This window comes from Cucurbita pepo, chromosome LG18 (genome assembly GCF_002806865.2).
Source record: "Cucurbita pepo subsp. pepo cultivar mu-cu-16 chromosome LG18, ASM280686v2, whole genome shotgun sequence".
Classification (NCBI taxonomy): Eukaryota; Viridiplantae; Streptophyta; class Magnoliopsida; order Cucurbitales; family Cucurbitaceae; genus Cucurbita; species Cucurbita pepo.
The window spans coordinates 4,996,889-5,130,311 of record NC_036655.1 but is presented as its reverse complement, the minus strand read 5'-3'; the positions used below and the strand labels follow the sequence as shown (position 1 = coordinate 5,130,311).

At 36.1% G+C, this 133,423-nt stretch overlaps 26 protein-coding genes and 1 long non-coding RNA gene across 43 annotated transcripts; 14 read left to right on the top strand and 13 right to left on the bottom strand.

The window, feature by feature from the left end:
* The first annotated feature begins 1,583 nt into the window (after positions 1–1,583).
* Positions 1,584–2,436, top strand: LOC111780284 (40S ribosomal protein S30-like). Its single transcript, XM_023660642.1, has 3 exons — positions 1,584–1,670; positions 1,820–1,957; positions 2,205–2,436. Exons 1-3 carry the CDS (start codon positions 1,667–1,669, stop codon positions 2,249–2,251), a joined length of 189 nt encoding a protein of 62 aa, XP_023516410.1. The 5' UTR covers positions 1,584–1,666; the 3' UTR covers positions 2,252–2,436.
* Positions 2,437–4,068: 1,632 nt separating this feature from the next.
* Positions 4,069–7,190, top strand: LOC111780436 (vacuolar protein sorting-associated protein 32 homolog 2-like). 2 transcript variants are annotated; one of them, XM_023660851.1, is made up of 8 exons: positions 4,069–4,208; positions 4,339–4,453; positions 4,576–4,675; positions 5,899–5,984; positions 6,091–6,182; positions 6,334–6,448; positions 6,539–6,758; positions 6,910–7,190. In XM_023660851.1, the coding sequence occupies exons 2-7, from the start codon at positions 4,376–4,378 to the stop codon at positions 6,728–6,730; spliced, it is 663 nt and encodes a 220-aa protein (XP_023516619.1). In that variant the 5' UTR covers positions 4,069–4,208; positions 4,339–4,375; the 3' UTR covers positions 6,731–6,758; positions 6,910–7,190. The 2 variants fall into 2 exon arrangements, with proteins under 2 accessions (XP_023516619.1, XP_023516620.1); XM_023660852.1 differs by having other exon boundaries at positions 4,071–4,208; positions 4,342–4,453.
* Positions 7,191–7,304: 114 nt separating this feature from the next.
* On the bottom strand, positions 7,305–9,961 carry LOC111780437 (meiotic nuclear division protein 1 homolog). 2 transcript variants are annotated; one of them, XM_023660853.1, is made up of 10 exons: positions 9,867–9,961; positions 9,269–9,349; positions 9,068–9,184; positions 8,855–8,893; positions 8,595–8,702; positions 8,453–8,515; positions 8,294–8,345; positions 8,135–8,179; positions 7,956–8,035; positions 7,382–7,744 (listed from the first exon to the last, which is right to left on the bottom strand). In XM_023660853.1, the coding sequence occupies exons 1-10, from the start codon at positions 9,867–9,869 to the stop codon at positions 7,676–7,678; spliced, it is 657 nt and encodes a 218-aa protein (XP_023516621.1). In that variant the 5' UTR covers positions 9,870–9,961; the 3' UTR covers positions 7,382–7,675. The 2 variants fall into 2 exon arrangements, with proteins under 2 accessions (XP_023516622.1, XP_023516621.1); XM_023660854.1 differs by lacking the exon at positions 8,855–8,893 and having other exon boundaries at positions 7,305–7,744.
* A 1,517-nt stretch (positions 9,962–11,478) lies between these two features.
* Positions 11,479–13,094, bottom strand: LOC111780249 (zinc finger CCCH domain-containing protein 20-like). The gene has a single exon (XM_023660599.1). It carries the CDS (start codon positions 13,025–13,027, stop codon positions 11,882–11,884), a length of 1,146 nt encoding a protein of 381 aa, XP_023516367.1. The 5' UTR covers positions 13,028–13,094; the 3' UTR covers positions 11,479–11,881.
* Positions 13,095–19,142: 6,048 nt separating this feature from the next.
* On the bottom strand, positions 19,143–21,002 carry LOC111780537 (beta-galactosidase-like). The gene has a single exon (XM_023660962.1). The coding sequence runs from the start codon at positions 21,000–21,002 to the stop codon at positions 19,302–19,304; it is 1,701 nt and encodes a 566-aa protein (XP_023516730.1). The 3' UTR covers positions 19,143–19,301.
* Positions 21,003–27,963: 6,961 nt separating this feature from the next.
* On the top strand, positions 27,964–30,571 carry LOC111780567 (beta-galactosidase 7-like). The gene has a single exon (XM_023660993.1). It carries the CDS (start codon positions 27,964–27,966, stop codon positions 30,436–30,438), a length of 2,475 nt encoding a protein of 824 aa, XP_023516761.1. The 3' UTR covers positions 30,439–30,571.
* A 1,813-nt stretch (positions 30,572–32,384) lies between these two features.
* LOC111780608 (beta-galactosidase 7-like) lies at positions 32,385–35,016 on the bottom strand. Its single transcript, XM_023661049.1, has one exon. The coding sequence runs from the start codon at positions 35,014–35,016 to the stop codon at positions 32,539–32,541; it is 2,478 nt and encodes an 825-aa protein (XP_023516817.1). The 3' UTR covers positions 32,385–32,538.
* A 531-nt stretch (positions 35,017–35,547) lies between these two features.
* LOC111780569 lies at positions 35,548–37,740 on the top strand. 3 transcript variants are annotated; one of them, XM_023660996.1, is made up of 7 exons: positions 35,548–35,803; positions 35,872–35,933; positions 36,040–36,123; positions 36,350–36,404; positions 36,718–36,853; positions 37,432–37,482; positions 37,561–37,740. In XM_023660996.1, exons 1-7 carry the CDS (start codon positions 35,692–35,694, stop codon positions 37,658–37,660), a joined length of 600 nt encoding a protein of 199 aa, XP_023516764.1. In that variant the 5' UTR covers positions 35,548–35,691; the 3' UTR covers positions 37,661–37,740. The 3 variants fall into 3 exon arrangements, with proteins under 3 accessions (XP_023516764.1, XP_023516765.1, XP_023516762.1); XM_023660997.1 differs by lacking the exon at positions 36,040–36,123; XM_023660994.1 differs by having other exon boundaries at positions 35,872–36,123.
* A 36-nt stretch (positions 37,741–37,776) lies between these two features.
* On the bottom strand, positions 37,777–39,378 carry LOC111780570 (60S ribosomal protein L31). 2 transcript variants are annotated; one of them, XM_023660998.1, is made up of 3 exons: positions 39,277–39,378; positions 39,071–39,180; positions 37,777–38,292 (listed from the first exon to the last, which is right to left on the bottom strand). In XM_023660998.1, the coding sequence occupies exons 2-3, from the start codon at positions 39,151–39,153 to the stop codon at positions 38,013–38,015; spliced, it is 363 nt and encodes a 120-aa protein (XP_023516766.1). In that variant the 5' UTR covers positions 39,154–39,180; positions 39,277–39,378; the 3' UTR covers positions 37,777–38,012. The 2 variants fall into 2 exon arrangements, with proteins under 2 accessions (XP_023516766.1, XP_023516767.1); XM_023660999.1 differs by having other exon boundaries at positions 39,071–39,182; positions 39,281–39,371.
* A 342-nt stretch (positions 39,379–39,720) lies between these two features.
* LOC111780172 lies at positions 39,721–42,194 on the top strand. The gene is made up of 7 exons (XM_023660499.1): positions 39,721–40,246; positions 40,512–40,597; positions 40,808–40,886; positions 40,962–41,021; positions 41,155–41,276; positions 41,394–41,465; positions 41,723–42,194. Exons 1-7 carry the CDS (start codon positions 39,860–39,862, stop codon positions 41,823–41,825), a joined length of 909 nt encoding a protein of 302 aa, XP_023516267.1. The 5' UTR covers positions 39,721–39,859; the 3' UTR covers positions 41,826–42,194.
* A 193-nt stretch (positions 42,195–42,387) lies between these two features.
* On the bottom strand, positions 42,388–45,105 carry LOC111780173. Its single transcript, XM_023660500.1, has 3 exons — positions 44,908–45,105; positions 43,454–43,654; positions 42,388–42,843 (listed from the first exon to the last, which is right to left on the bottom strand). Exons 2-3 carry the CDS (start codon positions 43,633–43,635, stop codon positions 42,657–42,659), a joined length of 369 nt encoding a protein of 122 aa, XP_023516268.1. The 5' UTR covers positions 43,636–43,654; positions 44,908–45,105; the 3' UTR covers positions 42,388–42,656.
* Positions 45,106–45,254: 149 nt separating this feature from the next.
* On the bottom strand, positions 45,255–49,031 carry LOC111780175. The gene is made up of 3 exons (XR_002812810.1): positions 48,839–49,031; positions 47,135–47,330; positions 45,255–45,586 (listed from the first exon to the last, which is right to left on the bottom strand). It is a non-coding gene; the product is annotated as an uncharacterized LOC111780175 (long non-coding RNA).
* Positions 49,032–54,288: 5,257 nt separating this feature from the next.
* On the top strand, positions 54,289–55,810 carry LOC111780669 (1-aminocyclopropane-1-carboxylate synthase 7). The gene is made up of 3 exons (XM_023661136.1): positions 54,289–54,468; positions 54,564–54,847; positions 54,937–55,810. Exons 1-3 carry the CDS (start codon positions 54,289–54,291, stop codon positions 55,808–55,810), a joined length of 1,338 nt encoding a protein of 445 aa, XP_023516904.1.
* Positions 55,811–59,944: 4,134 nt separating this feature from the next.
* On the top strand, positions 59,945–63,057 carry LOC111780285 (protein arginine N-methyltransferase 1.1-like). Its single transcript, XM_023660643.1, has 9 exons — positions 59,945–60,340; positions 60,690–60,700; positions 60,818–60,973; positions 61,076–61,139; positions 61,215–61,357; positions 61,662–61,749; positions 61,856–61,971; positions 62,368–62,518; positions 62,696–63,057. Exons 1-9 carry the CDS (start codon positions 60,073–60,075, stop codon positions 62,899–62,901), a joined length of 1,203 nt encoding a protein of 400 aa, XP_023516411.1. The 5' UTR covers positions 59,945–60,072; the 3' UTR covers positions 62,902–63,057.
* Positions 63,030–65,992, bottom strand: LOC111780286. The gene is made up of 7 exons (XM_023660644.1): positions 65,585–65,992; positions 65,369–65,479; positions 64,974–65,042; positions 64,534–64,665; positions 63,698–63,775; positions 63,490–63,612; positions 63,030–63,406 (listed from the first exon to the last, which is right to left on the bottom strand). The coding sequence occupies exons 1-7, from the start codon at positions 65,777–65,779 to the stop codon at positions 63,221–63,223; spliced, it is 894 nt and encodes a 297-aa protein (XP_023516412.1). The 5' UTR covers positions 65,780–65,992; the 3' UTR covers positions 63,030–63,220.
* A 353-nt stretch (positions 65,993–66,345) lies between these two features.
* On the top strand, positions 66,346–69,350 carry LOC111779560. The gene is made up of 5 exons (XM_023659621.1): positions 66,346–67,200; positions 67,362–67,414; positions 68,182–68,348; positions 68,427–68,578; positions 68,647–69,350. The coding sequence occupies exons 1-5, from the start codon at positions 66,417–66,419 to the stop codon at positions 69,093–69,095; spliced, it is 1,605 nt and encodes a 534-aa protein (XP_023515389.1). The 5' UTR covers positions 66,346–66,416; the 3' UTR covers positions 69,096–69,350.
* A 1,226-nt stretch (positions 69,351–70,576) lies between these two features.
* LOC111779581 (protein NDL1-like) lies at positions 70,577–74,041 on the top strand. The gene is made up of 11 exons (XM_023659647.1): positions 70,577–70,802; positions 71,844–71,943; positions 72,069–72,166; positions 72,268–72,356; positions 72,449–72,509; positions 72,596–72,682; positions 72,751–72,828; positions 72,930–72,986; positions 73,080–73,135; positions 73,220–73,355; positions 73,445–74,041. Exons 1-11 carry the CDS (start codon positions 70,743–70,745, stop codon positions 73,655–73,657), a joined length of 1,035 nt encoding a protein of 344 aa, XP_023515415.1. The 5' UTR covers positions 70,577–70,742; the 3' UTR covers positions 73,658–74,041.
* Positions 74,042–74,879: 838 nt separating this feature from the next.
* Positions 74,880–77,298, top strand: LOC111779631 (thiamine phosphate phosphatase-like protein). The gene is made up of 4 exons (XM_023659720.1): positions 74,880–75,209; positions 75,435–75,556; positions 75,771–75,969; positions 76,812–77,298. The coding sequence occupies exons 1-4, from the start codon at positions 75,072–75,074 to the stop codon at positions 77,061–77,063; spliced, it is 711 nt and encodes a 236-aa protein (XP_023515488.1). The 5' UTR covers positions 74,880–75,071; the 3' UTR covers positions 77,064–77,298.
* Positions 77,299–78,520: 1,222 nt separating this feature from the next.
* LOC111780141 (mitochondrial carrier protein CoAc2) lies at positions 78,521–82,087 on the top strand. Its single transcript, XM_023660450.1, is given in 7 exon segments — positions 78,521–78,839; positions 80,174–80,223; positions 80,424–80,676; positions 80,939–81,065; positions 81,168–81,352; positions 81,441–81,563; positions 81,649–82,087. Coding segments are annotated over 7 exon segments (1,035 nt in total). The 5' UTR covers positions 78,521–78,680; the 3' UTR covers positions 81,787–82,087.
* Positions 82,088–82,598: 511 nt separating this feature from the next.
* On the bottom strand, positions 82,599–85,959 carry LOC111780140 (protein EFFECTOR OF TRANSCRIPTION 2-like). 3 transcript variants are annotated; one of them, XM_023660447.1, is made up of 5 exons: positions 85,907–85,959; positions 85,658–85,799; positions 84,961–85,323; positions 83,084–84,066; positions 82,599–83,009 (listed from the first exon to the last, which is right to left on the bottom strand). In XM_023660447.1, exons 2-5 carry the CDS (start codon positions 85,739–85,741, stop codon positions 83,000–83,002), a joined length of 1,440 nt encoding a protein of 479 aa, XP_023516215.1. In that variant the 5' UTR covers positions 85,742–85,799; positions 85,907–85,959; the 3' UTR covers positions 82,599–82,999. The 3 variants fall into 3 exon arrangements, with proteins under 3 accessions (XP_023516215.1, XP_023516214.1, XP_023516216.1); XM_023660446.1 differs by having other exon boundaries at positions 85,658–85,953; XM_023660448.1 differs by having other exon boundaries at positions 83,117–84,066; positions 85,658–85,953.
* A 966-nt stretch (positions 85,960–86,925) lies between these two features.
* On the top strand, positions 86,926–91,872 carry LOC111780138 (inactive protein kinase SELMODRAFT_444075-like). 5 transcript variants are annotated; one of them, XM_023660443.1, is made up of 9 exons: positions 86,926–87,333; positions 88,295–88,449; positions 88,517–88,611; positions 88,750–89,672; positions 89,858–90,018; positions 90,483–90,559; positions 90,637–90,784; positions 91,145–91,294; positions 91,454–91,872. In XM_023660443.1, exons 1-9 carry the CDS (start codon positions 87,171–87,173, stop codon positions 91,487–91,489), a joined length of 1,908 nt encoding a protein of 635 aa, XP_023516211.1. In that variant the 5' UTR covers positions 86,926–87,170; the 3' UTR covers positions 91,490–91,872. The 5 variants fall into 5 exon arrangements, 3 of the variants coding, with proteins under 3 accessions (XP_023516211.1, XP_023516213.1, XP_023516212.1); XM_023660444.1 differs by having other exon boundaries at positions 87,268–87,333; positions 88,290–88,449; XR_002812801.1 differs by lacking the exon at positions 90,637–90,784.
* Positions 91,873–95,283: 3,411 nt separating this feature from the next.
* On the top strand, positions 95,284–97,758 carry LOC111779733 (uncharacterized protein DDB_G0271670-like). 2 transcript variants are annotated; one of them, XM_023659853.1, is made up of 3 exons: positions 95,284–95,831; positions 96,790–96,986; positions 97,077–97,758. In XM_023659853.1, the coding sequence occupies exons 1-3, from the start codon at positions 95,465–95,467 to the stop codon at positions 97,500–97,502; spliced, it is 990 nt and encodes a 329-aa protein (XP_023515621.1). In that variant the 5' UTR covers positions 95,284–95,464; the 3' UTR covers positions 97,503–97,758. The 2 variants fall into 2 exon arrangements, with proteins under 2 accessions (XP_023515621.1, XP_023515620.1); XM_023659852.1 differs by lacking the exon at positions 95,284–95,831 and adding an exon at positions 96,036–96,581.
* Positions 97,759–101,983: 4,225 nt separating this feature from the next.
* LOC111780087 (K(+) efflux antiporter 4-like) lies at positions 101,984–112,624 on the bottom strand. Its single transcript, XM_023660364.1, has 20 exons — positions 112,237–112,624; positions 111,620–111,663; positions 111,212–111,270; positions 110,979–111,057; positions 110,806–110,867; positions 110,603–110,678; positions 109,924–109,998; positions 109,432–109,503; positions 109,252–109,335; positions 107,704–107,772; positions 106,466–106,543; positions 106,204–106,292; positions 105,835–105,931; positions 105,711–105,764; positions 105,289–105,384; positions 104,308–104,496; positions 104,134–104,211; positions 102,944–102,988; positions 102,526–102,615; positions 101,984–102,443 (listed from the first exon to the last, which is right to left on the bottom strand). The coding sequence occupies exons 1-20, from the start codon at positions 112,481–112,483 to the stop codon at positions 102,363–102,365; spliced, it is 1,764 nt and encodes a 587-aa protein (XP_023516132.1). The 5' UTR covers positions 112,484–112,624; the 3' UTR covers positions 101,984–102,362.
* Positions 112,625–115,046: 2,422 nt separating this feature from the next.
* Positions 115,047–116,225, top strand: LOC111780346 (cytidine deaminase 1-like). The gene has a single exon (XM_023660717.1). The coding sequence runs from the start codon at positions 115,234–115,236 to the stop codon at positions 116,137–116,139; it is 906 nt and encodes a 301-aa protein (XP_023516485.1). The 5' UTR covers positions 115,047–115,233; the 3' UTR covers positions 116,140–116,225.
* On the bottom strand, positions 116,097–119,448 carry LOC111780347 (uncharacterized protein At4g29660). Of its 3 annotated transcripts, none has more exons than XR_002812835.1 (3): positions 119,137–119,448; positions 117,803–117,964; positions 116,097–116,184 (listed from the first exon to the last, which is right to left on the bottom strand). XR_002812835.1 is itself a non-coding variant. In XM_023660718.1 (2 exons), the coding sequence occupies exons 1-2, from the start codon at positions 119,317–119,319 to the stop codon at positions 117,854–117,856; spliced, it is 294 nt and encodes a 97-aa protein (XP_023516486.1). In that variant the 5' UTR covers positions 119,320–119,448; the 3' UTR covers positions 117,546–117,853. The 3 variants fall into 3 exon arrangements, 1 of the variants encoding a protein (XP_023516486.1); XR_002812836.1 differs by lacking the exon at positions 116,097–116,184 and adding an exon at positions 117,213–117,536; XM_023660718.1 differs by lacking the exon at positions 116,097–116,184 and having other exon boundaries at positions 117,546–117,964.
* A 1,119-nt stretch (positions 119,449–120,567) lies between these two features.
* LOC111780464 (GATA transcription factor 21-like) lies at positions 120,568–122,556 on the bottom strand. Of its 3 annotated transcripts, XM_023660884.1 has the most exons (4): positions 122,240–122,556; positions 122,065–122,112; positions 121,849–121,986; positions 120,568–120,961 (listed from the first exon to the last, which is right to left on the bottom strand). In XM_023660884.1, exons 1-4 carry the CDS (start codon positions 122,465–122,467, stop codon positions 120,608–120,610), a joined length of 768 nt encoding a protein of 255 aa, XP_023516652.1. In that variant the 5' UTR covers positions 122,468–122,556; the 3' UTR covers positions 120,568–120,607. The 3 variants fall into 3 exon arrangements, with proteins under 3 accessions (XP_023516652.1, XP_023516653.1, XP_023516654.1); XM_023660885.1 differs by lacking the exon at positions 122,065–122,112 and having other exon boundaries at positions 121,849–122,031; XM_023660886.1 differs by lacking the exon at positions 122,065–122,112.
* A 1,814-nt stretch (positions 122,557–124,370) lies between these two features.
* On the bottom strand, positions 124,371–129,969 carry LOC111780182 (beta-galactosidase-like). Its single transcript, XM_023660510.1, has 18 exons — positions 129,524–129,969; positions 129,347–129,442; positions 129,142–129,254; positions 128,975–129,041; positions 128,770–128,862; positions 128,552–128,695; positions 127,697–127,785; positions 127,495–127,600; positions 127,314–127,401; positions 127,097–127,215; positions 126,836–127,000; positions 126,122–126,294; positions 125,918–126,027; positions 125,732–125,841; positions 125,365–125,475; positions 125,189–125,299; positions 124,904–125,109; positions 124,371–124,832 (listed from the first exon to the last, which is right to left on the bottom strand). The coding sequence occupies exons 1-18, from the start codon at positions 129,686–129,688 to the stop codon at positions 124,721–124,723; spliced, it is 2,178 nt and encodes a 725-aa protein (XP_023516278.1). The 5' UTR covers positions 129,689–129,969; the 3' UTR covers positions 124,371–124,720.
* Positions 129,970–133,423: the final 3,454 nt, after the last annotated feature.

Here is a 133,423-nt window from a genome sequence, read left to right as displayed (position 1 = left end):
TATTTTCAAGATATTATTATTTTTTTAATTTATCTGGTGTCAAAATATAGTTAGATGATCGATCCGGCAGCACAAAGATAATGAGTACATCCTAAAAACCGTCTCGAAACAATCTTCACTCCAAGATCGTGGTTGATTCTCGACCACATTTACCGTAGGATTACGTATCCAAAATCTTGGTTTTATATTTTTTTACCATGGTTTAAAAAAAAAAAAAAGTTAAAAAAAAAGTTGTGAAATAATGAAATTGAGTAATTTTTGACATTTTTTATTTAAAAAAAACTGTAGGAATGTCCTGAACTGCAAAACAAGAAATTGAAAGGGAAAGGATGAGTCAGCAATACGTGGATACATATCGGATTAGCCTGGGAACAGTAACAGAAATCATACGCTTTGACGCGACATCTACTCATTGCTGAGTAATCTTGTTTGACCTTCTTCTTATAAAACTAGCTGCTGAGCTGTATTCTGCTAATTGGCCAGCTTTCCTAGCTGTTCGATTGACTACATTCGTGGAGCTTTCAATCGACGGCCTCGATTTTGCCACCTCATTTTTAATTATTTTTTATCAACTTGTTAAATGTCAACTTTCAAGGTAGATATTTATGTGCAAAAATACCAACCGACCTTATCTATGCCGAGTCCTTTTTTCTATCAATAAAAAAATAAATAATACTCGTAAATATTCATTCATCCTTTTATTTATTTTTTATTTAAATATCTGATTTATTGGTTGAAAAATAAATTAATAAAGATATTTCGTACAAGGAGATTTTCTCGAGGCCTCTATCTTTATCATATTTCGTGTATTATTATTTTATTTGTTTATGCATCGATTTATTTTATTTTATTAAAGTAAAAATATTAAATGAATTATTACATTTAAATTATATTTAAATCGAAAAAATTACCTTATTTATTATAAAAAGTGTAAATAATATTGTTTATTATTTGTATCACCTCTCTACACTCAAATTTATTTATTTATTATTATTATTATTTTAGCTTTTTAATTGAGTCTAAAGTGGAAAACCTACCCCAGGGGTATTTTCGTCTTTTTATTTTGTAAAGTCTAATGCTTTTAGCCCTTTTGAAGTTGGGCTATTTAAATTTAGGTATTTGTCAGGTTGATGAAGATGGACAGAGCCATCAAGTTAGGCCCAAGCCCAATCTGACTGCAAAACGTGGCCCATTACCATTTATAGGCCCAATTTCAATCTGACTGCAAAATGTGGCCCATTACCATTTATAGGCCCAATTTCAATCTGACTGCAAAACGTGGCCCATTACCATTTATAGGCCCAATCCAAATCTGACTGCAAATCGTGGCCCATCACCATTTATAGGCCCAATCCAAATCTTCCAAATCTGACTGCAAAACGTAGCCCATTACAATTTATAGGCCCAATCCAAATCTGACTGCAAAACGTGGCCCATTACAATTTATAGGCCCAATCCAAATCTGACTGCAAAACGTGGCCCATTATCATTTATAGGCCCAATTTAGTAGGCCCAAAGTCTAAAATGTATTGGTCCATTGGCTGGCCCTATTCTGATTGTCTATATAATCTCATCCGACCATAGCCCTAAGTCCTGATTGCAATCTCTTCTGCGGCTTGTCATCGGACGTTAAGCACCAGGAAGGTACCGAAGCAAGCAATCTGCCATGGGTAAGCGAAACCCTAACTTGTCATATGACGACTTTCGATCATTCAAAGTGTATTTGGTTTTTTTTTTTTGTTTTTTTCGTCTTGTGTTTATCGGTTCTTTCATCTGTATGAATTTGTTTGTGTATTGTGTTGGTTTAATCGATTTTCAGGTAAGGTTCACGGATCTCTGGCTCGTGCTGGGAAGGTGAGAGGTCAAACTCCGAAAGTAGCGAAGCAGGACAAGAAGACGAAACCCCGTGGGCGTGCACACAAGCGGATGCAATACAATCGCAGATTCGTCACTGCTGGTAAACAATCGTTGTTAAATTCATTTGTTTTTTCCAATGTGTTGGCGGTCTAGAATATCTGTAGGTTTTTATTGTGTCAATACTGTATCCAATCACTATTTTACGGATTATGGTAATTGTGTTATTTGTTAGATTACACTTAGCTCTGTATCAGGATCGTTATCTTGACCACATTGTTGTGATTTTCCTATTAGGATTTGAGAAGCATCATTCTAACGTATGATTTAAATTTGTTTGATCTTTATAGTGGTTGGCTTTGGAAAGAAGAGAGGACCCAACTCCTCTGAGAAGTAAGCAAACGGCGAAATCATGAGGAGATTTTCCGCTCGAGAGGCATGGTTTTGTGATTTATTAAGCTTTTTCCTCCTATTTCTCATAGATGTTTTAGTTTATTGAAGATTTTGACCGTGTTAAAGATACTTATTTCGACAATATATTAAAGAGTAAATGTGACCTGGACCTGAATTTTTGTTAGTCAATTATTTTCTCTCTCAATTTTCATATTTTCCGTTGCTAGTTTCAAGCTATATGTCGTTGCATGCCTAGAGTTCTCTTGATGACATTATTTGTCTTCATTTAAGCTACAAAAGGGTTTAATTTACCTAAGCTATTTCTTGTGCATTGTGTCATATTTGCATCAACTATATGGAGGGAGGCAGTTCCTGATGATTTGGGTGCTCCCCCAAATCTGGATTGAGTTTTTCTCATTAGGGCTTGAGGTAGAGGAATCTTCTACCCAAAGAAAGTATAAGGGTCCAATTGTTTACGATCTTTAGGTTACTCTTAGCAATTACAGATTGTATAAAAATCTTTGCTGCTATAGGTCCCGGAGTTGAACGTTTGTAATTCTAGGTTTTTGCTAGATTTTATATGTTCCATTCTGAAGACGCTCCTTCCTATAATATGATGCAAATTCTAGGTGTCGAATGGGGTTCCACTTTGACAGTTAAAAAAAGGTCAACTTTGACAGTTGCATCGATTCCAAATGTGGGATTGTGTAAAATCCCTAATATACATTTGTGAACTCTGAGATTTGCTCGCTAGGATTTCTAAACACAAAGGAGTATTAGATATCATCATTTTTCTCCTAAATTGCATGCAGAATGAGAGAGCTTTGGAATGAGTTCTTTGCAAATGGTGGAAGAGTAAAGTTGTAGTTTTACCTGATGAATGCTTCATCATGACAAGTTCCATTAGAAAAGATTAAACCTTTTCTGCTTGAAAGAGGAAGATTCTCTTGGTTCCCTTTTAGCTTCTTTCATAATTTTCTTAATTCGCAAATCTTTTTTAGTAAATTTATCTTTGGGTGATATTTTAAATTGCACAAGTGTGGATATATATTGCATAATTATACAAATGTGAACCTCCGTTCCTTCTATATGCTAAAATTTCAGGGCAGAATTTTCGTTCTGCATGCTTACACCATGCAGAGTATATTAATTTAAACCTTTACGTTTTAATTTATACATTAAAGTTTAATCTTTTTAATTTTAATTTACGTTTTTGTATCTAATATGTTTATTTTTAATTTTAAATGTATATTGGATGCAAAATTTAGTTTTTTTTTTTTTTTTNTGAAAGATGCCATAGAACCATCCCACAAAATTGTTTTTGGTAATGGAGTGTATTTAACCCAGTTTTTGTTCATATAACCATCTCACAAAATTTTAAGATAGTTTTGAAAATAAGGTATTAATTGGTTTAGATTTAAGGGTTTTAATGTCTTATTTTTAGATAAAAATATTAAAAGTTATTTATTTTCTGATTGAATTTTTTTTTTTAAAAAAAGTTTTTTTAACTGCCCAAATCATTTTTTATTTTTTATTTTTTGAAAATTTAAGGGTATTTTTATTTTTTAATTATTTCTAATGGTTACCAAACATTCTTTTTTAATCATTTTTTTGTTAATACTTCGAAAACCGAATCAACAAAAAAAACATCACAAACCAATGAAGACCTCAAATTTTCATTAAAAAGAAAAAAAGAAAAAAGAAAATAAAATTGAATGTAATTGTAATTTATAGAGTGTTTTGGTGGGACCCGAGGTTGATGACCAATCAACTGTGACCGACGTGGATTCCGTCGACGCTGTAAAGGGCTAAGAAACTTCCTCTCTCGCCCATCCCTCACTGAACCAACACGCCTAAGCAAACACCGAATCCAATTCACCTCTCAATCAGATCTGCCCTTCTTCTTTAATCTCCATTTCTCCACACCGGCAGCTCTTCGATTTCCGATCATCAATTCTCAGGTATATGCTCTTTCATCACTTTTCTTGGATCCAATTCACCATCTGTTTCAATCCCGATTCTGGTCTAATTTCACGAATTGACTTCTTCTCAGACGAGATATGACTGATTATTTTCTTGCTGTTGTTCCAGAGGTTCGGAGGTCGGTTCGACTCGCTGATAATCCACCATGTCTATGTTCAATAAGCTTTTTGGTAAACCTAAACAGGAGTCTAATGCTCTGGCGACGCTTGATAAATTAAACGAGGTATCATGGCGGGTTCACTATCTTTCTTCCTATCCGCCTCACCCATTTGTTCATTAGGGATTGCTGTCTTTTCGTATTACCACTCTTTTAGGCTAAAAGGGATTCTTGTATGCTCTTTTCAGACACTGGAAATGCTGGAGAAGAAGGAGAACGTGCTTCTGAAAAAGGCTGCCACAGAGGTTGAGAAGGCCAAAGATTATACCAGAGCAAAGAACAAGCGGGGTATGACTTACAAGAAATGCTAGCAGTTTATCATTGAGTGAAACATTTTGACATTAAGTACGCAAATTATTGAAGTATAATGATGCTAGTAAACTTGCTAACTTGTTGATAGTTAAGTTAAGAGTGGCATCGTAATGGAACACCTTAGGATTTAAAGTACTTTTTCTTCTCTTTTGTTAGGGGCGGGAATTGAGAGGGCTTTGGATGTTGTTTATCTATACTTGTTTTCTTTGGTGCATGTTCTGTTGTGTTGGACTTCTTTTGTTCAGTATCCACCCCTGTTGTCTTTTCCATCTTATGACCTTGTTCCATTGGAAATATTTTGAAAGTTAGATAGATGGTTCAGAATTTCCAGATGCCCTTATAGGTAGAAAGTACTAAAATATTTTGTTAATTTCCCAATTTCTGAAACTGTGGCTATCAAGTTGGGTGCTTCAAGCCCACTGCAAGCAGATATTGTCCTCTTTGTGTTTTTACTTTCGGGCTTCCCCTCCAGGTTTTTAAATCGTGTCTGCTAGGGAGAGGTTTCCACATCCTTATAAACGATGTTTCGTTTTCCTCCCCAGCCGATGTGGGATCTTACAATCCACCCTCTTCGGGCCCAACGTCCTTGCTGGCACACCGCCTTGTGTCTACCCCCTTTGGAGCTCAACCTCTTTGTTGGCACATCGCCCGATGTCTGGCTTTGATACCATTTGTAATAGCCCAAGCCCACCACTAGCAGATATTGTCCTCTTTGAGCTTTCCCATTCGGGCTTCCCCTCAAGGTAGTAAAATGCGTCTACTAGGGAGAGGTTTCCACACTCTTATGAAGGATGTTTCGTTCTCCTCCCCAACCGAGGTGTGATCTCATAGTCAGGTTGCTGTAAATGGTCATGCCTTGTTTTGGCCTTCCATGCTTTTATTTCAATTTTCAACTTTTTTGATAGTTGTGTTTGTCACTTATCCAAGTTGGGGATGTGTTTCATTTCCAATGTGGATGCAAGATAATCAGTTGTTTGTACTTTATTGATTTTGGGGTATCTGCGTTTTCTTTTTCACATCTCCCATCACAAATGTGTTGAATCCTGTCAACTTCTTATGTTTCAAGTGTTAATGTCTTGGACTAGTTTATGATAGGATCCGTACGTTTCTACCTTCGATTTTGGATCTTCCCACATTCAATTTGTAGTTGAAACAGTAGCTGGCAATGTGGCGTCAATGTTAACTATTTTATTTTATAGCTGCTATACAATGTTTGAAGAGGAAGAGACTATACGAACAACAGATAGAGCAGCTCGGCAACTTCCAATTGCGGATTCACGATCAGGTTATCTTTGATGTTATATCTGATATGAAACTAGTTAGACATATCCCACGTTTCCTCGTGCTGCTTGTTTATGTAACTTCGTGTGACATAAATATTCGTGTCGCAGATGATATTATTAGAAGGAGCAAAAGCCACAACCGAGACGGTAGATGCCTTGAGGACCGGTGCAGCTGCAATGAAAGCAATGCAGAAAGCAACGTGAGTACCACATTGTTTCAGTCTACTTTCATGATTTGAGTCTGTTCACATTTTTCAATTCTCTTTCCATTATCTTCTATGAAAGTGCAGTGTAAGGCTTTTAGATGATCAGGTTGATGATGATGGAGCTTGAAATATTCTCGTTTTGCAGGAACATCGATGATGTGGATAAAACAATGGATGAGATCAATGAACAAACTGAGAACATGAAACAGATCCAAGAAGCACTATCAAATCCAATTGGTGCTGCAGCCGATTTTGATGAGGTTTTTGTTCACATTCAGTTTGTCTTCTCATTTGTTCCTGCAATTTTATGAAGCGCTCATCTACTAAACACATCTTTGTTGTACGCACAGGATGAACTGGAAGCTGAACTTGAAGAGCTAGAAGGTGCTGAGTTGGAAGAGCAACTCCTTCAACCTGCAACAACTGCTCCTGTTGCTTCAATTCCTGTCCCTGCTGGCCGACAAACCGCTCGACCTGCTCCTCAGAAACGAACTGCCGAGGAAGATGAGCTGGCAGCTCTGCAAGCTGAGATGGCACTTTGATTTAATATCCGTTATGGTTTTGAAGCAGGTTCTTGGGTTAATCTTGTGTTGAATTCTTTCCCTTTGTTAGCGTTGAAGGCCTTCTAGAATGTGCTGTATATTGATCTGATGATATATACCCAAGTTTGCATCTGGGGCTCAAGCTGCCATGGCTAAGATGTTTGTATGGAATTTTGCAGGTGGCACTGCCTGATGGTATATCCAAAAGAGAGGCGATGTGAAGAATTGGGTCGAGGTTGTACCGAAGATTTGAACATTTTTTGCTAAGATCAGCAAAGCTTGATGAACAGGTTTCTTTGTGATAATACCAAATAATAATGCAGATTGAATTTAGGCCGTATATACTCTGTAAATGAATATAACATTATTGTGGTTAGTATTATGGGTAAGTGTCTCAATTTCACAGATGCCATGTGTAAGTTTAAGTTGCTTATTTGAAAATCTTTGGTGTTGAGTTTGAGTTGGTTAATTCTTGAATTTTCTAACACAAAATTCAAAATTTTAAACTTTAATTAGATACAAATAGATCGACTTTAAGTAGTCCAACTTCAAATCTTATGAACTAAACTAAACCTATAATTAAATCAGTTTTTTACTTCGAATTTCACAGGAGTTCTATAAACTCTGCTGCTGCATAAGAACACATTCCAATGCCTAAAAATGTTTATTGATCACATGCTTATAGCGCCTAAGACAGATTACAGATTCATGAGCCATGAACGCAACATAACGTCGCAAACATCTCGGTGTTCTGGAAACGGACCTAAATTTAATCTAAGAATTGACATGTTTCTTATTTACCACGTATAACTAACGAACAGTGCTCTATATATATATGGGGTGAATTTCAGTCAAACTGTAGCCCATGATCTATGTGATACTGTTGCATCGGAATCATTGAGACATAAAACATGCGGTTAAATCAGCTTGAAGCTTCTGCCCACTTTAATCGACAACTGAGCTCAGAGGAGCTGGTGACAACTCCAAATAATCAAAATCATCCGTGATGCCAACCTGCGTTTACACACAGCCAATAGCTCAGAATTTTTAACTAGAGATATTGAGACCCATTTTCTTGGGACGTATAGGTTTGTTTCTTATCTTTCCAAAACTGTGAAAAGCAACGTTACGAAAAGTTGAAGATGAGGAATTTGACGTGCGTGCTATATTTGAGCACATCTCTAGTTCTTGCAGAGGGCAATTTTACCAAAGAAGTGCGGTTTACCTCTTTATACAGGTTCTCTAGTTGTTCTTTGGCCTGTGGAAAGTTGTTTGAACACCATTGTCGCAAAGTGAAAATGTTGTCTGCGTGTTAATAAATAGAGTTTTGAAAGAAATTTCAAATGGGCACGAGAGAAAAAAGACATAGAAAACTAGTTGGCAGCTTATGGTCAGAATGCATACCTGTCCATCGGTTGGCTGCAGCATGAGCATCTTCAATTGCATTTTCTGTCCCATAAGATGTTCATGTTTAGCACACAGCGATATCAAGAAAGAATTAAACAGCTGAAACCCATTTTCTATAGTAAAAATCTAAAAAATGGTAAAAAACAGAAACTCAACTCATTGCTTCAAAGGCTGCTGGATCATTATCTGCATATTGTACCATCTCATCCTGGGAATGACTAGATTGTCAAAGAAGCGTGAAAACTAAAAGATCATCGTGATCGATTTCTCTTTTTCCAATAAAAAGGAGAAAGAAATCCAGAATACAAGCAAAACCTTTAGCTCTTTATGCTTCAGTTCAATGGCTTTTAATTGAGCTAGGGCTTCCTCTCGTTCTTCCTGGCATGAAGAAAGCATTCATGATAGAAGGGCAAATATTTTTCATAAATTACCTTTTGCTTAAAATATAATCACTCACAGATTCCTCTCTTCCCTTCTTTAATGCATTACTCTGCTCAGTAAGTTCTTCCAGTCTATTCTTACTGGTTTGGAGATCAGATTCAAGTTTACGATACACATTCCGCAGCTGGTACGAAGAGGGACATGAGATATTTTGGAGGTACAAATTCAATCAAATATTCAGATGATTTAATATTTAGAGCGAGCTTGGACACATCATAAATATAAAGCCTTTGAAGTGAGTTAGACAAATCATGATACAAAGGATATAAACTTCACCTGATTACCAGCACAGCTTGGTAGACTCCAAAAATAGACCTGAAGTTTACAACCATACATAAATACATAGCAAATTGAAAAAACAGATTCATAATGCACGAGAGACAATCATGTCCGAAGGCTATGACCCATACGCAAAGAATAAGTCATGGTGCAAATAGGATAAACACAATAATGGATGACTGGAAGTTTCATCTCAAAAATTATACTCACTGAAGTTCCAATCTTCTCTTTTGAAACCAGGTCATCGTCCACTAAACTTTGCACAACGTCTTTCACTGACTGAGAAATCACACCTTTCCTGGGACCCAATTTTTCAAGCTCCTTAAGCTGAAACGAGAAAAAGGAAGGAAGCTTCTTATTGTAAATAATGAAGAAAAAGGAATAGAAGTATAGAAGTACAAGTATGCTCACAAGGAAAAAGTCTTGAGAATCGTAAAAGATCTGAAGCATCTTCTCGCGCTTCTCTTCCAGAGAAAGGCCTCTTTTCTTAGACTGTTTCTCAAATTAAATTTCAAGAAATGCATAAACGTTAGACCACAAACCTGATATCTAGAATCGATATTTTGTCAAAATCATAAAGGAAACTGAGTAAACCGTATTAAAACCAGGAAATCCCTAAATTTGAATTCTACTTCATAGCGAAGGATTCCTTCAGCAAAATGCTCGTTAAACTAAATATCCTAAACTGAGAATCGTCAACGATCAAAATCGCTCCAACTCTAATCTTCCACATCAAGATAGGATGTAAAGAAAATTCAGCCCGTCAAACACAAAAGAAAGGAACAACCACACTCGAGGTCCCGATAGAAATCTTTTCGCGCATTCTGAGCGTAAATCAAGCGCGACGGAAGATTTTCATTTCATCGAATTTTAGATTACATAGAAAAGCAAAAGTATTCTACACGATCGGATGATGAAACAAGTATGGCTACGATTGTAACAAATGAACTTGATGAATTGACAGAAAAATAAAATTAGTAAATTAGGGTTTTAGGAGAGAAAACCTTACCATGGATCCTCTGAGCTTAAGAGTGTCGGAGAAGGCTCCAGAGAAATGCGGGAAGGGTGAAGCCGTTTCGCAAGGCGGGAAAGTTTTTATTCCTTCGCTCCATCCGGTTCTTAAAAATATCTTACTTATATTACAAACTTCTTTTTTATCGTTTAATTTTTATATTAAATTAAATTAAATTAAATTAAATTAAATTTAGTATGTGTATAATACATTTTTAATATATTATAATTAAAAAAATTCAAAATTTTTAAAAATTAAATGAAAGGTTAAAGAAGAAAGTAATTTAATCTTTTTAAAAAAATTAATTAATCTTTTTAATTAAAATTTTTCTGATCACCGCCAACAATAATATGAGAAATTTTAATGTTTAAATTGTCATTTTTTATGTTCGTATTTTTTTTGTTCATGTGTTATTGGTCAGCTAATCTCGAGAATGATCATGGATTTATAATCAAGGAATATTATAATTAAGGAATACTATCTCCATTAGCATGGAGTGAATTTATGCAAGTCACCTAGCCATTAGCCACGAGAATTTATGCTCTCCTCAAAGTAATTACAGAGGGTCGTGTTCATCTTCTAACGAATTGAAATCCTTTAAAATATAAATAAAATTTTAAATGTCATAATTCTCGAAGAAGTATACAAGACTTTAAACATCATTAATGTTATTGTGGAGAAAAAATAGGGAACTTTTTGAAGCAGTTCAAAAGAGAGATGGAAAATGACCGTTTTGACCTTATAGTCAAATTTTAGAAAAATAAAAAGGGAATACTCTCTCTCTCTCTCTCTCTCCTTTGACCAAGTCTTCAATTTGTAAGATAGTGTGTCAAAGTTCAAAAGGGGTGGGTCTGTTTGAGTTGTGACATTGTGATTTGTAAGATAGCTAAGTATGTTGGTTTCTGAAACGAATGGGAACAAACATTTTTGGTAATTGAAAATTACATACTGCTCTCCAATCACCCTACAACATCTCCATATTTCTTCCTCACTATTTTGACTTTCGAGGTCGCAACGAAAAAAGCGTCCCGAAGCAGTGCAATGTGAGACATCAATTAGAGAGACATGAGTGTTAGCGTCTCTCAAGTGCAACGTTGTCTTGCCTAATGCTGGCCCCGAGTGGATAGTGAGATCCCTCGAGTGCCAACATCACTGAACCCGCACTGAACCCTGAAAGAGAATGAATTGTGAAATGCCCACATCCCCTTGAAATTGACAAAAGTGATAGATCGGAGGCCAAACCCCTTCAGGGGTCGATCTCGGATCCCTTTCGAGACGAGCCTGAACGAAATGAGGCTAACCTACTGATGCTACAACTTCTTTATACACATACCAAAAAAGAGTAGCGAATTCAAAAGGCAAGCTAAGTCCTTACAACAATTCAAGAATTAAATTCTAAACTTGCCTCCTTAGAAGATACGTTGTGCACAAGTTTAAACCAAACCCATTAAAATAATATCACTTCCCTGTTCCCTCCATCCCTCGAAGGGAACTTCAATTTTCAATTCCCCCAATCCCACGCAGCTTACTTGTTCATAATCCTATATCCCCAAAAGAACCAGAGCCAATCAAGATACCTTTAAATTCTGGGTTTACAGAAACCAGGATCGGATAGAAACGACCCAAATTCATCCACATAATTGCATTAAGAACATTAACTTGCAATATAATCACAAATGATCAGAGAGGCCATGATCCTACGGATCATCCAGTAACCATACCTATACATTAAGTCAAGACGGATTTCTGTTCTTCTCCATCAAAATATAGTTTCTAAATTCTTTCAACCCACCTCAAAACCTAAAAAACAGAGCAATATATACACATATTTAAGCCTTACATGCGTAAAAATTAAATCCTATACTCCTCCAGTTTCAGCTGGGCTGCCTCCCATTCTGTATTTACATATGAACCAAAAGGCTTGGCTTAGGCTAATTTGTTCTTCAAATCAGAATTGAATTGTGATTAAGAGAATAACCCGATTGTACCAACCAAAAGTTTGATTTCCATACTCACTTCAGCAGCTCTGATACCCATCCAACGTCTGGTGTGCAAGCTGAAGAGCTTGAATCCACCAGGTCCAGAGAATTTTCCTTGCTCAGCTTCTCTAGCATCTTCGCCCTCAGCTCCCTTCCTGATTCCACTCGCTCCATAGCTGGTTCCTCCTGCAATCCATGGTCCGAGAAGTCGAGCAGCCCAACTCCAGGAGCAGTTGGAGCCCGAGTTGGTGTTGTTGGAAGGCTACAGAATCCATGGCAGATTCGAGACGGATAACCAGGGGATCCAATCTGAACATTCCAGGAAGATGGTAGTGACTTGACCTTGCTCAGATGCAAGTTCCGGAGAGATGCGACCATTTCATTAATGGAGCTCGAGCCAAGAGATCGGCCGAGGGATCGAGTCATGGGAGATAACGGTGGGGAGTCTACTGGAGTCGCCGACGGTGATACAGACACCGGAGAAGACAGAAACGGCAGCGATTTGGCACAGGATCCATCCAAACACTGCCGTACAGGAGATTCATCGAACGGCTCGGGGGAGTACGCGCTTCTCGGGCTCTGCTGAGGCAAAACCCTAAGTTGTTCAGGAGTGTGGGCGAAGAAACAGACCCTCCGTCGACAGTTCGTCCCGTCCTTGCACGGCTGCGTCCTGTAACGAGCAGGATGGAGCCAACACTCGAATACACCATGAGCAAACTCACACGAATCCCCTTTTTTACAGCTACCTTTACGAAAGTCGGGACAAGCCGTACCAGAGTAATGATACTTCCTCGGATCTCTCCGGCGAGCCTTCTCACCTGGATGTGCAAACGGACACTCCGTCCAATCATGAGACCGTCCTCGCGTGCACTTCCTCACCTTAAACTCAAAAATCCGGAAATTATCGCACGAGTACGCATCCACCGGAACGTCCGATTCCCGCCCGGATAATTCCGAATCCGATTCAATCTCCGACTCGTTCGTATATCGCTGGAGAGCCGCTAGAGCTTCCTTCAGATAATAGGAAGAGTAATCGCCACCATTGCCATTTCCATCAGAACTCACCGAGATTCCGCTCAGAGGATAAGGAAACCGCGTCTCGCTTGCAGGCTCCTCCGGTATCGTCAAAGGAGTGATGTGAACCACCGGACCAGGGCGGTGGCGTTCACCGATAATCATATCGTCAGCCGGAAAAACACGATAGTGGGTTGCAGTTGCAGTATCAGACAACGCCCTCCCTTGTCTAATCCACCGCCATACCCATGGCGTTTATAAACTACTTGGAGACCAAGCCATCCACCAGAGTTAGGTTAAAGAAACCATGGTTAAGTTAAACAACTCAACATGGTTCCATTTTTACGACTCCGTTAAAAAAAAAAAAAAAAAACGGAGACGGGGATTCTCTGGTTGCCTCCGGTAGTTACCGCGGTTCTAGAGAGTTCCACGACGCAGATATTCGAAGATCACAGTAACCTCAAGCTCCACGTGGCAAAATCTTACGGTCGGTGTTGTTCATCGGACGCTCACCGCAGTCTTAATAAATTTGCATTTCATATAATTAATAACACCATTAATATCCCCACTTACATAACCATACAAAATTAAATACAGCTGACACCGGAACTTAATCTAATAATAATAAAAATAATAATAATAAACCAAAAAAAAAAAAAGTTAAAAATATTTAATTATGGTAGATATTTATATATATATATATATATATATATATATATATATATACAGAATTAAAGAAAAAAAAAATAAAAAAAGAAAAAAAGAAAAGGAAGAAGAGAAGGGGGAAAGTGACAAAAGGTGGGAGAGAGTGAGCATAAAGAAAGGCAGGAGGAAGAGATGTCGGTAGTGATGGAGCAGGGACACTTGGCGGCCTCAAAGGAGGGGTGGGTGCCCTTTATTGCGGCACGTAACCCCTTTTTCCCATGCCTACGCCTGCCCTTTTCTCACTGCTTCCACTGCATTCTACACCCCACCCTCCTTATATCAATTTATTACTCTTTTTTTTTTTTTTTTTAATTACAATTTTACTTTTTTATTTCAATATTTATGTTTTATTAATAAAATTCTCATAATTAAACTATAATCTAAATTTATAATTTAATTATAAATTATTAGTTCATTCATTAAGTATGTTTAAATCTATTAAAAAAAGTAAAAAAAATAAAAATTTATGTACTAATCCAAATTATCAAATTCTATCCAATTTTAATTATTAATATAATATATATTATGAATAAGTATAATTTTTTTAATAATAAAAAAATAACTCAATAATTTAATTTGAAAATAGGGTGTTGGGTTCTAAATTTTATTGGGGTGACTCCGGTTACTAACTCAACCATTGTGATATGAATCAAGCGACATCAATCATACAATATACTTCAATGAAGATGGAAACAAAATTGATGAAATTATAAAAAAAAATATTTAAATTCATGCCACGTTGAAAAAAAAATGAAGTTTCATGTTATAAATTTTGTGTGGATTACAATTTAGAGTTATTGTATTTCATTAATGTATTTTAAGACTTTTTATTTACTTTGGATTACGATTATATAATGATTAATTATGACCATTAGACATGAATGTTAGAACTCTTGGGTGGATTACAATTTAGAGTTATTGTATTTCATTAATGTATTTTAAGACTTTTTATTTACTTTGGGTTACGATTACATAATGATTAATTATGACCATTAGACATGAATGTTAGAACTCTTGGGTGGATTACAATTTAGAGTTATTGTATTTCATTAATGTATTTTAAGACTTTTTATTTACTTTGGGTTACGATTACATAATGATTAATTATGACCATTAGACATGAATGTTAGAACTCTTGGGTGGATTACAATTTAGAGTTATTGTATTTCATTAATGTATTTTAAGACTTTTTATTTACTTTGGGTTACGATTACATAATGATTAATTATGACCATTAGGTATGAATGTTAGAACTCTTGGAATGAATTTAATAGTTTCATTTTGAGGCTATATAGAGGCATGTATGTTGTATTTGTAGGTTGACTTGAAAAATACAGTAAAAAAACATTTGTGTTTTTTTTTAGCCAATTGCTAAGTTTTTTTTCCAATTCTATGTTGTAAAATCATTTAAGTTCGACATGATAAATCTTGCTTGTGAAGTGTTTCGAATCTCAAACAAGTGTTATTACATTGAGATATTTGATCAACAAGAATCATTCAAGCTAGACATGATTAATCTTGCTTGTGGAGTGATTCGAATCTCAAACAATATTTTTGCCTTGAGATATTCGATCAACAAAGTAATCCAAATCTTACTTTCCTTGTAGTGAGTTCCACCTATCACATTGGGTTGGTTAAAAAAATACAACCCAATTGGTGGAAAATTAAAGAGACCATGGGTAGTGTCTTAAATTACTACAAATACTAAACGACATAGATCTTGGAATGCATATTTTGACATAAAACAAGACTAAACGACAATGAATAATTATGTCACAACATTATTCTTTTTACCATACAGAAATTAAATTTATTTTTATTTGACCATATTTTTTTGCAAATAATAATAATAATAATAATAATAAAAAAGCAAATTATTATGACAAATAATTGCTGGATGGTTAAAAAACTTGAAGCTGAAGCGAAAGCAACCCCCTTTGTTGATTCGTATGTGGCAAAACATGGCTGCTTCACCACAGGACAGCGGTGGTGGGACCAACTGTAATCTAATAATTTTTTATCCCTATTACTCACCGCAACATCCTCCAAAATTGTGGACCATTTATGGTCTGACCACCAACGTGGCGTGCTCCCTACACTCTCCATAAATTCAATTCAATTTAATTTTTTTAAAATTAGATGAAACATTTTTAATAATTTAAAACTTAAGATTTATAATTTATATTTCATTAAATGAATCTGTTTATTAAACTTCTAATACACTAAGGTCAATGTTTATTTCTTTATCAAGCTTAGCCCAAAAAGTCGTATAAAATTAAAAAAAATAAATAAAATTAGACCTAAGTTGTCAACTTCCATCAAATCAAAATGACGCCACGTCATGAAAAAGCTTAATTACTATTTTTTATTTAAAATTTTATTTTCCAAAAACGTCGAATCTGAAAATAGAGTGAGCTGAGGTGGCAATATCACGTGCAGTGTGATTTAGAAGGTGACACAAGGACGTGACAAAGGGACACATGGCACAAACATAGGACGTTCTTTCAATTCCCCGACTAGGAAGGGGAGTATACCGACAAAACAGAACCAAGTTTTTATTAAAAAAAATCCTCCTCCGTACACGTGTCGAGTTTTTAAGAATCATCCCACGCGCGCCAGAAAACTATTCTGCGGTAAATTAAATCCACGCGTCAACCATGTTCTGTTTGACCGTAAACGTGTCTTTATCGATCTCAGTGCAATGCGACACCGAGTTCCCTACTCCAAACGTGGCCTTATCTGCTCATTCCTACACCCTCGAGATTGCCGTGAATAGACTCCTCCTCTTAACTTATTATTATATACATATTTATTTAAATATCTTTCCACTTTCAATATAAATATTGTTTTCTTTTTAACTTTTTATTCCAAAATTTTGAACGTAATATCTCACAATATTATTAAAAATTTTAAAACTTGAAAGGTAGGAAAATAGATTTATTATAGAATATATCCCGTCCAATACATAATTAAATTAGTTTGCAAAATCCTCTAAAATCAAACCATTATTAAATTAATAAAATTTATTCTAATTATATTTTTTCAATCTCGAATAATAAGTTATTATAATTTTGAGAAAGCCGCTATGATGAAATTGGTAGACATGTTGCTCTTAAGAAACAAGTTCTATAATATAATTAATTCACGTCCCTGATATTAATTCAAATAATTGAATTGAGGGACCTTTTAAAATTTTTTTTATGATATTTTCAACTTTAGAGCATATATTAACTCATATATCTTTTTCGGTCATTTCAACTGTCATTACGACAATTCATTGAGTTTAATTCCGATATATATATATATATATATAAAATTATAATTTAGTAAAAGATTGGGTGAAACAAATAAAATAATTTAGGTAAGATATTTGTTTAGTTAATTTGGTTGGGAATAAGGTATGTCGAGGTTAGGTTGGCACATGGCGACAAATTAAAGAGGGTTTAAAGCAGAGCGCCTAGATTAACATTATCTAGATATGTTGACATTGACACGTTGAATTAATTAAGTTAATATTAATATAATATATGCTTGAAAACATAGGAAATATTAAATAACGAAATGTAACGCTAAAGTATGTATAAAGTATAAGCCACGTAGCTTTGATGTCACGTGCAACGAGAGCATCGAATAATATCCCCTTTAAAAAAAAAAAAAAAAAAATTACTTCCTTATTAGAGAGACAACGTTGGTGGGATAGGAAGTTCTGTTATCTTAATCACGCCCATGGACTTTTTTTTTAATTTAGATTAAAAATAAATAAATAAATAAAGGGATTTGGATTTGTTTGATAAGCGGTTGAAATTGACGGAAAGCGAGAGATGCACGAGAAATGTTAACCTCACTCGTGATGCCTCAACTGCTTCAAGTAAATGTCCAATCAAATTCTTTGTCTGTGACCTATTTTCGTATTAGTAAGCCATTTAGGGTAATGTTTAGGGATGTGTTTTTATCAAAGCGGGTGACTTTAATATCTTTCTACGCTTGTCGTTGTTATTCGGATATTGCAAATCTTGTAAATTGCAAAATTTTATGCCTAAAGTACTCCCTTTTTATTTCTTTATTTATTTATTTCTTTATTTTATATTTATTTGATACTTATTGGGCCTCTAGACGCTGGGCCTCAATATCTATTATTATATTTTAGTGTTTTATTTATTTATTTATAAAATGGTCCCCAAATTTCAAATTTATCCCAAACAAATTAAGTTTTAAAAAGAATTGAATGTCACTGTACTAACAAGGTGCATCTTATTTTTCGGTGTCGGGGGTTCGAATCCCTCCTCGCCCACAACCGGCCAAAAAGGGAAGGACTTTTCCCTCTGGGGGTAGGAAAATCATGATCGGGATAGCGGACCCAAAGCTATGGAACTTGGGTGTGGGTCTTTTGTCGAAATGGAATGGCCTTATCTTTTTATTTTTTCTTTTTCGTTAATGGGTTAAGGGCGGCTATGGAACTCGTGGGTAATTGTGACCTCTCGGGAGAATTGATGGAAATATTCGTGTGTGAATTCCATTATAAATCTTCATCCTAATCGTTATAAATCTATTAAATTATATTATAAATAATAATTACACCATTTTTTAAATACATAATATGTTGATAATTTCATAATATTGAGTGAATAACTATGATTATTTTTAACTTAGATTAATTTTTTTAATTTACTATTAAATATAACTTTATTTGTATTAAAATTATTATTATTTAGTGGACGTTGTCGGTAATTAGTGAGTGGAACTAAATCAAAGAGAAAGCAGAAATTAGAAAAGTCGGTAAATCAATTGCACGACAATCGAATATTTTACGGCAGTGAATCTCATCCAACAACGACTTTTACCGTTTTAGATAATTTTTATTTTTACTGTTTCCATAATCATAAATATCTAATTGAATTCCATTTCAAACCACATTAATCCTTTAGATTAGGCCTAAAAAATAATGGATGAAATTCAGAAAAAGAGCTCCTAATATTTTAATTCCAAACTTACCTTCACATAATATGATATTAAATTATAATATATGATTTGAGTGATATGAATATAAAATAATAAACATTAAAATATTTAGTACGTCGGTTCATTTTTTATTTTATGTCTAATAGATTTTAGACAAATTATGTTTAATAGATCAAATAGACACAAAAATATAAAAATTAGAAAAAACTATATATAAAATTGACCGACAAAGGAAAAACAGCACAATAATAATGGAGTTAGGAAGTGAATATTTAAACCGTTCATCCCACAAATAACCCGACAATAAGGGAAGAAATTATAGTTTAATAAAGGATTAGGCAGAAATATGTGGTGGAGATGATTTTATAAATAAAATATCATGATCTACAAAGTTTTGTCCTTTGTTACTTTAGGATAAAAGAAGTATTTAATAATAAGCTTACTAAGATGAAAGAAATAATGAAATTCTCGGTGTTCGAGTCCATTAATGTAATAAAGTTCCCTTCTTTCCCAAGATTAGACTGCAAAAAAAGTAGATACCAAACTTTACCTAATATTCAAACCCATCATAATGGACCATATAATAAGGTTAATATTATGTTAATTTAAATTATAAAGTAAAGTTGTAACTTTATTGATATGAATAATGGGTCCATGAAGCTGGACGTATAGAAGTTGTGGGAAGATGGAGGGTGGAGATTTAGCATTGTAGCATGGAATACATGGGAGTATTAGGGGTAATTAAGAGTTTTTGCATATTATAGATTAGGGTTTTTCAGTTGTTTGAGCATAATGCTTGAACCGCCAATCTTGCAGATAAATTGGTAGCATCGCCAATTCCAAAGGACTTTGCAGAAACATGAATGGAACAACTTTCCATACCAATGCAAGCCGCTTCGACTAAAACAATGGTGTTCGAAACATTCCATAAGCCTTGCGTAAATGACCCGCACTTTCCTCCCGGATTTCCATAGCTAGCAAATTGTATTTCGGATATAATATGCCCTCCTTCACAAGACAACTCCAAGGTGCTCCCTTCCTCAGCATCTCCACATATAGTTTGAATACTCACGGTTTGAACCGAGACTTGTTCAGGGTTTCCCCCAATTTCTTCAAATAAAATCAAGCTATTTGTGTCACCCGATAGAAACGATCTTGGAATGTGATACCATCGTTGGGAAGGACTCCCACAATTTTGAAGACATTTGCTAGGGTTATATGCACCTCTGTAGTCGCAAGTTTCACTACAACTATCGTTGCCAGCAATGAAAGAAGGCCAAAATCGACCTATGCTTTGTCCGTTTACCCAACCCTGACCTTTTCCCATTCCTTGCAGATCCAATACTACTGGGTCAACTCCTGGTGGGGTTTTAAAGCTCGTTTTGTACCATGTCATTCGTCTTCCAACACAACCTTCATCAAATGTCCTCCATTTTCCTCTCCATGAGAACGCCGGGTTGTAAAGTTGCTTTATTTCTCCATTTAATCCAACCTTGTAAGACCATAGATTTGACGACAAATCAGTCGTCGCATTTCCACTTCCAATTAGATAAACAGGACCTCCATCAATTCCCGTTGGCACCGTGTCATAAAATGCATCGTAATTTTTTAGTCCAACGGTGGCACTCAAAAGGGTTATCGTGTTGGTTCCAGATTTTAAGGAGATGGGTTTCTCAAGTACAAAGCTCTGACCGTTGGTCGCCCATTCCGACCCAACATACCTTTTATTCACAAAGGCATGAAGCACATGACCCTTTGTATTCACGTGAAGAGTTATATTATAAAGAGACGAAGTTTGATCGGTTTCAACATTTGTCATGTACCACAAGTATATCCATGGAACACCAATATTGAGAGATTCAGCCATTTGAGCGCACCAATTGATATATGCTTTTCCTGCATCTCCATACGGTGTCATCACGTTTCCATACTCATTCTCAATTTGAGCTATAATTATCGGTCCTCCTTGCGATGCAAATAGGTTAGCCGCTTTACACATATTCACTATCTTTGTCGTGAATGTTTGCATTTCATTCTTGTAGACTTGATTGTCGGTTCGTAATTGGATTCCCGGCATATTGTGCAGCCACACTGGAAAACCTCCATAGTTCCACTCAGCACACACGTAAGGACCAATCCTCATCACGACATAAAGTCCCGCATCTTGAATAAGTTGAAAGAACTTGATAAAATCTAGATTTCCAGAGAAGTCATATTTTCGTCGTTGGGGCTCGTGACGATCCCAAAAAATGTACGTCTCTATTGCATCAAGTCCACCATCTTTAGCTTTTTGAATAAGATCAGGCCACATTGCATCGGTACTACGTGGATAATGGATGGAACCTGAGAAGATAATGCGTCGTTCGCCATTAATAATTAAGGCATTTGAGTCATATGTGACATTATCTGCGGTAGAAAAAGACAAACAAGCTAAAGATGCAACAAGGAAAAGAACAAGCGATCCAATGTTAAACATCTTTAGCTTGTTTATTCCTTTTGCTCATAATCGATGTGTTTATATAGGAAAATATAGTGATAAGATGAGAGTTATTTAGAATCTATATTTGTTGATAAGTTGTTGAGGAATTCTAAAAATAGTAAAAAAAAAAGACAATTAATTTCTAAAAATAGAAAAAACGTTCGAAAGTTTATCTATGGCTATTGGCCTTATCCTTAAATAGCTTATTATCCAATTAAAAATATTAAACGCAATTAACAAAAATTTAATTATTATTTGTCAAAATTACTATTAAACTTAGCTTTCTTTATTTAATTAATACATAAGTAATAACTTTAGAACATTTTCATTAATATTATTTCAGAAGTTACTAAATTCATGACAAACTAACTAACATAGATTAATATTATAAATATCATGATTTTAATTAACTATTTTTAGAACATGAATAAAGGAGAAAATATATTATAAAATTATTATTATTATTATTATTATTATTATTATTATTATTATTATTATTATTTTGTGTAAACAACCTTAGAAAACTTGGAAGGGGTGGGGATATGAAATTCCTTGCACAAATGGTAGTATATGTGTGGTTGTATACGACGGTGAATCTTGAAATGACTATAGAAGTTAAGATAGGACAATATCATGCATAGTTTCAGTTAGTAGTTTTATAGGTAATTTTTCATTTTCATACTCACAGATTATTTTAAGGTTTTATTTTGACGATGTTGTTATTTCTATTTATTGATTTAAACTAAACGTATAGGTCCATGACTTCGCTTGAAACGTTTTATTTAAATTTCCGCATATGTTAAAGTCATGCATGTAGTGACATCTATGGTTTAGACAAGAAAATTAGGAGCGTTAGAGTTAGTATTAGACTCCTAAGTTTTTAAATTCTATAAACCAGCCTATGATGTAGACCCACAGTGTCACGGTTCTACATTTTTTACCGTGCGGCGTCGTGATCTTCACACACTCACGACTAGCCTTAAGGAAAATTAAGCCCCATATATATTTTTCGCCCTGGCTTTGTGGCTTCATCGGACCTTAGGCGAGGTTTGTCTTCACCAATCGAACATCGCTTGTGTGGAATCCAAGCTTGTTCAACCACACACGCTGCGTGCGCATGCATGTTCAATCGTCTGCAACACATCCGACTTGCCTCTACGCTAGGCCAAGTCATTCAGCTCGACCTTGCCCCTGCTCGGACCAAGCTCTCTCAATGCAACGTCGCATCTCATCTTGTCATCTCGATCCCCATCGACAGGGTCCATATGTCTTGATGCCACCCTCGAGTCTCGGGATGTCGTTGGCCATCATAACTCGCTCAGTCATGCCATCGAAAATGGGCCCGCGTGTCTTTCATCTCATCGGGACTTCCCGAACATCCATCTAACCGAGTTCTATTGAGGCATTGGCCCTCCCGTGCTCATGCCGACTCATTTACGGAAACCGTACTGGATAACGGGTGTATGTAGCAACCTCCAACACGCGGCACACCCGTGCCGTCCGGTACTGTCCTTCAAAAACCTATTTCAAAGGAAGTCGCCTGAGACACTCGTCTCGGCACGCTCGTCCACACTGTGACACATGTATGTGCCACAGGGTATGTAACGCCCCTAATTTTCTCTATCCTAAATAGCGACGTTACCTTGTATTCATTCAACGGAAGTGCGATAGTTTATGTAAGACAGCCTCAAAACTAACAATACGTTCATTATTATAAGCAGTTCATGCCAGGGGAAAACCATAACGATGCCCTAACCTAGAAGTAAACAACGGATAACTAGAGGGACAATTGCAACAATTAATAACCGAGAGAATCCAACCAGATGTCGACGACACTACAAACCCTCCTTAAGACTTCCATGGCCTTCGCAGCATCCACCGTCAGCCGTACATGGGGGCCTTGCCCTTACCTGAAAATATGGGTAGCACGTGGCTTGAGTATTATATGAAATACCCAGTAAGTCGCCCCACTGTTGGAGTTAAGCATACAATCATACATTAGGATCCACACGATCGCATACGATGCACATACATAAGCACAAGTGTCAAAAGAAAGAAAACTGAGAGAGGGGTCTGTCTTCCATTCCTTCCCATGGCCTTAGGCCCTTGCTTTGTCTAGGCGGGGGTGGATGCATGGTACTTTTCCACACATGGCCCACGTGTGCGACTGTGGGCCCACCAGGCGAGCTTGCAAGCGAACTCCCTGGGCCTGGCTCGGTCGGGTATGTATGACATACAATACCGGACGCCGGGACAAAGGAGGGTCTGCATGATATCGTGGCAAACACAATATCGAATATACGCGTCCATACCATCAGTAGCATAACGGGGGAGTGCCCCAGGTACATAACTATAGCGTGCATGAGGTTCTTAAGGTTTACCTCCATGACATTATACATACAACGTTCCATCCCCTCGCCGCATTACATAGCATAACTAGGCCAACATCGCAAGCACATCATAGCATACTAGTCATCTCATTCATCGTATGCGAGGTTCTCATTACAATTATGACATGTCAATCAAGCTCATACATACAGGGTAACAAACCGTGTCACAAACATCATATACATAAACATGGCATACATGGCATTTCACTGCAAGAATCACATACATAAACATGGCATACATAGCATTTCACTGCAAGAAACATCTAACCTAGCATACATCAACAACACATGGTGCATGCAAGGGCCACAGGGCAGACACCAACATACATACATAACTAACGCCAACAGTAAGGTTACTTAGCTCGATGGTCTCGGTCGAAGTCGCTCACAATGAGCTAATCCCGGCGGTTAAATATGTCATCGGACGGTAAAACTAAGGGCATAAACAACTTCGGAAGGGTCAAAAACCTTAGAATCGATATATTATAGTGATACTGAGTCACCAAGCCGAGCTGCTGAGCCGACCAACTAAGCCGCCAAGCCGAGCTGCGGGATTTGACGGAGCCGAGCCGCCGTACACGTCAAGTCAAGCCGAGAGCACGCGTGCAGAGCCGAGACCAAGGCTGCAGCGCGCGTCCGTGTTGGGCTGAAACGCACAGGGCCCGCTGATATGAACCAAGAGACATCAATCATACAATATACTTCAATGAAGATGTGAAGAAAAGGTTGTCAAAATTATCAAAAGATGTTTCAATTCATGCTACATTGAAGAAGAATGAAGTTTGATTGTTGTAAATTTTGGGTGGGTTACAATTTAGAATAATTTAGAGTTATTGTATTTTAAGACTTTTTATTTACTTTAGGTTACATTTACATAATGGCTAATTATGGTCCTTAAGTATGAATGTTACAACTTTTGGTATGCCTCTAATAGTTTCATTTTGAGGCTATATAAAACCATGTATGTTGTATTTGTAAGTAGGCTTGAAAAATATAGTAAAATGAGCATTTGTGCTCTTCTTTAGCCAATGGCTAAGTTTCTTTGCAATTCTATGTAGTTTAGGTTGCATGTAGAATTTAGAATAATCGAACTTCATTCTTCTTCAATATAGCATGAATTGAAACATCTTTTGATAATTTTGACAACCTTTTCTTCACATCTTCATTGAAGTATATTGTATGATTGATGTCTCTTGGTTCATATCACCCGCGTTCGTTTCGTGGGCCGGTTTAGAGGTCGAAACCCAACCCGACCTTGCGTCTTCTTCACCGAGGATCCCGATGAACCCTAATCGCAGAGTTCAACTACCGTTGCCGATGAGACCACCGTCGTCCTTGGCGATGCGTTGTCCCGCTGTTTGCTACTACCTACGGGCTCCCAGAAGTCCAAAGTCTCGCGACGTTTTCGATCCCTCACCTAACCTTTCGGCTCCTCCCTCACAGGTACGACAGTGACTCGAAAGGAAAAGACGGCCACTAAGTTTACCTAGGGTTTAATATGGGGCCTCAAGGCATTAATACGCCCTTGCTGGCAAGACATGCCTCACCGGAAATCCCACGATTTCCGGCGAGATTTAAGGCGTTTCCCTTTTTTTTTTTTGTGCCTTTTTGAAACCGTTATCGTTACAGGGTAGCTCACTTAGGTCACAGGGCCCAGGGGTGGTGGAGAGCTAACACCATGGTACTCCTATATAGTACATTTTGAGCCATTTTCAATCTTCCAGGCGTAGACATGATTTTGGAGAACGGTCATACGGTGTCGTGCATTGTTCGTTCGGTGTCCGATTGACACCAAAATTGGCGAGCATTCATATTTCTAAGGACAGACTTAACTCCCGAACCGCATGCCCAAATTCCTTCCGAAACCCCGACTTTTGAGGTTAAGGCCCGGGGCCCTACCCGATCCTTCAACAAGCCTATCTTTGCCCTTCATGTCTATTCTGATGTCTCTGTCTTGCTTATGTCTCAACTTGTCTTCAACGCCCACTTCGCGTGGTGGTGTGTTGGATGATGCATCGTCCTCCTCGATCGCATCATGACACTCTTCTATATTGGCTCGCATGTGGCCGGATGGGCGTCTATTGAGGTGCTTGTCATGACGTGATGGTCACAACCTACTCTCTTCATAGTATGGTTGTAACATTCTCCCCCACCTAACTTAGTCATCGTCCTCGATGACTTACTCGAGGCACAATCGTATTGCAGATTGTGACACACAACATACTTACATAGTCTTTGTGACGACCCAAATTTTTTTACTTAATTTAAGGTCGCTACTATATACATATCCTAAACATTAAATGCGAAAGACTTCATTTAAATTTCATAAAACATAACCTTTATCTTAAAACACAGCTATGGACTTACATGTTTCGAAAACATCTTTAAACGACACAACAAAAGATAAAACAAAATAAATTAGCGTTTAAATTAAAAACATCATATTCTAGCCTAATTCTAAGAAAATAAATACTACTACCCTATGCATGTGTCACGGTCTCAAATTGCGATGTCGTCGTCAGCCGTACATGAATGTCTTGCCTTAACCTGAAAAATATGATAGCTCAGGGCTTGAGTATTTAAAGAAATATTCTAGCCTACGTCTAAGAAAATATATTGGTCAATGGGTTATATTTCATGCAAAGTTAGAATTTTTGCCTGAGTTAAATCTTGAAATATTTATATATGTTTATAGTATTATTTTCGTACAAACCATTTAATATCCTTTAATATTTTCATTCTCTAACGGTGTTTATTACCTACCTTTAACATTTTGATTGTGTTTCCTTTATTTTTCTTATATTCTTTCTGTATTTTGTCTATCTTTCTTTTATCTATTCTTAGTTTTTAATTTAATCAATTCATTTGTTTATTCTTTTACATTATTGACCACCTAAATAATTGCAACAATTCACACATCTAAAATATTTTCTAAAACGGTAATTGGTATATATAAAAAAAAAATATAAAACTATCTCCTTCCGATCTCTCTTCCAGTAAATGTGTGTCTACTGCCATTTTCTTTCTCAGATCTGGCATTTTTGTTTTCTGTTTCATTCTGACATTTTTGTTTTCTGTTTCATTCTGACATTTTTGTTTTCTGTTTCATTTCGGGTTAGAGATTTTGGCCTAAGAATTGGTCTGAGCACGGGAGGGCCAATGCCTCAATAGAACTCGGTTAGATGGATGTTCGGGAAGTCCCGATGAGATGAAAGACACGCGGGCCCATTTTCGATGGCATGACTGAGCGAGTTATGATGGCCAACGACATCCCGAGACTCGAGGGTGGCATCAAGACATATGGACCCTGTCGATGGGGATCGAGATGACAAGATGAGATGCGACGTTGCATTGAGAGAGCTTGGTCCGAGCAGGGGCAAGGTCGAGCTGAATGACTTGGCCTAGCGTAGAGGCAAGTCGGATGTGTCGCAGACGATTGAACATGCATGCGCACGCAGCGTGTGTGGTTGAACAAGCTTGGATTCCACACAAGCGATGTTCGATTGGTGAAGACAAACCTCGCCTAAGGTCCGATGAAGCCACAAAGCCAGGGCGAAAAATATATATGGGGCTTAATTTTCCTTAAGGCTAGTCGTGAGTGTGTGAAGATCACGACGCCGCACGGTAAAAAATGTAGAACCGTGACACTGTGGGTCTACATCATAGGCTGGTTTATAGAATTTAAAAACTTAGGAGTCTAATACTAACTCTAACGCTCCTAATTTTCTTGTCTAAACCATAGATGTCACTACATGCATGACTTTAACATATGCGGAAATTTAAATAAAACGTTTCAAGCGAAGTCATGGACCTATACGTTTAGTTTAAATCAATAAATAGAAATAACAACATCGTCAAAATAAAACCTTAAAATAATCTGTGAGTATGAAAATGAAAAATTACCTATAAAACTACTAACTGAAACTATGCATGATATTGTCCTATCTTAACTTCTATAGTCATTTCAAGATTCACCGTCGTATACAACCACACATATACTACCATTTGTGCAAGGAATTTCATATCCCCACCCCTTCCAAGTTTTCTAAGGTTGTTTACACAAAATAATAATAATAATAATAATAATAATAATAATAATAATAATAATAATAATTTTATAATATATTTTCTCCTTTATTCATGTTCTAAAAATAGTTAATTAAAATCATGATATTTATAATATTAATCTATGTTAGTTAGTTTGTCATGAATTTAGTAACTTCTGAAATAATATTAATGAAAATGTTCTAAAGTTATTACTTATGTATTAATTAAATAAAGAAAGCTAAGTTTAATAGTAATTTTGACAAATAATAATTAAATTTTTGTTAATTGCGTTTAATATTTTTAATTGGATAATAAGCTATTTAAGGATAAGGCCAATAGCCATAGATAAACTTTCGAACGTTTTTTCTATTTTTAGAAATTAATTGTCTTTTTTTTTTACTATTTTTAGAATTCCTCAACAACTTATCAACAAATATAGATTCTAAATAACTCTCATCTTATCACTATATTTTCCTATATAAACACATCGATTATGAGCAAAAGGAATAAACAAGCTAAAGATGTTTAACATTGGATCGCTTGTTCTTTTCCTTGTTGCATCTTTAGCTTGTTTGTCTTTTTCTACCGCAGATAATGTCACATATGACTCAAATGCCTTAATTATTAATGGCGAACGACGCATTATCTTCTCAGGTTCCATCCATTATCCACGTAGTACCGATGCAATGTGGCCTGATCTTATTCAAAAAGCTAAAGATGGTGGACTTGATGCAATAGAGACGTACATTTTTTGGGATCGTCACGAGCCCCAACGACGAAAATATGACTTCTCTGGAAATCTAGATTTTATCAAGTTCTTTCAACTTATTCAAGATGCGGGACTTTATGTCGTGATGAGGATTGGTCCTTACGTGTGTGCTGAGTGGAACTATGGAGGTTTTCCAGTGTGGCTGCACAATATGCCGGGAATCCAATTACGAACCGACAATCAAGTCTACAAGAATGAAATGCAAACATTCACGACAAAGATAGTGAATATGTGTAAAGCGGCTAACCTATTTGCATCGCAAGGAGGACCGATAATTATAGCTCAAATTGAGAATGAGTATGGAAACGTGATGACACCGTATGGAGATGCAGGAAAAGCATATATCAATTGGTGCGCTCAAATGGCTGAATCTCTCAATATTGGTGTTCCATGGATTATGTGCCAACAAAGCGATGCCCCACAACCTATGATTAATACATGCAACGGATTCTATTGTGATAACTTCACTCCAAACAACCCGAAGAGCCCAAAAATGTTTACTGAAAATTGGGTGGGATGGTTCAAGAAATGGGGCGACAAAGACCCTCATAGAACGGCAGAAGATGTAGCATTTTCTGTGGCCAAATTTTTTCAATTTGGTGGCGTGCTTAACAATTATTATATGTATCATGGAGGTACCAACTTTGGAAGAACATCGGGAGGTCCGTTCATCACTACGTCTTATGATTACGACGCCCCTCTCAATGAATATGGAAACTTGAATCAACCTAAATGGGGACATCTCAGACAACTTCACGCATCAATCAAACTTGGGGAGAAGATTCTAACTAACAGCACTCGCTCGGACCGAAACATTAGTAGCTCTGTGACCTTAACGACATTCTCGAACCCAACAACAGGGGGTAGGTTTTGCTTTTTGAGCAACACGGATGCTAGCAATGATGCTACCATAGATTTGCAGACAGATGGAAAATATTTTGTACCAGCTTGGTCTGTGACCATTCTTGATGGTTGCAACAAGGAGGTTTACAACACTGCAAAGGTTAACACTCAAACATCTGTGTTTGTGAAGGAGCAAAATGTGAAGGAAAATGCACAACTCTCCTGGGTTTGGGCTCCTGAGCCTATGAGAAATACTCTACAAGGAATTGGTAAATTTAAGGCAAACCTTCTCTTGGAACAAAAGGCAACTACGGTTGATTTTAGCGACTACTTGTGGTACATGACAAATGTTGAAACCGATCAAACTTCATCTCTTTATAATATAACTCTTCACGTGAATACAAAGGGTCACGTGCTTCATGCCTTTGTAAATAAAAGGTATGTTGGGTCGGAATGGGCGACCAACGGTCAAAGCTTTGTACTTGAGAAACCCATCTCGTTAAAATCTGGAACCAACACGATAACCCTTTTGAGTGCCACCGTTGGACTAAAAAATTACGATGCATTTTATGACACGGTGCCAACTGGGATTGATGGAGGTCCTGTTTATCTAATTGGAAGTGGAAATGCCACGGCTGATTTGTCGTCGAATCTATGGTCTTACAAGGTTGGATTAAATGGAGAAATAAAGCAACTTTACAACCCGGCGTTCTCATCGAGAGGAAAATGGAGGACATTTGATCAGGGTTCTATTGGAAGACGAATGACGTGGTACAAAACAAGCTTTAAAACCCCATCCGGAGTTGACCCAGTAGTATTGGATCTCCAAGGAATGGGAAAAGGTCAGGCTTGGGTGAACGGACAAAGCATAGGTCGATTTTGGCCTTCTTTCATTGCTGGCAACGATAGTTGTAGTGAAACTTGCGACTACAGAGGTGCATATAACCCTAGCAAATGTCTTGAAAATTGTGGGAATCCTTCCCAACGATGGTATCACATTCCAAGATCGTTTCTATCAGGTGACACAAATACGTTGATTTTATTTGAAGAAATTGGCGGAAACCCTGAACAAGTCTCGGTTCAAACCGTGACTATTCAAACTATATGTGGAGATGCTAACGAAGGGAGCACCTTGGAGTTGTCTTGTCAAGGAGGGCATATCATATCCGAAATACAATTTGCTAGCTATGGAAATCCGGGAGGAAAGTGCGGGTCATTTACGCAAGGCTTATGGAATGTTTCGAACAGCATTGTTTTAGTCGAAAGGGCTTGCATTGGTATGGAAAGTTGTTCGATTCATGTTTCTGCAAAGTCGTTTGGAATTGGCGATGCTACCAATTTATCTGCAAGATTGGCGGTTCAAGCAGTATGCTCAAACAACTGAAGAAGCCTAATATAATATGGAAAAAGTCTTAAATACCCCTAATACTGCCATGTATTCAATGGTACAATCGTAAATGTCCACCATCTTACATGGAGCTTGATGGAGCCATTGATTCATATCAATAAAGTTGCAACTTTACTTTATAATTTAAATTAACATAATATTAACATTATTGTATTGTCCATTATGACGGGTTTGTATGTTATGTTCCACTCTTTAGTTACCCACAAAATGAAGCTAAAAAATAATAATTTTAATACCTATGAAGTTATATTTAATCATTTTAGATGTGTTTATAGTAAATTTAAAAATATATTTAAAAAGTTGTGTAATTTTATTTACAATATAATATCATTAATTTATAACTATTCATACCTAAAATTTGAAATCTTAATTAGGGATGGGTATTCCCCTGCATCTATTGTCACCTTATTATTATAATCAATCTAAAACATGATGCATTTAACAAAATCATATATTATCTTTAAAAAAAACCCATATTTGACAAGGATGGTATGTAGACGGTTACCGCTCAAATATAAGTAAACAAAGAAATAAAAAAATATAAAAAAAAAATTACATTTTAAAAATAAATAATAAATAAATAAACAAAAATAAACATTTTTCATGACATATAATATTAGCGGATCAACCATCTTTTCATAGCATAAACGATCAACAGTCAACATCACCCATAACTTTTCATAGCGTAAAGAGTCACATAATCGCGTAAACAGTCACATAATCCATACATCATATAGTCATCACAATAAATATGATGCATGCAGGGGCCACAGGGCATGCACCATCATACTAACTCCAACAATAAGGTCACTTATCTCGATGGCTTTAACTCACAACAAGCTAATTTTAAAGGTTAAATACGTCCTATAATAAAACACGTAGTATATCGAGTCACGTCATGTGAGATGCCATCTAATGTAAGAAACGTATATGCAATGCTTATGTAGAGTCACGTCATGTGAGATGCCATCTAATGTAAGAAACGTATATGCAATGCTTATGTAATGCTAGATATGTTAAGGGACCTCATGCATTTATGTATGTCACTTGGGATAATTCCCCCTTATCTTAGGAATGAATTACGATATTTATGTATGTCACTTGCATCGGGATAATTCCCCTTTATGTTACGAAAGAATGAATTACGATATTTATGTTCGCTATGATATCATGCAGGCCGTTTTTTGTTCTGTGGTGTTCGACGATGTGTAACCCAACCAAGCCAAGCCCAGGGGTATGTATAATACAAGCCCGGATCGAGATTGACAACCTAAATATTGATTTTTAATTTAATTTGTTCATTTGTTTATTCTTTTACTATAATTCATATAAGATTATTGACAACCTAAATAATTGCAACAATTCATCGAGATCTCTCTTTGCCATTTTTCTTACCGTAAATGTGAGTATGTCATTTTTCTTACCGTAAATGTGAGTATAGACTTTTCCGGAGCCATCTCTTTTCGGTAAATGAGAGATTAGTGGAGAGGAGGGGGAGGATTCTTGTTTTTTTTTTTTTTTTTTTGATTGTTTTTTAAGACATAATTCTTTTTTTAGTGGAGATAATATATAGTTTTGATCAATGCGATTATAATAATAACGGGTTTTGTCACCTTACCTCTGAGAAGTAGTTAATGTGACTATATATATCACAATAGATACACGGAATATTCATCCCTAATTCAGATTTCAAATTTTGGGTATGAATAATTATAAATTAATGATATTATATCATAAATAATAATCCCACAACTTTTTAAATATATTTTTAAATTTACTATAAACACATCTAAAATTATTAAATATATCTTCATTTGTATTAAAAGATATTATTATCTTTTAGAGTGGAACATAACAATGGACCATATAATAATGTTAATATTATGTTAATTTAAATTATAAAGTAAAGTTGTAACTTTATTGATATGAATCAATAGCTCCATCAATCTCTACATATAATAAGAGAAGGGATAAATCTTCCAAGATGGTGAATATTTACCATTCTACCACTGAAGACATGCCACTATTAGGGGTATTTAAGACTTTTTATCCTATTATTAATTACTATAGACTTTTTCATTTCTTTGAGCATAATGCTTGAACGGCCAAGGTTGCAAATGAACTGGTAGCATCGCTAATTTCAAACGACTTCCCAGTTACATCAATTGAACAATTTTCCTTACCAATGCAAGCTTTTTCCACCAGAAGAAGGGTATTTACCACGTTCCATAACCCGTGTTTATACGACCCGCACTTTCCTTCGGGATTTCCGTAGCTAGCAAATTGTATTTCAGATATAATGCGTCCTCCTTGACATGATAACTCTAAGGTACTCCCTTCGTTAACGTGTCCACATATAGTTTGAATAGTGATGGTTTGAACCGAGATTTGTTTAGGATTTCCGCCAATTTCTTCAAATAAAATTAAGGTATTTGTGTCACCTGATAGAAACGATCTGGGAATGTGATACCATCGTTGAGAAGGATTCCCACAATTTCCAACACATTTGCTAGACTCATATGCACCTCTGTAGTCGCAAGTTTCACTACAATTATCATTGTTAGCAATGAAAGAAGGCCAAAATCGACCTATGCTTTGTCCATTTACCCAACCCTGACCTTTTCCCATTCCTTGCAGATCCAATACTACTGGGTCAACTCCGGATGGGGTTTTAAAGTTTGTTTTGAACCATGCCATTCGCCTTCCAATAGACTTGTGTTCAAATGGTCTCCATTTTACTTTCGAAGAGTGTGTCGTCGGGTTGTAAAATTGCTTCATTTCTCCATTTAACCCAACCTTGTAAGACCATGAATTTGACGACAAGTTAGTTGTGACATTCCCACTTCCAATTAGATAAACAGGACCTCCATCAATTCCAGTTGGCACCATGTCATAAAATGCATCGTAATTTTTTAGTCCAACTGTGGCACTCAAAAGGGTTATCGTGTTGGTTCCAGATTTTAAGGAGATGGGTTTCTCAAGTACAAAACTCTGACCGTTGTTCGCCCATTCCGACCCAATATGCCTTCTATTTACAAAGGCATGAAGCACGTGACCTTTTGTATTCACTTGAAGAGTTACATCACGAGGGGAAGACGTTTGATCGATGTCAACATTTGTCATGTACCACAAGTAGTCACTAACATCAACAGTAAATCCTTTTTGTTCCAAAAGCTGGTTTGCTTTAAATGTACCAGTTCCTAGTAGAGTATCTCTCATGTGCTCACGAGCCCAAGTCCAGGAGAGTTGTGCATTTTCCTTCTCATCTTGCTCCTTCACAAACACAGATGTTTGAGAGTTAACCTTTGCAGTGTTGTAAACCTCCTTGTTGCAACCATCAAGAATGGTCACAGACCAAGCCGGTACAAAATATGTTCCATCTGCCTCCAAATCTATGTTAGCATCATTGCTAGCATCTGTGTTGCTCAGAAAACAAAACCTACCCCCTGTTGTTGGGTTCGAGAATGTCGTTAAGGTCACAGAGCTACTAATGTTTCGGTCCGAGCGAGTGCTGCTAGTCAGAATCTTCTCTCCAAGTTTAATTGATGCGTGAAGTTGTTTGAGATGTCCCCATTTAGGTTGATTCAAGTTTCCATATTCATCGATGGGGGCGTCGTAATCATAAGACGTAGTGATGAACGGACCTCCCGATGTTCTTCCAAAGTTGGTACCTCCATGATACATATAATAATTGTTAAGCACGCCACCAAATTGAAAAAATTTGGCCACAGAAAATGCTACATCTTCTGCAGTTCTATGAGGGTCTTTCTCGCCCCATTTCTTGAACCATCCCACCCAATTTTCAGTAAACATTTTCGGGCTCTTCGGGTTATTAGGAGTGAAGTTATCACAATAGAATCCGTTGCATGTATTAATCATAGGTTGTGGGGCATCGCTTTGTTGACACATAATCCATGGAACACCAATATTGAGAGATTCAGCCATTTGAGCACACCAATTGATATATGTTTTTCCTGCATCTCCGTACGGTGTCATCACGTTTCCATACTCATTCTCAATTTGAGCTATAATTATTGGCCCTCCTTGTGTTGCAAAAAGGTTGGCTTGTTTACACATATTCACTATCTTTGTCGTGAAAGTTTGCATTTCATTCTTATAAACTTTATTGTCTGTTCGAAATTCAATTCCCGGCATATTGTGCAACCATACTGGAAAACCTCCATAGTTCCATTCAGCACACACGTAGGGACCAATTCTCATCAGAACATAAAGTCCCGCATCATGAATAAGTTGGAAGAATTTGATAAAATCTAGATTTCCAGAGAAATCATATTTTTGTCGTTGAGGCTCATGACGATCCCAAAAAATGTATGTCTCGATTGCATCAAGTCCACCATCTTTAGCTTTTTTAATAAGATCAGGCCACATTGCATCGGTACTACGTGGATAATGGATTGAACCTGAGAAGATAATGCGTCGTTCGCCATTGATAATGATGGCATTTGAATCATAGGTAACACTATTTCCCGTACAAAAAGATAAACCAGATAAAATTACAAAGAGACAAAGAACAAGCGATCCAAGATTAAACATCTTTACACTGTTTATTAGTTTGTGTTAATGGAAGTGTTTATATAGGGAAATATGGTGATAAGATGAGAGTTCTTTTAGAACCTATATTTGCTCTCAAGTTGTCGAGGAATTCTAAAAATAGAAAAAAAGACCATTAATTTCTAAAAATAGAAAGAAAAAAAAAGACAATTAATTTCTAAAAATAGAAAGAAAAAAAAAAACTGTCGAACTTAAATAGCTTATTATCCAATTAAAAAATATTAAATGCAATTAACAAAAATTTAATACGTAAGTGAAAAAGATAAATAAAAATGAGATCACCACTCATTTATAAAATATATTATTAATCAAATTTTAAAAATAAAATAAAATATATTACAGTCGACTCGACTCTTAAAAATCATTAATAATTCAAATTTTTTTAATATTTATAGTGTTAGAACATTTTCACTAATATTATTAATTAATCTTATAAATATGAACGATTTTAATTAATAGATGGATTAAAGAGAAAATATAGTATAAATTTAAGGTAAAATACGGTAATAAACCTAAGGCTAAAGCATGGCATTTGCGTTTCGTGGATGACGATGGCAGAGGCTCAATCTTCAGATTCCCGCTATTGGACTTCAATATTGGCATTCTTCCGCGAAGAGAACGCAGAGCCAGATCGCGGCGTGCGACGTTGAGTTGAAGATGGCTATCAAGAGATTAGGTAGAATTTGGATGAAATCGGGGAAAGATGCGGCGTCGATTCCGTCTCGGGATGATCCGTCCTTCGACGATTTCTGTCCCATTGACAGCCAAGGTAATCGATCCTCTCAGGAGTAGTTTCGCTGGCGTTTTTTAATTTCTTATTCGGTGTTTGATTTACAGTGCAAGAGGAGATGGTTCGTTCGTTTGAAAGGGCAAATGATCAACAGAGTCTTCTATGGAGGGTATCGTATGATTCAGCGGATTTTACTTAATTTTATTTTGTTCTTAAGTGGAGGATTAGGGATTCTCATGTCGATTGTTCTTCTCTGTGGATCGACTGTTCGTCAGACTGTGTTTGCGGCATTTCTTTTTTGCTTTGTGGCTTTTCTTCTTTACTCAATCGTTCAGCAGGTTTCTTCTCCATTTGAACTGGTATGCTAATATTGCTGAGATTTATCGATTTGTCCTGCGATGTATGCCGTTTTGTTGAATTCAATTGTTGTCATGAATTTAAACTTCGTTGAAGAATTTCATTCCAATTTAATTATTTTGGTTCTAAATGCTGCTAGTCACGGGCTCATTGAGTTTATGCTCTTGGCTCCATCGTTTGCATTATACAGATGGGCGACCTTTTATGCTTATTTTTTCCCTTATGCAGCGTTATCATGCTTACTTCATGGAGGATGTTGAATCATGGATGATTATAGCTGCAGGTTTTTCTTACAAATCTATCCATTGCTTTCATTTCAATTCATTTGTAACCGCTCAAGCTTACCGCAAGCGGATATTGTGCTCTTTAAATTTGTCCGTGCTTCCCCTCTAGATTTTTAAGAGGAAGGGTTCTAATAGGGAGAGATTTCCAACCAACGTGGGATCTCACAATCTACTCCCTTTGGAGCCTAGTGTCTGGCTCTGATACCATTTGTAACATCTCAAGGAATATCATAGAAGAGAATTTTATTTTTTATGTTATATATGCTTTCACGCCATGGGATCTTGCTAATGTCAACAGTTGAAATTCTACAGATTGGGTTGCTATTTTAGCGTGTTCATTTTCGATCATTGGGATTGTAAGTAAGTCAAATTACCACCGGCGATGGCTTTGGTGCTCATTCTTTATCAGCATCCTACTCTCAGTTTTCTGGTTATATTTCATGATGAGGTATGGTAAGAAATTTCATAACCTTTTTATCAAAGTCTTGCTACTAAATGAAAGATTATAGGATATGACCTTTGACTCCGCAATTAAAATCTCTCTATTTTCTTCGTTTGTTGTTGGATGCAAAATGCTCTGTTTTGATTGTTATGCCCATTTTCATAGAGGAGAAGTGCATTGTGGAGATTTCATGTTTAGTTCATATATGCATGCAAGTACATGTTGCTAAAATATTCAATAACGAAGTACGGGCTAGATTACAAATTTAGTTTTGGTCGTCCTCTTAACTTTAACGTTCAAGGACCTTTTGAACTTCAACGTTGAAGTTCTACACGAAGATTTTCACTAAAGATGGAAATGGGTTTCAAGGATCTATTGGAGACTTTCAAGAGTCGAGTGACCAAACAAATACAAACCTTCATGCTTATGGACTAAACTTATAATTTAATCTATTCATCTCGAGGCAATAAAAGAACCCATTTCCTCTTCGGATATGTTTCTATATAATGCTTCATTCTTTGATTGATTGCCCTTACAAGGATGAATTTACAGTTTGGAATGTATGTTGTATTTTGATTATGCAGATTGCCTAGGTTTCGATGGGATGTTATCTGGCGACCCTTGGGTCCTCTCAGGTAGTTTCTGGAAATGATAATATGATTATCTCACTTTGGTTATCACCTTTGGAGTTCATACGCTTCAGTTTAATGCAGTGGGACTGGAATCTGTTTGTATGTTGATCATCTGCTGGCCGAATCGTCGGAGGAAATAAGAAAACTTAGAGGTTATATGTATTCTTATAAAGCTACCTGAAAATTGCATGAACCTCGTATAATTCATGCATTTCCTTCCCTGAAGAAACTACATCTGGAGTACATTTTTTGACCCGAACAAGCTCAAGTTTTATAATGATTTACTATCACAGTTCGTCCTTAAAAGAGAAGCAAGTTCAATAGTGAAAGGTAAAATTGATACTACAACGATAACCATTGCAAGCACAACTATAAATTATAAAAAGAAAAGAAAAAAAAAAAGCTGATTCCGCTAGGATTCGAAGTAAAATAAAGAAATGTACCGAAGGATGGGACAATGAAGAACTCAAGTCTTTTACCAAAAATGTTGCCAAAAGGAAATAACTGATAAAGAGGCAAATGGGTATGTGAAATCAATCTTCTTCATCGATGACCTTAGTACCCAATCCTTTCAAACCTTCTGCTGGGATTTCTGCAACGGTAACAAGCGAATACAGTTCTTCCTTTGCATCTTCATCATCGTTCCTCTTGCGTGCAATACGAACCCTAATTCTCCTTGGAACACTTCGAATTCCTCTGCTCCAGATATGCTTGTTCAGTTTCACATCCACCCTGACGTCCTTCGTTCCCATTGCTTTCTCTGCAAACTTCCTTATCTCCTTGATGGCCTTAGGAGCCTTCTTCTTGAAGGTGCTGTCATTTAAAGTTTCAGTAAGCATGAGAACTATATAGTTGTTGTAGACGAATTCGGGATTCAAATTGGATGCGAAAGGGGAAAACGATTGGAATTAGAATGAAGGGGGAAACAAAAAAACATATAAACACAAAAATACTAGACTACAAATTACAAATGAAAAGTTGCGTAGAAACACAGAAGAAACAGCACATAAACCATCCACCAGACCGCTAGTCCAATATTTCACACTGCATAACAAACTTCCCATATTTCATCTTCTTAGTAGTTCCATTGACCTTCTGTCTTATAAACTTGCATAAAAATTCTCCAAAACCTTGCTTTCATTATTCTTATTAATCTCGTCTACATCTTCAATACCCAAAACAGACATTATACTACCAGTGCATTCTACATTTCTTAGATCAGCTGATACGTGTTCTTAATGAAATTCCACGATGAAATTTGTCCTTTATCCCCTAACTCTTATCTTATACAAGCTTCACAATCAACATAGTCTTGATATATGTATACAAATAAACCTTTAACTTACCACGCCATGTAATCTTACAATTTAATTCACGAGAAACAAAAAAAAAAAAGGTCTCATAACGAAGAAATTAGTTTCAAAGCATAAGAAATTGAAAATCTCTAGCCATAGATATTGGACGAACATCAAACAGTAGCTTAATAAATTAATTGAGCGGGAGAAGGCATCAGTTAATATCGATGAATGAGATAAAATACGCAATCAAACGGAATCGAAACCAGAAGGAAAAATTATGAACGAGTTTGTACCAGCCATGTAAACGCTTGTGTAGATTGATGGTGTACTCTCTTGAGACCACCTCTTCCTTCCTCCCCTTCGTTTTCTCAACCATATCTGCAGTCGGCTTCTTCGATTTTACCTGCAATCAAACAATGTCAGATGAAATCAATTTCAATCCGTTCGAGAAAAGAAATCGAAACTTCAGACAATCTAGAGATGGCAGATCGAGAGAGACCTTGTGCGAGGGTTGAAGCGATGCAGCAGGCGAGAAGTGAAGATGAAAGGGTACAATAAAAATGGTACTCAAAACCCTAATTTCGGCATCGTACCGATTTATCAACGTGTTATCCACCATTGGGCTTGGTAGTGGTTGCGGCCCAGGTGCTCTTTTAAGCCCAAACTCCATAATAATTTAGGCTATTTTCTTTTTAAAAAATACGTTTTTTAATTTTTATCTAAATTTTAAAAAATAAAATAAAAATATTTAGATTTAAAACCTTAAATATATTTTGTATATATATATATATTCTTTTTTTTAAATAATATCCTTGCCTTAGTTTCTTAGTGGGCTGAGTATTGGGCTTAGACGAAGCCCATTTGAAATGAAGCCCATTTGAAACGAAGCCCATTTGAAAGCCTGCGTAAGGACCAATTTTCAGGAACATTTGGATAAGACAAATCAGCAGCGGCCGCGCCGTTTGCCGGTTGATTTTCGAGTTCATTCGAACTTCCATTTCTTTTCAATTTTCAGGAACTTTTGATCTTCAAACTTTCATCGTTGCTGGTTCTGAATCCCTCCATTGCTTCCATACAACGAAATGATTGTCTTGCAGTTATCCGACGGTATTCTCACGCCGCCTCATCTTCCGATCAGAACAGTCGACGCTAAAATTTCCCGCCGAGCCAACCATTTCCTTACTCCATCATCGGTCTGTAAAGTTCGTCCCTGGAATTTTTCTCCTAGGCTTGAGCTGCGCCAATGCGTGACCAGATCTAGCCGCGACCAAAAATCGGAAACTCAGAATATCCCGTCCAGTGAAATCGAGGTGGTGAATGAAGAAGGCGAAGATTATGATGCAGACGATGGATTTTTTAGTGCGAGTGGGTTTAGAGGAAGAGAAGGGGAAAAGGACTACGATCGAGACCCTGAGTTCGCTGAAATTATCGGAACTAGTGTTGATGATCCAGAGAAATTTCGGTCCAAAGTAAAGCTTTCTTATCTCTTCCTTGTAGTCGCCTTTTCTATGCTATTTGAACATATTGCATTCATTTGAACTATTAAGTGGACATTTTCGACTTAAACTTCTCGTTGCTGCTTAATGGCAATCATTCTTTTTGAGTCATTCATTTATGTTCTAGGGTTCGTATAGGAGTGCAAATATGATGATCTAAGATGAAATATGTAGATGAACACGCGTCAGTATTCATTAGAAGCGTTTTCGTTTTCAGCTTTGTGTGTTTAAATTGTAGATGGAAGAGAGGCTGAGGAAGAAAAGGAACAAGATATTGCAGCCAAAAACGGGATCAGCCGTTCCAGTAAAAGTTACATTCAACAAGTAAGCTAAATTCTACGACGTGTAGTCCATGGATGAATGCATGTGATTGTGCCTGAGGCAGTGAAACAGAGAACCCTAATTTTGAACTATCTAATCTATAACTTATGAGAACTTTTTGTTGAATGTTTTTTATGGTAGCATGATTCGATTACGTATATATTATCTCTTTAGTCTCAAATTTGACATATGAGTTGTCAATGTTTCTTCCAGATTCGATTTCTCGAACTCGTATATATGGTTTGAATTCTACAACACTCCATTGGCCAAAGATATCACCTTAATTTGTGATGTAAGTTCTTGTTTCTTTTATGTTAGCTTTTGCCTAAAATCTTCTGTGAATTAGACTTATTGTCTTTGTTCATAGACCATTAGGTCATGGCACATCATTGGACGTCTTGGTGGATGCAATTCCATGAATATGCAGGTAAACTTCAATATCTCACCCAACATTTATGTTCTTTAGCTATGCCCTGTCCAAATTGTTAAAGGGTTCGCATGATTTTACTTGGAAATGAATCAAATTAGTCATCGTTGCTCATTTAAGTTCATATCCTCAGCTTTCTCAGTCTCCTTTGGATAAACGGCCAAGTTATGATGCTATTCAGGGAGCCAATGTTACTCCAACCACATTCTATAACATTGGGGATTTTGAGGTTCAGGACAACTTGGCTCGCATATGGTAATAGCTCTTAGTCTAATTTCCTTGATGTCGACGTCGAGATCTACTGTTCATATTAAGATGACACGGGTGTGTTCATATTATTTTTCTCATTGATCTACTTTATTTTATACACAGGGTTGATATCGGGACGAGCGAACCGTTGATTCTAGATATTTTGATAAATGCATTAACCCAGATTAGTTCTGAGTAAGTTCCTACTACACTTCTTACTAATGTTTTCTTTCCCAAATTTAGTTTCCAAATATGAACACTTTTGCTCTTCCTATTATCTGCTGCCTGTGAAGTGTGCAATAGAATCACTGGATTTTCACCCTCTTACACAAATCAGTTGTTTTTGAGTTTGAGTTTTGCATTTCTTCTTCTTCTCATACGAGCTCTTTATGGGTATTGGTTTACTAATTGCTGATATACTTTTATGGCCCTCCAAAATGTTCACAAATCAGCTACGTTGGAATCAAACAATTGGTATTTGGTGGATCAGAGTTTGAGAATTGGAAAGAGAATTTGACATCAGAAGATGCAGGTTACAGCACTCACAAAATATAGTTTACTTCCTAACCCCATCTTAAGAATGCCTCCATTGCTTCTCTAGCAATATGGGAAGAACGAAACCTTCCAAGTTCTTCAGCTGCAAGGAATGGGAATGCTTCACCTCATTGTCTGCCAGTCTCTAGGAGATTAGTAATGAAAGAGAAGAAGTCACACAAAATTTGTCTATTGGCTCATCATTTGTTCCAGCAAGTCATTCATGGGAAAGAGCACAGGTTATGTTTGTATTGTTCTAATAGTGATTTCTTGAATTTGAGTTCATATCATCTCTATGATTTATATATATATATGATGATTTGATAGGAAACAAGAGACTGTAATAAGATCGAATGGTAGAGATTTTTATTCCATTCTTATTTTATTTTATTTTTTGGGAGAAGTAACAATAAACCAAATGATGATAACCCAAATGAGTCTTCATCTCTAAATGCTCATGAGTCTTGTCTAAATGATGATGAAGACTAACAAGTCCTGTGCTACAAAAATTCGATAAATTTGTTCAGTATGTCGGATTAAATTTAACAGTGAATTCGTTTGAAGATGAAAATAAGAGAGGGTATGAACTCAATAGGAAGCAAAGTCTGCAGGAGATTATAAAGAAAGCAACAGCATCGTTGTTATCCATCCAAGTTAACCTGGATACATGAATTATTACCAAGTAAACTCATTCCTCTCACCAAATACTAAGTTTCCAGAACAATGTTTGAAGGAAAACAACAAAATTTCATGCAGAATTCATGTCATTCGAATGGTACAAACCACAATGTCGCAGGAAATCAAACTTACGGATGATCTAAGTGGGGCATGTTTTCCCAAAGGAAAACAACCTCAGACATAGTATCCGGTGAAAGTGAAACCTCTTCCCACAATTTCACCAGCACAAAACCATGCAAAGCACTCCAGACCAAATAGAGCAGCAATACCAGCATCTTCCACCGTCACCTCTTGTCTGTTCTTCCATAATTGTTTTACGTAATCAAGTTCCTTATGGAACGATTCGTATCGGCCTGGAATACTGTATCGATACGATGCATGTCAAATGATATTCTTTTCCCCTCATGTTCCACACAAAGAACTCTAAATGTTATCCTATACATAAAGTAAGTCTAGGAACAATGCTACATGTAATTACAAATCTTGAAAGACATGGATTTTGTAGTTTAGAGCCAGCACTGCCGTCACATTTCCTACAAACCTTTTCTTAAATATTTTTAGGATCAATTTACTTATTTTTTTTCTCTAGACACAAACTCATAATGATCGCAGCACCATGGTACCACACAACATTTATACTCATAAAAAGTAAATTAAATTAATTGTTTAAAAAAGGACTCAACAAGCCAGAAACTACATTGATGAAAGGCTGTAGAGGAGGCTTTATATTCACCTAGTCACATGGGTTAGAAGAATGATATCATATACTGTGAAGAAAAACGTAAGATTGAAAAACAAGTAGAAAAACATGTATTGACAAAATGAAACTAGATAACACAAATGACTAAGCACAATATTTCACCAACAGACCAAGAAAAACTTGGGCCTGCATTATTATAGGAAGAATGGGTACTCTTTCCTAATTCCAAAAAGATGCAAAACACCAAGATAAAGAGTGTAGAAACTATGACCTGGCAAGACGAGTGTAAAGTAATTGCTTAGAGAGCAGGTTGCATTTCTCCACTGTAGGTGGCTCCTGAATAAATTGCTTATTTTGTTCCAATAATTGCTTGTAGTAGGAACACCCATGCTTTAACACATATTGTGATGCTTGAGTGGCCTTGGACTGTAACTGAGTCAACTTGGATGCCATTAGTTTGAAGTCTTATGTCCTGAAAAGCAGCATACAAAAAATATGAGATGTTGTAACAACTGAGGAAGTTAAGAACATGAAAATGATGCTTAAAGAAAAATCATATTAACTAAATCAGGATATTACTTTATAAGTTTACAAATTTTTTAATCCCCAACAAAACTCATCAAGCCCTCAAAAAATCCATACTCTGAAACTAAGACTATCATTTGACATTTACCATCATAACATTTTGTCTTGAGCCTATGACCACATGGCCACCATGTCCTTCCCAGGTTTTGGTCTCTAGAAAATCAAACGTAAAAACTAAAAGATTCTCTACTAAATGACTAACCACGAACATTAACTTAGATGAGTTATCATGAATCTTTTAGACAGTGTCTCCTGCCTGAAGTACTAAGAAGCTTTGACACCATAGTTTCAACATCACCAAAGTGGGAAGTTAACTAGCAAGAAATGGTCCTGAATTACTGACAAAATATTCTGGGAAGGAATGCAAATTTGATTTCGAATATACATCAAAGATCAATAAGTAGTAGCTTAAACACAGTGTTAGAAAAGATTTGAGAACTCTCTATCTGTCTCTCTCTCGACTTACAAAACATACAAGATGCAGAAAAAAGCTCAACTTATATCATCATACTTTATAAAATTTCCGGTAAAACTGATGTACAAGAACAGATCAAATTTACAGTTGAAGGTAAGGTAAGAATAGGACTTGAGGCCAAACTAATCATTACTCGGACAAGAATAGAAGCGCCTCTACTCATTCTTTCACTTCATATATATAGAAGAGAGTGTGAGAGCCGCGTAAAATTGTTGCACTTGACTATACTTCCTGATGACGCCTACAATAGAACCGGAATCCTCGCAACACAAACGCCATATTCCGGCGTGATGTGCCAACTCCGTCGCAGCATTAAACAATCCAAATCGCCACAAATTATTAAGAATTTTCAACATAGAAACAAAAACCTAGTATTCGATGCAATCTTATAAAAAAAGCACCCTACGACGGTTCGGTAATTACTAAACCCTGAAAATCGAGACAACGAAGCCACGATTCAAAATTCAACATGTCAATTCAAACATCTAACAATTACAAAACCGAAAGAGTACATCAGCAAACAAGGAATTGAGATCTGATGAAAAAAAAATAGTAAAAAACAAGAAAACAATGTTCTTAAAAAGAAATCAACACTCTAGTGAAATCACAAAACCAACAAATACAAACTAGAAAGAAAAAGGAGAAGGGGACTGCCAGAACTTTACCTTTGAATAAGTGATTGGGAAATGCAAAATCAAAAACGAAGAAGAAATCTAAATAGGCGACGGGATTGAATGGAATTGTTCGCCGATTCTTCTCCTAGCTCTAGCTTGTACTATGCCGCGGCGAGCTATGTGTGAGTTCGTGAATGAGAAAATAGAAAAATGATATCAGAACGCCAGGGGCCGTTTCGAGATTTCCTCTTTTCTCATCGACCTTTTCATTTTCAAATTTCGATAAATTAATAAATATATATATATATATATATAAGTATATTGGTAAAAATATTTAGAAATTATTACAGAAAATTAAATATTTAAGGGTATAAATATTTAAAATAGGATTAATTTAAAGATGTTTTTAAAAATAAATAAAAAAAAAAGTTTTAAGGTGATTTAATATTATGAACCAATTATTTTCTATTAATAGTTAATGCAAAATAGTGTCCTAACAAGAGGATACGCGATATTGGGCTGGGCTTTACTGGACCTGACGTTCGTACAATAGTTGGGCTGGCCTTTACTGGACCTGACGTTCGGACATTATTTGGGCTGGGCTTTACTGGGCCTGACGTTCGTACATTAGTTGGGCCTAACCCAGCTAATGATCCGGTGGATTTGCATTTGTTGGGCTATTTCTGAAATTTGCGTGCCCGATTGTTGGATCTAGGGTTGAGAGGAATGCCTGTAATAATTAAAATTCGACTAAATAATATGATTTTTGGGGAAATTATTAAACATATATATTTTTAATAGAATTTATTATTTCTAAAATATTAAATGAAAAATTAACCAATACAAATAAATTGTGCTAAATAATAATAATAAATAAAAATCTATTAGGGAACCAAATAAATTAAACACACATTAGCTCCCGAAAATTGAAATAAGAAAACAGGAATTGTAACATTTCGGTATGTTGTAGCCAACCTCATTATTGGGCCCGCTTAGCCCTATAAACTCGGTCGACCTAATCTTTAATAGTCAAGTACATGATCCTACCTTGGGCTTGGCTAATTGGATCAAAGTTCGAGTCAAACTTGAATACGTCCGTTGGATTAGCTCATTGAATATCAATGATATATGTATACTCACACAATGATATATCCACTGGCCTAGCTCAACAATCGAACCTCACATGATCGAGGTCCATCCATGGGGACATTTGATCTTTAAAATTGGGATGAATCTCAAATTGTTAAACTTCTAAGCCGAAGTTAAATGAAATTTAAATTTGGTTTGAATGGTTGATGAGGTTAACGTCCTCCCCATGCCTAGGTATACTTGTGGTTTTTATGCCATCCCATTGGCTCATTTAATGAGAAGCATGAGCATGTTGACATTAATTTCGAAGCATTGGGAAGTGAGCCTGAAGTAATATAATATACAAAACAGCAAAAGAAAAAAAAGAAGAGTGAGTTTCCGAGGAGGTACATACAAAATAGAAACTTGCAATTCAATTCCCAAGGTTTTGGAACAGCTACTCCTCAGGCCTCATGGTCCGTGTGAGGCCGAAGCATGGGGTGGACTACCAAACAGTTGTCAATCTTATAAAAAAAAAAACATGGCTCACAAACTCACCCTCCTACTCAGCTGCTTTTACACTCATTCTAATGTGTAAAATAATCCCACTGCTTTCCAACTCATCCTCACTTATGTAAACTACATACCAATATTTAAAAATTTGAGTCCCTTCAGGTTAAAAGATAATCATTTAAAAAACAAATATTAAACTGACTACCGATCTAATATGGTATCAACTAACTATCGATGATTATTGAGAGAGAGTTTTATATTGGCTAATTTATAGAATGTATAGGTAAGAAACACATTTTCATTGGTATGAGCCTCTTTGGAGAAACTCAAAGCAGCAAAGCCATGAGAAATTGTATTTAAAGTGAACAAAATCATATCATTTTGGACATTCATGATTCTTAACACTAACAACATATAGAGTTTTGTGTTTTGGTCGAGTGGTGATTTGAACAAATCATTGTAGTACAGATCTTTTTTGTGGATGTTGAAAAATCTAATGAAAAATATAATAAATTCGAAGATCTATCTAGCTTGATGTTAAAATCTACCACTTCATAGATATATCACGAATTGAGGGTTAAATATTCAACTATTTCAGCATAAACCAATTCCATCAAGGTAAAAATCATAACTAAACCTCCTAACAAAAAAACAAAAAATAGTTTGAATTTAATTGAAGAGAAGGAAATGTTCTAACCAGATTTTTGTTGTCACTTCTGTGAGTAAGTGTGTTGGGCAGTAAGATTTGAGCATGTGAGCTGGATATTTGCCCCCAGTTTTACACCATTACAGCAGCCAGAGAAGATAGTGCCAAGTTGCCACTTTAATATATGAGAATGGGACATAGCAGAAGAAACCCAATTGGCATATCGTGCATGGAAATTGCCAAAACTCTGCAAAAAATTACAAACAGAATAATAATTAATGAAATGTGAAGGAAAAGGACACTAACATGCTTCTCCTCTCTCTACTTATATATATATATATTCACTCATGTTATTGCATGCAGTCTACACAAGAATATCCTTTCATTTTCTTTTTTGTGAAGAAAGAAAAGCAGAGCAGACAATCAATCAATCATGTAGTTGGTTGGAGTTACGAGACCCTTCTCTGATACACAAAAACAAAAACAAAAACAAAAACAAAAAACAAAACCCCATTTTCATGAGTCCCAATGCACGAGCTCATAGTCTCTGTTGGCAAACGCCAAGCCAGCCTGGCTGGTTTGGCTGGAAAACAAAATGGGATACAAAATCAAATCATATACAATATAATCTATCATTATTGGCTTAAAGGCTTGACTCATCCCCCTTTCGGTTTGCCTGTTGTGGTGTGGAGCTTCTTGGATCACACAATTGTTTAATTTGATTATTAAGCATCACAGTCATAATTTAGGAGTCCTAATCATTGATACACTTCATCACAAACAATACATTTTTTTTTTCTCAAATGGAAAGAAGTTCTCTAGTTGTCAGACAAACAACAAATTTCATGAAATAAATATTCCATTTTAATATCTTTGAAGTGTTGGATAGGTTTTTTTAACAAATGGGTGTTTATAAGTTCCTTCACAGCTCTGTAACAGGTAAGAATAAATATTAAAGGGAAAAAAAACAAGAAAATAGAAGCTGACTGAAAATGAAAGATGACAAAACGAATTTCCAATAGAGGTGGAGGTAAAAAGTAATCTGAAAATCAACTAAATTTTAAATTGACTCTGTTCTTTCCTAACTAAGAATTGGTTTAAATCACTTTCCAATGTTCTTTTACATATTTTCATTCATAACCACTTGTTTTGCTAGTGATTGCATGGATTTTTGGCTAAAAATAATATGAATCAGCTCAATCATACACCTGATTAATAAATTGAAGAGACAAGATCAATATAATAGAACAAAATTTGAATTTTTTTAAAAAATGACAACGTTCAAAACCCAGTAAAATATTAGATTAAGGCATTTGTTCCACAGAGTAATACCAAAACGCAAGGACCTGGCAGATGTTTGCTAAAATTATATAACAAAAGATGACAATGGGGAGAAACCCAATGCAGGCAATGCCCAGAAAACAATGAATAAAAATGGGAAATAGAATAAGAAAACATAATGGGCACAGAATCAAAAGGACGGTGATGAACCAAACAGCTAAGTAAGCAAGGAATTGGGCAAGCAGCATTGAAGTAGGGGATGGAGGAGGGACGTGACAGATGAAACAAAGCATATCAAAATAAAATAAAAGAGAATAAGACATTATTGGCGGTCAAATTGGTATGCCAAATGGCGGTGGATCGCAATGTAGTGCCTCACAGGCATTTCATCAAACAGGTTGTAGGCAGAAACGAAGGATGAGATTATAAATGCTAAGAGAGGAAAGAGGCCCCAGAAGAAAATGGATATCTTACCAACAATTCATTGAAGATGGAGATTGAAGAAATTGGGAAAGTTTTATTTAGATTTGGAAGTGTAAAAGGACAAAGATTGCGGTGTTTCTTTTCTGCGAAAACCCCATGGACTTGTCTTGGCGCTGGGGATCCTCTGTTTGGTTTATGAAAACGTGTTCGTACAAAACACTCTCCGCTCGCTTAACACGTACGCAGTGGGGACTTATGGCCGTTGAACGCTATTAATATAATCCCTACCGCCACCCCCCCTTTTTTTTTTTTTTTTCTTTTTTTAATTTCTTAGCCTCTAAAATTAATTTCTAATCATTTTTTCTATTATAAAAGTCCCACATCCACTAATTTAGAAATGATCATGAGTTTCATAAGTGAGAAATATTAACTCTATTGGCATGAGACCTTTTGAAAAGACTAAAACAAAGTCACACTTATACTCAAAGTGGACAATATCATACCATTGTGAAAAGTCGTGTTTGTCTAACATTCTCTTTATATTTCATATTTAATTAAATCTAAATAATGATCGACTCACTTGCCCACGAACTTGATAAAATTTTATTTTATTTAAATTAAGGAAGATTTTATATTTTATTTTTGTTAAAAATTGTTAGTAAATTAGCGGAAATTGAACCCAACACTTATTTAAGTTTTGGTATTATAATACAATTCTAAATTTAAATTTAATAATCAAAATTAATTTTCCTTTAACATCTAAACTAAATATTAATTTTAAATTTAAAAAAATGATATTTCAATTAGTGTAAAAAAAAAAAAATATATATCCAATGGGCTAAAAAAAAATGCATCGAAAATACAAAAGCATTATATATATATATATATATAGATATTAACATTTATTTAATATTTTTATAAGATATTGTATGGGATTAGACTTAATTCAATATTTAATTTTTCTTTTTCAATTTTTAAATAATATTATTCAAAAATAGATTAAATCAAATCTTGTTAGGTTCAAATTTGAATCTAAGATTTCATTTTATTTCTTATAATCTAATTAGAAAACAAAATCACATGTAGGTATTTTTTTTTTTTTAATTATTTAATTTATATAAAATGAATATAACAAAATCAATGTAGAATATGTGAAATATTCCATAATGATAATGATAATAAAACCAAATAAAAAATAAATAAATGAAGAACAAAAAGAACCAAATGGGAGAAAGGAAGGAACTTTGCTGTTGATTAGGGAAACATTAGAAGCGAGATTTTCAATTGTTAATTTGAGGTTGCTGCCAATGTCCACAACAATGGAAGTTGTCATTTTTTTACCTGTTCCAAAAATGAGCTGTTTTTTTTTTTTTTTTTTCAAACCAAGAACAAAAAGAACAATTAATAAATTTTAAATAAAATGTTTTAGCAAATCTTAATGTTGTCATCTAGATATTCTCTTATTCTATATTGTTTTTTAAATATGTGTGAAAGAATCACGTATGTATGGCGTTCTTGGTCACATTGAGACCCGGTCAAAACATCATTAATATCTAAACTTTGATTAAGACACTGTTAAATCTTTATCCCTTACTTAAAATAGAAAAACGAGGCTAAGAATTGAAAGTCACTACCTTTACCAACAAGATGTACTCTCTTTTTTGATGACTTGATAATAGCAATTCTAACATGCATGTGAGTGAGAATAAAAACATGCTAGAAGGACTAGTGAGTAACGTAGTCACGTCGTTGAAGAATGTTGTGGCCATTAGGTGCCAAATCTAGATTCTAAACCCTGATTGAAATACTGGGTATCAATCATATCAGCAAACGTTGTGATGAACGGAATCAAATTTATGTTTCAATAGTTAGATTTAGAGTGGTTCGACCCACGCAAGATCTTTGCTATTATGACTATCATCATTCTAATCGCACTCTTTCATATTTTAAGTTTACGATCGATAAACTACAAGAGATTAAATAATAAGTGAAACAAACTCGAACGACACCGACTCATAATTATATATATATATATTTGTAAAGCCAAAAGAGACGTCGTTTTCATTTGTTGAGTTCCAATTTCTAGGATGTTTCTATCTAAGTAGTTCTTATTCCAAAGTTGAATCCAACTCATAATTAAGCTTGTGACTTTAACTACTCCTTTATGAACTCATTAATCAACTATTCAAAGTTTATTTCCTGGCCCACTTCGATTCGAAACCTCATCAAGATGTGTTCACATTTTTCATTAGGTCAAAATGATCTTAAAACGTTCAACGATGTCAACACGTCTATCCCAAGTATCGTGCGAATAGAAAACTTTAAAATCCAACTAATGTTTCATAACGTTATCTCGAGTCTCACGAGTTCATCGACTTTTACTATTTCCTTCGACACCCATCCCACACGTCAACATTATATTCCGAACCTCTCAAACATTCATCTCTATACCCTCTCGTGTCTATGCTGGAGGCCAACCCTAGATTCTATGTTAGCACGTCTATGCCACTCGATATATTTTTTTTTTTTTACGGAGATTTAAAAACTTTATATAAATAGAAAAAATAAAATAATTAATTAATATATAATTATATATCAAATGGGTCCATATAATAATATGAGTCATCAATTTGGAATATAATATAACATTTTTTTTATAATTATAATTAATTTATAATCCCAAAAAGTTAGAACAAAGATTAAGGGAAGTTTATGACATAATTAAGGTCACTAATAATAGAGACAGTTAGAGCAAAGGTCAAACATCCACTTTATTCACTCTCTCTCAATCATATAGAAGGATTGAATTAAATCACTCATTACAAAATCCCCAATCTTATAATAATTAATAATCTTCTACATCGCATGCACATGGATCTTCATGATCTCCAAGCCCCACGTCGTTGATTTTCCATAAACCCTATATATTCCACTAATCATTTATATTCAATTTTTAATTCTTTTTTTTTTTCTCTTTCTCTCTCTACACCAACTTTCAAACTCCATATTTCATCGCTTCTTCAATCTTTAGAACACAATCTTGACAAGTATCTTTATCTCCTACATGGGAGGGAGCACAAACTTAGCTTAACATTCTCTTGAATGAGATGATTAAGGAATGTTAAGCGAGGTTTAGAGAGTGATTAAGTAACCGTCTAAGTTCATCGATGTTAGATATTGTCTGTTTTGACTCATCACGTAACGCATTGTCTAGTGTTTGACTCTGATGCTATTTGTAAGAGGTTATGCCCGCTCACCACTAGTAGATATTGTTTGTTTTGTTCGTAACGTTATCGGATCGTTCGGTGTATGAGTTTGATGTCGTTTGTAGCAGTCTAAGCCTACTGCTAGTAGATATTGTTCGTTTTAGCTCGTTACGTAATGCACTATATGATGTCTGGCTTTGATACCATTTGTAACAGCTCAAGCTCACTGCTAGTAGATATTGTCCGTTTTTTGCCTGTTACGTATCGCATTGTCTAGTGTCTGACTTTGATACCATTTGTAACAATCCAAGCTCACTGCTAGTAGATTTGGCCCGTTATGTATCAATCGTCTGTATCTAGCTCTGATAACATTTGTAACAGCCCAAGTTCACTGCTAGTAGATATTGTATATTTTGGCATGTAACGTATCACACCGTCCAGTGTTTGACTCTGATACCATTTGTAACAATCCAAGCTCACTGCTAGTAGATTTGGCCCGTTATGTATCAATCGTCTGTATCTAGCTCTGATAACATTTGTAACAGCCCAAGTTCACTGCTAGTAGATATTGTATATTTTGGCATGTAACGTATCACACCGTCCAGTGTTTGACTCTGATACCATTTGTAACAATCCAAGCTCACTGCTAGTAGATTTGGCCCGTTATGTATCAATCGTCTGTATCTAGCTCTGATAACATTTGTAACAGCCCAAGTTCACTGCTAGTAGATATTGTATATTTTGGCATGTAACGTATCACACCGTCCAGTGTTTGACTCTGATACCATTTGTAACAGCTCAAGTCCACCGCTAGTAAATATTGTTTGTTTTGGCCTGTTACGTTTCGCATTGTCTAGTGTCTGACTCTAATACCATTTGTAACTGTCCAAGATCACCGCTAGTAGATATTGTCCGTTTTGGTTAGTCACACATCTCACCATCCGGTGTCTGGCTCTAATATCATTTGTAACAGTTCAAGTCCACCGCTAGCAGACACTGTTCGTTTTAGCTTGTTACGTAACGCACCATATAATGTCTGGCTCTGATACCATTTGTAACAGCCCAAATCCACCATTAGTAGATATTGTATGTTTTGGCCTATAACGTATCACACCGTCCAGTATCTGATTCAGATACCATTTGTAACAGCTTAAGCTCACCGCTAGTAGATATTGTCCATTTTGACCCATTACGTATCGTATTATCTATTGTCTAACTCTAATACCATTTGCAACAGTCAAAGCTCACCGCTAGTAGATATTATACTTTTTAGCCCATTACATATCACACCGTCTATATCTAGCTCGAACAACATCTGTAACAGCTCAAGCCCACCGCTAGTAAACATTATCCGCTTTGACTCACTACCCATCTCCATCAACTTCCACGTTTCAAAACGCGTATACTAGGAAAAAGATTTCCACACTCTTATAAAGTATATTTTGCTCCTCTCCGAAACATACGAGAGATCTAACATTAATCATGATAAGATTCGAGTTTTAGTTTCCATAAATTATTGGAAGTTATAATCTTTGTTGCTAATGATGGGAGAAAAAACTAAGAAAATTATGCATGGGTAGGTGGGGTCATAAGATCTCCAAGAACCTCTTCTCTTATCATTGTTTTTCTTCACAAAATCAGAATCTAATCTTTTTTACATTGCTATTTTGGTCCCCTCTCACCCAACCCTCCAAAACAAAAAACAATCCTTAATCTCATCTCTCTTAACCCTTAATTACCATCTTAATCACCATCTTAATCACCCCATTAACTCAACACTTGGGTTTAAAACAATGATTTGGGTCTTAATCTAAAGAACACAAATTTGATTAAGAAAGTGATTAAAACATAACTAGAAAATAAAATATGGGGAAAAGAGATTGGGAAACTAATTAAATAATGAGTAGTTGAGGGGGCAGAATGCAAAATATAGAAGATTTTGATTTTTGGGGAAGAGCCCCTTTTAGCTAATAACATTAAAAAGATAACACACCCACTCCCTTCTTCAACCACCAGATTCGATCTCTCTCTCTCTCTCTCTCTCTCTCTCTCTCTCTCTCTCTCTCTCTGGATCTTAAAAATATTTTCAGTGTTAGAAGAGAATTCAATGATTGATTATTTTTAATTATTTAAAAAAGGAAACTTTTTTTGCTATAAATAGAGGTGCCCTTCATAAGGGATACAATCAACAGTTTTCGCTTCAGTTTCTTAAAGCTCTCTCAAAGAGGGAAAGAACACAATATTTTCTCTGTAATTTTTGTTCTTTCTTTCCCTTTGAGCTTCAAGTTTCAATCAATGGCGATTGAAATTGAATTGGACCAAAACCCCGCCGTTGAGCTCTCCCAAATTGGCATGTCGGAGACCCACGGCGAAGACTCGCCGTACTTCGCCGGCTGGAAAGCCTACGATGAAAATCCTTATAACGAAACAACCAACCCTTCCGGCGTCATTCAAATGGGCTTAGCTGAGAATCAAGTAAGAACCCATATGAAAAAATTTAACCTTTTTGTGATTTTTGATATAAAGTTTCGATTTTCTCAAATGGGTTGGCGGTGGATTTGCTTAAACAGGTGTCTTTTGATTTGGTGGAAGAGTATTTAGAGCAAAACTCTGATGTTCTTCAAGCCAATTCTTCTGGGTTTAGAGAGGACGCTTTGTTTCAAGATTATCATGGGCTGCTCTCTTTTAGAACAGCAATGGCTGGTTTCATGGAGCAAATTAGAGGCGGACGAGCTAGATTTGATCCAAATAGAGTTGTTTTAACTGCTGGAGCTACCGCAGCTAATGAGCTGCTGACATTCATTCTCGCGAATCCCGGCGACGCGTTGCTTGTCCCAACGCCTTACTATCCTGGGTAAGAGCTTAAACTCAAGGTGGACAATATCATATCATTACGAAGATTCGTGATTTCTAACAGTAATTTTAATTTTTTTTAAAATTCAGATTTGATCGAGATTTGAGATGGAGAACCGGAGTGAAAATTGTACCGATTCATTGCGATAGTTCGAATAATTTTCAAATAACTCCCAAATCTTTGGAAGCTGCTTATAATAATGCAATAGCCATGAAGATGAAAGTTAGAGGAGTTTTGATCACAAATCCATCAAATCCACTTGGTGCCACAATCCAACGGTCCACAATTGAGGAGATTTTGGATTTCGTTACACGCAAAAACATCCACCTCGTCTCCGACGAAATCTACTCCGGTTCCGTTTTCTCCTCGGCCGAGTTTATCAGCGTCGCCGAGGTTTTGGCATCCCGCGGCTATAAAAACGCCGAGCGTGTCCACATCGTGTATAGCCTATCCAAAGACCTCGGCCTTCCCGGGTTTAGAGTCGGCACGATTTATTCATACAATGATAAAGTCGTGACGACAGCTCGCCGGATGTCTAGCTTCACTCTAATATCTTCACAAACACAGCGGTTTTTAGCGTCCATGTTGTCGAACCGGAAATTCACGGAAAAATACATTAAAATGAACCGGGACCGGCTCAAGAAACGATATGAGATGATAATTGAAGGACTCCGAACCGCTGGAATTGAGTGCTTAAAAGGGAACGCCGGTTTATTTTGCTGGATGAACTTGAGCCCGTTGTTGAAAGACAAAAAAACCAATACGGACGGTGAAATTGAGCTTTGGAAGCGTATTTTAAAAGAAGTGAAACTGAATATCTCGCCCGGTTCGTCATGTCATTGCTCTGAACCGGGTTGGTTCAGGGTTTGCTTTGCTAACATGAGCGAACACACTCTGCATGTTGCTCTTGACAGAATACATTGCTTCGTGGAGAAGCTGAAGAAGGAAGACGAAGCTAATTAAATATATATATANTTTTTTTTTTTTTTTTTTTTTTTTTTTTTTACGATGGTTTTAGAGAAAAGAAAAAAAAAATCCATTGTGATTCTTTTTTCTTGCTTTTTATTAAGCAAGTTTCATTTATAATATATAATAATAAAAAATATATATATTAATATTATTTTATGATTATGTCGGAGTATTTCGGTGACAAATGTCAATACAGGAGAGGGAGAGAGAAAAATAGGGATAAAATTAGAAATATATATATATATATATATATATTAAATAAATAAATAAATATGTTTATACTATCGACATGCTCTAATAGCAGTTTGACTTTAATTAAGCGAACTAAACCTACTTATTTAATATTAATCACTTTAACAACCAATAGAACTTCGCCGACTTGTATAATTAACCACCAAACTTTCTGTCTGACGTGTCATTTATTTATTTATTTTATTTTGTCAACTCGATTCTTGGTACTAATTTAATGTGTCCATCTGTCAGGGAAAGCTACAACGTTTTTTTTTTAAAAAAAAAGTCATTAATGACGTCAATATAGAGCTTCAAAACTTTGATATTGAACGTATAATTAATAATTTTGAAAATAAATCGACCGAATTTTCAAAAATAAAAAGATTATTGAGTTGTTCGAATGTCTCGTGGTAAGAACACTGGTTTGAAATTTAATCACTCCACAAACAAGATTGATCATGTCTAGTTTGAATGATTCTAAACATAGCAAATAAACTTAGTCATTCGCTACAAAAAAAAATACAAATGATTTTATTATGTCTTCCCATTCTTCTTTACAAAAATGATTAATGACTCTTTATAGCCTACAAAATGAGACAATAATTAGCGAGCACGTAAGTGTAACCTCGAGTAAATAAAAATTTTTAAAATATATTAATGGAATACAATAATGTACCCAAAATTTGTAACCATCTAATAATTTTTTCCGAAAAAACACTTAATTTTGTTTCTTTTTTTTTTAAATCACTAACTACACGGATTTTTAAGTGACCCATATAGCTAGAGTATGGACTTTGACGTACTTGTTAAGTCTTTTTTTCGTAACGATTTTTTATTAGAAACAACAAACGTAACGAGAAATATAATTATAATTCAACGCTTATAAGTCAAAATTTGGACTTTGATGGCTAATATCGACCCATGTGCCAAACAAAATATAAATTGCCAATATACATATGTTCACACAAAGGAATAACATTGAAATTAGGCAAGTTTGTCATTAAAACGACATAGTTTTTTCACGTGTTAAAGGTCATTGTTACAAACTGTCTTGCGCTGACCAATTCTCTTGACAACTCAGCAAAAAATCAATAAATTAAAAGTAGAAGAAAGGGGGGGTTTTTGAAGCAACCAATGGCGGCTATCCAGGTCACTCACATGTGGCTCCCATGGCCACGTCATCAACTAACAGGACGTGTTTACAGCTCAACAAACAACCACCCCCATTAATCTTACATGGCAGCTTCGTATGATGTGAAATTCCAATTCTGTCCCTTATCCATTTTAGAAGGTCGGTGAATGCCGTACAATAAGGAAGCTGCTGGACACTTAAAAATCAAATATTAAAGCTCCAAAATATATATATATATATATGTGTTAGATATTGAGATCTTTATTTACTTCGATGTCTAGTCGTTTTCCAAAGAGCTTTTTTTTTTTTAAGAGATTGGGATAAATAATGTCGAAGATTATTGGGAGTGAGTCCCACATTGATTAATTTAGTGAAAGATTATAAGTTTATAAGTGATAAATACTATCTACCTTGGTATGAAGACCTTTTAGGAAAGCCCCAAGCAAAACCATGAAAACTTACGCTTAAAATATACAATATCATATATTTAAAAATTTGTATTTTTATTAATTTAGCTCGTTTATTTATTTATTTATTATGGACAAAAATAGATGAAATTTGGATATTTGGAGAAAGTGCTATGAAAATGACCACCGACTAAGGAGAAGCCAAATGATTGGTAATTTCAACCTACAATTGATTAGGACAATAGATTGGTGACTGAAAATGACTATAAGATTTTCTAGTTAAATATACACGTTTAAGATCGGACTTGGTCGTTATTATGTTACGTCATTGACTATATAGGTTCAATGTTTAATATTTATATTTTTTTTTTTGTAATTATATTATAAAGTTGTGAGGTTGTATCAATTTTAATAAACTTTATTAATTTAATTTTAGTAAATAAAATTTTGCACAAAAATACTCAAATTCAGTATATTTGTCCCTCCATAAATTGAGTATGATGTCGACTATAAATATCATACGGAGTAATGGTCTTTCCTTGATTGATGAAAGTGAACTCCGATAAAATTTATGGAGACATTTTTTTCATGGTCTTTGTGGTGTAGGCTACGACTCTAAGAGCCTCAAGAGTCTATCCCACTCGACCTTGTCCTGTTGACACACGAGGCACATCGCTTCTCGGGTTGGGAACTTGATCCCCAAAAAAAAAAAAGGAAGGGGTCTCTTTCCTTACCCGATGATAGAGGGCGAATTCTCGTTGTGTTGCACAAGACAGTATCGTCTCATATAGTGATTGGTCATTCTCACCTTATACCGATAGTTGAGGGGGCTGACTGTTTGCCTTTTGGAAGTGAAGGATCTAATTCCTCCAATGCAACGTGTCTTAAAAAATTGTCTATTCTTCTACTGCGCACCTTGGAAACTCTTGATGCAAACAATGATTACACACGAGTTCTGACTCTATAACATAGCAGCGGGATTGACTTTAAATATCAATAAAGTCAAGTCTATTAGGGTTCGAATTCGTGGTTGACCATCTAGATGACTAAAAGAGGATCAAAGGTCAAGATTGCTCTCTCTAATCTTTCCATTGGTCTATGTCTCATCTAGATAACTAAGCTTCGCTCATAAAGCTATTGGGTTTGGATAAGACAAATTTTGTTGTTTTCTTTGTTATTGGGCCCATTTGAGTTATATGGCCCAATCACGGCCAAGGCCCATTTCTGTAGCTCATTCGTACGTTCATACATATGCATGCACATATATACATATACATACATACATATATATATATATATATATATATATATATATATTGCTTTGATTCAACCGATCAACGGGCGTGTGTGGCCGAACAAGTTTGAATTTTGTACAAGTTGTGTTTGGTTGACAAAGACAAACCGCGTTGACTTGTTATGAGTGTTAGACGAACACGACTCTCCACAATGGTATGATATTGTCTACTTTGAGCATCAGCTCTCATAGCTTTGCTTTGGGTTTCTCCAAAAGGCCTCATACGAATGAAGTTAGCATTCCTCACTTATAAACCCATGATCATTTCCTAAATTAGCCGATGTGAGACTTCCATCATCCAACACCTCCCCTCAAATNCAAAGTGCGCCTCCCCTTAATCGAAGCTCGACTCCTTTGGAGTCTTAGTCATTTTTTACTGCCTTCGAGGAGGCTTGGCTCATTTTCTTTTGGAGTTCTTTGTTCGATATTTGAGGATTTACCAATCTATCGACACAACTAAGTTTTAGGGTATGGCTCTGATACCATGTTAGTGTTGAACACTGTCATAAGCCCTATCTCTCTAGGACCAAGACCTATTCTCAAGGTCTTTTTTGGCTTGTTAGTTTATCTTTAGGTTTAGCAGAAGACTATATAATGCCATTCTTTCTGTTATTGAAATCATCAAGTTTTGAGTGTCATATCGTATGTCTTGAGTAACTTTGGTGTTGTGAGTACATTTGTTCCGCTTTCGGCGCACAACAGTTAGACGAACACGACTCTTTGCAATGGTATGATTTTGTCCACTTTGAGCAGAAGGGCTTTGCTTTGGGTTTCTCAAAAGGCCTGATACAATGAAGTTAGTATTCCTCACTTATAAACCCATGACCATTCCCTAAATTAGCTGATTTGGGACTTCCATCATCTAACAATGAGCATGTCAAGATCACGATGCCACATGGTTGAAAATGCACGACCGTCACTCGTAAGTAAATAAATTATAATGAAAAAAACTAATTTCAATATTTAATTTTAAAAAAAAGTATTTAAAAAAAAAAAAAAGTGGTGAAATTTGAGGAAGTAGTAAAAGGAAAATATCTTCGTCCCCTGAATATTCCATAGACCTTCGCTTCAAAGTCCGCTGCTTTAAAAGCACCTTGAAAACTCGCCCGCAGCCGCGTAGTTTCAACTCTACGGCTAATCACTGCGCTAAAACCCTTCCCTAAAACCCTAATTCATTCGCAGCCAATCCATTATGGGTCGCCGGAAAAGTGGCAGTCACAGTCCAACTACCCTCAACGGCTTGCCTCAGCCCCAGGGTTCGAAGTTTTGCTTTGAAGACGACGACGAAGCTCCGATTGAAGAAACCACTGGGAGCGTCAACGTCGATGAGTCCATGTGTGAAGCCTCCGACGACTCTAACAGAGTTATTGAGGACACTGCCTGTAAGCTTGACCAGTCATTGAATGATAAGGATGATAAAACCAGCGCTGATTATTACTTCGATTCCTACTCTCACTTTGGTAATGGCCTTTCCTCTCTGTTTGCTTATCTTTCGGTATTCCTTATTTGGGACTAGTTCATTTGGTTTCTTTCTAGTTGGTTCTAATTTATGCTTAAGATTTTTGTCATTACTGCGTTATGGAAGATTGGATTGAACTTTTAACTTTGCCTTATCTTCTGGTAATTAAGTAGTTTAGATTGGTTTAAATGGCGTGCGATTCAGATTTAGCTTCTCGAATTTTCTTTGTGTGTCTCATGTGTTGGAATGAACATGACCTGCTGGTTCACTTTTATGTTATATATCTACTAGTATCTTGCTGAAATTGAAGCTGATTACCTTTTGTTTATTTGTTCGTTTTGCTTGTGCAGGTATTCACGAAGTAAGTTTGGCGTACATTGATTCGAGCATGAACAGCTAAACTCATTTTGATCTTGTATTGTTTTGATTCACATGCTCAAAAGTGTAGGCATTTATCATGACTGTTTAATATATGCAGGAAATGTTGAAGGATTCAGTTAGAACTAAGACATATCAAAATGTAATTTATCAAAATAAGTTTTTAGTAAAGGATAAAGTAGTTCTTGATGTGGGAGCAGGGACTGGCATTTTGTCCCTATTTTGCGCCAAGGCAGGAGCAGCACATGTTTATGCTGTAAGTATTGGAATTCTTATGGGATGGAAATGTGCCTTCTGTTTTCCCTTTTCTTTGGTTTATTCTTTTAGCTTTTGTTTCTAAGGAGATGTCCGTTTACAGGTCGAGTGCTCCCATATGGCCGATATGGCAAAAGAGATCGTCGAAGCAAATGGATTTTCTAATGGTATTTTTCTTGGATCTCTTGTTATTTCATGGAATTGTCTTCTCTCAAATACTTATTACCATTTCTTCTTCGCAGTTATAACCGTTTTGAAAGGGAAGATTGAAGAAATTGAGCTTCCAGTTGACAGAGTAGATATAATTATTTCAGAATGGATGGGATACTTCTTATTGTTCGAGAATATGTTAAATACAGTCCTATATGCTCGTGATAAGTGGCTTGTAAGTGTTCTGTGGTTTTGCTGATATTCTAGCACAAGTAATCTGTTTGAAGAATGTATTAAAGTTAAATGGACTTGGCTTTATAGTTACTAACATACAAATACATCTTCTTTAGCCTTACGTTAGATTTTGTATGCTACACTATGTGCAAGGCAATGTTTTTACTTGTATGGTGTCGCCTGCTTCTGTATTTTTACAACGCTTTTGTGCCACTCGTTCGTTCTCTTATGTGAGGGTTAATAAGTGATAATGGGGCAAGCTGGATGTGGGATATTCACGTATGATTTTGGTTTCTGTAATCCAGGTTAGTGATGGTATTGTATTACCAGACAAAGCTTCTCTATATTTAACAGCCATCGAGGATGCAGACTATAAAGAAGACAAGATTGAGTGTGAGTTAATTAATTTGCGTTGCTAGAAATGTTATTTGAATTGTTCAATAGTATATGTTGAATTTATTTTTGACGTAATTTCTTGTTCATCTGCTTGCAATATTAGTTTGGAATCGTGTATATGGGTTCGACATGAGCTGCATCAAAAAGCAAGCCTTGGTGGAGCCTTTGGTGGACACTGTTGACCAGAATCAAATTGTTACAAACTGTCAGCTACTTAAGGTGAGAACTAAACAATTTGACCAAAAGTTGAGTTAATCAGATTTGAATATGTCGTGCCTGCCAGAGTTTCTTGGTCGAACGAGTTCATCCATAGGACATGTTTGTTTCTTTGTTTCTTGCATCACATCTCAAAGTTTTTACTTTTAGAAAATTCCATTATTCAACTGACTTTTTGAATCTTGTCTTTATTCCTGTCTCTATTGCCTTTCGATTTTTTGACGTCTGTGATCTCGTTCTAGTTTTGAACATAGAATGTTCTAATAGAATCAAATCCAGTCACGAATTTAAATTACAAATTCAATTATTTCGGATCATCGAACAATTATTGAGAATTATGTATGCCTGCTCTTAGATCTGTTTTCATTTTTGATAACACGAATTGGTGGTCTCGCTCAGACAATGGATATATCCAAAATGGCCCCTGGGGATGCTTCCTTTACAGCTCCATTCAAGCTAGTAGCAGAACGTGATGATTACATCCATGCTCTTGTAGCCTACTTTGATGTATCTTTTACCAAGTGCCATAAACTGACTGGATTCTCAACTGGTAAATTTCTGCATTTCGATACTAAAACTCATTTACTTGACATGGTTTTAGTAGTCCTTGGGATTCATTCTAATCTATGTAACACTGAGCCAATTGGGCCTTTTGGTAACTTTTTTTTAATATGGTATATAACAACTGCTTTAGTAACGGTCTGTTTGATAACCATTTATTTTATAGGACCAAGATCAAGGGCTACACATTGGAAGCAAACAGTTCTGTACTTGGAAGATGTTGTCACCATTTGCGAGGGAGAGGCTATTACTGGGAGCTTGAATGTTGCTCCAAACAAGAAGAATCCTCGCGATATCGATATTGTGCTCAAATACTCATTCAATGGACGTCGATGCACGATTTCAAAGACTCAACATTACAAGATGCGTTGATTCACAACAATAGCAACGTTGGCTTGTCTCTTTACACAATCAATGTATTGAGTGTTGCTACATCCTTTTGAAGAATTAGATTACGTATTGTCATGCTTGTGTTCTTTTGCCCATCCGGATGCTTTAAATTCAATCTATACTTTCCTCTTCTACTTAGCATTGAATCTTAGAATCTGCTGATATGGGTGAGAAAGCAAATTATACTGACAAGCCCAATGAGGTAGAAAAAAAATTTCTTCAAGATAACTGAAAAAGAACCACAAAAATTTCTTCAAGATAACTGAAAATACAATGAGCTATCTGCAGTGTTAATGAGACTTCAAAGTTCTTGTTTGGTGGGCTTTGAACTTTTTAAGCCTCCGAGCTTTGCTCTCCACCAATGCCTTGCTTTGTTGGAGACTGTGTAAGCATGCTGTTTTATTGCGTCTCCTGCCTTTGAAACTCCTCTAGTGATCTTCGTTTTCCAATCATTCTTCTTGCTCTCTTTCTCCCTCAAAACTTTGCCCTATAAAACGGTTTCCCATTAGTTTATTGCAGAACATTTATAATCCTTTAAACTTCTGGCTGCATAAAAGATGTTTGAAGTACCAAATTTGAGGAAAAGCTATCGTCTTCGTCCTCATCTTCGTCGTCGTCTTCACCTCCAAAATTTTTCATGTTCATAAGATCATCTCTTGAATACATTTTCATGCTCGGTGCCCCTGGCATTCCCTGGTTTGTATGATGAATAGCATGGTAAAGTTTAAAAATCGAGGTTGTCAGTAGCTAACAAGCCCTGAAACAACGAATTGCTTACCTCCATTGATCGCAACATCTTTTCCATCTCAGCTTCTTTGGATGACTTGGCCACAAAGGGCTCACCTGGAGTCCTATCCTGGGTTTCAGGACAATGTAAGGGATCAACTAAAGGAGACTGGAACTTAATACTAAACAGTTACAGGTTGGAAACCAAACTAATGTAGCATCGCTTAACAATCATCTGTTTTTCAACATAATACAAAGTACAACATGATCATTAAATGAATCCCAGTAATTTCAATCTAAGCATCCCTAGAAATATCCAATATTTAGAACTTAACCAATAGATTTATTTATGTAACACCTCTAGCCGACATTGTCCAATTTGACCTGTTATGTATCGTTGTCGTCAGCCTCACGGTTTTAAAACCTCACGGTTTTAAAACGCGTCTACTAGGGAGAGGTTTCCACATTCTTATAAGGAATGTTTCGTTCCCTCTCTAACCAATGTGGAATCTCACAATCTACCCCACTCGGGGGCCCAACGTCCTCGCTGGCACATAACCCCGTGTTTGGTTCTAATACCAGTTATAACAGCCCAAACCCACTACGAGTAGATATTGTCTGTTTTAGCCTTGTTATGTACCGTCATCAGCGTTACGATTTTAAAACGCGTCTATTAGGGAGAGGTTTTCACACCCTTGTAAAGGAATGCTTCGTTCCCCTCTCCAACCGATGTGGGATCTCACAATTTTGTAATGGCAATGACAATTATCTCACACCTAATCATTAAAGAAAAACCAAAGAGGTACGGATTATCTGACAAAGGTGTCATGATGTATCATTAGTTACTGTCAATCAGCAAAACTGGCATGTGATTAGTTAACTAACTACCTTAGGAACTGGAGGCGGCTTAGTACTGCATGATTCAGTGAGGTCCTTGCACAGATAATTAACCAACGAATCAAGGTTTGGTTTGGAGCTATACAAGTATTCAGCAACATCAGTATCAGAATATCCCATGACCTGCAATGCAATACAACATATTTAAGCATTTGCCATATTGTCTTTCTGGTAAACCCACGTTGGGGAACCTATTCCATCGCAAACCAGAATTTTGGAGGGTCAAGGCAATAACACCAGCAAAACAAAACTTTGACAACGCTTCAGTAAGTTCCTTCTGTATATTCTTTTACTTGATTTATTTGTATTGAAGACTCTTCCAACTAAAGGGAACAAAGTTTCTCATCTCTTATCTTCCCAGATTCAGTACTTAAGTCTAATTGTTGCAGCAATAAGGGTAAATGCACACTCAACTCAAGACCTAAGCATACCTCTTGACATGTACGCTCAATGGTCTTGCACTCTGAATTGCATTGTCCTTCGGTGTTCTGCTCCACAAGCTGAGAAGACATGCATATTCAATGGGTTAGGTAGAGCTTACACGTAAAATTATCCAAAAAAACAAAACTGAAAATGTTCCTCATATTTTGAGCTACATGGTGGAAAAATATTAAAAGAAGATGATTGTTCATTCATATTTTGAGAATCATTATTCAATAGGGAAAGTTTAGTTTGATTCTTGAGACAATTCACTCATTCTCCAAGTCGAAAATACCTAACCCAAACAGTGATATTTGAAATAACCAAGCCACCAAGTATTCAATGCTAAATTCATCAATTGTATTGAAACAACAAAATCTCATCTCTGTAACCCTGTTCGTCTTACCTCCAGCTTATCACCTTGTTCAACAATGTCAATCTGTAAGATCCAATCAGCTTCGGCCTTCTTCAGATTACAAACGTTCTCAGCTATTTCGATAATTTGATACTCCGAGATCTAATACAAAACCCCAAAAAATGGGGAAAAAAAAGAAAGAAGAAAACAATCTCTAAGTTAAACAATCAAGAACCGATCCATGAAACACCAGCAATCAAAAATTACCTTCTTAGGAGCAATCTCAGCTTGTTTCTTCTCAACTTGGTGATACAACTGCGCAGCAAGCTTCTCGCAGACCTGGCATTTGATGTACGGAATATCCTCTCTTCTAGCAGTCGCAGATGGCTTCTTCGAACACTCAAACATCGGAAACCAAGCAATGGCCAGAAGCACTAAAACAACACTCAGTAATCGCTTCATCTTCTTCACGAAGCTCTCGGATTCCGAATTCAGAGAAGCTGAATTATGGACTCAACAATGGTGGAAGAAGAGTTCTTCGTTACTGAAATGGCGTCACCTGTGAGATTCTTACAGGGATCTGTCACCAAATTGGACGAAATTTGGCGTCACCAAAATCAAACAATTTCAAGTGAGATAGCAAAATGAAGAAGACGAAGACGATTTTCAATTGTTCAACTTTGGTCTTCATACTTCAAAGAAACGAAATTAAATAAAAAAAAAAAACAATTAAAAATTGATGATGACGTGGCGTAATTTAATTGGTTAGAATTAGTCCTTTTACGTAGATTCATCCAATCGGGTGCAAGAAAATACGTTTTCTTTTTTCTTTTTTATTTGCTATTTCTTAAAAAGACAATTTTTTAAAATTATAAATCTCTTTTTATCCTAGCCGTTGTTTTTGTTACAATTTTTAATGGCTTGATATTGTTCCACGTCATAGCTGGGCTCCACCTTTTTTCATCTGACGTGGCAACATTTGCAAAACCCCCCTCAAAACCCTAGCCTCACTTTGTTCATAACAACTCTGCCTTCTTTCTTCTCTTCCAATTCTTCGTCAGTTTCAACCAGTCTCTGTGCTTTCCCTCCTGTTGAATCGATGGAATCTATGAACTCTTCAAAGCAGAGTCCTTTTCTGGGAGAAAATTACGAATTTACTCTCGAGCAATCAATCCAAAATGTTTTAGCTGAAATTCGCGAAGGAAATCTTGGTTTTTCTCAATTTATGGAAGGATTCTACGAGTTGATTCAAGCTAGAGCTGATCCACCATTGGAATCGATCTGGTTCTACTCCGCATTAACGTTTCGTAGCCGTATCTCCACTATGAATGGCGACTTTTTGGACCGAGTAGCAACCATGAAAATCTTGTTTCAGACGACGTGTTCTTGTTCGGCTCCTTGTGGTTCTTCGAAGACCATTGCGTTGCTCTCACCAGTGGTTTACGAGGTGTATAAATTAATTAGTGACATGCTTGGAAAGGATTTGTCCTCGAAAAGGGAAAAGAAAGCGATGAGAGAGGTTAAATCTTTAGTTGAAACGATTCTTGGGTTTATAAATCTGAGTTCATGCAAGGATTCGGACCAGAATGGTGAATCTCTTGACTTCAATTTGGTTACTCCTTTTGTGGATTTAATTAGTATTTGGACGAACTCAAATGAGGGATTGGATCAGTTCTTACCGCTCGTGAGCAATGAGGTTCGTGGAGAGTTTAGTTCAGGCGTATGCGATATTCGACGCTTGGCTGGAGTTGTAATTGCCGAGACATTTCTGATGAAACTGTGCTTGGACATTAACAGTAGGCGTTCAAGGCCAGATTTGGAGAATGATCTAAGGATATGGGCTGTTGGTTCAATAACTCGGATTAAGAACTTCTACTTTTTTGGTTAGTAATTCGAAATCTCTTCTAAGTATTGGTTTGATTCTGTATGGTGTTTGCCTGTTCAATTATTGCTGCGTGTTCTAATGTTTATGATTCATGTATCTAGTTTTAAATTTTAGAGTTTTGTAAAGTGCTCACAACTTGGTCCATCGTTGTATCAACAGAAACTCTTGCAAGATTCCTGCTGGAGGCGACTTTACCTGTGATGTCTCTGTTGGTATGTTCTGCTTTTGTAGTTTCATATTCTATTTAGTCTGTTTAATTCTATTAGTGCTTATGAGCGTGTGCTTTGGTTTGCATGGCACTTCCATATGCACACAAGAGCTTTTAAGTTCCCATCTGTTGTAGGTTCCCTGTCCACCCAAGCCCATCGATAGCAGATATTGTCCTCGAGCTTTCCCTTCTAGGTTTCCCCTCAAGGTTTTAGAACGCACCTATTAGGGAGAGGTTTCCACACCCTTGCAAGGAATGCTTTATTCCCCTCTCCAACCGATGTGGGATCTCACACCATGTTTGACTGATTTCTCGGTAGACCACACTTTTGTGTCTTATATTTCAGGATAATCTTGTCTGTCTTATTCCTCTTTCTTTGGAGAATGCTAATCCTCTCTATCTTATTCACATTACTCCTTCATGTCTAAGGAGAACAAATGTGTTATGTTACTGTTTCAATTTTTCCATGCCTGGAACTTGGAAAATCAAAGCTTTTGTAAAACCCTGCCGAATCGGTCTCGTTTTCTTGGCTTTTTGCTCGTGTACTTTGTTTGTGGTGTAAATTGTTAAAATGCTCAAGATACATGGACCCATAATTGATGAAAGTAGATAGTGAGATGAAGAATTTCTGATTTGTTATGAACATGTACATGCACTTTGTCCTCAGCTTTGATTGAACATGAACATGTACCCATAATTGAACATGAACATGTACATGCACTATGGCTATTTCTTTAAACATTTGATGCGATTGTAAACTTTTTTCTGCAGAGTAATGAAGATGAAGCTCTGTTAAGGAAGATTCTATATGATGCTCTTATATTGGTTGATTATTCATTTTTGAATGATGAGAAAGCCATTAACTTACCTGTGGATCATGTGGCATTTCTGGCTGTTAAGAGATTGATTCTTACTCATGAGGCCATAGAGTTTTACAGGTATGTGAAGAACTCAACATACCCAGAACTTTAAATCAAACCTTCCTTGATATATTTCTTGTTTGTTGTTATATTTAGGGAGCATGGAGATCAGAACAGAGCCATCTCTTATCTAAACGCCTTCTCAACTTCTCTTGTTTCTTCTCAAATTATTAGATGGGTCAAAAGCCAAATTCCTAGCGATGAAAATGTTAATCATCCGAAAGGATCATCACCTAAAATATTTCTTGGTAAGATGATTATAATTTCACATTAATAGTATAGTCGACGACCTAATCTTCTGTTCGTTTTCTTCCAGAGTGGCTTCTCAAGGCTGAAGATCACGGTGTAAGAGTATTCGACAGTACTATTTCCAACCATCGAGCCAAATTAGTTCTCGATATTTCTAAATCAGTCTCGGGGCATCCCACATCGGAGGGACGTAGTGTAGATGATGAACTTTTGTTTTACATTGACAAGCAAGGGGAAAATGAAAATGGAAGTGAAGAGGACAGAGTGATGGACGAATCGGTAAATGCAGCTCTTGTATCCGCTGCGCATACAATGTCGACAACTCAAAATGGTTCGGGGAAGAAGAAGCTACAGAGAATGGCCAAAAAACAGAAGAAGATCAAATTTACGAAGTATGATCTTGTCCCAAACTCTGATGCGACCGAATTGGGGTCAGCTGTTGATGATAACGATACAGACAGCGACGGCGAAGTTCATAATCCACACTCGGACGAAGATTCGGATACGAAAGAGTAATGAGATTCAACAAAAAAACGTTCTTTTGTGGATCTTTCTGGAGGAGTTGACCGACGAGGTCAATACTCAATACAACGCCGAGAATGGTAGATTTTCAACTCTGAAAGTACAATTTTCGCCCAAGGATTGCAAATTTTCAACCGAAGAGAGAAAAAAGGAAGACGTTTTTTTCGATACATTACGATATTGTATGGTTTTTCATGAAAATGAATCAAATATGAATCATCTAGTTGTATCAGCCTTGAATTTTGCCTATTGGTTTTCAAGCAACTTCAATTATTATAAATATAAATTTATTATTATTTTTTTTAAATTAAGGCTTGGAAAATACCTTATTATCTGAATTAATTAATTAATATTTCTTAGCAATTCTCTCTTTCACGTTGAGTAAAATAAATTTATAAATTATAATATTCAGATGGAGGGTTCCTTATTATTGAAAATTTTCTCAATAAAATATTAATTAATTACTTATATATTTTTATAATTACTTTTAGTGATTTATTTGGTTGGTGAAGGAATGTGAGGGAGCCACTCACAATTTGACAAATGTAAGTCAATTTAATATTAAAATATAATTAAAATGGGCATGATTAATAATTGAGTCCAATCAAAGGCAAGCAATCTCTCATTTCTTTTTTATTTATTTATTATCTAAAAAAAAAATTAAATTAAATTCCAAATGACTCCTTTTGTACACGTAAGACATCCCTACATCACGGGGCGGGTCCCACATAAAAAAGCATCCAATGCCAGGTGTAAGCATCAGTGTGACACCAATCACCTTTTAGTCAAACCCAATATGTTGGGCCCCACCTCCCACCTCATCATTTCATTTTCGTCTTTACAATTTAAAAAATAAAAATAAATTAAATTAATTAAAAAAAGTTCTAAGTGTTTAATTTTTATTTGAGATAATTTGTAATAATTACATTCCTATTAATTTTCGCTTAACTAGTAAATATTATTTAGTAATATATTTTATTAAATAATTATTAAATTCAAAATAAAAAATAAATGAATTTACCCCTCGAAAATTAATCTTATTCAACGAATATATTTAGAAGGTATTTAAATTAGGGATAAAAATATTGTTAATGGTAATATTTAAATTGCTACCGACAAAATATTAATGCTTATATAGAGTTTAATAATATATCTTATAATTGTAAGATGATATATTTGTATTATACTATAGTGTATTTTAATTAATAAATTAATAAATCAATAAGAAGTTGGTTAATTTTTTTTTTTTGGCATATGGAACGACGCCGTTTGAGGAAGTTCAAGAATTTTTTATTTTTTATTTAGATTTTACAAGCTGAGGTGGCGGGATTTTGACCGCGGTTAAAGGGTAAATATCAGTTGGTGCGAGGGTCGCCGATCGTCGGTGGAGATTAACCGTCGGTTAATTTGCCAGTTAGAGCGATAAAGGAGAAAAAGAAATTANAAAAAAAAAAAAAAAAAAAAAAAAAAAAAAACAGATAGAAAAGAGAGTATTAAAAACAGACAGGGGGCGAAAGAATCGCCTTGTATATAAGCCAAGGAATCCAAAGCCTGGAAGACGAGAGAGACAGAGAGGACCTCCGCGAGCGACGGCGAGCGGTTGTTCTGGTGGTGGCGCTATCGAACGGACATAGAGCTGTTATGGCAGATCCTAACGACTCTGTTTCCGTCGACATGGAGAAGATCTATCTCGGCGGCAAGGTTTGTTTAAATTTCAACTCATTTCTTCTTCTCTTTTTTCCTTCTGGGTTTTTCTTTAATGCCTTGGTTTATGATGGAGTTGAATCGGTTTTTTCTTTCTTGTTTTCCCTCGATCGGGTGATTTAAGCGGGATTTTGCTGATTTGATGGCCAAATATCGCGTTTTCTTTTGGCGGTGGGGCTGGGGGTTCTCATTATTTGGTGAAACGTCTTACGGCATTCTATAGCTTTGTTTGGATGTGAAGAAAAAAGTAGGAAATTATTTTGGGGATTATTACTTTTCCACTTTTTATTTATTTATTTTCTTTTTCCCGTTGCGATCTGGTTCATTTATGAGTCTCGATTGACGGGGATTTTCCAATTTTTGGAAGCTATCAATAATTAAGTTCAAACCCTCTCCCAAAGGTTAATTAATTTGCTACATAATGGGTTAGGTTTTGTGGCTACTTTCTTGATTCAGAGATCTGTGTTTTATCCTTACTCGTTTAAATGCAAGATGTGATAACGATGGGCTTTGCTTGCCCATTTGCCATTTCTAGCTTCTGGGGTCCTTTTCTTATAGTTTTTATTGTGTTTCATTCCGTTGATATCCCTCGCAATCAATTTTTCTTACCCCTTTTGACAAAGATTTTTCACCTGGTCGAGCTTTTATGAAGGTTGGAACAAATTGAAGACATCTTGTATATCTCTACTTTGGGAGTTTGGGTTATCAATGGGTTGTGCAGATTAAAGTTGTTTTTACTTTTTGATCTTTTCTCATTCTATGCTTGTAATGAAACTCTGTATGTGTTGACAAGGGTAGTTGCTTGTTTATCTTGGCTGTTGTCATAAGTTTAAGCTGAACTATATATTTGTTATACGCACTACTTTTATTGAGTTATACTAAACTGAAGGGACAAGTTAGCTTGGGCATCTTGAAAGGAAATGCACATGAACTGTTCTTTACGTATATTCTTGGCAAGAAATGTTGGGCTATTTGAACTTTTTCCTTTCCTCAAAGGCTTCCTTTTTTCTCACCCATAGCTACTTATGTTATTTTCAGGAGTATCATGTGCGAACTGGCCAGGGTTCTGTGTCTGTAATAGTCTGTGGAGACCAAGACAAGCCGCCATTGATTACTTATCCTGATTTGGCTCTAAATCGTAAGCGCCTGGAGTTATCTTTATGTTGTGGTTTTGGTGACGATATTCGGTTTCTTGTTAGTTTAGTCATCATCAAATTATGTGAGATAACTTTTAAGTGGTGTGTTTTCTCTGAGTTCTTGCAGATATGTCATGTTTTCAAGGATTATTCTTTTTCCCCGAAGCAGCTTCGTTGCTACTACATAACTTTTGCATTTATCATATCAGTCCTCCAGGACATGAGGTCTGTATTGTTGTTTGTGTTCATGGATAACTTTGTCTGCTGCTCCTGAATACTATATTCACATAGTTTCCTTTTTGGAACTTTACCAAGAGTTCTTGCAGTTAGGAGCTGCTGAGATTTGTCCGCACGATCCTTCGCCCTCCGCCGACGATTTAGCAGATCAAATTCTTGAGGTTCTCAACTATTTCGGGTAATTACAATGCCGCTTTACTTTTTCTCCACTTTTGAGTATTGAGATGAAAGATTATATAGTCATTTCGAATTTGGATTCGTCTCTTTCAGACTTGGTGCAGTGATGTGTATGGGGGTAACAGCCGGCGCTTACATTCTTACTCTTTTTGCTGTATGTTCCTTGAATCGTGAAGTTCATTGTGAAATTCAATATAACAAAAAGAAATTTCTTGGTCTGACCAATTTATTCTTTTACAGTTGAAATATAGAGAACGAGTTATTGGTTTAATTCTTATATCCCCCTTATACAAGTCGCCTTCTTGGTCCGAGTGGTTCTATAATAAGGTACCCTTTTCAAGCCTTTTCGAGTTTTTATTCATGTTCAATGTCACATATCTCTTTTGTAATTGTAGGTAATGTCAAACTTGTTATACTTCTATGGCATGTGCGGTTTGTTGAAAGAGTGCTTGCTTCAGCGATACTTCAGCAAGGTTATGTAGTTTCCATTCTTTGGGTTAATTTGGCTTTCTGTGTTTGTCTTTCATACTCGTGTTGTTGACTAGATTCATGAGATTGTTCTAACATGCAACAGGAAGTCCGTGGTAGTGCCGAAGTTGCAGAGTCTGATATCGTTCAAGCTTGTCGAAAAGTATGTGTTATGTCAAAACTAGTTTGTTTGTCATGTGTTTCTTTCTCTTGTTTTTTGGTTTGTTTGATAAAGATGGTATATCTGTTCTGTCAGTTGCTAGATGAGAGACAAGGCAACAATGTTTTGAGGTTCCTTCAAGCAATTAATAGGTAAATGCTATTCCCATCTCAACCGTTCGTTCGTTTCCTTCGTCCTCATATGCTGAACTGCAACCTTGTTTCCCCTTTTTGCAGAAGACCAGACATCACCGAAGGGTTGAAGAGGCTCCGGTGTCGTACTCTCATTTTCGTCGGGGACAGTTCGCCTTTCCATTCTGAAGCACTTCATATGATTTCAAAACTGGATAGAAGATATAGTGCCTTGGTTGAGGTATGACATTCAAAAAATCGAATTCTCCAGCAGCAACAACTGCCTAGGCTTAGTTAAATGATTATAACTCGACGGTTGGTTCATCGTAGGTCCAAGCTTGTGGATCGATGGTAACCGAAGAGCAGCCACACGCAATGTTAATACCTATGGAGTACTTCTTCATGGGGTACGGGTTATATCGACCATGCCAGTTCAATGGCAGTCCACGAAGTCCGCTCAGTCCATCTTGCATCTCCCCAGAGCTCCTTTCTCCAGAAAGCATGGGACTAAAGCTAAAACCTATAAAAACCCGCATTTCTTAAACGTCGTGACAGGTAGAATTCGAAACGAAGAGGGGATTCAAACGTCGGTCGGTCTGTCTGTCTCCGTCATTCCAAGTTTTTCTTTTCCAGATTTTGGATTCGATGAAGGGCGTCTGTAGATAGGGAGAGATGCAAGTTTAAAAAAAGAGTGTTACATGGATGAATGATGACGATGATGGGTAAATAACAACACACTATAATAGGGAGAAAAACATTCATTCTTTTGTAGTCATCAGACATAAAAGAGTTCAATCTGACCAAAGTATATTTATTCATCAATGACATTGAGCTGAGCTGAGCTGAGCTGCTGCTGCTGGTTGTATATGTATGTTTTTAATATTGCAATACAGATTGAATGAATGCTAGCTGGGATTCACTGAATAAGCATAAACTTTTGCCGCCCTTACCGTGATTCCCGCTCTGTTTCTTAGAACAGTTGTAAGAACATTCATGTGCGGCCCAGGTTGCCTATGATTCCCTTCATTTATGCCGCCTTTGATCATGTCATGGGGCCTGGATGTCATCCAGGTTGTTATACACTTCGGGCTAAATTAGTAATTATAAATAGGTTTTTAAAATATTCAATCTTTTAACTTCACTATATATATATATATATATAATTTATTGTTTTTCTTTTCCTTCTAAAAAAATTTGAATTCTTAAACAAATTTTAGAAACAACGTCTTTGAATGTTAAGAATATTTAATGTTAAGAATATTTAGTACTAAATTATAGTTTAGCATATATATCATATTTTATTATAGACAAATATCTAGATATTTGATTTCTTATCATCTCTATTTATTACTTCTTTTTTTTCTATCTTTGTAATTTATTTCATTTTAAATAAAATAACTCAGTAACTATTTAATATTTATATTAATAAATACTTTTGGTTTAAAAAGCGACTAAATCATAATAGTATTTTAACATAATTAAATTGTTACAAAATTTAAAATTTAATTATCAAATTGTTATAAAATTGAAAGTACAATATAGTATTTTCAATTCAATTGTACATTTATTTATTTTTTATAATGACGTGCATTTTTAACTAAAGTTGAATTATGTTTATATTAGTAAAAGTATTTTTATTATAATTAAATTTAAAACGAATTTCTAATTTTTAATTTGATATGTTTTTTTTTTTTTTTTTATTATTAAAAGTTTTTAAAAATTACTTGAATTAATTTTAGATAATAAGACAAAAAAGAAAAAAAAACTCTAAATCCAATAATCTGACGGCCCTTCTTCATCGCCGAATACCGAACGCTCGTTACAGTTTCTTGTTTCGACTTATTGGCCGCCGTCGGGTTTCATCGTCGGCGGCTGAGTTGACTGTGTAAACAACCCCCTGGCCTCTTGGATCGCTGCGAATTCGGTTTAAGTTGGAGGACTGTTTGCGGTGGCCGAGATGGCTGGGATTACGATAGTTTTCGACTTCGATCGGACGATCATTGATGGCGATAGCGATAATTTGGTGGTGACGCGAATGGGCCTCACAGATCTGTTCAATGAGCTTTACTCTTCCTTGCCTTGGAACTCTCTCATGGTTGGATTTTTCATTTTCCATTTTCTACCGTCTCTGTACTTCAGTTCTCAACTCATTGATTGCTATAGTATAGATGGAATTAGGGAAATGAGGAATTATTCTTATTCCACATGTTATTAGTAAAGAATTTCGAATTTGGCGTTTGTTTAATCTTCGACTTATGTTGAATTTACTCTGGCTATGGAATGCTGCTGAGATTGATTTTGATTATTTTAATTTTGATAGGATACCTTGATGGTGGAGCTCCAATCTCGAGGAAGAACTATGAGGGATATTGCTGAATGTCTGGAAGGGGCTGCGTTGCATCCACGAATTGTTGCTGCTATTAAATCAGCTCATTCCGCCGGGTAGCTTTTCTCATCTGTTTATGATCAAATTGGTGTAAACCACTTTTTTCAGGGTCAATATCACTCCTAAACATGTTTTTAATCATTGAAAATGAAATTAATGTTTGGTTTTACAGTTTTAAATGTGATTTTCATACCATTTTGAAGGATTAAAACCATATTTTAGAGTGATTCTGATGACTAACTAGAAGAACATGGAATTGATGTTATCCAGATGTGACTTAAGGATAATTAGTGATGCTAATCAGTTTTTCATCGAGACAATCTTAGAACATCATGGTGTATTGGGATGCTTTTCAACTATCAATACAAATCCTACCTTTGTAGATGGGGAAGGAAGGCTTAGAATCTTACCATATCATAATGAATCATCTCCTCATGGCTGCAATTTGTGCCCATCAAATATGTGTAAGGTATTATCACTCAAGTCACTTGTTGATCTAATCCTGCATTTATATCTTGCTGTATGATTGAAAGGCCAGTTCAATGTCTCTGCTGATTAAAGAAAGCTTTTCTAGGTGCTTTCTAAATTAAACTTGCATGAGTTTTAAGATAGAAGATATGCTGTACACTTGCTATGTTTGAATCTGTGAGGACCATGCGTTTCTGGTATATAAACAGAGCGACCAAAGCTTCCCTTTGTGCTATAGATGAGACATATTATGGAGCAATAACATATTTTTGTTGCTTTGCTTGGACTTATCATGTTAAGTTAGGTTCTCATCGAGTTAGATTACAAGTTTAGTCCATGAACTTGGAAGCTCGTGTCTAAAAGGTTCCTAAATTTTAAAGTGTTGAACACGTCCTTAAACTCTCTAATACGTCCTTGGATTTTCAATTTTGGGTCTAATAAGTTCCTAACATAACTGAAATTTTTACAAATTAGTTATACTTTATGTCTTATAGGACTCTATCTCTGAATTTTAAACAAACGTCGGATAGGTTAATTACGTATTTGACACAAAATTGAAGGATTGACGAGACACTTGTTAAAGTTCATAGGGCATGATAGACACAAACCGAAAGTTTGGAGACTAAACTTATCATTTAACGTATTGGTTACATCCCAACATCGAGTTTGGTATGTAGTTACTGAAAATATGGTAGCTTGGAGCATGACTTGCATCTTATGTCAAACCAACTTTCCTCCACCATTCAGTGTATAGAAAGAACTCCTTCATTTCTTCATTGCTTCATTTGTAAAATGTAAAATGATTTACCATGCTTATAACATTGAACTGTGGATTCCATGCAGGGCCTGGTAATCGATCAAATCCGAGCTTCTAAAAGCGAAAAAAACGAGTTCTTCATATACATTGGAGACGGGAGGGGCGATTTTTGCCCGACCCTAAGACTTGAAGAAGGAGACCATGTGATGCCTAGGAAGCTATATCCTCTCTCTGATCGCATCAACTCCAATCAAACGCTCGTGAAGGCTAAGATCCATGAATGGAGTGACGGGAACGAGCTGGAGAAGATCTTACTCCAGCTCGTAGATATAAAATAATTCAATCAACGAGACACTTCAGGTAAATAAATAAATAAATAAATAAAAGGACTTATTAGACACAAAATTAAAACTAAACCGAAAGTTGATGATTATACTTACATTTTAAGCAATCGAAGAAGAATAATTAGGAATTTTTTCTGTTTACTTTCTGCATCTCTACCTTATTTTGGATTCTATTCTTTCTCCAACACAGCATATATAGCATAAAGTTGGAGGGACAATTTCTTTTTTAGTGCATTTTTTTTATAAAAAAAAAACCATGTTATTTTAATAATTAATTCTTAAGAGTCGTAATCAAGGTTTATCCTCTTGTGTTTGAAATAACTATTTATAGCATATATTTTTTAAGAACAAAAAGTACAATTTTAGTTATTCAAAACTGTTTAATTTTTATTGCCATTTTGATATAAAAAGTAAATTTCTTTTAGATTACTTTTGAACAACTTTCTATTTATTTTATATTTATTTTTGGATTTTTAATTATTGTTCATTTTTTTGCAGGAAGAACTAAATTATAATTTCAAAACTATTTTTTCAGTAAAATAATAATAATAATAATAATAATAATCTCTGAAGTTTTAAAATTATGGACATTGAGTTTCTTTATTTTATTTTATTTTATTGTCTATTTAATTTATATAATTTAATTCATTAACTTTTACTTAGTTTCGAATAAATTCTTAAGTTTTAGTCAAATAACCACTAAATTATACAACCAAATTAATTGCATTTAGACGGCTGCAAACGAAATTTAAGAGGAATATATATAGCATATACAGACATTTATAATTTTAAAAATGATTTTTTATATATTAAAGAATCTATGTGTCACGTCAATAAATATACTTAATTTTTATAATTTTTATTTTTAAAAACTCTCTGTTAGATGAGAATGACTCTCCATAATGGTATGATATTGTCACTTTGAGCATAATCTCTCATAGTTTTGCTTCGAGCTTTCTCAAAATGTCTCATACTAATGGAGTATGAACACGACACAATAGTATGATATTGTCCACAAATCTCATACTAATGGGGAAAGTATTTTTTGATTATAAACCCATAATCATTCCGTGTGTGACAATTCATTTGCTAAATTAGAAAATTTACAACCTTATTTTGTTTTATATTTAAAATAATAATAATAATTTTTTTTTTCTACTCGAACCTTTTTGGAATTGGTTAGTAATAGTTGCCCTGAAACCTATCCAAACTCGGTGAGGCTCTATTCCTGATGTCCCGATCCCAAATATTTTTGTAAATGATTTCAAAACTATCGTTCAAATAAAAACGAGCGATCATAACTTGAAATGATACGACAATGATCAAGTGTTATTGTTCATTTTACCATCGACTTATTTAGAATATTTATAAAATAATACATATAATATTACTATTTTTGAAAAAAATAGCCAAATTTTAATTTAATATAACAAATAAAAGTAATGAAAAGAAGCGGAGTCGTGGACTTATTTGACTGGTCTGACACGGTTCGAGCCAAATTCAGAAACGCTTCCGTCTTCGTCTTCCCTTCCAATTCTGTTTCTTGAATCACAATCGATTCTCCAAGATTATTTGTTTAATCTCTTCTTTTCCCCCCTAAGTTGATGATCAATGGCGAAGAAGAGGGAACAAAGAGAGGTGAGCACGATCATGGATGGGGTCATAGAGGCTATGCCTCAATACGCTAAGGAGCTGGTCGCCGGCGGGGTTGCCGGTGGAATTGCGAAGACCGTCGTTGCTCCACTTGAGCGTGTCAAGATTTTATTCCAGGTAATTTCTTCTCAGCATTCTCTGCCCTTGGTAGTGATTGTTCTTCATTTTGGTTGTGTTGTGGAGTTGAAAATTGTTGATCGTGTTTGTTCTTGGATTTGTTTTAGTTTGTTTGCTTTAGGAATTTGTTTGTTTTCGTCTTGTAAGTGATTTAATCGTGATTTTTTGGAAATTGAGCTCAATTTAATGTTACTCCTTTTCGAAATTAGAATGTATATGAGTTGTGGTGCATCTTGAGGAATTTCGTTTTCGTGTTCATGAATGTATCTTTTCCTTTCCTTATTCTTTATCTTCTTTGTTCTCTCTTGGAAATAAGAATGAGATTCTACAAGAATGAGGTGCTGTGCTGCATGTTCTTTCGGATTTTAGCTTATAATTTACCCGGAATAATGGTTAGCTTAAACATTAAATCTAATCAATTAAAGATGGAACTCCCATTAGTTTTTCAGTCCTGATTGTGGAAAAAGCAAGATGCGCTCGAGTCCATAACTTCTTCGCATTTTACTTGATAGACAGGAAAATAACTCCCGCTGGCTTTACTTGATAAACAGGATCCTTTTTGTTTCTTTTGTTTTTGAATGACAAGAACTTGAAAAATTTATGTAATAAACTAAAAGATGCTAAAAAAGAGGGGAGCTTAAATTTAGGATCAGTGAGATTACAGAGAAACTCTCCTAAATTGGTTGAAGTAAAGAATAATGGCTTGAACTCTCTTATCAATGGAATATCTGGAGGAACTCTTTCTAGCAATTTTCTCTTTTCTAACATCTAAAAGGACTTCCGTTCCTAAAGAACAATCAGTCCCATAAAATGGGAAATACAGAGTTGAATTGGTAATGTTCTAAGGAACTATTTGAGGTATCTAATAGCTACAAATCCATCATTTCTCCTAAAGAACTTGACTTTCTTGGGATTTTTCGGTTTCTAAAGTAGCTTGGCCTTTCCTTGAGGAAGAATGCTTGATCTACCTACCAAAATTTTATTCATCGATTCACTGGAGAAAGATCCCTAGGGTCTAGATGCCAAACTCTTGATTCCAAGCTCATGGCTTTCAAGGGAATTCTCCAAAACATTGATTCCAAGCTCATGCCAAACTATTGATTAATTTTTTCCCCCAAAATATTAGGCACAGTTTATGATTTTTTTCATTTTTTAGATGTAAATGTTTTTGTTATATTTTAAATAATGTAGAGTTGATGTTGAATTTATGATCCTTTTTTCATATTGGAAATTTTCTACTTAGTCCTGTGGATTCTGATGTCCATCCAATTTTTTCACGGTAAAATATTTTCCTAGAAGTTAACAACATCTGTACTTATTTGTCAACTTGTTAGACCAGAAGAGCAGAGTATCAAAGCATAGGATTATTTGGATCTATNCTTCTGTGTTGAACAAGGCAGAAGGCAAACTATAAGTTCATGCTACAATGATAAATTAGAAAAAGTGTGAAGTCAATACAACATAATCTAGTCCCCTATGATACACTAGTTTGAACTGTTTGCTGAAGTTTATCATTATGTAGCCAGAGTCCTGATGGTTCCATTTCTGAGATATGGCACCGTAAAGGTTTTCTCACAGAAAAAGGAAGCCCCCCCCCCGCAAATGACATATTGGTGGATTTTATCACAGAGGCAATGGTGCTAGTGTCGCTCGGATTGTTCCTTATGCAGCGCTGCATTACATGGCTTATGAACAATATCGAAGATGGATTATCCTTTCTTTTCCAAATTTTGATAGAGGCCCCGTACTTGATCTTTTGGCAGGATCATTTGCTGGAGGAACTGCAGTGATTTTTACTTATCCTCTGGACTTGGTTCGGACTAAGTTAGCTTTCCAGGTGAGCTGCCCCAAAACAAAAGTATATATAAAATTGTAGACCTCATTCGGCCTAGTTAGTCAGTTGAGAGGTCAATGGAGACGACCGTTTCATTTTAACTAGATTCATGAAAACTATCTTTTAGTGCCATAGCCTTACTCTCTCCCCCCAAGAATAGAATATGAAAATAGTATCATTGAACTTCGCTGCGAGTAAAGAGATGAGTTTCCTTACACTACCTTCCTGTGGAAACATTCTAACCTAGTTAAATCTGATATTGCAGGTTGTCGGTCCGTCAAAGTCGAGTATTCATGAACTAGTAAGCCCTGAGCATGTATATAAAGGGATTTCTGACTGTTTCTCAAAAACTTTTAAAGAAGCTGGACTTAGAGGTCTCTATCGTGGTGTTGGTATGCATTTTTAATCTGCTCATATAAGTACTAGCATCTACTTTTCTGGGGCTTAGTTTTCACTTAGCTAGTTTTCCAATTAATACCGAGTGTCACTGCCAGCCCCATCACTTTACGGGATTTTTCCATATGCTGGTTTGAAGTTCTACTTCTATGAAGAAATGAAGCGACATGTACCAGAGGAACACAAGAAAAATATTATGGTCAAGCTGGTATGCGGGTCGGTTGCAGGCCTGTTAGGTCAGACCTTTACATACCCTCTTGATGTGGTTAGGAGGCAAATGCAGGTAATAAGTTGCACCAACATTCATGGAATAACTTAAAATGTTTAAATTCTGAACCATATGAAACCTTTGTGAAAATTTGCTCGAACAGGTCCAACGCGTACTAGCGTCCACGAATGCGGAGATGATGGGAACATTTGAAACCCTTGCTTTGATAGCTAGAAAGCAAGGTATTAAACAGTTGTTTTCAGGCTTAAGCATCAACTACTTGAAGGTGAGAATATCAATTCCTTTACCTAGTCTCCTTCCACATCATTCCATCACAGTGTAGTGTCTAAGCTAAGTTGTGTACTTTTCAGGTTGTACCATCAGTAGCAATTGGGTTTACGGTTTATGATGTAATGAAAACATACCTAAGAGTTCCATCCCGAGACGAAGCTGTGGTAGAAGTGGTAACAAATAAAAGAAACATCCAATCATCCTCTCTTAATACATAACAAGTATTCTTTCTTTCCCATTCAAAACAATGGCATATTCTAGTATTAGAATCCATCACGTTAGCCTTGAGATTATTTGTATATGCATTCTTTCAGTCTGTTTAGAGCACATGCTAGTTACAAGAAAATCTATGAAGGAATACCGTTAAGGCCGAAACATTTGTTATTCAGATGTCTCCAAAAAGTAGTAACTGTCATAAATGTAGAATTAGCACAAGGTGTACATATAGCTGGATGTCTTGTGTAAAGATTTATGTTTTGATTGAAGGTAACTTCTAGTATATACGTTGATTCTTCATATATTTTATATTGTTCGGAAATGGTTGCCTCCCACCAAGCCCTCCCTTCACAGGGTCGTGGGAGTTTAGATAAGAATCACTGATTTCTCTACTTTCTACTACTAGTTACCCTTGATATTTCATAAACGTTTCAAAACTTGGACGTAAATTGGGACTTTGAATAGTGTGATAGTGATCTAGAATAAAAATTTGGATCATCATACTATTCTTTGTCACTACTACAGTATTCTAGGTACCGATTTCTATCCTAAATTCTAAAAAGATTTCTAATAAGAGTAATTTAGAAATAGATGGAAAAGTTCAATGGTAATTTTTATTATTTAGCCTAACGTCCAAACAGGGAGTTAGGATTGCACTTTGTGAAATAGATTGGACTGAACTCGTAGTTAGTTTCACAGGTCAACAGCACCAGCAATCGAAATGGGAACGAAATCAATGTCATTTGAATCTATTTTTCTTTATATTCTAATTGTGAAGTCTAATTCAACTTATGCAAGCAAACAAACACTAAAATGAGTAGGGATGTAACACAATAATTTTAACTTCGAAAAATACTAATGGTCTACAGATACAAGTTCCTGTTGTTCATAATAAAGTAGACTCAGAAATCTTATAGATGGCCTTTCTTATTTCTGAATAAGAAGGCCCCTTCTACCTCTTCTGTGTTGAACAAGGCAGAAGGCAAACTATAAGTTCATGCTACAATGATAAATTAGAAAAAGTGTGAAGTCAATACAACATAATCTAGTCCCCTATGATACACTAGTTTGAACTGTTTGCTGAAGTTTATCATTATGTAGCCAGAGTCCTGATGGTTCCATTTCTGAGATATGGCACCGTAAAGGTTTTCTCACAGAAAAAGGAAGGAGCATTTACCAGCCTTTTTAGCCTTGTAATCTTTTGCTTGCTTCCCCTTAATGTTTTCTGCAAAGAGAACCCTTATAGATGAAGTTGGCTTACAGATATTAGTGCACAATTCTCATTGGATGCAAATCTACCTGACAGAAATAGCATCAGACACTGTGGCTAACCTTGAAATTAACCCTTTAATTCTCATTCCTTTATGTTCCCCACACCTAACTCGTCCCTTCACTGGCTGCCTGGTGCAGTAGAGCCCATTGCCTAAATCAACACCACACTTTCTTTCAAGGCTTGAGTTGAGGTCTGGAGAATTGTCTTGTGCTATCAGAATGGATTCCTGTGTTGATGTGGGCGAAGTTTGCTGCTTGTACTTTAAAGAAGCAAGATTATCCTGGCTTGGCAAATCAACTTTTGGTTTGGCTTCTTGAGATGATATAAGAGTTGATCTACGAATTCTTTGCCCTTTGTGTTCTTCACACCGTTTCCTTCCTTGAACTGGGGTTCTTCTACATGGAGAGCCATCGTATAGAACAACTCCACAAATTGGAAGAAAATTTCCCTTATTAGGAAAGGAATCTTGAACTGAGAGCTCTTCTGTGTTATAGGAAGTCTCAGCATTGCTACCAGAGAAGTCTGTGTCACCATATATGGTAGATGAGTTCTTCAGTAACCCATTAACTTTCATCCCTTTATGTTCAGCACACCTCTTCCTTCCTTCGACTGGGGGCTTCCTACAAACTACGCCATACCCTATGACCACTCCGCAACTGTTGCTATCAGCCCCACTAACATCATCAGTGTTCACAACTAGTCTAGGCCGAGATCTGCTGAAGTGGAGAATGCGAGAGAAGAAACTGCTCCTCTCCTCACCATATTCACCTGGTTTGTTTTCTGTTGGAATTGGCTTGCTCGTTTTAATTTTGATGCCCATCTGCTTCTGTCTAAATGGCAGAAGCTTCCTGGCAATGATGGTAAATTTCTTAGTTTGTGAAGCGATATCCTCGAGTTTTTTTAGTACATCATTATGTCGTCGTGCACCATTACCAGATGTATTCCATGCATAGTCAAATGTTTTAAGCAGTTGAGCTTCTGTCATCTGAGCATCCCTCTTGTTTTTCATCTGTCAAAGCAACAAAAGAAATTAGGAACATGGAATGGAAAAAACCACAAAATACAGACTTCCTTTTATACTCAAACACATTGGTACACGTATATGTTTGCAATCTTGGATCAGGCCTTGGATCACAAGTGTAACAGCCCAAGTCCACCGCTAGTAGATATTGTCCTCTTTGAGTTTTCTCTTTCGGGTTTTCCCTCAAGGTTTTTAAAACGCGTCTGCTAGGAAGAGGTTTCCACACACTTATAAGAATGCTTTGTTCTCCTCCCCCAATTGATATGAGATCTCACAATCCACATGCCTCGTGTCCTTACTGGCACACCACCTTGTGTCTACCCCCCATCGAGGCTTAGTCTCCTTGCTGGTGCATCGCACGGTGTCTAGCTCTGATACCAACTTTAAAAGCTCAAGCCCACCGCTAGCAGATATTTTCTTCTTTGGGCCTTCCCCTCAGGGTTTTTAAAACGCATCTGTTAGGAGGAGGTTTCCACACCCTTATAAAGAATGCTTCGTTCTCCACCAGGGATCTCACCAAAAGAGCTAAGAGTAAGGTATATACTATCAGTACAAAAAAATTAGCATTCAGAATCACATCTCACAACACTCTTTCCAGTTCACAATAATTGATCCAAGCTTTCCCTATTTTCAAACAGCCACCTACTGTGACTAAATGCTCTAACCCCAGTTTGACTGCTCATTGATGCAGATTCAGTGGGGAACTGTGTTCTTCTAGAGCACTCAAAAGACACTGCGAACGACCAACATTCAGATGCCAATAAAAGAATTGCTATCACATACATGCTAATGCAGTTGATAGCCATTTCCCCAAAGGCATTACAAGAACCAGATGAAACTATTTGATTCAGGTATATATAGAAACAAAACAAACTTACTTACCGGAGCCCATCTATACACAATGGAGTATCCTCTGGTGAACATCTCCTGAAACAAACCAGGTCCCTTTTCGAGGGGAACAACTTTACAGTCAACGAAACACAAATAGCCATTGCCCAAATGAGAACCTGAGCGACCATAGTGCTGTAGTCGAGTTCTAACATTATCGGCTTCGCCGAGGTAGACGACAACTATCCAGTCTGCATCTAGTTTAGCTATCTCACGGCCCAAACCAGAGCTAGATACAGCTAAGCCAAGCTCATACAGTCCAGGACCTGAAACTTTAGGAAGATTGTGAATTCTGTACCTCTCTGCACCTTCCTTCCCCGACGAATAGTCTTCCCAATCAGAAGGCGCAACAAGAATCTAAGTCACCACAACAAGCAATACAATGAGGAAAATGTGTATAAGTTTGGTTGCGATGCTTACAAGAGGCACTGCTTTGGTTACTACTAATAACAAGCAAATCAGTCGCGAAAACAGTGAAGTGAAGGCAAGAGTCTTGGATTCAAATCAAGATTTGAAAAAGAAAACTATGAACATCTCCGCCTGGACCAAATACAGAGGAAATCGATTCAAGCTGCTTCATAACTATCCTAAAAGAATGCTATAGCTTCGATTTCAAGCTCATTTCTATAAACAGGAAGGAACTCACCAAGTCTGGAAGAGAGAGAGAGAGAGAGAGAGAGAGAGATCGAACCTCCCATTTGGAGAAACTGGAGTCGTGTTTGGTGCGTTTACAGTCTTCCCTCTTCAACCTCGTCGAAGAAAACTCAGCCACCATCGCGCTCGGCGGTTAGGAAAGAGATAATAATTACGTCGGTTTGAAGCGAAGCCTCGATCTGCTGTACATGGTGAAAGACTTCGACCAATATGGAAACTATTTGAAAATGGAAAGATCCGTTGCCATTTATTGATAATCGCCGCTCCTCTGCCGTTCGTCGGAGATCGGAAAAAGGCAATGGGATTGGTTAGGGCTAATTCGTAATTTTTTAATTCAATTCAAGCCTTAAATTTGTCGGATCAAAATAACTCAATATAACCTATTATTTTTTATTTTTGGGTGAAATTACTCCACTTAATACTTAAATAAAATTTTAAAATATACTAACATGTTTTAAAATTAATCAACCAATCATAGATTTTAAAATTTTTAAATTTAGATTTTGTGAGAATGAACTCAAAAATCAGGCAATCTTTGTTGAATTAAAGAAGAAAGCAATGTTTTTTTTTTTTGGATAATTTATCGATATTGATTTACTTGTTTGTTGACATGAATAAAGGAGAATCTATGAAAGAAAAAGGTCACATCCCAATGGAGAGAGTATTCTTTGTTTATCAACTCATATCAAGCTATGTTTATAAACTCATGATCATTCCCTAAATTAATCGATATGGGACTTTCATCATCCAACACCTACCCTAGAACAAAGTACGTCTCCTCTTAATTGAGGCTCGACTCCGTTGGAGTCTTAGTCATACACCTCCCCCCTCGAACAAAGTATGTCTCCCCTTAATCGAGGTTCCACTCCTTTGGAGTCTTAGTCATTTTTTTACTGCCTTCGAGGAGACTTGACTCTTTTTTTTTTGGAGTTCCTTGTTCGACATTTGAGGATTTACCAATCTATTGGCACTACTAAGTTTAGGGCATGACTCTGATACCATGTTAGACGAACACGACTCTCTACAATGGTATGATATTGTCCAGTTTGAACAACATAAGCTCTTATGGCTTTGCTTTGGGCTTCCTTAAAAAATCTCATACCGATGGAGAGAGTATTTTTTATTTATAAACTTATGATCATTTAGTTAAGGTGGGACTTTCATCATGGAACAAGTGTGACATCCAACCTAACAAATTGATTGAGATCAACAAAAGGGCGCTTGGAACTTAGCTGCTGGATTGATGGGCAAGTTTTAATGGCATATTCATTTAATAAAAGCCAATCCTTCTATTTCTCAGTGTGGTTTTGTTTGTTCCCACTCCCAACATTTGGCCGTTTTGTTCTGTAATTGTGTCTGAACTCTGTAGTGCGAATATGGCATTGTGTTTGTGTTGCGTGGCTTCAACAACCAAAACAATTGCCCAAATGTTGCCTCAATTCACTATTTCTTTCTTCTTTAACCCTCCTTTTCTCCACCATTTCCATCGCTGATTCCACTTGATTTCAAATTTGATCCTCAAGGTTGGGAACTGAACTGGGTTTGTGGATATGGAGGAGGGTCATCGGGATGTGGCTGGGAAAGTGGTGGTCGTCGCCATTAAAGCCACCTCCAAGGATGTTTCCAAGGCTGCTCTCCTTTGGGCTCTCACTCATCTTGTTCTGCCTGGAGATCATGTTAAGCTCCTTCTCATTATCCCTTCTCATCACTCAAGTAAGATTCCTTTGCTTTTTCTATGACTGCTTAATATCATTCTGCATCAAAATTCTTAGTGTTCTTATGTATGTTTGGCCCAAGATGAAAGATGGGTAGCTCGATGATTCTTTGAATTCGGATCTTGGTTAAAATGGGATCGAACCCAATCCACCGCTATCAAATATTTTCCTCTTAAGGTTTTCCGTCAAGGTTTTAAAACACGTCTGCTTGAGAGAGATCTCCACACCCTTATAAGAAAGGTTTCGCTTTCCATATCTCACATTCCACCCCCTTGGGGATCCAGTGTCCTCGCTAGTACACCGCTTGATTTCTAGCTTTGATACCATTTGTAACCGCTTAAGCCCACCAAACAAATATTATCCTCTTTGGGGCTTCTCCTCAAGGTTTTAAAACTCGTCCACTAGAAGGAGGTTTTCACACACTTATAAGAAATGTTTTGTTTCCCTCTCCAACTGATATGAGATCTCACAATCCACCTCCTTCCGGACCTAGCGTCCTTGCTCACATATTGCCTGATATCGAGCTCTAATACCATTTGTAACAACTCAAGTCCACTACGTGTAGATATTGTCCTCTTTAGGGCTTCCCCTCAAGATCTTAAAATGCGTTCACTAGTGAGATGTTTCCACACCCTTATAAGAAATGTTTCATTTCTCTCTCCAACTGATATGAAATCTCACAATCCACCTCCTTAGGGACCCAGCGTCCTTGCTCGCACACCACCCGGTATCTGGCTCCAATACCATTTGTAACAGCCCAAGCTCACCGGTAGTAGATATTGTCCTCTTCAGGGCTTCTCCTCAAGATTTTAAAACGCGTCTACTAGGGAGAGGTTTTCATAAGAAATGTTTCGTTCCCCTCTCCAACCGATGTGGGATCTCACAATCATTTTTCTTTGTATTTTTCTTGATCTTGAAGTTTCATCCTTAAGACTCTTAATAAAATCCCAAAAGTTTAGATAAATGGATGCGAGGATTTTCTCGACTTACCAGCAACTGTGCGATCGGTCATCCAAGAACCCCATCAAGAACTTCTTCAGATCGGAAGGATGACATTGTGCATTCATGTTCTCAAATGGTTCAGCAGCTTCATGGTGCATATGATCCACTGAAGGTATGTTCAATAACTTATGTTCCTTGTTGCCTACAAATCCTTATCAAGTATTGGAACTTTTTTGCAGATAAGAGTCAGGATCAAAGCTCTTTCTGGTTCGGCTCGGGGTACGGTGGCTACCGAAGCTAAGAAAGCTCAATCAAACTGGTTGATATTGGATAAGTAATAGATATCATGTAAAACTTGTCTCTATTATATGCATACATTCATATGAACTGCGTGCATTTTAGGCATCATATGCAATGACAATATCACGTAGTTGTTCATGAATTTGGAATCTTCATTTTGTACTTTGGGCAGACATTTGAAAGATGAAAGGAAAAACTGTTTGAAAGAGCTGCAATGCAATGTTGTTCTTATGAACAACTCTCAGCCTAAGGTTCTTCGTTTGAATTTGATGGAATCCCCTAAAAGGAACACTAGAGAAGCTTTGATATCATCACATGAATTAGATATATCTCAGAAGTGTCTTAAAAGCTATTTCGATGAATCAACCAAGTTTAGCGCTCGTGACTCGACTCCCGACGGTACTCCTGATGTAGTGTCTCCTTTTACAGTAACGGATATTGGAACATCATCGATATCGAGCTCGGACGTGGGCAGTTCATATTTGTTCTCTGGGATTTGTGGTAGCTTGAGAAATTTGTCTGGATCAGAATGTGATTCTGAGAATGAAAAGCAAACTCCCTCAGTTTCATATGTTCATCATAGACTTCCAGTTTCGACACGCCAAGATCTGGTCAAGAAAACGTCTACTCGTTCTCTAGAGCCTAGCACTGATGTGGTGAATCGAAATAGCAATATTAGCTCGAGCAGAAACATAAGAAACACGGTTTCGATATCCCGAGAATCGCCTCTTGGCCCTCCTCCACTCTGTTCTATGTGTCAACACAAGGCCCCTGCATTTGGGAATCCTCCAAGATGGTTCACTTATGCAGAACTTGAAGTTGCTACAAGTGAGTTTGCACAAACAAATTTTTTGGCTGAGGGTGGATTTGGATCCGTGCACCGAGGTATCTTACCCGACGGGCAAGTCGTTGCTGTCAAGCAATATAAACTGGCTAGTACTCAGGGAGATCAAGAATTTTGTTCGGAAGTCGAGGTCTTAAGTCGTGCGCAACATCGAAACGTCGTGATGCTCATTGGATTTTGTGTGGAGGGTGGAAGAAGGTTGCTTGTTTATGAATATATTTGCAATGGATCTCTTGATTCCCATCTTTATGGTAATGTCTTATCTCAAAACATGTTCTTGTCTTGTTGGCATTGCAATAGTACACAAGCAACTCAAATCATGTGTGTCCTCTTTTTGAAGTTCATGGATTTTTCCTGTCGTAGTTAATCGTGTAGCTCATCTTCGGTTTGTTGACCTGTGCTCGGTCATATCGACCGCTATGTTCAATCTTTGCAGGAAGAAATCGCAACCCGCTAAAATGGTCTGCACGACAAAAGATTGCAGTTGGAGCTGCTCGAGGTTTGAGATACCTTCATGAAGAATGTAGAGTTGGCTGTATTGTACACCGTGATATTCGACCAAACAATATTCTCCTTACTCATGATTTCGAGCCACTAGTGAGTCAATGCTATCTTTATGCTCTCATCAAATTCCTACCGATCACTAGTTGGAGAGGGGAACAGAGCATTCCTTATAAGGGCGTGGAAACCTCTCCCTAGTAGACACGTTTTAAAATCTCGAGGGAAAACCTAGAAGAGAAAGCCCAAATAGGACAATATCTGCTAGTGGTGGGTTTGGGCCGTTACAATCCCGTTTGCTTAACATGGTTTACATTTTTGTATTAGCATTGTCTATCTGTCAAATAAGAACATTATGGAAGTGTGCATCTTTTTTTGCCTTCTTTGGTTCATAGTTCGGGTAAAAGATGCGTGTAACAGCCCCAACCCACGGCTAGTAGATATTGTTCGCTTTGGCCCATTACGTATCGTCGCCAGCCTCACGGTTTTAAAAAGAAATATTTCGTTCTCCTCTCTAACTAATGTGGGATCTTACCATGCACAACTTTATTTTCGAGTCGTAGGTAGGAGATTTTGGGCTGGCAAGGTGGCAGCCGGATGGCGACCTAGCAGTAGAAACCAGAATCATTGGTAGATTTGGGTAACCATTTTTCTTCCTTTTTCATTATACAAACTAGCAATCCAAAACATTTAATTGCAAATACATTGCTTGCTTAGCTATCTGGCTCCAGAGTATGCACAGAGTGGCCAAATCACAGAGAAAGCTGATACATACTCATTTGGCGTAGTCTTGCTGGAACTTGTGACGGGGCGCAAAGCGATCGATTTAAACCGTCCCAAGGGCCAGCAGTGCCTCACTGGATGGGTAAGTCAGTCTCACAAGTGGCAAATTGTGATATCCCACATTAGTTGGGGAGAAGAACGAAATACCCTTTATAAAGGTGTGGAAACCTTTCCCTAACAAACGCGTTTTAAAGCCTTGACGGGAGGTCCGACAGGGAAAGCCTAAAGAGAACAATATCTGCTAACAGTGGGTCAGGGCCATTATCCGTTTTGAGTCACGGCTCAGTAAAATATTGGGTTGTGACACAAATTTAGTGAAACCGTTTCTAAAAGGCAACACAATTTGCCTTACCTCCATGTCACATTATTCAAGTTCCTTTCTTTTTCTGATTCAAATTCATGTTTTCTGATCCGTTTTCCTTACATTTCATGTCGGGATCAGGCACGAAACCTGTTGCGTAAAGATGCAATCTCCGAACTGGTAGATCCATGCTTGAGGAACTGTTATTCGGACGAGGAAGTTCACCGCATGCTGCAATGTGCTTCCTTGTGCCTCAAGCACGATCTGTACGTAAGACCGCGTATGTCTCAGGTACGATTCGGCTCATTCAGGCAATCACTGATGTTTCCAACTATATGATATATTTCATTCAAGAAGCACAGCCAAAGACACACATGCACAATCTAAAGCATTGTCAAAGTGTTTTTACTACCCTTTAATGTTGTCACGACCGCGTTACACTTGTTTTAGGTGCTTCGGGTTTTGGAGGGCGACGTCGTTTTGTAAAGCAGCAGCCAAGCTATACCAGGAGGAAGCTTGCAGGAAAACTTTGTAGTCTTGTATCATAGGTTAATTAGGCTGATATAATATAAATGGATGGCCTTATTAGAACTTAGAACTCAAGGGGGTTATGAGAACTTAGTAGTCGAGTAGTGAATTTGATGGCGGGTTTTCGTTCTTGCTACTGGTTCCGAAATAACCCGTTTAGAGCAGTTGCAAAATTGGGAAATGGCCGTTGTTAGAAACCACGACTCTCCATACTTTTTGTATAAGCTCTCATAGCTTTTCTTTTAGTTTCTCCACAAGACCTCGTTCCAATGGAGGTGTATCGTTACTATAAACCCATAATGTGAGATCCCACATCGATGGGAAAGAGGAATGAGTACCAATAAAGACGTTGGACTCTGAAATTGGTGAATTGTGAGATCCCACCTTGGTTGGAGAAGGGAACAAAACATTGAAGGAAAACCCAGGAGGAAGAGTTCAAAGAGGACAATATCTACCAGCCGTGGGCTTGAGCTGTTACACATGATCAACCCCTTCATCGACTAGTTAACAGTTTGATCATGAGTTTATAAATAAGGAATACATCTCCCTTCGGATAATACTTTTCTGGGAAACCAAAAGGAATGTTGTGAAAGCTTAGGTTCAAAGTGGACCATAGCATTTCTCTTTTTTAAGTACTTTAAAAAAAAATTAAAAAATGAAAAAGAAAAAAAAAAGAAAAAAAAGAAAGATAAATTATTAAAAATTAATTTAATATATGGCATGATATTGAAAGTAACAATTGTTTAGCCTACCATCATTCAAACAATTTGCTTTCCTGCCTGAATTATACTTAATTACAATATAATAATAATAATAATAATAATAATATTTATATATAAACAACTAATAATGCTACTCCCACTTCCTCAATTATCATTTCTCCCAAAAATAAATAAATAAATAAATAAAATTATACTCATAATGGGATCATAATCATGTTATTTTCTTTTCCCTTTTAAAAATTATATTTTTAATTTTCATTTCGTCTCGATTCCTTGATTAAACTTTATGCTATTAAATAAAGTGACAAATTATTCGTAGACGGTTTATTTTATCGACATGAAAGGCTCACTTATTTGGACAGTTTTAAGGTATCGTCTTAATTGAACAAATAATTTAACGAGCTAAAAAAATATTATTTTGAAAAAGAAATTATATAAGAGAATAAAAAATGAGGTAAGAAAAAAAAAGGGAAAGGTTCCTATGTTTGTGAATGCGACCTGTGCTCAAACAATGTCCCTTCTTTCCCACCTTTTTCCACGTCTAATAACTCCACATTTTTCACTTTATATTATAAATAATTCTATTATTATTATTATTATTATTATTATTTGATGCATCGGAGTCTCAATCATATGAATTTCATAGTTGAACATGTTTTGCTTGAAGTAATTTTATGTTGATAATTTTTTAGGAATTTTCACATGTGAATGGTAACAAAATATGTTGGAATGACTTGTGTGGGTCTGTGGGGATAGTCTTCACTCTTAAGAAGCAAGGAATAGGTAACGTGATCATGTCGTAGGGCTAAACCTCAAAAATTAATAATAGCTCGGGTTTAAAAAAACTTTTCAATACTTCACATAGTTTGTATAGGGGACTGAAAGTTCTAAGTTGCCTGATATACATTTCAAAAAATATATATAAAACACAACGAAGATCTGTGGGGTCACTTAAAAAGCTACGGTTACAAAATATAGCAGGTTTTCAAAAACGTCAAAAATCATAACCAAAACGACATGGGAGAAGAGAACTCAATCTAAGGGCCCCCTTCTGCAGCTGCACGACTCCACACGTCCCTGTTATCGGCCCGAACCTACTTTTCTCCTGAAAAAAATAGCAAACAGCATAGGGTGAGTATATAAACAATACCCAGTAAGTAACTTGCTCGTAAGCTCTTGTCAAACTTTTATATATATATATATAACTTCATTTTAATTTCGAATCAAAATGAAGTCACTTAATTAAAGGATCATCATGTGTATATATCCATAATTAGTCAAAAAGTTGTTTTTTTTTTTTTTTTTTTTTTTTTTTTTTTTTTTTTTTTTTTTTTTTTTTTTTTTTTTTTTTTTTTTTTTTTTTTTTTTTTATATATATATATATATATATATATAAAACAATAGGTTTAAATTGGAAATAGTAATAAATTGCTAAATATTATATTTGGGGTTCAAGAATTGAATAAAATTTAAAATAAATAAATAAATATTTATAGAATATATGGGTTAAGTAATAATAAAAGAGAATAATTATTAAGAGAGAATAATTAAGTAGAAATTATATAAAATAAAATAAAATAAAATGGGCATTGACTTTTGGTAAAACACAAAAGAAATCTTTTAGGTTCTGAATTTTATATTTAACAGAAAAAAAAACTTTTAGAAAGCAATATATAATTAAACATTAATGCCAAGAATTTTCTTCTTTTTTTTTTTTTTTTAATTTATATTTTATAAGAAGAATCTTATTCACTTAATAAAATAAAAGGGAAATTTTATTTGGATTCTGAAATTTTAAAACCAATATTATATTTTTTTCTCTGAGAAAATTTGAATTTTCCCAAAGAAAAAAAGAAACTAAAAATAATAAATAAAAAAAGAAAGTTGCTTATGAAACAATATGGAAATTTCTTTTATAGTTTCTAAGAAACTTTTCCATAATATTTTCTTTATATTATAAAAAAAAAATCATTGATCCACTTGGATGAGTGATTATTATTTATATGACTAATAATATCGAAAATGAAATCCATCACTATTATCTATGAATAATAAATAAAATTAAAGTTATATATTCTCGAGAAATTAGCCAACATTAAAAAAAAATCCATTTTTTTAATATAACAAATGTTATGAAGATTTAAACTTTTACTATCAGTTTTACCATTGAGCTATGTTCGTGTCGACAAATAATTCTTAATTTTAGAAACATGATGACATTGTAATACAAGTATTTACTCGAGGAGAATTGAACTTTTGGTCGCTGTTCATATGCAATGATCCCTAAAAAAGAAAGGAAGGGTAATTTCCGAAATGAGGGGAAACTAATGATGTCGTTTAGAGAGTTGTTAGTACGATGAGAATCCAAGGAAAAGAAAGGGTAAAAAAGGAAGTATCCCAAATGAGCAAATGAAAAGATGGGTGTGGTGTGGTTCCACTAAATTTCCTATGAAATTGCTCATCACCCATCAACTTTAAATCCTTTCTAACCTTTTCCCATTACTATACTAATCAACTCTATGTATTTTCGATATGAGTTTCTTTTAATTCGTCTACTTTCGATTCAATCATTTGATTTTTATGTGCAAAATTTAACCTAAATTTTATAGTAGGTTCATAGAAATATATGTTTATGAGATTCCACACTGGTTGGAGAGAAAAACGAAACATTTCTTATAAGGATGTGAAAACTTCTATCTGGTAGATGTATTTTAAAATCATGAGACTAACAGTGATATGTAATGAGCCAAAACGAACAATATCTGTTAGTAGTGAACTTGACTATTACAAATAGTATCAGAGTCAGACTACGATACGCACGACCCCATAAGGAGTAGATTGTGAGATCCCACGTCAGTTTTTTTTTTTTTTTTTTTTTTTTTTAAGTTAGTGCGAGAATCCGGGAGAGAGAGAGAGAAATGATAGATTATTTTAATATGGTTAAACCCAAGTTGGGAAAAGGAAAAAAAGTTGTAAATAAATGGCATCCAATCACCCTCTTCTCTTATGCATCCATTATTTTGTCTATAACCCACCTCTCCTCTCTTCTCCTCTCATCTTCATCATATAAACCACACCAATTTATCACTTATTTTGCTGCTCTCCCATTTCTCTCCTCCTCTACACTTTGTTTTTTTTTTTTTTTTCAACTTTTTTTTAGGGTTTTCATCATAGTAAGAGGCAAAAGATTTCAAGTGTGGGTGACAAGAACATGGGCAGAAAGTGCTCACATTGTGGCAACATAGGTCACAATTCAAGGACTTGCACCAACTTTAGACCCTCAATCACACCCAATTTCAACGTTGGTAGTGGCTTAATTAGGCTCTTTGGAGTTCATCTTGATTCCTCTTCTTCTTCTTCTTCTTCCTCTTCTTCTTCCTCTTCTACTACTTCTTCTTCAAGTGCTGCTGCTTTCGCCATTAAGAAAAGCTTTAGCACCGATTGCTTGTCGTCGTCGTCGTCGTCCTCGTCTTTCTCTACTTCTCGAATTCAAATCGATCATAATCTTGAACCTTCTAAGCCCACCAATGGCTATCTCTCTGATGGCCTTCTCAATGGAGACCAAGAAAGGAAGAAAGGTAAGGTTTTTATCNGATCCCACGTCAGTTTTTTTTTTTTTTTTTTCTTTTTGTAAGTTAGTGCGAGAATCCGGGAGAGAGAGAGAGAAATGATAGATTATTTTAATATGGTTAAACCCAAGTTGGGAAAAGGAAAAAAAGTTGTAAATAAATGGCATCCAATCACCCTCTTCTCTTATGCATCCATTATTTTGTCTATAACCCACCTCTCCTCTCTTCTCCTCTCATCTTCATCATATAAACCACACCAATTTATCACTTATTTTGCTGCTCTCCCATTTCTCTCCTCCTCTACACTTTGTTTTTTTTTTTTTTTTTCAACTTTTTTTTAGGGTTTTCATCATAGTAAGAGGCAAAAGATTTCAAGTGTGGGTGACAAGAACATGGGCAGAAAGTGCTCACATTGTGGCAACATAGGTCACAATTCAAGGACTTGCACCAACTTTAGACCCTCAATCACACCCAATTTCAACGTTGGTAGTGGCTTAATTAGGCTCTTTGGAGTTCATCTTGATTCCTCTTCTTCTTCTTCTTCTTCCTCTTCTTCTTCCTCTTCTACTACTTCTTCTTCAAGTGCTGCTGCTTTCGCCATTAAGAAAAGCTTTAGCACCGATTGCTTGTCGTCGTCGTCGTCGTCCTCGTCTTTCTCTACTTCTCGAATTCAAATCGATCATAATCTTGAACCTTCTAAGCCCACCAATGGCTATCTCTCTGATGGCCTTCTCAATGGAGACCAAGAAAGGAAGAAAGGTAAGGTTTTTATCATTTGGGTCTCTTCAAAATTCAATCTTTTTGTGTTTTCTTTGGTCAAGTTTTGATTTTTAGCCTCTTTCCTTTCTGGGTTTTCAATGTTTTTGAGGATTTGAGGCTTTTTTTTACTTGGGTTTTTGGTGTTTGATTGATCATACCCTTTATTTTAAGCATAATAATCATATTTTTTGGGATGAACTGTTCTTAGGGGTTCCATGGACAGAAGAGGAGCACAGAATATTCCTAATTGGGCTTGAAAAGCTTGGAAGAGGAGATTGGAGAGGCATCTCGAGAAACTACGTTACCACGAAAACTCCGACCCAAGTGGCTAGTCACGCTCAAAAGTATTTTCTTAGACAATCGACCGTCAACAAAAAGAACCGTCGCTCGAGCCTCTTCGACATGGTATTCTTCATTTCATTTGGATAGGTATTTTTTTCATAATCTATACCAAAAATTACACAATTTAGATTTGTTTTGTGTGTTGGAATACAGGTTGGGACAGCATATGATACAACAACCACAGCACTGTCTCAATGTCTGAAGATATCTTCAAATTCTCAAACTCATAGCAATAAGAATGAGATGAATATCAAGAAGGAGCTGAATTTGCCTCTTTTAGAGAGTAAAATCACCACTACTTTTGCAAGCTCCCAACAATTGGGTTCTTCCATGGAAGTGATGAACAACAATAATCAAGCTTTTTCTTCTTCTTCTTCTTCATCAATTTGGCTTTATGGGTTGATTGATTCACAGCTCAAATCAGCTTCTCAAACCATGATTTGTTCTTCATCTTCTGGAGCAGGTGGGCCAGATCTTGAGCTCACTTTGGCAGCCCCAAGAGCTTCCAATTTGGAGTATGAACAAACCAAAAAGGCATCAACTGGTTCCCTCCTTGTTGACCCAATTAGGGTTCCCTAATTACTAATCAAACCCATCCCCAAAAATTCAATATCCAGCAAGAAATAACACAAACACATATTGTTCTTGATCATTACAGTGTTTAATTTGCTTGTTTTATGAACAGCTTCCTTACTGAAAGTGACAAATTTATATATATGTTATTCGTCTTAATTTGTTTAGCTATAGCTATGCTCGAGAAGAAGCACAAAGGTTGTAAAATGACTCTTTAATGTCTTAATCCGTTTAGCTATGCTCGAGAAGAAGCACAAAGGTTGTAAAATGGCTCTTTAATGTCTTAATCCGTTTAGCTATGCTCGAGAAGAAGCACAAAGTTTGTAAAATGGCCTCTTTAATGTCTTGATCCATTTAGCTATGCTCGAAAAGAAGCACAAAGGTTGTAAAATGACTCTTTAATGTCTTAATCTGTTTAGCTATGCTCGAGAAGAAGCACAAAGGTTGTAAAATGACTCTTTAATGTCTTAATCCGTTTAGCTATGCTCGAAAAGAAGCACAAAGTTTGTAGAATGGCTCTTAAATGTCTTGATCTGTTGAGCTATGCTCGAGAAGAAGCACAAAGTTTATAAACCGTTCATTTGATGGACCTTATTAATTATATTATCTTAAATAAATGAAGGTTGTGACACAAAAAAAAAAAAATGAAAAACAAAAATGAAGTGAGGGATTTTGGCATCTTTCTCAGCAGCTTCATAATTGTAGGAAACTGTCAACTTCATTCATAGCCCTCTCTTTTTTACAGACTTTAGGGGGAAAAGAAATTGAAACTTAGGGTTTCTTTTTAAATAATTTAAGTCATTTCAATTGTACCAATGCTCTATACTCTTGTGTATATTTGCCAGCTTGCTGATGCTAATGGAGACAACTGTGGAAAAGAACCCTACTGGCTCAGAATAAAGTTTCTTAAAAAGCTCCCCTTTCTCTCTCCTCTCTCTCTCTCTCTCTCTCTCCTCTTTCCTTTTGGCTTAAAAAGATCAATTATAGAATAATGATTTTTTTGGGTCTTCTTAAAAATAGAAACAAAATTCATGGCTGCTCAGAAGAAGAATCTGGCTGTTTGATAATCGGAAGGGCTATTAGTGAGGCAATTATTATCATCTTAGTATAAATTCATCAACTTTTCTTAGGTTTCAATTGTTCTTTCTCATTTTATGATCAAGATAAATGCTATTAACACAAATAGTACTAATTTGAGTTACACCCAAGTCGTATAATCGGCAGAGATTCAAGAAAATATTGAAGTTTTTATCGAGAAGTTAAATCGTTTGGACCATACTAAATTTAATTATTTAATGCATATCGGGCGCAAAACAATTCGGGGTATCAAATTGGGCAAAAACCATGAATTTTCATTATCCAAAGTTTTCAATTAATAATTCACATGGTGGAAAGAAATCTTCAGTGTTACACTTTCAATCAATGAATTTGGCCCACAAATGTCCAAACTCTACCCCATAATTAATATCAATTTTCAGAGCTCATACTCATGATTACAATAAGAATTATTGAATGTAGCCCTAACCTATAGTAACACTCCAAATAAATGGCTTTCGAAATGAACAAAAATTGACCAGACAGCAAGAAAAATCACAGACAAAAGGGTCAGAAACAAAGGGTTTAAGGGATTGACGTCTGGAAGAACAAGAAGAGGAGGAGAGATTGATTGAAACTTGTGAAGACCTTGAGAGAGCAAATAGATATTATCCCTTTTGGTTTCTCTAAAGATTGAATGATATAAGAATTTGCAGGTTCAAAACACCCATCATGGAATGAAGTAGATGGAGACAATTAATAATAGGGGATTTGTTTTCTTATTTCATGTGGGACAAAACAAAATCTTGGCTCTCTTTTTGGCATACAAAACAACTCAACATGTGGAAAGATTTAGAGGAATCTAAGGATGAGTAAGTTGAGTGAATGAAAAGCTGACACATCTCCCAGCATTTTCCCTGTCCCTTGTTGTTTCCTGATAGAAAATAAATTAAACAAAAAAAGAAAAAAAAAAAAAATTGAAGCTTGAAAACCCCAATATCTTAGCAGAATAGAGAATTCTAGAGATCTCTCCACAGAAACAGCTTAAGTGAGGAAAAGGGTGGGGAAAGGGACCTCTTCTTGGCATTCCCATTTGCAGATAAACCCACATGAATGTAATAATACAGGCTGAAATGGTGTCTCCATAGGCATAGAATAGGATAGATGGATATTAGAACAGCCAATGAATGGGAATCAATCGAAATGTAGATAAGGTTTTTGGTATCCAAGCAAATACTGAATAACCAGATAGGATAAATAGTAGTACTCAATGCTCTATTTGAATAGTTGTTTTCTTACCACAATTTTTTCAACTATGTCTGGAAAATGACATTGCTGTACACTTGAAATTACCATGTACCTGTATATCAAGATAGCTTGATTATTGTAAAGTTAGTACCGAAAGGAAAGGACAATAATTGAATTTAAAGGATAACAAAGGTTCAATGAATTGTCATAGACAGACTTATAATAGGAAAGGTCCTAAGAGTACTTATGAGACTTGTTATGTAAAGGTCCAAGTCTATTATCTAAAGGTCCAAGTCTACCGCTAATAGATATTATTCTCTTTAGACTACTCTTTTCGAGCTTTTCATCAGGGTTTTTAAAACACATCTGCTAGGGAGACTTCCACACTCATACAAATGTTTCGTACCCCTCTCCAATTGATATGAGATCTCACAATCCATCCTCCTTCGGGACCCAGCATCCTTGCTGGCACACTGCCTCGTGTCCACCCCCTTTGGGACTCAGCCTACTCGCTAGCATATCACTCGATGTCTGACTCTAATATCATTTGTAACAGTCCAAGCTCACTGCTGACAGATATTTTCCCTTTTAGGCTTGTGAGATCTCACATTAGTTGGAGATGGAAACAAAACATTCTTTATAAGGATGTGGAAACATTTTCCTAGCATACGCATTTTAAAAACTTTGAAGGACAGTCCATAAGGGAAAGCAAATAATATTTGCTAACGATAAGCTTGAACCGTTGTCTATTACATTTCAATCAATCAAAAACAATGTACACAAAGAGGGAAAATGATTTTTCTTTGATATCAAAGAATCACAAGCCTGGGGATTGTACCATGTACCACCATCATTATGCTGAAAGAAACACAAAAAGCATAGGGATTCGCAAGTATTTTGGATTTTTGAGAAACTTACTGGGATCCAGGTACAAGTTCTCTCCTGCTAACAGAAAATACAAAAAAGTTTCTGCAACATTTATAATCACTTTTAGAGCACAGTGACTTTTCAACCGTCCCAAGATGTCCTCTTTACTACCTGCAGTATCCATCACTGAGTTGTCAACATTATTATTTTGATAGTATTGGGACAACCAGCAAGCAAATAACTCACATAAACTTTGTGTGGAGGACAAAGCCTTTGTTCTAATGTAAGAAGAGAGCAAACAGGCCTGGTTTTATCTTCTTTCTCTTGTTGTGCATTACACAATACCTGTCATTGTCCTCCAAATCGCCATCAGAACCTTGTAGAAACTCTCTGTTTAATTTCTATTTCTGTCTGACATGTTCTGTCATGATGTTATTAATAAAAAAATGAAACCCCACAATTGAACCTGTCCTAAAGCAACTAGCTAGGAGAGGATTGAAGAGATTGGAGGATGCTTTGTGAAGGGAACCGTGATTGTTGTGATAAAGATGCACAGAATATGAACATCAATCAAGCCTTTTAATCTCGAAATGAAAGGATAAAGAGAAGAAGAATGGTAAAAGATAAGCTATGGAAGCATTCTGCAGAGAATTAGCTATGGAAATGATGCATTTTGTTGGGGTAGGAGGGACCAGTGGAGGACCTCAAATGTCTGAGTAAACATCATTCACTTTTTTGAATGATGTTGATCTTTCAATGAAAAGAAGGGACGTGAAGCTTTTTTCATGGCTTAAAAAGCATCTCCTGCTTTTTAAGATGGCATTGTATATGGCCAAGTTACCTGAACAGCAGTAGTGATATCATTTTTATGATCTCACAATGGCAAAATTTGTTCTCTAGCTTAAAAAGAACACATTGTTTGCTGCAAAAGGTGACCTCATAGTTTAGTAAGTAACCTATCATGGACTGGAAAGAGCTTTTACTGAACTTACCAAACGTCTTCCTTCATGTCTGAATTCTCTGTCAGTTGTTATTAATCGCTTTACTGCCACCTGCCTGAAAGAGATCCATTTCTCCTAATGAGAGATCCCTTCCTCTCCAGGTCCAGCAAGCAACTAATAATAAGGAATACAGGAGTGAATTTCATTTTCACTTTGGTTATGAATTTCAATGATATTGGAAACCTTCAACGATTGGGAATGCAGAGGTAATACCTTGCAAGTCATCCAGGCAGTCAAATCTTGTACATCATCTGGGCCTCTGTGAACTGAAAATGGCCTCTGGATACACTAAATTTTTTTGGAACTACATTACTTTTCAGGTTGATGGAACAGCTGTGTGACTCAATTTGTAAAAAGAACATATATAATAAAATGAATGGCGTTAACAAATGGAAGTTATTTTACAATGAACAGGCCACCTATATTAATAACATTAAGGCCTGGATCAAAACTTGGAGTTCAGTGAATGGGATGATTTTGAGAATCGTATACACACTACACTCTGGTTCTCCCTCCCAATTGAACTATTTCGATGTGATCTTGCCTTGGCCGGAGTTTCACGTAGAAATTTGCCATCTTCAGGTCCACAATAGTAAAAAACTGAGAGCCCAATTAATAACCTTTCACTCTTCTGCACGTGTTCTCTATTTCACAAGAAACCCTTCGGTCAAATGTGGTTACCTCCTGCTTTTTCTTTGATATGGTATGCATAATATCATGAAAAATGAGAGCCTTGAACCACCAAAGTAATGCGTTTAGCACCATCTGTTCGAAGGCCGTCTCCTTTGAATCCAATCTGGTAGGATAAATCATGCACGTTATCTCAGCAACAGTATCCAACAAGAACTGAGAGGTGATTACTAGAGGCTGAAGATTACCTCACTCAAACCATCAGGTGAGAACCACCGCAACAATACTCCAATACGCACCACAGCAGGAATAAGCTTGAAAAGCAATGGGGTAGTCACCTACACAATTGGTTTTATTAACACACAATTACCGTAAAGTTAGATCATATAAAAACAACTTTCTGTGCGAAGTATCTCAATGTCTCATTGGAATAGATCACAACAGACCACACATTAATAACGCTTTTCATTTGATTTGCAACATAACAACTTTTTTTGTTTGGAAACTTTGATAAATTATTTCGTCTGAATTAGCATATCAGTTAGGAATGAGTTCCACAGTGCCCCAGAGAGAGTAGAATAGGGAAAGTTCAATCACATTGTAGGATGCACATTAGACACTAGATGTTAGGGGACTTCAAGAAAATGCAATAAAAATTTAACTCACCAGACTAAGTGCAGTTGTGCCAAGCAGCAGTATATACAATTTTCCCTGAAATTTTTTTACATGAGAAAAAAAATATTAAAAAAATACATAAAAACAATGTAAAAAGACATCAAATTTTTTAATGAACAAAGAGTAGACAAATATTATAAATATGAGAGATAGAATGAATTCTCGAGAAATAAGACTTATTGTGGCTTTTGAAGAAAGACGCACATTCAAGGCTTACACCTATATAAAAGACAACAATGAAGTCGAGATCTCCATCACCTAAAACCATAAACTATAAAATAACTTAATTTTGTAGATGTTCAAATACCAATATTGGAATGTTTGAAATCAAAACTTCAGTTATAATTGAGAATATAATAACGGAGCCCAAAATAATCGTACATTTTGTTTATATAAAATACCAACTTTCGTTGAGAAAAAAAAAACGAAGAATACAAAGGTGCATAAAAAAAAAACAATGCCCACAAAAGGGATCAACCCTAAAGACGGAATTGCATATTTAAACTTACTATGGTTTTTAAAATAAAACAAACTTTTTTTTTTTCTTAAATATTCCATTGGACCAGAAAAATGAACCCATAACCTCAAAAGTTGCAGCTGTTAGAAGAAAGTCCAGTCAATTCTTATAAATCACCTAGGAGCAAGATCACAAGCACATTTGCCAAGCCTGCTCTATTCAGACCAGTCTTTCATAGATACTTCTAACAAACCAAATAGGATTCATTTATAAAGCATGATCTGCATCATTCCCCCACAAAGAACCACCATCGCCCTCTAATTTCAGCACCCCAAGGGAAGTAGAATATGGGAGCTTCAACTCCCATACTTGATACGACCATGTTAAGGCACCATTGAGTTACATCCCTCCCCTTGCAAGAAATAGTATCGACTAATTCTAAGGCAAAGCGCCCTTTATACCATTTGCAACTTGTTTCAGTTGCTCATAAGGAGATGAGTTTTCATACGTTTGGCTATTTGGGCACATAAACATGGAAAAGTAATCCACACTTGAAAATTAGCAGATACGGTAATTCTCAATGCAAGCATACCACGTAAAACAGAAGTCAATGTAAACATTAGAAAACAAAGTGAAAATTTATATTGAGTTTGGAGACCGCTCTTACCAACACCAACAAATTATGAGCCTCAATCAAAGACAAGCATAAAATTCATGTACCAACCTCAACAAGATGAAGATTAGAGGCACGGCTTAGAAGGACAAAAGCAAATTCCCCAATTTGTGCGAGTGACATCCCGACCTATAAGATGAAACTACTTATGGTCTCCTTCAAATACCTAAATAAAAAAGAAGTCATTTCATTGTGAAGAAGCAGATTTGTTAGAATACATCTCACCAGAAGTGAAGTTTTGTTGGTGTATCCAAATCCCTTGACAACAGCAGTAACCACTACAGTTTTTATAACAATGACCAATATTACAGCCGCAAGTAAGATATCAATGTGGTTCCACAGGAAATGAACATGAATTAGCATCCCAATGCTGGCAAGAAAAAGAGCAGCAAAGAAGTTGCGAATGGGCTCAACCTAGTAATCAAGCCAATCAATAGAAGGTATTAAAAATTCCGAGCCAGCTAAAACAGATTCAGCAAAGATAAATGACAATATTAAATAAATAGTATAGTACTTGCTATAGACCCTAGTTTGAAGCTGATGAGAAATTTAATTGTCAACATCTCGTTTATCTGTGACCAGAAATTATGTTACAGAAATTCATTACATGTGGAATGTAAGCTGAGATTCATTGTCGAGCAAGAATCTAGATCATAAGTTCTATGATGCATGATTTTAATACGACTGGATCATGAGATTTATCTGTAAGCTTGATGCCTGACCCCCAAAGGATCATAAGTTTTATGCTGCAGGTTCTCATTACATCAGGAACAGATGGATTTATCAGAAAGCTTGATGCGCAACCCCCGAAAAATCATATACTTCAAGAGAGATTGTAAGTTCTATGTTGCAGGATTTCATTACATCTGGAACATGAGAATTATCAATAAGCTTAACCATCGCTGCCCTCTCCCCAAAAATATACTTAAGCTAGATCATAAATTTACTATTTTGAAACCTACAGTATTATCCGAGTACCCAGATGCCTATACAAATTCTCATTTCCTATCAGAAAGAACATATATATCTATAATAATCTAGCCATAATATTTGTAGACCTTTTTCCACGTCAGGCATTTTAGTAGCATGATTTCAGACCTGAAAGCTTACTAGAGTTTTCGAAAGCTTCAAAAAGTTTATATCATCACACCCGCAGCAAAGGAACCTAATTCAAGTGTGTGCTGAGCAAGTTTATATCATATTTACCTGCTCAAGTGTGTGCTGAGCAAGATCCGTAGTTGATATCATCACACCCGCAGCAAAGGAACCTAATTCAAGGCTTAACCCAAGTTTATCACTGCACTGCATAGGTGGTTATATAAATGAATCAGCATTGCTCTTATATACACACACAAAAAGCACTGGTAGATGCTAAATGCTTTAGATAGACCATCCTCAACAACTTTATTCTCGACTGTAATACCCTATTGGCTTTAATAAAAAAAGGATAAGGCAACTGGATAAGAACCATTTTTCCATGTCCTACTTTTCATTATAGAATACGTAATTCTGAAAGAGGAAAAAATCCACAGCCAGAAAACTGAAGTTCTTCACCATTTCAATGTCCACCAAATGATACTAAAAACATGTATTGGTTCTAGAATTAAGCATTAGGAAGTAACACTAACCCAAGCTACAAGTAAGCAGAATGCAACAGCCGCCAACTGATAGAGTTCATTAGTCTGCATGGAAAAGATTTTGCTCAGAACATGAAGCAATAGTAGTAGCAGCCAAAGAAAATGTTGCCCTTACCTGAGATGACAGGCTAATCATAAGTTTAAGGAACCTCGGAACACATGTGCGAGATAATATTGTCAAAGTAATCAAAAACGTAATCAAGACCACCAACCTGGAAAATAAAGAAAATGGATGGGAGGTAATAGTTTTAGTTGAATAACTCAAAAGGCAAATTTTCCCAGTTGGCTATTAATCAACTAGAAAATTGAATGAAAAGCGAAGCCTGGATTAGTAGTCTATGCACCAACTATGCTATATTTTCAGATCTAAGTGTCATTATGCTGGAAGAGAAATTTTTGGTGACGATAGATACTTGACTTATTTGACCAAAAGCCTCATAAATAAAAATTCTTGTGCGCACATACAGACAGCAGCAATTCTTACGACTTAGTCATGGACAGAACTCCTTGAAGAACACCAGAAGTACCACCAAGAATCGGAAGCAGGGCAAACAGCAAGCCTACAGCACAATCCTGGTGGTGCATAGTGAACCAAAAAAAACTCTCATCAACATATAGCTAGTCATCCATTGGTATTTATTAAAAACACACACATGCACCCCTAGACCAAAACTTCTAGTACAGCCAAACAAGTCATCACTAATTAGTAAAATGAAAAAGTATTGGAAGAGAAATCAATTGTATACCTGAAGAATAAGCGTACCAATGGTCACCTGACCATGAATGGCATTGACGCTATTTCGTTCCATTAAAAATTTCAAGACCTACATCAGATAATATCGTGGAAGCACCCAAATTTAATACAGATAATCCATGAAGGGCTTATTAATGCTGAGGAAAGAGCAATAATTCTATTTCTAAAATATATATATATACACACACTTATCCAACAGTCAGTTCCTTGACAAAAACTATTTAACGACCAAAAGCTCGACGAGAGAGGAGTGTAAGAAGAATGAGACAAAGTAACTATGAAGCTGTTTATGTTTTCAAAGAGAAAAAAACTCTGAAGCCCATTACATCTCTGCACCCGACTTCAAAAGCAGTTTTCTCAAAGTTTTCATACGTTCGCTGATTAACACCACATTCATATTTATAATCGTATAAAATATTTACAAAAATTGGTTTATACCCTATTCTGGTCCCAAAACTTTCAAAATTTTAGTCCCTAAATTATTAACCCCTTATATAATTAGTCCCGAAACTATTAAGTCCTTTTATAATTTTAATAAATTAATGACGTGAAACTATTATGTATTATACAAGCATAATTTCAAGTCAAATAAGTTAGATGAACATTGGGGAAAGCGGACATAGGGTAGAAAAATAACATAGCAAAGACCAAAAATGATTGTCCTTTGAAAAGTTTGTCTAAAATACACATTTAGAAAATAAACTTGAAAGTTAAAGAGGACCAAAATGGACATTTAGAAAGTCAAAGTTCAGGGACTAAAATGAGATTTAAACCTTAAAAGAAAAAACCTCTTATCTACGAAGGTATAAAATAGTGTATAAAGGAAGGTTGTTATGAGGTTAAGTGATAGTTGATGAACATGTTCCATTGCAGAATAACATTCTTAAACAATCACAAAAATGATTAAGCATTTACCAAGTTCTAGACTAACATGCGAAAAAACCTGAGTAGATTAACATTTTTTTTAATAAGAAACTATTGGTATATTAGAACAGCAGGTGCGGAATTCATAACTATCTCAATATTTTTCAAACTGGCATTTTTTCTTTTTTCTTTTTCTTTTTTTTTTTTTTTTTTTTTTTTTTTTTTTTTTTTTTTTTTGTAACTGGCTCAATGTTTTTTCAATTTTCAGCATATTCATAAACTTAGATCATCCCAATGCTCTTTTAGCCACTCCACACTAATATGACTTCATTCCACTCGAAGATGTAGTAAGTCACAAGGAATTACCACTGCAGTCGAAGACATAGACAGGAATGCACCAACAAATACCCCCTCTGAAGATTTACCACCACATAGCTGCAAAAGCAATTTCATATCATAAGAAGCAATTGACAGGTTAACAATGTGAAAAAAAAAAAAAAAAATGTGCTTATATGGAAGCAGCAAGAAGAAAACGCCGACCATAATATCCCAGAGACAGCATCAACTGCTAAACGTTCATGCAAAGCAGTAAACTCTAGCTTTTGTATCCAGCAAAGTTCCAGTAAAGCCAATTAAAAGAAACAGTAGGCCACAAAAAGGCAATTCAACCCTCTCCTTGTGTACACTGACCTTTACTAAGCAGAAAGACTCAAGTATAACTGCACTGAGCTTACCTAATCCATCAAGATTTTTTTTTTTTTTTTTTAACTTGGGCCTAGGAAAACTACACAACCGAAGGTTTTACTACAAATCAACAGCTTAAATTTGGGTCCTATGAATGAAATGCAGATATAGTGTAACGACCTAGATCCACCACTAGCAGATATTGTCCTCTTTGGATTTTCCCTTTCGGGCTTCCCTTCAAGGCTTTAAAACGCGTCTACTGGGGAAGGTTTCCACACCCTTATAAGTGGTGGTTTGCTCTCCTCCCCAACCAATGTGGGACATCACAATCCACCCCCCTTCGGGGCCCAGCGTCCTCGCTGGCACTCTATCCTTCCTCCAATTGATGTGGGACCACCCTCAAATCCACCCCCCTTTGGGGCCCAGCGTCCTTACTAGCACACCGTCTCGTGTCTACCCCCCTTCGGGGAACAGCGAGAAGGCTGGCACATCGTCCGGTGTCTAGCTCTGATACCATTTGTAACGACCCAGGCCCACCGCTAGCAGATATTGTCCTCTTTGGGCTTTCCCTTTCGGGCTTCCCTCAAGGCTTTAAAACGCGTCTACTAGGGGAAGGTTTCCACACCCTTATAAGTGGTGGTTTGTTCTCCTCCCCAACCAATGTGGGACATCACATATAGTCCTCACTCAGAGAAAATACCGGGCATGAAATTTCATAGATACTTTCCATGAAAAGATTGTGCAAAAGCAACATGATAATTAGAAATCTGGAGAGAAACCATTTCAGACAGTAATAGTAATAGATGGCAGGAGAAAGAGATTAAAAATATGAGAGAGAGACAGAGACAGTCACACATCCTCACATACACACACGAGGAAGGGCAATTAGGTACTAGTGTTGTCCAAAACACTTCATCATATTTGAGGACAACCTTGAACAAGAGTGGATATAATAAGTGTGTCCAATATAGGATGATTACTCTTAACATATGGATCTTTGGGACGTTGACAAATACTAGTTCATATGCATAGCAGAAATTTCTAGAAACATCTAATTGCCATATCTAAAATCCACAAAATGAATCCACCTAGAAATACGAATTTGCAAGATTAATAGAAAATTTTTGGATAAGAGCAAGACTAATAAAATTTGAAACCACGAGGCACGATAACTTTATCCTATTGTCAGCAGACTGCTGGAATAAAGTCTCATCAGAATGTAAGACATACCGAAGCTGTAATTCCACACAAGCACATAAAAAGGAAAATCTGGAGCAATCCTCCAACAACAGCTACTGCTCGAACAACACGAAGCTGGAAAAAAAAAAACAGAGAGATTATTGACATATTCTAAATATTTTGTCAACCAGCTATCATTGGGAAAACAATCTGGAAGAAAATCAGTCTGACTTTTGCAGTGGAGAATTCCAAGCCCAATGCAAAAAGAAGGAAGATCACACCAAACTGAGCAACTGTTTCAACCTGAATGTATGGTTAAAAGACAAATTAAATTCTTGTGAAGCAATAGAATATAGTAAGGTAAAATGTGGAAATTCCGGATGCTTAAATTATTGATAGTATCATAAGAATCAATAATAAATTTCATGAGAATCATACAATACTCTATAACGTACAAAAAAGAATGCCACGTAGAGAAAAAAGTCATAATTAAATTGTTTCAACAAGTATACATAATCATCTTAAACATTCGCCAACTGAAGTGTACTCTTATGATTAGCATATGAAGCAAACATAATCTCTTTACAATTTTATCCAGAACCCAAATGCCAAAAAGTATACCCCTTAGCTTTATCATAAAACAGAATGTAACAACAGAAAAGCATCAGGGAGAGAAATTCATAAATTTGTGGATTGAAAGAGATGGACATAGATGAAACATACTTGCACCATTTCACTGACACAGCTTAAACCTCCCGGTCCAATGAGAGATCCAGCCAACAAGTATCCAGTGAAGACCTGCAGAATTCAGAACACCATAGCATCATTTACAAAGAATTTTGAGGCGTATGTGAAACCAGTAATCAAATCATACGTTTTCAGAAATCAAGGTAAAGCAACTTTTCCAGAAATCAAATCATATGTTTAAAGGTTAGCCTATTAGTAAAGTTCAAAAACTGGAATCGGTTTTGCATTTAAATAATCAGACTCAAATATTTCTGAAACGAGTTTTAGAAAACAACGGGAAATAGTTTTTCAGTTATTCTTGAAAAAAAAAAAAAAAAAGACTGAAAACACTCCCAAATAAGCACAATAACTTTTATAAAATGCACATTCAATTCTTTGGGGAAATGCTCTTCCATGGAGTGAAAATCAATATACATATGCCTAAAAGATGAATGATGTTTTTTTCTCATTGCATGTGCCTCTGTTTTCAAAGTTGTGTATTACGTTGGGCATTCATCCTAGGGACTCCTAAAAGCAATTGTGCATTAGATATGCTATAGGCAATAAGAATGCTATGGGCTACATTATGATAACGATTTTCCATTTTTTTTTCAAAAAAGAGATAGAGAGAGGGAGAGGAAGGAGAAGAAGAAGAGGAATGTGATGATGATCAGACCGGTTGCCCTGCACATGCAAAAGCAATGCCACCACAAGTCGCAGAAACAATAACAACAACTAGATCTGAAATCAATCTGCAAATAAAAAAAATTGATAAGATTGGATCTGTAAGCCTTCATCATATTGATGCATACCAAATGACATGAGTCAAGAAGAAAGACCAAGACCCAAGGACTAAGTCGACTGTGCATAAAACCCAACCTTAAATCCAATTGGAGCACGGGAAACTTCGACTTTGGATTGGATATAATAAAGACATTGTCCTGAATACAAAAGATCCAATAAAAATGAAATAACTTCAAGAATAATATTATATTTATTTTTCAACTCATAAGGAAAAGTGTAAATGTAACAGGTATATGCATTAGGCATACCTTTCTATCAATTAATGTAGGCATGTCTTCTCCTCGATTCTCATTATCTAAATGGAAGACATCATGGAACTGAAATGATCTAAGGTCCAAAAAACAGGTCAAAAGTACTATTATAGTCTAATTTCGTTAATCAGAACATGCCTTCTAACAACGATTATGGCATTCAATTCATAAGCACTTAAACTAAAACCAATGAAAGATATGCCTTGAACACATGAAATGGAAAAACATACTTCTCCTCTTTCGATTCATTCTTCTTTGACTTAACTCTGGCAACAGTTTCCAAAACTGCCTGACATATGGAAACAAATTCACTTCAGCTCATGAACAAAGACCAGTAAGGGATAACATTGGGAGTACATTAGCAAACATCTCTGTTATTCCGACTGCATGATAATTCGTTGATTAAAATGAGAGGGACGCTCGAGAATAATAATGCCCCATAAGAAAACTTCATCGGAATGCTAGAATTCTGAAGAACCTTATCGCGTTCAGATGGAAATTTGAATGAGCTAAAAGGTCCATATTGGAAAGAAAGAGCATGTTGGTTTGCCTACTGGATTCTATTATTTAGTTTTTCTTCTATTAAAAGTCGGTAGAAAGAAAAGACCGGCAATGATCAGAAAAAACATCAACCTAACCTGCTTCTCAGCAACGCTGTTGTTGAAGCTACCAGCATCCGTGACTGCAAGGGAACGTGAAAAAACATTAATACTCTCAAGAAATTTAATGATGCCATAGCTATTTTATCAACAAAGTCGATTTGGCCAAAAAGATTACGGGAATGTAAGGGGATTTAAACAGTTAGATAATTTCTTCAAAACGGTAGATCAGAAGCTCTTTCCAGTTCAAATCCTGCTTACTTTCCACGTTTCCGGAGACGGAGGGAACAGCTAAGGAGCATGCAGAATATGAATATGAATCTCATCAAACTTCCAATATCCGACAAAATCACTACCGTAAGACAGCTCTCGAGGTGAAAACACATCACAACGAACTGACACAGGTGGCATAAAAAGAACAGAAAAAATGCGGAACAGAAGCAAGAACAAGAACTAAGAAGAAACCAAAAGAATCAAAGAAAGAGGAAAAACAGACCTCAATGTTCAACAAACAACGAATTGATAGGCGGAAAGAATTAAAAGAACAAAAACGCATTTCACGAATTCCGGAATCCCAGCCGAACGAGGGAGCTTACATACCCAAACAAACAACAAAGAAGGCAATGAGAAGAAAAGTGGAAGTCAGATCAACAAACCTTCATCACTCTGCTCATTCTCAGTAAATTCCCTCTCGAGAGCCCGATCGATTATATTAGCGAAACTATCGTCAACATTAGCGGATCTCGAGAAGTTAGAGTCGGCAGTAGCATTGATCTCGCCGGCCACCAACTCAGATGTAGTGACGGTTAAGAGAGAAATGGAAAGGGAAGGGAAAGTAGCAAAGTAGAGAAGAAGGTGAACGAAGAACAAGAGGACAAGACTCGCAGAGAACGGTAACCTCATTGCAGAGACAGCACAGAAGAAGAAAGGTGGCCGGCCCGGCGCGGTGGCGGTGGCGGTGGCCTCCGACTCCGAGTGACTCCGAGTGGGTTGAAGGGGGGAAGAAGGAAGGTGGGGGCGAAAAGGTGGTTATTATTCTTCTTGTTTATTTATAAATTTTCCTTTTTCAGCCAAGTAATCGGCCAAACAGAGACAGTAAAAGAATATGAAAGTACGAAAATACCCCTTTGGAAATAGTTTAATTACTTTGGTTGATGTTGGAGGTTGAGATGTCAACAGGGTTGAGCAGGGACAAGGACGGGAAACCTTCCTTGTCTCCATCTCACCTTCATTTTTCATTTTCGAAGATTTTTTCACTTTTTTTTTTTTAATATTCTTGGAATAAATTTTTTTAATGAATAATTTATTAATCATTTATCATTTAATTATATTTATTTATAATTTGCTCCCTTAAATATAAAAATAGATTCTTACACATTAAAAAATAAAAGATTAATTTAAAAATTCTCAGCTAAATTTATAAACATATTTTAATTAAAGTAAAAAAAAAACAAATAATTAGATTGAATGATTAACGTAGTATTTATTTTAGATATGAATGAAAATTATTATTACCATATTAAATTATATAAAAAAATATTACCAACGTGTTAATTTAATATTGTGCTATTAACTATTTCATTTAAAAATAAGTATTTTAGATCAAGATTGATCCATATATATTGGTAAGCAATCTCGAGATTTAGTATTTTAATAATTTATTATCTATTATAATTTTTTAATTTTTTTCGTTTATTTATTTAAATTTAAGAAATTTATTACAACAAAGACCCATCTAACAACCGACAGAGATCTATGTAGATTCATGACATTAAAATTAAAATCTTTTAATTTTAGACTGAATTATGAAAAAATATCTCTAAAGTTGGTTGATTATTTACAAAATTTTCATATTCTTTTATATTCGTAACATTATTTTCGACGTTTTATAAATATTTCAAAATAACATTTAGAACAAGATTTCGGTCGTGAACGAATCTTGGGATCTAAAACAATCTAGTAGTGATCTGGAACGAAATGGAATCAGTATAACACTACGTCGTTCCCAAGACTAATTTAAGTAAGTTGGAGAAGAAAAGGACCCGAACCAAAAAATGAAAAATGCTTTATTAAAGTGAGAGGTCACATATGAGGCAAATGCTTAGCTAAGGAAAAGGACTGTTTCAGCATCATCTTAGGATTTAGGACCACCCACCAATTTATTTATGCCCCATTTTTTTTTATGAAAATAAAAATCATATATATTCAATTCTTAATTTTAATGGACGGTTGATCTTCACCGAGTCATGGTTAAGTGTGAAATGTCACTCAACTCTAGAGTTAGTTAGTTCTTCTCGAAATGTGTTGAGGTACAGTAGTTGACTGGACATCTGGGGGAGGGTAAAACACTGTTTCCGTAGAGGTCGTGTGAGCGGTACCAAATCGAGGCAAACTGTGAATACTATATATGATCTTAAAGTAACAAGAGTCAAGGCCAACTAGTGAGACGATGGGAGTTAAGGGTGCAGAGACAACTAGAAGGCGAGGTTAAATAGAGTGTGTAATTGTAACCGCCTCCAAATCCACCCCTTTGGGGCCCAGCGTCCTTACTAGCACACCGCATCATGTCTACCCCCTTCAAGGAACAGCGAAAAAGCTGGCACATCGTCTGGTGTTTGGCTCTGGTACCATTTGTAACGTCCCAGGTCTACTGCTAACAAATATTGTCCTTTTTGGGCTTTCCCTTTTATGCTTTTAAAAGGGTTGTAAATGGTGTTTTGTTCTCCTCCCCAACCAAAGGCGAAGATCACGGGAAATCATATTAATACATCAAAATTCAAAATCAGTTTAAAAAAACATATCTGTCCCAATAATCAAAATTGGAGGCTAAAAAATTAAAATAATAATAATTTTGAAATTAAATTAAATTTAAATTTAGACTGACCAGTAATTTGAAGAGATGACGATGGCATAAAATTCAGGAAATTGCAGTTGATCTTCCAATTCATAAGTTTTATTTTTCCTATTAAATTGACCCAATAATAATTTAATAATAATAATAATAAATTGAAGCTGGTCTTTCTTTAATATCTAAATTATGATTTTTTTTTTAATTAAATTGACCAAATAAAATAGAAAATCAACGAATTGGACCTATATAATATAATTACCAACGTGGTAGGTTTTATACTTAAAAAAAAAAAAAAATCAGTGATTTGAATATTTATTTAAATAATCCAAATTTAACATCAAACAAATGAGTTGTACAAAATTCCATCAAAATGTCTTAATACATGTGCTATTGTTATTTAATTTAATAAAAAATAAAGAAAAATACCCAACATCTATAACTAACACTTATATATACACGTATATTTATTTTATTTTTATTTAATTTCGCAATTATTTTAAACCGACAAAAAAATATTAAANTTTTTTTTTTTTTTTTTTTTTTTTTTTTTTTTTTTTTTTTTTTTTTTTTTTGCGTAAGTGGACCAAACTATTTATTAAAAAAAAAAAATCGCTAATATTTCTAATAATAATTAATCAATTAATTAATTTCTTCATCCTCAGCCGTCTCTATTTATATTCCCTCTGGTTTTCGCTCTCATTCCCTTCCTCTACTTTCCTCCGCCAGAACTCTTCTTCCTCCTCTCTCCTCCACCGCCATTTTTACTGGAATATCACGCCAATTCCCTCCCCCCCCCGCCGGTATGGACGGACCTAGATTCGTAATCGAAGCATCAGAAGCCGAATCCATGGCCAAACAATCGGGCCTCACAATCCCTCTGCTCCTTCCATCGCTCGTCAAATCGGCGCAGAGCCTAGCACGCCCGCCGATCTCCAAATACCATGTCGGCGCCGTCGGTCTCGGATCCTCTGGCAGAGTTTTCTTCGGCGTCAATCTCGAATTCCCTGGCCTTCCTCTTCATCACTCTGTTCACGCCGAACAATTCCTCGTCACAAATTTCGCCCTAAACGCTGAATCTCATCTTAATTTCCTTGCCGTGTCTGCCGCACCTTGCGGCCATTGCCGCCAATTCCTCCAAGAAGTTAGCTCCGCCGCCGAGATCAAAATCCTCGTTTCCTCAATCGAGGAATCCGATTCCAAATCCAACGATTACGTTCCTCTCCCCCAATTTCTCCCCCACCGATTCGGCCCTTACGATCTTCTCAATAAGGACGTTCCATTAATTCTCGAGCCCCGATTTAACGGCCTGTCTCTGTCGGACGAATCCGCCGAAAATCACACGCTCTGTAATGGTGCTCACGGCAGCGATTGGGAGAAACTCAAACGCGCCGCCTTAGACGCCGCGAATATGTCCCACGCGCCGTACAGTAGATGTCCGTCGGGAGTTGCGTTAATAGACACCGATGGACAAATCTACAAAGGATCATATATGGAATCGGCAGCATACAATCCAAGTATGGGGCCAGTGCAGACAGCAATAGTGTCGTACGTCGCCGGGGGCGGCGGCGGGTATGAAAGAATCGTCGCGGCCGTGTTGGTGGAGAAGGACGGCGTGGATGTGAAGCAAGAACAGACGGCGAGGCTGTTACTGCAGACGATCTCGCCGGAATGTGAATTTAGAGTGGTTCACTGTGTCGCCGCCGTGTGATTGGGCGGACGAAATAAATTATTGGAGAAGGAATTGAAATGTTTACTGCATTATATTAAAAATGATTTCGTTCACAAATAATTTTTAAATAAATAAATTCTANTTATTTTTATTTTTAAGTAATCATTCTTAGTTATTTAATTATGATTTTTTTTTTTATTATTATGTTGACGTATATTTTTTAATGAAATCTGATGTAATAATTACTCAAAACCATATTATCAATTTGTTTTTTCAAAAAAATAAAAAATAAGTTATTTAAAAAAATTAATGATTAAAATAAATAATTTAAAAATAAGGAATAAAAATAAATGAATTTAGAGGGACGGAGACAATAATTGATGATAATAAAAAGAATATTGTATAAAGACTTATTATAAACAAATAATAATAGGTTTTGAAAGATTAAATCATTGAACGGGTTTGAGCCTAAGGGGCCTAGGTGGCTCGACCATCGACCTGTTAGAGGTTGACCCATACATAGTATGATATTTTACGTAGCCTTCACTTTAGAGTCAGGTTTGTAGTCAATAATCTCATTTCTAACAATTGCTCCGGATCTATTGACATATTTCTCATTTAACCATAAGCTTAGGTTCTGATCGGGAGTCCATCGATGGTGAGGCTTAAAAGTAGCTCGAGAAGTTCATTGGGCTCATCTCAAAGGCTGTTCATATTCAAGCTCCACATGTGGTCCAAGACATAAACATAAAAGATGTAGCATGTATAAGGGATAAATAATGACCCAACTCCAACGAGTCACTACCTCTAATGTGAAGTTGTGACCAAACCACATGAGTTAGCAAGGCTCCAAGAGGTTGAGCCATCACATGGGTCCGCCATAGTCAAAACTGAGTCCTAGAGATTATTTTGTACAAAGCCCTTCCCCTCATCTTCTAATCGAAACAAAATCCTCGCGAGATTTTTGGTCGAGATGGCAACAAGCCCCGACCCTTTGCAATTCCGTAATACCTCTCTATAAGCCTCTAGCAAATATTGTCTTCTTTAGGCTTTTCCTTTCGGGCTTTCCCTCAAGGCTTTAAAACGGCTTTAAAACGTTTGCTAGAGGAAGGTTTCCACACCCTTGTAAATGGTGGTTTGTTCTCTTCCCCAACCAACGTGGGACATCACAAAAGCTCAGAAATGGCCTTCCATGGCCTTCGTGAGCTGAGGCCTAATGCGATGCATGCGCTTGCCTAAGAAGTGTAATGCAGGTTTGATAAAGGGACTGGCTCTGTTGGAATTGTTCCATACGTCCCCATATCCCTCCTCCTTTGCCTGTTACAGAGATGGGGTCGGGGGAAGGGGACGGGGAAGACATTGAGAGGAGGGCAGGGGGAGTGAAAGTGGAGGGTGCCATGTAAGGAAGAAGGAGGTTGAAGCCATTTTGGTAGAGCCTAAAAACATGTCAATAGTGTTTGAGCTGTAAAAATCATCAGCCAAAACATATATGGAAGGCTTGTCTAGCCAGTATTTAGTCTCCTATAAGGCAGCTGCTACACTACAGAGTAGCTATGACCTATATCTTTAAACAAGCCTAACAATCACTTAAACATAGCCCTCATGCTTTAAACGTCTCGTTGAGATACGACGACGACGACGAAGTAGATGATAAGATTCAACCAGGAAAGCCACAAAGATGAATGATTATTGATGAGCGTACCAGTTTCTTGAGCAAACAGCAAATACTCGAGCCATTAACTTGCTAGAGCTTTCACTTGGTGTGTGCAGGGACTTCACCCCTCATTACTCTCCAGGGTCCATAATAAAACTTTGGTTTCATTAGAGGTACATCTTCCCCAGGGTGATCTTCCCAATACTTCTCCTGCACATTTTCACAAGGAGGTTGATATAGCTACCACAAATTATGCTTTTAGCATCTTAGATCCTACACCACGCTCTATCGCCGTCAGCTTCACAGCTTTAAAACGCGTCTACTAGGGAGAGGTTTCCACACCCTTACAAGGAATGTTTCGTTCCCCTCTCCAACCGAGGTGAGATCTCAAAATCCACCCCCTCCCTTGAGGGCCTAGTGCCCTCACCGACACCTCGCTCAGTGTCTGGCTCTAATACCATTTGTAACAGCTCAAGCCAACCGCTAGCAGATATTGTCCGCTTTGACTTGTTATGTATCACCGTTAGCCTCACGGTTTTAAAACACGTCTACTGGGTCTACTGGGAAGGAGAGGTTTCCATACTCTTGTAACAAATGTTTTGTTCCCCTCTCCAACCGAGGTGGAATCTTACAATCCACCCCCTTTGTGGGCCAACGTCCTCGTTACCACACCACCCGACGTCCAGCTCTGATACCATTTGTAACCGTCCAACCCACCGCTAGCAGATATTGTCTGCTTTGGCCCGTCACATATCACCATCAACCTCACGGTTTTAAAACACGTCTACTAGGGAGAGGTTTCCATACTCTTGTAACGAATGTTTTGTTCCCCTCCCCAACCGAGGTGGGATCTCACAATCCACCTCCCTTAGGGGCCAACGTCCTCGCTACCACACCACCCGGTGTCTAGCTCTAATACCATTTGTAACAACCCCAGCCTACCACTAGCAGATATTATCCACTTTGGCCCATTACGCATTACCGTGAGTCACACGATTTTACAACGCGTCTATTAGGGAGAAGTTTCTACATCCTTACAAGAATGTTTCATTCTCCTCTCCAATCGAGTGGGATCTCAAACTATGGTTTAAACAGAATTTCACTTTCTTCTTACGATCAGAAACCAATATTTCAGATATATGAAAAGAATGTACAAGAACATACAAAAAAAAAATCCAAAGAACTACCAGGAAGAACTCCAATTTAGAAGAATTAAACCTAGATGATAACTACAAAAATCCTTAGCCACTTAACCCATGCCAAGGCATTATTAAACCCTAATCACCACCCTCAATTGAACAGAATCAAAAGCATTGGATAAACACGCTCAAGCTAAACGATAAATTGGGGAAAAACAATCGAAGCAACAATGGCAAAATTACCTTGTAGAGTTGCTCGGTAATGGCAGCGCCGACGACTCCAGTGTAAAAGGCAGCAATATAGATAGTAACCAAAGGCGTAAACGATTTAGGTCGCCTATACGGATCAACCATGTCCCATAGAATCGTTCTTTCCCACTTAGTGTAGAGATAATCGGCATACTTCCTCCATAGATAGCTCGCCATTTCGAGCACAACCGGCGATTGATTCGTCAAATACAAGGCTACTGGAAAGAGACGAATCAAGATTGGAAACGAAAACAGTTCCAGAATCGGCGGTTAGTGAGTGGCGGTGCAATGTAGAGCTTTGTAGAGGGGAGGAAAATAGAGAAGCCCAATAAGGATGAGAATTGGGTCAGCTTCATCTTCAAGCTTGGGCTTCTCTTCTCTTCGTCCATTATTGAATCTTTTACGGATATTTTAATTATTATTTTTTTTTTTTTAAATAATGAGTGAATTTAAAAAAGAAAAAGTCAACGGTAAAAAAATAAGAAGACGGTTAAAACGGTAAGAANTTTTTTTTTTTTTTTTTTTTTTTTTTTCTTAAAGCTGATTTTCCAGTTCTGTGTCATCCACCAATCACCATCGTCTATTCACTTTTTAAGTACCAATCCTTTCTTCAATAATTGTCCCATTTTAAATATTTAAATGATTATCTTTTTTTTTTAAATACATTTAAATGATAATTGTTTAACGTGTACCAAACTTCAATGAGAGTGATTTTGAAAATATGATAATTAAGAAATGTTCGAATAAAATGAAAGTTACTATCTATTCCAATAAGGTGTATTTTTTTTTTTGGGTAGCTCAATCATAAATTCCATAGTTGAAAGTACTTTACAGATGACCTCTTCAAAAATTTTCTCGAATGTATGCAAGTGGATAAAGCATACGCGAAAGACTCGCGTTGGTCTGTGGAAATAGTCTTTACTCATAAGAAGTAAAAAGTATGTAATGTGACCATCATATGCGAATTTAGATTCTGAATCCTGATCTAAATTATGAACATGGAGTGTTATATGAACTCTGTACTATAAGGACTCGTTAAGGTGCATGGATTGTATGTGTAATTTTTTGTGGGCTAAGATTTTGTCGGTCTTTTTCCATGTCTAATAATTTTAATTTTTATCTTTAAAAAAATATATATATTAATTATATTGAATCCGATAATGTTTGGTTAATGTCAAACAAGTAAGTATTTGTTAACCACATAAAATAATAGCATATTCGTCACAATATTTTGCAAAAATGATATAAAATTTTAGAATTGTATATTATATTATTTAATTAAATTATGTTTAAAAAATATACGAACAGATACATACGTATATACACACACAAATACAATAATATATATATATAATTATTTGAAAAAAATTTATCTTTAAAATGCATTAATATTTAGTAGAAAATTAAATTAAAAAAAAAACTATAAATTTTAAATATATATATATATATAATTAATTATAAAAATTCAACCAAGAAGAAGGCCATAAGATAGGGTCATGAGCAAAATTGCAGCGTCTGTTTCATCCTGTGGGAAAACTCGCCGGTAAGAGGAAGAAATCTCGCTCAATCGCCGCCCGATTTTTATATCTTCAAAACAACCCTTCTTTCCGCCGCCGGCTACCACGACGTCATCTTTCCGCTTCCTTTTCAATTTCTTCGCTGCCGGCTTTGTCATTATCTTGTGTTGCACCGTCTTGTTCGTCTTCAGAATTATGGCCGCCGATTTTCCGCCGCATGGAATACCGCCGTTCACTGCCGCCGCTTCCGCCATCGCTCGTCTTGCTTTTCTCTGCCGGATTCCACAGGCGTTGCAAAGAGACTGCATAATAATTGAAATTATAACCCCAAATTTACGAACCCTAGAATTGTTTAATTCCCAAGCCCTTATAATCACAATAAAATAAAATAAAATAAAATAAAATAAAATAAAATAAAATAAATAAATATATATAACTAATATATTAATAATTAATTTAATTTCTAAAAAAAAAATTAATTAATTAGATATACAGTCAATAATTTTAAAAAAAGTTTAATTAATATTTCACAACTAACGGAATATGCTCTTAATGGGACTCTTGAAAATAAAATATATTCCACAATTAATAAAAAAAATATACCCGAAAAATAAAATATATACTATTAATTAACTTGTTTCTAGAAAGAAAAAAGATAAAAGAAAAAAAATTAATTGATTAATTATACTGGTGTAAAATATATTTCACAACTAATTACCGTTTATATATCTAATGTTAAGAATGATGCTATTGGTAGAAACCCTAGCTTTGCAAGATTCCTCGAAATATTCTAAGCATGCAAAAGTTCTCCAACATTCCCCAAGATCTTCTTTACTATGACTCGAACACAAGTCAAGGTTTGTGGGAGCCTCTTAAAACAAAATCCCAATTGGAGAAGAGAGTTTCGAGAGTCAAGGTTTGTGGGAGCCTCTCGAAAGAAAATCTCAAAGAGATTGGAGGGAGAGTTTGGAGAATTCTCAAGAAGATGTAATTTCATTCTAGGTGGGAGAGATGGTAGGGAAGATATTAACTGATTATTAAAATATATTCTCGAAAAAAATGATTACTGATATCTAAAATATATTTCATAATTAATTATTAAAATTATATCTTAAATTAAAATTTATAATTATTTTTTAAAAATTTTAAAAAGTAAAAAAGAATGGTGTTTTAAATGGAATGAAATTACCTTAGGGCCTCTTGGGCCGCTCCTCCAAAGGGGGGTTTTTGTGGTGTTACAGTCGGAACAAGTTCTGATTATGGCGGCGCCGTCGTTTAGCATGGTTGTCCGGTTAAGATCATGGGAATTCCGAGCGCCGTGGATCATCTGGGTGGCGGTGTTGATTTGGTTAGAATTTATCAGCAATCTAATCTTAGAAGAAGAAGAACAAGAAGACCAGTTGACCAAATCGTTATGAGTATTATGATTCTCACAGCAGCTTGAGCTTTCACTNAAAAAAAAAAAAAAAAAAAAAAAAAAAAAAAAAAAAAAAAAAAAAAAAAAAAAAAAAAAAAAAAAAAAAAAAAAATCAGAAATTTTTGAAAAAGAAATTAAAGGGTGGTCGGAATTGAAAATATACCTCGTGTTTGAGCTGCAGCCGGCGAGGGTCGTCGGAGTTGGAGTGATCGGGGGCAGGGAAAGAGAGGGAGGAGGAGGAGGAGGAGAGGTGGTGGGAGGAGGAACGGCGGAGAAGGTCGTCGTGATAAGGCGGAGCCATGGCGGAGGAGAGGGCGGAAGGGAGAGAGGGCGGAAGGATAGGGCGGAGGGGAGAGGGGGAGCTGGGCCTAGGGGTTAATAAATGAGACATTCACGTGCCTTTCAGGACAAAGAAAGAAACAAAAACTTTAAGAAAGACAATCTCACCAGAAATTTGAATGAGTGGAATTCTGCTACACAGACCCCNATCCCATCACAAACTGTTGTTATTTTCACCATAAAACCCTATCTCTTTTCATAATCTAATATTCAACTAAACCCCAAACCCCAAACCCCAAACCCTACTTTCCAAATTACCAGAAAAAGTACTTGTGAGATCTCACGTACATTGGAGAGGGGAACGAAACATTCCACCTCTCCCTAGCATATGCGTTTTAAAACTGTGAGGTTGATGACATGTGATGTCCCACATTCGTTGGGGCAGATAACAAATCACCATTTATAAGGGTGTGGAACCCTTGCCCTAGCATACGCGTTTTAAAGCCTCGAGGGGAAGCTCGAAAAGGAAAGCCCAAAGAGGACAATATCTGCTGGCGGTGGATCTGGGTCGTTACATGGCAATATTTATCAGCCCAAAGCGAATAGTATCAAAGCCAAACACCAGAGGGTGGATTGTGAGACCCCACCTCGGTTAGAGAGGGAATGGTGTGAGAACCTCTTCCTAGCCAATGCGTTTTAAAAACTATGAGGTTGACCACAATACGTAATAGGCCAAAACGGACAATATTTGTTATATTTGTTAATGGTGGGTTTGAACTGCCACGATACGTAATAGGCCAAAACGGACAATATTTGTTATATTTGTTAATGGTGGGTTTGAACTGTCAGGATACGTAATAGGCCAAAACGGACAATATTTGTTATATTTGTTAATGGTGGGTTTGAACTGTCAGGATACGTAATAGGCCAAAACGGACAATATTTGTTATATTTGTTAATGGTGGGTTTGAACTGTCAGGATACGTAATAGGCCAAAACGGACAATATTTGTTATATTTGTTAATGGTGGGTTTGAACTGTCAGGATACGTAATAGGCCAAAACGGACAATATTTGTTAATGGTGGGTTTGAACTGTCATAATATTTCAATGGTAGTGTCATACTAATAGTTAGATGTCCTTTATGCATCGAAGGGTAAATTGTTGTGCATATTGTGGTAAACCTTAACAATTTCCTTTTCGTGAATTCAATATGAGCGTTGGAGATTCGAATCTTGAGCCTTTTGGTCGAGAGTATATACTGAAGGTTTACACAAGGCGGATTGAAGTTTCTTGAATCTATCCAAACTTTCAGATTGATTAGGTTGGGTGTCTCAAATGACTAGTTCACACCCCAACACAACTCAACCTTCTGTTCGGTAGTTGGGTGGTAGAGTTCATCATTTTTAAATTATTATTCAATACTAAATTTGTAATATAATATAATATAATATAGTTTTTTTAATAAGTTCATGAAATAAAACATTTAAAAAAACAATGGAATAATGTTTAAATAAATAAATAAATAAGATTTAAAAATAAAAATTGATTTAAAAGGACAAGCGAAAGAAAAAAAAATAGAGAGCGTGAGGCCGCGTTTTGTCTTGAAACGTGAGACAGAGGGAAGAGTATGGAACATGGGAAGTCCTACGGATATTAATGATAAAAAAATAAAAAAAAATAAGATTTAAAAATTAATATATATATATATTAATGATAAAAATAAAATAAAAATTAAAAAAAGATTTAAAAAATAAAAAATAAAATAAAATAAAATAAAAGAGAATATTAATGATAAAGAATAGTGCTACGTTAGGGGTTTGTTAATCACTCGCATAGGGTGTAATATTGTATGGTTGGAGGGTATTTGCCCTACATTTCTGCTCTCTCGCTCTCGTGCTTAATCACCTTAAATTGACCGATCCTTTCTTAAAAATTATAATTTACGACCGAAGAAATTATTATTTTTCTTTTTGTAAAAATAACATAACCAGTCAGAGATTCAAACGAATGATATATATTCAAATATTATCGTATAAATAAATATAAATATGGGAATCGAAGTTTTGAACTCCAAGGGATACATTTTCTTTTCTATATTACATACCAAACTTCTTTCCTATCTACATTTTGCATAAAAATGATGTTTTGTTTCGGTATTCTTCTCTGTTTATTCTCTTGTGAATGTGAGCATTGGAAGTTCGGTCTCGAGATGTAAACCAACCAGCTCGAGTTTGGCGATCGGTTTATGCAATTCGGGATGAACTATAATTTGAGAAATCTATGTGCATTTAGTAAGAGTAGAGAAATAGGAGGCATGGTTGAGCTTACCTGAAGACAGCCTCAATTGATAGTTTGTTGTGTTATTAGGAAGTGGATCTCTTGACCAAAGAGATCGACTCGGGATTGCCACCCAATTCTTCGAAAATCACCAATAGGTTCCCGCTCGGTTCCAACCAGGCACGGGGAACGTGATACCTGAAGTTTCAAAAGTTTTATTCTCAAGAACGTGCATGAATGGTAACTAAAATGGGGGAAACTCATTTTACCATTTTTGTGAGGGCTCTCCACAGCTAGAATGACATTTCTTTTCATTAAAAGTTCCTGCATAGCTGCATTTGCCACAGCTACCTCGTGCGGTATATGCAGGCCAATGGCGCCCGATGCTCTGACCGTTAATCCATACCTGACCTTTACTCATGCTGCTCATATCTAAGGCTAATGGTTCGTCGCCTCCCGGGGCATCGAAAGTCGTCTGCAGATTCGATACACAACAGAAGTTTAGATCAGAGAAGCTGTAGGAATTTAAGGATGTTTGTTTCAACTTGTCTCACCTTGTACCATGTGAGAGGCTGTTTTTGAGACACCAATGAGCCTGTCACCCATTCAACAGAGCTACTTCCACTAACAGTATGAAGATTCAAGGCTTCTCCTTTCAAGCCAACCTATTCAGAAACAGAGTTACTAAGATTCTCTAGCTCAGTTTCTAACAAATTTAGTACTGTTGTACCTTGTACGACCATTTATATCCAGACATGTCCTTTGTTCCCTCGTCTAGACCCTTCAATGTGACAGGACCTAGAATGCCAGTGTTCCATGTCTCATAATGTTGGCCACCATTCTGAAATTCAACAAACAAAAAACCCAAGTCAAATTTAGTAATGGCCCAGCGTCCTTGCTTGCATATTGCTCGGTGTCCGACTCTGAAACCATTTGTAATGGTCCAAGCTCGCCGCTAGCAAATATTGTCTTTTTGAGCTTTCCCTTTCGGGTTTCCCCTTAAAAACACGTTTGCTAGAGAGAGGTTTCTACACTCTTACAAAGAATGTTTGGTTCCCCTCTCCAACCGAGATGTTTTGAATGCGGAAGATACTAACCGGGAGACCAACAGCAACACTCAGAATAGAAAGCTTGTTAATTCCTGCCCTTAGAGTAACGTATTTACTGAACGTTAATTTGTAATTCTCCGACCCCCCATATTCAGTTCCTACATTCATAATATCATATCATTTAGTTGATGTTTGGAAGAGATTTTAGAATAAAATGTGTTAATTTTCATGTACCAGATAGCTGGCCATTTATGAACACATGCAAAACATGGCCAGCTGAAAAGATTGTGAGAAGAGGCCCTTGTCCGCTCTTTAGAAAGCCTTCGTTCGGATCAATCATTATACTGAGAAAGATGAACAGAAAATGATTATTTTCCAACATGTTTCTATAAAATGTTCGACAGAGGGCAAAGCTATGATAAGTGATGGAGTTCTTACTCTGTCATGTACCACAGATAGTCTGTTGCATCCCTGGTGACACTTATTTGCTCCACTAGCCCAGCCATGGTGGTTGTATCATCAGTATACGCAGAGGCTGTTTCTTCATTGTATGAAAGCCATGAAAATGAACTAACTGGTGTCATTTTAGGCTGTGAGCTTGGTGCCTTAACCTGCAAAGATATCCAAACAAAGAAACTTTAGGTTTTGAAGAGTTTTAAAGGGTTCCATTAGCATATACTTTATCTAAACTTTTGGAGAGATCCCACTTAGGTTGAGAGGAGAACAAATCATTCTTTATAAGGGTGTGAAAATCTCTCCCTAGCAAAAGCGTTTTAAAAATCTTGAGGGGAAGCCTGAAAGGGAAAGACAAAAGAGGACAATATCTGTTAGTGGTGAGCTTCGGCTGATACAAATGGTATTAGAGCCAGACACCGATCGATGTACCAGCGAGGAGGTGGAGAGGGTGGACATGAGGCGGTGTGCCAACAAGGACGCTGGGCAACGAAGGGGGTGAATTGGGGGGTCCCACATCGATTGGAGAAGGGAACGAGTGCCAACGAGAACGCTGGGCCCCGAAGGGAAGTGGATTATGAGATTCCACGTCGGTTGGAGAGGATAACGAAACATTGTTCATAAGGGTGTGGAAACCTCTCCCTAGCAGACACGCCATATAAGCACAAGAGGGTCTAAGTGATTTGAATCTCGTCTTACTATTGCAGTGTTGAAAATGGCAGATTTGCAGTCAGGAAGGATGCTGACGGACCAAGGTGGCAGGTCATATTGATTATTTCCAAAGGCGACTGTTGCAGACGACGATGCATCATAGTTTGCTAGAAAAGCAGCACATGCCCCTGTTCTTGTCTTGAAGACATGAGCCTTGAACAATCATAAAAAAGATCAAATTAGACCATATTGCAAAGAACAATGCATCAATAGTTACATAATCTTTCATCAGCTAGATCATGATATTACCTCTTGGTTGCTTCCTAACGATGACACGGTAGGATCTACCGACACTAAAGCGGGTTCGCACAGCTTGATGGCTTTGTGCAGATCTCTTAGATGACTCCATTTCGGTTCCCTTAATAGGCCTACCATATCCCAGAAAAGTTATTAAAGTAATGATGAAAATATATGAAAGTTCTTTATGAGAATGTGATCTTGGAAGCTACTACTGCCACGAGCTTACCATACTCATCGATGGGAGCATCATAGTCATAGCTAGTAGCTATGAAAGGCCCACCAGCAGTTCGCCCAAAGTTGGTTCCTCCATGATACTGACATGAGAGAAGATATTGAAAGAGTTAAGGATATGATATCATTTCCAATGATCAGCCAACCATTATGAAACACTCTGGATTGGTAATTACCATATAATAATTGATGAAAGAACCACGATTCTGTATGAATCTTGCAACGGAATAGGCTAAGTCTTCAACTGGCCTATAAGGAACTGGGCCACCAAACTCAGTGAACCTTGAATATTTCAAGAACAGGGAGAATGTCAATTCTAATCCTTTGAAACTCAGAAATGTTTAGTCATAATTTGGTGAATGCAGGCTGAATACTTACCAGCCAGTCCAAGCTTCTGTCCACATTTTGGGTTTATAAACCTTCTTGGGTTCGAAGTTTTCACAGTAAAACCCATTGCAAGTGTCAATCTGAAGTAGAATCAAGTAGATGGAAGGAAAGTGTGAGATCAACATCCGTTCGGGAGAAGAATAAAACATTCTTTATAAGGGTGTGGAAATCTCTCCATAGCGGATGCGTTTTAAAAACCTTGAGGGAAAGCTCAAAGAGGACAATATCTACTAGTAGTGGGCTTGGGTTCTTACCAATGGTATCAAAGCCAGGTTCCGGGTGATATGCCAACAAAGAGGCTAAGCCCCGAAGGGGAGATGGACATAAGGTGGTGTGCCAACAAGGACATTGGATCTCGAAGGGAGGTGGATTGGAGGTCCCACATCGATTGAAGAAGGGAACGAGTGCCAGTGAAGATGCTGGACCTCGAAGGGGGTGAATTGTGAGATCCCACATCGTTTGGAGAGGAGAACAAAGTATTTTTATAATGGTGTGGAAACCTCTCCCTAGCAGACACGTTTTAAAAAACTTTGAGGGAAAGTCGATCAATATCTACTAGTGGTGGGCTTGAGTAACATCGGGCAGATTAAGAAAAGCCACAAAAGAAGAGTTTTATATAAGAAGGCAAGCATGGCTTCAAGTGTATTAAAGAAAAATGAAGCTCAAGAACCTTTGAATGTTGGAATCCCCACCTATAAAAGAGGCTCACACCTTACAATAAATGTATAACTAATGGACTCACGAGGGACCAGTACAAAGTTCTATCCACAGTTCTAACAAGTGGTACAAACAACCTCATCCAAGAAGGTAAAAGAAACCCGTGACAGAGAGATCAAAATAGCTTACCACAGGGTCAGGGGCATCATCTTGCTTGCACATCACCCATGGCACTCCAGTGTCAAGACCTACTGCCATTTGAGCTGCCCATTTGGTGTAAGACTTACCAGGGGCACCTATTTCCCACTCCACTGGTCCATATTCATTCTCAATCTGCACCACCAAAGCATGAAAACCCAGTTTTGAATCCAATAAAAGCCTCATATGATATGTTTGTTGGATGTTACCTGAGACAGAATAATGGGTCCTCCCTGGCTTTGGTATAGCTTCTCCCCCTTCATCACACCGACAATCTTCTCAGTGAACTTTTGCATAGCCGCCTTTATCAAACACAATCAAATCCATTACTTAGAACAGTAAATAACCCATAAACTTCTTTGTTTTAACACAGAGATGAGAAACGTCCATGGAGATTTCAGAAACTTTTCCTACCTTGAAGGGTTCATTGTCTGTCCTAAAGGCAATCCCAGGAACATACTTTAACCAAACAGGAAATCCACTGAATCATTGAAGCAAAAGTAAAGTAATCAGAACAGAGCCACATGAAGAAGACAAATTATTAACAAGATTCCAGTAAATATCCATTTTAATCGTTTTACCCAAAATTCCATTCTGCACAAACATATGGACCAATCCGTAGATGAACATATAAGCCAGCTTGTTGAACAAGCTTCACAAATCTCACCAAATCATATCTATCCTCAAAATAATACTGAAAATTTGAAGAACAAAACACCAAATGAATCAGTATAATCCAAACCCAGAAGAACCCATATGGCAAAAACAAATTTCTTCCCCATTTACCTGTCCAGGGGAAGGTTCATGGCCATTCCAGAACACATATGTATCAATAACATCCAGTCCTCCATCTTTGGCCTTCTGTATAAGGTCCGGCCACATCTAAAACCACAGCAAAGGGGGGGAAATAATTAGAGAGGGAAATAGAAATAACCCCATGATTCACGTTGAACGTATTCGAACCTGAGGAGTGCTTCTTGGATAATGAATAGACCCAGAAATCAGTATTCTCCTCCGGCCATCGATGATTATGGCTTTATGGTCATAACTCACAGAAGCCATTCCAGATGAACAAACCCACAAAAACAAACCCAAAAACAGCACCATAATCCTTGCCATTTTGAACATTTTGCTACTCCTCAACACCAATTTGTGATAAGGGGTCGGTTTCTTCTTCTTTGATTCTTTCTTTTGAAGAAGAAAACAGAGAAAAACAGAGAGAGCAATGGAACTGCAAGGATTTTAATGGAATATTGAGGAGCTCTGCTGCAAGAGAGAGCTCCATTTCAAGCATTTGAAGCATGAGAAAGAGAAGGGTGGGGCCATTTTCACTATCTTCTTCACTAAACGCTTCTTCCTCTGCAATTTTCCAACTACCGATTTGCAAATGGCACGTTTTAGAAGTGATTGTAATAATGCTATGATTTTGCGCTAAACATTTCATTTTAAATTTTTTTAACAATTTAATCTTAAATTTCTAACATTTTTTTCAAAATTAAATTATATAACGAGAAATTTCATGCAAATTATGAAAATGGATATTTCAATATATATTTCATGGAAATTGAATTAAAAAAGGGGGCCTACGTGGAGCCAGATGTCAATGTGTGATTGGATGTGGTGTCATGTTGCTTTCAAAACAGATAACAAAACTTCGGGTTATTTTCCTTTATAATTGAAATACATTAATGGATAAGAAGGAAAGCATTAGTGAGTCATTCATACACATGAAAATCAATATTTGATGCGACGTCGTCCTACTAAACTTAGTGTTTTTAATTTTCTATTTAATTATTTTTATGACCGAGCACAAACCTCGAAAATAAGCTAAAAATAATTGAGACTAGGAGTGTTACTATGGCTCGATAACCTAACCGAGCACGACTACTCAACCCAAACTGTAAATATTAGGTTAGGTTAGGTTTTTTTCGATCTGGGTTGGATTTCGATTCAGTTTGGTCGAATCAACTCAACCGACTTGAAAATAAGGTTACGACTCAATCTAACCGTACCCTACCTTTTAAAATATTAAGAATATTTAGCGTTTGCAAGTTGTATTCCTCCATCCATAAAAAACACGTAAATTTAATTTTTCATAATTACAATAAATTTGGGAGTTAAATATCCCTTTAAGAATTATTATTTGTTTGCATAATTTGAAAAGTGTTTTTAATTGGTCAATAAAACTATGGTCCACATGCTTGACTTTTTTCTTCCATTTTTCATAAATGCTCGTTTAATTATCTAATAAACTTAATACGTTCGATTAGACACTAATTAGTTGTTTAAGCAAGACGGGTCGCTCTCGATAATTAATCATATTTTTAGATAAACACGATCATATTGTCGCCTTTTTGTTAATATTACTTTTATAACATTATTAATATATCTAAAATTACTCGACACGAGATATCTAACTATATGTTTTTTTTAAATAAAATAATGTATTTTTACGTCAACTTGTGATTATATTCGTGTGGTATTATGACAATAATGTTTTTTTTTCTTTTCTGCTTTCTATTTGGTCGTTTTCGCGAGCTTTAAGTGTCACAATCGCACTCTCTCGGGACTTTTACAAGCGATTTTGCGGCACTCACTCTCAGCACTGAATGAGTCAGCCAACTCAAAATCATGTCGCCTACAGCCTAACAGCGTATGCTCAAACCTCTGGCCCCGTTTGAGAAAAAAGGTTTTTATAGAAGAGGGGTAGAAAGTAAAGAGTTTGATATCACGCTTTGGATAGAATTTTGTCTTATTCACATTTGGGCCATAAGATCTAAGCCCAATGGGCTTTAGATTCAAATATTATTAAGTCCGTTTGGGGGATTTCTATGGGCCCCCATAAATTAAAAAAGTATCGTCATAATTCATTCAATATTTTATATATATATATATATAAATTAATATAATAATATGGGGTATAATTGTAATTTAAGGAAGAGATAATAAAGAGACGTTTATTTCACGTGTAATAATCGTCGTTAAAATAATTTAATTCAGGCTTTTAGCACATATATTAATTTCTTTTATGAAATTAATTTTATATTGATTTTTCAATTACCTACTTTGATCATTACCAATAACAAACAAATATCATAATTAAATTCATAAAATAAAAACTCTCATAAATCCATGTCGTATATTCGACCGAATAATATATTAACTATATTTAAAATATTTTTATTTATTTATAAATTTAATTGAATGACAAATTCCACGTCACAAAAAAAAAAACATTAGTCATTGAAAGTGATGCATACATATCTCGCCATATCATCAGTTAACCACGTCCCTTCAGAACACATAAATAAATTTTAAGATTATAAAATTTTAATCATTGTCATTCATTATTATTCCATACGTTTCGTTTTCTAAATAATTAAAGAAATGTTTATTAACGAGAAGCCATACACATTGATAGATACGTTACCACTAAATTAATTAATTAATTATATANTATATATATATATATATATATATATATATATATATATATATATATATATATATAAGTGTCGAACATCATAATGGGTACTTTTAGTCAAACTTTTATCTGTCACTCGTTTATTAAACGAGTAAAGAAGAATTAGTTGAAAGTAAGTCAAATGAACGATGCAACGTACGTTTCTAAATTAGCTTTTATTCGATATTAATATGTGTATAACGTAAGAACACAAATGCTTTAAAAAGAGGAAAAGAGGTCGCACGTGGACTATTATAGTTTTTTAGGTTAAATAGTTCTCGTTTTAAAACTTTTCTACACACTAACAAATACTCTCGACCTACCGGGTCTAGGGTTTGAATCTCCATCCCATTTGTATTGAACTTTAAAATAATAATAAGTGTTAAAATTCATTCAAATCTTCCCCTACACAACTTGGCGAACTACAAAAATTCTAAAATGTTCATCGTAATTCATTTGTACAATCTACGGCGAGACAAAGTCATCCAACGAAACCCTAAATGATATATAATTAGTCATAACAAAACGATAAAAATACTCATATGCTTAATACATGTGAGATTCCACATTAGCTGGAAAGGCGAATGAAACGTTCCTTATAAAGATATGAAAATTTTTCTCTAGCATACATGTTTTAAAATCGTGAGGCTGACAACGATATGTAACGGATTAAAGCGAACAATATCGGCTAACAGTAGACTTGGATTGTGACAATACATCTTAAAACTACATAAATTCTCGAACATATTCTCGAGCATGTTCGAACGCAAAAACATCATCGTCGTGATATTCAATTATGCATTAGGGTGCATGAGTAGGAACAATGGAGAAATGTTTTCCATCTTATCCATTACTACATATCAATTAAAAAGGAAGATATCCCAAAATTTGTTAAATATATTTTGAAAGCAACATGACAGCTCATCCACTTAATCAATCCCAATGACATGTGGCTCCACTAAAACAGTGACACGTAGGCCCCAATTTTTCGTTCTCAAAATTTGTATGGATAAATAATTAAAGTATTTTGAAAATAGAAAATAATGGTTAAGGATTTCTGTGTATTTAAAAAAATGTTATTTTTGTCATTTTTTTTTAATTTTAATTTTTGGCTTAATTGAAAGTTTGATGTGACAATTTAAAATAAAATATTAATATAAAGTTTGGAACAATATGATATGAAAAGAATCAAAGTTATTAAATATTGAATTTCGTAAAAGAGAAGAATTATTAATTAAAAAAATTAAGTGGAGTTAGTTGGTACATCTTTGATTAATTATCCATGATATTGACAATTGAAATCAGCTTAGATTTAATGGAAATTGATTCAATTAATTATTTCATTAATATATTGATGGCTAATCATTTTATCACAAAAATTATAATTAAACCCATAGTAA

Excerpts from the sequence above, each read along its gene's own strand:
- LOC111780284 (XM_023660642.1), top strand. Across the intron at positions 1,958-2,204 it reads TCGCAGATTCGTCACTGCTG|TGGTTGGCTTTGGAAAGAAG; the intron begins GTAAACAATCGT and ends TGATCTTTATAG.
- LOC111780436 (XM_023660851.1), top strand. The coding sequence starts at position 4,376 with ATGTCTATGTTCAATAAGCTTTTTGGTAAACCTAAACAGGAGTCTAAT. Across the intron at positions 5,985-6,090 it reads AATTGCGGATTCACGATCAG|ATGATATTATTAGAAGGAGC; the intron begins GTTATCTTTGAT and ends TTCGTGTCGCAG. Across the intron at positions 6,449-6,538 it reads CTGCAGCCGATTTTGATGAG|GATGAACTGGAAGCTGAACT; the intron begins GTTTTTGTTCAC and ends TTGTACGCACAG.
- LOC111780437 (XM_023660853.1), bottom strand. Across the intron at positions 8,894-9,067 it reads AAGAGAAGATTGGAACTTCA|GTCTATTTTTGGAGTCTACC; the intron begins GTGAGTATAATT and ends TGTAAACTTCAG. Across the intron at positions 7,745-7,955 it reads TAGAGAACCTGTATAAAGAG|GTTGGCATCACGGATGATTT; the intron begins GTAAACCGCACT and ends GTGTAAACGCAG.
- LOC111780249 (XM_023660599.1), bottom strand. The coding sequence starts at position 13,027 with ATGATTATCGGTGAACGCCACCGCCCTGGTCCGGTGGTTCACATCACT.
- LOC111780537 (XM_023660962.1), bottom strand. The coding sequence starts at position 21,002 with ATGTTTAACATTGGATCGCTTGTTCTTTTCCTTGTTGCATCTTTAGCT.
- LOC111780567 (XM_023660993.1), top strand. The coding sequence starts at position 27,964 with ATGTTTAACATTGGATCGCTTGTTCTTTTCCTTGTTGCATCTTTAGCT.
- LOC111780608 (XM_023661049.1), bottom strand. The coding sequence starts at position 35,016 with ATGTTTAATCTTGGATCGCTTGTTCTTTGTCTCTTTGTAATTTTATCT.
- LOC111780569 (XM_023660994.1), top strand. The coding sequence starts at position 35,738 with ATGCGGCGTCGATTCCGTCTCGGGATGATCCGTCCTTCGACGATTTCT. Across the intron at positions 35,804-35,871 it reads CTGTCCCATTGACAGCCAAG|TGCAAGAGGAGATGGTTCGT; the intron begins GTAATCGATCCT and ends TTTGATTTACAG. Across the intron at positions 36,124-36,349 it reads TTTCTTCTCCATTTGAACTG|CGTTATCATGCTTACTTCAT; the intron begins GTATGCTAATAT and ends TCCCTTATGCAG.
- LOC111780570 (XM_023660998.1), bottom strand. The coding sequence starts at position 39,153 with ATGGTTGAGAAAACGAAGGGGAGGAAGGAAGAGGTGGTCTCAAGAGAG. Across the intron at positions 38,293-39,070 it reads CACAAGCGTTTACATGGCTG|CACCTTCAAGAAGAAGGCTC; the intron begins GTACAAACTCGT and ends TTTAAATGACAG.
- LOC111780172 (XM_023660499.1), top strand. The coding sequence starts at position 39,860 with ATGATTGTCTTGCAGTTATCCGACGGTATTCTCACGCCGCCTCATCTT. Across the intron at positions 40,598-40,807 it reads GTAAAAGTTACATTCAACAA|ATTCGATTTCTCGAACTCGT; the intron begins GTAAGCTAAATT and ends TGTTTCTTCCAG. Across the intron at positions 41,277-41,393 it reads GACAACTTGGCTCGCATATG|GGTTGATATCGGGACGAGCG; the intron begins GTAATAGCTCTT and ends TTTTATACACAG.
- LOC111780173 (XM_023660500.1), bottom strand. The coding sequence starts at position 43,635 with ATGGCATCCAAGTTGACTCAGTTACAGTCCAAGGCCACTCAAGCATCA. Across the intron at positions 42,844-43,453 it reads CTTTACACTCGTCTTGCCAG|TATTCCAGGCCGATACGAAT; the intron begins GTCATAGTTTCT and ends GTATCGATACAG.
- LOC111780669 (XM_023661136.1), top strand. The coding sequence starts at position 54,289 with ATGGCGATTGAAATTGAATTGGACCAAAACCCCGCCGTTGAGCTCTCC. Across the intron at positions 54,469-54,563 it reads TGGGCTTAGCTGAGAATCAA|GTGTCTTTTGATTTGGTGGA; the intron begins GTAAGAACCCAT and ends TTGCTTAAACAG. Across the intron at positions 54,848-54,936 it reads CCAACGCCTTACTATCCTGG|ATTTGATCGAGATTTGAGAT; the intron begins GTAAGAGCTTAA and ends TTTAAAATTCAG.
- LOC111780285 (XM_023660643.1), top strand. The coding sequence starts at position 60,073 with ATGGGTCGCCGGAAAAGTGGCAGTCACAGTCCAACTACCCTCAACGGC. Across the intron at positions 60,974-61,075 it reads GAGCAGCACATGTTTATGCT|GTCGAGTGCTCCCATATGGC; the intron begins GTAAGTATTGGA and ends GTCCGTTTACAG. Across the intron at positions 61,972-62,367 it reads CAAACTGTCAGCTACTTAAG|ACAATGGATATATCCAAAAT; the intron begins GTGAGAACTAAA and ends GGTCTCGCTCAG.
- LOC111780286 (XM_023660644.1), bottom strand. The coding sequence starts at position 65,779 with ATGAAGCGATTACTGAGTGTTGTTTTAGTGCTTCTGGCCATTGCTTGG. Across the intron at positions 64,666-64,973 it reads TTGAGCGTACATGTCAAGAG|GTCATGGGATATTCTGATAC; the intron begins GTATGCTTAGGT and ends ATTGCATTGCAG. Across the intron at positions 63,407-63,489 it reads ATAGCTTTTCCTCAAATTTG|GGCAAAGTTTTGAGGGAGAA; the intron begins GTACTTCAAACA and ends ACCGTTTTATAG.
- LOC111779560 (XM_023659621.1), top strand. The coding sequence starts at position 66,417 with ATGGAATCTATGAACTCTTCAAAGCAGAGTCCTTTTCTGGGAGAAAAT. Across the intron at positions 67,201-67,361 it reads TAAGAACTTCTACTTTTTTG|AAACTCTTGCAAGATTCCTG; the intron begins GTTAGTAATTCG and ends TTGTATCAACAG. Across the intron at positions 68,579-68,646 it reads ATCACCTAAAATATTTCTTG|AGTGGCTTCTCAAGGCTGAA; the intron begins GTAAGATGATTA and ends GTTTTCTTCCAG.
- LOC111779581 (XM_023659647.1), top strand. The coding sequence starts at position 70,743 with ATGGCAGATCCTAACGACTCTGTTTCCGTCGACATGGAGAAGATCTAT. Across the intron at positions 72,167-72,267 it reads TCAGTCCTCCAGGACATGAG|TTAGGAGCTGCTGAGATTTG; the intron begins GTCTGTATTGTT and ends GAGTTCTTGCAG. Across the intron at positions 72,987-73,079 it reads TCGTTCAAGCTTGTCGAAAA|TTGCTAGATGAGAGACAAGG; the intron begins GTATGTGTTATG and ends CTGTTCTGTCAG.
- LOC111779631 (XM_023659720.1), top strand. The coding sequence starts at position 75,072 with ATGGCTGGGATTACGATAGTTTTCGACTTCGATCGGACGATCATTGAT. Across the intron at positions 75,557-75,770 it reads AAATCAGCTCATTCCGCCGG|ATGTGACTTAAGGATAATTA; the intron begins GTAGCTTTTCTC and ends GATGTTATCCAG. Across the intron at positions 75,970-76,811 it reads GCCCATCAAATATGTGTAAG|GGCCTGGTAATCGATCAAAT; the intron begins GTATTATCACTC and ends GATTCCATGCAG.
- LOC111780140 (XM_023660447.1), bottom strand. The coding sequence starts at position 85,741 with ATGGTGGCTGAGTTTTCTTCGACGAGGTTGAAGAGGGAAGACTGTAAA. Across the intron at positions 85,324-85,657 it reads CCAGTTTCTCCAAATGGGAG|ATTCTTGTTGCGCCTTCTGA; the intron begins GTTCGATCTCTC and ends GTGGTGACTTAG. Across the intron at positions 84,067-84,960 it reads TTGTGTATAGATGGGCTCCG|ATGAAAAACAAGAGGGATGC; the intron begins GTAAGTAAGTTT and ends TTGCTTTGACAG.
- LOC111780138 (XM_023660443.1), top strand. The coding sequence starts at position 87,171 with ATGGAGGAGGGTCATCGGGATGTGGCTGGGAAAGTGGTGGTCGTCGCC. Across the intron at positions 88,450-88,516 it reads GTGCATATGATCCACTGAAG|ATAAGAGTCAGGATCAAAGC; the intron begins GTATGTTCAATA and ends ACTTTTTTGCAG. Across the intron at positions 90,560-90,636 it reads AGAATCATTGGTAGATTTGG|CTATCTGGCTCCAGAGTATG; the intron begins GTAACCATTTTT and ends TTGCTTGCTTAG.
- LOC111779733 (XM_023659853.1), top strand. The coding sequence starts at position 95,465 with ATGGGCAGAAAGTGCTCACATTGTGGCAACATAGGTCACAATTCAAGG. Across the intron at positions 95,832-96,789 it reads AGACCAAGAAAGGAAGAAAG|GGGTTCCATGGACAGAAGAG; the intron begins GTAAGGTTTTTA and ends AACTGTTCTTAG. Across the intron at positions 96,987-97,076 it reads GCTCGAGCCTCTTCGACATG|GTTGGGACAGCATATGATAC; the intron begins GTATTCTTCATT and ends GTTGGAATACAG.
- LOC111780087 (XM_023660364.1), bottom strand. The coding sequence starts at position 112,483 with ATGAGGTTACCGTTCTCTGCGAGTCTTGTCCTCTTGTTCTTCGTTCAC. Across the intron at positions 111,664-112,236 it reads GAATGAGCAGAGTGATGAAG|TCACGGATGCTGGTAGCTTC; the intron begins GTTTGTTGATCT and ends GTTCCCTTGCAG. Across the intron at positions 102,989-104,133 it reads CTAATCTTCATCTTGTTGAG|GGAAAATTGTATATACTGCT; the intron begins GTTGGTACATGA and ends AAAAAATTTCAG.
- LOC111780346 (XM_023660717.1), top strand. The coding sequence starts at position 115,234 with ATGGACGGACCTAGATTCGTAATCGAAGCATCAGAAGCCGAATCCATG.
- LOC111780347 (XM_023660718.1), bottom strand. The coding sequence starts at position 119,319 with ATGGCGAGCTATCTATGGAGGAAGTATGCCGATTATCTCTACACTAAG. Across the intron at positions 117,965-119,136 it reads TTACCGAGCAACTCTACAAG|GAGAAGTATTGGGAAGATCA; the intron begins GTAATTTTGCCA and ends GAAAATGTGCAG.
- LOC111780464 (XM_023660884.1), bottom strand. The coding sequence starts at position 122,467 with ATGTCTCATTTATTAACCCCTAGGCCCAGCTCCCCCTCTCCCCTCCGC. Across the intron at positions 121,987-122,064 it reads ATAATACTCATAACGATTTG|ATGATCCACGGCGCTCGGAA; the intron begins GTCAACTGGTCT and ends ACCGCCACCCAG. Across the intron at positions 120,962-121,848 it reads GCGGCCCAAGAGGCCCTAAG|TCTCTTTGCAACGCCTGTGG; the intron begins GTAATTTCATTC and ends ATTATTATGCAG.
- LOC111780182 (XM_023660510.1), bottom strand. The coding sequence starts at position 129,688 with ATGTTCAAAATGGCAAGGATTATGGTGCTGTTTTTGGGTTTGTTTTTG. Across the intron at positions 129,042-129,141 it reads TGTGCAGAATGGAATTTTGG|TGGATTTCCTGTTTGGTTAA; the intron begins GTAAAACGATTA and ends TCAATGATTCAG. Across the intron at positions 125,842-125,917 it reads CATAAATGGCCAGCTATCTG|GAACTGAATATGGGGGGTCG; the intron begins GTACATGAAAAT and ends TTATGAATGTAG.